This window comes from Phascolarctos cinereus, unplaced genomic scaffold (assembly GCF_003287225.1).
Source record: "Phascolarctos cinereus isolate Bilbo 61053 unplaced genomic scaffold, phaCin_HiC Scaffold_2;HRSCAF=192, whole genome shotgun sequence".
In the NCBI taxonomy this organism is placed as follows: domain Eukaryota; kingdom Metazoa; phylum Chordata; class Mammalia; order Diprotodontia; family Phascolarctidae; genus Phascolarctos; species Phascolarctos cinereus.
Genome location: NW_027555625.1, coordinates 272,632,838 through 272,775,307, shown reverse-complemented (window position 1 = coordinate 272,775,307; position 142,470 = coordinate 272,632,838). Strand labels below are relative to the sequence as shown.

Genomic DNA, 142,470 nt, shown 5'->3' with positions numbered 1-142,470 from the left:
AGTAGAGATAAAGTTCAAGAGGATTTAGGTAGTCCACAAAGAAACACGGGGAAGAAAAGGAGCAAAGTCTAGCACTGTACCTTTCTGGTTGGTTCTGTGTAAAAAGCATTGAATTTGGGAGTAACAGTTACTGTCTGTATGATGCTGGGTAAATCACAAACTCTTTGGGCCTCAGCTTCCTCATCTGTAAAACAAGGAAGTCAGACTAGATAAACTCTTCAGGTCCTCTTGGCCCTGTTCCAGACTTTATGGACTTCAAAATCATGCCTCTATTACCATCTCATTGAAGAAATCTCAGCACCTGGGGCTTCCTTAGCCTGGAATCCACACTACATTTGCTGCCTGCTCACCCTGGAATATCCTTCTGGGAGGCCTGCCCCCCTTCCATCGGTGAGTTCTTCTGGGAGCCTTCATTTTGTGAAGGAGCTCAGGCCAAGTAAGCTCCTTGAGGGCAGGAACTGTCTTTTCTTTTGCTTGAACTTGTATACTCGGGGCTTAGCACAGTGCCTGGCATGATAAGCGCTTAATAAACATCTGCTTCCTGGATTTCTTCCTCCATTGAGTTCTAGATCTATGATCCTATGATTCTGGTCAAGGATCCATGAAGAAGAAAACATTCTTTCCTCTATAATCTCTCAAAACACTTAACCCTCTAAACTTTCTGTGCCTTCTGGAAAGAAGGTAGCCGTTAGCCTTTTTTCTTCCAAGTAATAAACACCTATACTGGAATGGTAGACTGACATTTAAAATACATTTGAAAAATTCACTTCAGCTGAAAGTGTCTCATCAATGCTTGTCATCATCAGGAAATAAGTAATGACTATGACTTTTTTTAGCTATTCTTTGGAATACAGTTCAGGGGTTAATAATAATCTAAAATCTCCTTATATGATAACTATCTATTGTCTTAGTCAACCAGGTTGCTGGCCATATCAAATTCTTTATATCTCCTACCATCATCTAGGATTCTACATACTAAGCACATGATGCAAGCTGTATGAATACTAAATACTAACAGACTGACAAGAGTTCATAATCTTGGTCAAATGGACAGGCAAGTGAATTACTACTCTATTAGAAATAGGAAAGTGATGACTTGCTTGGGAATGAGGAAAGAAAAGTCAAGTTGGTCAGAGCAAGGTACTATTAGGATAGGTAATGGATTTGACCTACATAAGGGCCAGATATTATTAAAAACAATGGCAATTCATTTGTAGCATATTTTACAAGTTAAAAAAATTTCTCACAACAACCCTCTGAAGAAAACCGTACAAGTGAGGGGAAAAAAGCTCAAAGAGGCTAAGAAGTTTCCCATTAGATAACTAATAAGTAGCAGGGCTTGAACCCAGGGCTTCTGACACCAGGTCTATATAGCTCTTTTCATTGAACAAACACTGTCTCTCTTCACAAATATACTACTAACCTTAGCTAGTTTCCTTACTTACAGATGTCATTGGCCACAAGGGTCATGGACGTCTTTGGCAGTCTAGTGAGGCCTATGGACCCCTTCTCAGAACATTTTAAATGTGTTAACACTTAAGATTATAAAAAAAAAATCAATTACATCCAAATATAGTTATCAAAATGTTAAAAACAAAAAAGCCAAGTTCACAGACCCCAAGTTAAGAACCTCTGGGCTGGGAGTGTTAAAGGCAAAATAAATGCATGGATTAATCAGCACAAAATGACCACTACTGGAAATACACCTCAAATGCATCTACTCTCCTGATAGTGGGTTAGAAACAACAATGGTTGAAAAGCCATCCAAGTTCCTACACCAGTACCATCTGCCAGCTCTGTGAATCAGTTTGACGGAATGGGTAGCGCACTAGACTTGGAATCAGGAATACCTATATTCAAATTCTGCCACTTACTAGCTATGTGATCCTGGCCAAGTCACTTCACTTCTCTCGGGGTTGGACATAATGGCCTTTAAGGTACCTTCTTGCTCTAAATTTATGACCCTATGATCCCTAGTCACTAAACTTCATCTACAAAATGGGGATAACAGTACTTACACTACTATCCCACAGGATTGTGAGGATTTTGCAAAGCACTAAACAAACAGGAGGTATTAATATAGTAGGAACTCCCCCCAAAAAACCTACGTACCCACATTTTAAAAACTCCCCACTCACTAAAGCATATGTGACAAAAGGATATTCTTGGCCATTAATCTAATTTTTTTAATTCCTAAAAGAGCACATTCAAGAACTGTAATTTTAAGCCACATGTTCCTGACCAAGAATAAATAGAATTTACTAACAAAGGAATTTGGCTGCTAATAAGACTCAGAATCATTGTTTCATACATAAAAGCCAATCAGTCAAGAGCTTAGAAACACTGGATTGCTATGTGAGATGAAAAGAGCGTAAAGGGTAAAGCAGTAAATTGCCAGAAATAAATACTGATTTCTTCAGGAATACTAGAAATGCTTCTTTGCTTTCAGGGACAATGGGAAAAGCTGTTCAGTAAAACAGAAAACAGACTTTTTTTCTCCTAGTTAAAAACTGCCCTTTGACTGATAACATACAGAGTATTTTTACCAACTAATCCTAATACAACTTTCATAAAAGAAACTAGGAGATCTAGGAAGTTTGCTCAATTCTGTTTTATATACTGTATCTTAATTTTTAGGCAGAGACAAAATGTCAGGTCTTTCTCAGCATGGCATCACAGAAGCAGAAAATTCTAAGAGTACCATTGCTCATCCTTTCTCAGTTCAGTTTGCTTGCCTCTACTTCAAACAGGCACATAAAATCTTTGTTCTTAATATCCAGCTTTGCTAGCGGGAGGCCTCCCTGGGGAGGAGAATAGAGCTGGCTTTGAAGCTTCCTTTTCCACTGCTAGGATCAGAGAGCATTAGATCTGCACTTTATGATATCTCAGTGTTCCAATGGGAACAGGTCACTAATTTAGAAGATATTAAAAATGCTTTGTGTTCCTATCTCCCAAATTAATGTCTAATAGCAAGAAGATAGCAATAAAATGCTTGTTAAATATCAGCCCTAGAAAAGAAGGGCACAGGCTCAGCTTTCTTGGTAACAGAGGAGACACTGCAGGAAATGTTTAAAAGTTCAAATATGAAATCATGATAACTTCAATCAAAATGTTTTCAGTTTGATGAATCAGTCCAAAAAACACAAAAAAAACCCACTCCGGCAATAATGGGGGAAAAAAGTAACCAAATAAGCTTTCTTAGGAGCTTTGACTCCAACTAGCTTAGTAATTATAAGAGGTGAAATAGAAATTCAAAGTCACAGTTATGTTACTGACCTTGAATGTTAAGATACCTCTCCTCCAACTCAGACTATCTAAATCACTTCTGAAGACTGTTGGTGTCATCTCAAGACATGTGCTCCCTGGTATATGTTTACTTTCTTGTGAACAACAAAACTTAAACCATTAGGCCCCTCTTGTCAGTGACAATATCAAGAAACAAAGGTAAAAGTTGAAGGTTTTCAATTTCAACCTAAGGCCTAATTCTGTAAAACAGATGGTAAAAAATTCTGAAGATAACGGCAGTTACACTTCAGAAGCAAGATTTTTTAAAATGGTACAAGACAGAAATAAGTAATTAGAGAAAATGGATCAACAGGTAAAGAGAAAACTCAGAAAAATGAAGATCAAAATCTCTACTTCCAGAAGTAATTAAGCAAATTCAGGACTAGCTTGATGATGTGAGTAAAAAGTTTTGGTAATAATATCCATACGGCATAGTTTCCATCTAGTCTTCTCATGTGACAGTGAGGATACAATTTGAGCCCTCTAACTTCAAACATCAGTTACTGACTGTGATGATGCCTGATCTTGACGAGAGACAAATAATTCAAGAATACTGTTCTCTCAGATTGCTATTTTTTTCTGGTCTGACAATGGGAAGATTTGTTATTGCCTCCATCCATAAAAATACCATACAACTCTTCAAACTAAATAACCAAAAAGCATAGAACAATTGTTTCACTGAGATCTGGAGGGCAGAGGGGAAGAGGTTCTAGTTTTCCTAGAGGAAATTACCCTTAGGCATAAACAAACTCATCCCAGGGAAAGTCAAGTTATGTGAGCAGATGTGTCCATAATTCAAACACTACATTAATTCACCTTTTGTAGGTGGTGAAGGAGTATGCTGCTGGGCCTCAACAGATGCTCAGCAGATTGTCTTTATCCCTAGCCTGTGGTGAATATGTTTTGGTTTTGTTTTTTTTTTTGGTTGGGCAATGGGGGTTAAGTGACTTGCCCAGGGTCACACAGCTAATAAGTGTTGTGTCTGAGGCCGGATTAGCCTGTGGTGACTATGGAACTCAGCTCTGACCAACCTCCATGTATAACTTACTCAGATTTAATATTAGGTGTGTAAAGTTGGATTCTATTAGTCACAGGCACACCATGATGTAACTGTCTAGGAAAGAGAAATTCCTTTGCTCTATAAATAAAGCTCTTTACAATATGACTCCAACCTACCTTTCCTGATAACACATCACTTGTCTCCTAAACTAGATATCCCGGCCAAACTGGCCTACTTACTGTTCCCCCATACAGAATAATTCCACCTCCCAGCCTTTGTACAGGCTCGGAATGCTCTCCCCCCAGACTCAGAGAGTCCCTGGCTTCCTTCAAGGCTCAGCTCAGGTGCTACCACCCTCGGGAGGCCCCCCTGACTGATCCGTCCAATGGTTAGGGCTCTCACCCCAGCCAAGATGCTGTGTGGCCTCCCCCCCCAACCCAATCTAAGCTCCCCGGGCACGGGGCCTGATTCATACACTCATGGAGCTGGGACGGACCTCGGAGGATGCAAGAATCCAGCCGCCTCCTTTTACAGGTAAGGGCACTGGGGTCCGCAGGAGTCCAATGACTTCTCTAAGGTCATGCAAGATCAGGAACCAGGGAAGGAACGAGAGAAGAAGGGGGAGGGGAGGCCAAGGGAAGAAGAGGGGAAAGGGGAAGGAAAGAGGGGAGAAGGGGACGAGATGAGGGGAGGAGAAGAGGGAAGAAGGGGGAGGAGGAAAAGAGAGATGGGAAAGAGGGGCGGGGGAGCAGGCGGGGAGGACAAGAGGGGAGGAGCAAGGGGAGGGAGAGAAAGGGGGGGAAACGAAAAAGGGGAGGGAGAGGGGGGAAGGGGGAAGAGAAGGGAGAAGGGGGGGAGTGAAGGGAAGATGAAGACACTGGTATGGGGAGAGGGAACGATAGGAGATACCAGAGTTCTTCCAAGAAGGAACTGGGGTTCCAAAGTGCGGTAACGCAATTGGACAAGAGGAAGCGGAGCAGGCGGACAGAGGCACAGCCAACGCTCACCCACTGCGCCCACACACTCGGCAGCCACCACCAGCACCCGCTCTTCAGCAGCCGGCTCAGCGCCTCCGGACTCTCGCGAGAATGACTGACTTCGCTGGGACTCAGAGGAGACTCAAAGATTGGGGGAGAGACGGGGCGGGGCGGGGAGGGAAGGGAGCAGAGGGGAGGGGAGGGGAGGGAAAAGGGAAACGGAGCCCGCGTGCGCACACGCGCTTCGACGTCGGAGGAGAGGCGAGATCTCTGCGCCCTTGGGCGTCCTCCATTCTCCGCCCCACCTCCCCCCCAGCCCCTCACGCGCGCGCGCACACACGCACGCATCGGGTGGTGTCACGTGGAGACTCCTCGCGGGGCCGTGCCCACTTTCAAGATGGCGGCGGCGGTGGCTGGGTTCCTCCGTCGGACAGGATGGAGGTTCCTGCGGCTGCAGTGCCGGCCCGGTGAGGGGGCGGCCGGGCGGGGCGACCCCGGGGCCTGGGAGGGACGCGGGGGCGGGGACAGGAGGGGCCCCGTGTGTCTGTGGCAGAGGGGAACCAGCTCTGGGCTGCTGGCAAGGTGAAGTGAAGGGCATTGTAGGGTCCGGGCCAGACTGGACCCCCGGGGGGCCTTGCCATGCTTCTTGGCTGTCTTCCAGCGGGTCTGAGCCTGACTTCCTCGGGCTTGACTAACGGGCCAACGTTGGGTCTTGACCCTCAACCCTGACTTTGGCTCTGACTGTTGTATGCTGTGTCCCAAACATGGACTTCACCTCTGACTTGAACGTTTCTTCGGACTGAGACCTCTGACATCTGTTCCGTCTGGGATCAAGACCCAATCACCCTGACTTCCAGTTCCAGATCCGACCTAAATCCTGACCCTGACCTGACTAGAATCCTAACACTGGCCCTTGATTCAACCAACCCCACTTTGACTAGTGTCCAGAGTGTGCATAGGCGCTGTTTAGGTTCCTCTGCTTGTATTTCAGACAAAGATGCATCAGTGTAGGTAATCCTACCACGGGTGCAAATCACAAACCTTCCACACTCTTGTCCCCGTTCTCCTCCACAGGAGAACCCACTGAAGTCCTCTCTCTAGCTCCCTTGACCTTGCAAAGATACTATGTCTTGGAACATATGGGCTGTCCCTTTGTTATCCAACATTCCCACTACTTGATCACCCCACCTTCCACTTCCAATCCTACTTTTCCTCAATGATAGCGTTTATGAGCTTCTGGTACATAGTTTTTTTATGGTAATATGCTCCAGGCTCTTTACACCCACCATTTATCCCTATTGCCATTTCTCTGGAATTTTAGTTTTTCTGAGACTTAAAATACAATATATCATATATTCATATATCATCATCAGAAGAATATCTTATTAAAATACAGCCTTTTTTTTTCCAAGTAGAAACTTAGGATTTTAAAACTACTTCCTACTCTTCACTTTTGGTCCTATCCGTTGTCTTTCCTGGGCAGCTATAGAGTACTGGTCCTAGAGTCAGGAAGACTCATCTTCCTGCATTCAAATCTGGCCTCAGACACTTACTAGCTGTGTGACCCTGAGCAGATCACTTAACCCTGTTTGCCTCAGTTTCTCATCTGTAAAATGAGCTCGAGAAGGAAATGGCAAATCACTCCATTATCTTTGCCAAGAAGACCCCAAATGGAGGTCACTATGAGTTGGAAATGAGTGAACAACAAAATTTCCTTTCCAGAATCTTTATGTTGATGAAAGAAGTCTATGTGCTGACCATTCAACTTACAAATTAGACAAAGACATTCTTCATCCACTTGTTTTTTCCTGTGTAGTTTGAACACTTTTACATGACCCTGGATCTTATTTTAAATACTCTATAGTATTCCAAAACTTGATGTAATCAGTATAAAGTCATCCACAAATAGGAGGCTGTGGAGAACCCCTCTAAAGGAGTCTTCCTTTTAGACTCTCCTGGATATACTTCGGGATGGCAAATGACTTTGGTGAGCATATTCCTCCCAGTTTTATGCCTCACATGATAATAATCAGAGTTGTCAAATAGTTATATCTTTCAAGGAATGTTATATGATTTTGAGGTATTTGTGAAAGAACAGCTTTCTTATTAATGCCTTTTGTTTTTATGTCATATTCATTTCCAAATATATACCTTCCCCCCATCAAGCCTTCCTTTGTAACAAAGGTTTTAAAAGGAAAAAAAAAGTTCAGCAAAACACCCCAACATATTGATATAATATTTACAGCATTCTGCATCCATCAGGCCTCTCCTCCACAATAAAGAGAGAAAGTTTCCTTTTCTGAACTCTTCATGGGGAATGGGAGAGGTAAACAGACACGGCCATTAACATTCAATTTCATTTCATTGTTCTTTCCATTTATGTTGTGGTCATTGTGCACATTTTTTGGTTTTACTTCAGTCTGTGTCAGTTCATAAAATAATATTTTGCCCTACCAAATCACATGTCTTTCTGTAGTCAATAAACAATAAGCAAATGGTTCTTAAGTTCTCTGCACCTTTTAGTTTTGTGATTAAAGCTGTAGGCTTCTGTAAAATATCCTTTGTGAAAGCCTTTTGCATACTTTGGTGTGTATGTAGGTTTTTTCATGAAGATTTCGTATAGTTAAGAATCTAGGAGTATGGGTTGGTAGCTATATTTTTTCAGTCACCCTTTTTTAGATCATGATAAATCACTGCTGTTTTTTTCCAAATGTTTCACATCCTCTCTTTTTCATATATCTTCATAATCTCTGAAATTGTGTTGCTCCTTGCCATATTCTTTAGTGTATAATTGGCCTGGTTTAGTTGCTCTTCCCATCCTTGTTTCCCTAAATACCATTTCTTCTTCATAAAGCACATCTGGCACTGTATGTCCAAATGTGGTTGCTCTGTTGTTATTGGTAGAGAAAATAATGTATTATAAAAGCCTTGAGAGATATTTTCTTATTAATGCCTTTTGTTTGTCCATTTTTCATCTGCTCATTGTCCTTCCACTTTTATCCTTTAAAACTCCTGGGATGATCTGACTTAACTGGGTCTCTCCCAACAAGCTTTCTGTAAACTTAATTTTTTCTTCCATTGTTTCTTCATGCTTTATAAGGCAATAACAGTCATAATCTTCCACTATCCTTCTCTGGAAAGTTTTGCAAATAACTTTTTATTATAAAATGATGTTATCTTTGGCTTATATCTATCTGTGCTTGGCAAGGAGACAGAGACAGTCTCTAGGTTCTTCTAGCCCCCTTCTAGTAGTGATGGATTTAGAAGAGTTAAATTTCCTTAGAAAATGGCAATATCTATTCATCTCTGTTCTTTTATTAATGTCCCATGGGGGGACATTGTTTTTTATTTTTTTAATTTCATTGTGATTTCATTAGTTTAGGAAATTCCCTGTGAAACAACTACCTTCACTATGTAGGCTGGCAACTCATCTATAACTTATCATTTGAGAGATTTGTCTAGGGCCCTCACAGATTAAGTAAATTACTCATAGTCATACAGCTAGTATGTGTCAGAGGTAGGAATTGAACCTAGGGGTCTCCTGGTTCCAAGGATGGCCCTTCATCTATGACGGCATCAATAGCTTGTTTGGCTGTCACAGTCACAACAAATGTAGAAGGGAACTGTGTAGGACTGAGAATAATTTTACATTTTTATTTCCTTGTCATGGCCATAGAATTCATCACCAAGTGGCCATCCTATTGGTGTAAATCTCTCTACTGTGGTTCCTCAAAAAAAAGAGAGTTACAGGAACTACACAAAGCCTTTCCAAGATGGTAGAGCATAATGGAGCCTTTAAGAACCCAGAGTCACCTTCATGATATGATAAAGGCATCCAAGTAGAACTTTTGCAGAGGAAAAGTCATAGTTGACACATATAATGCTCTAAGGTTTATAAAGTGCTTTCAAATGCAGTCTCATTTGAGTCTTACACCCAATCCTGTTAAGTAGGGAAGTATAAACATTATCATCCATAGACTTCATAGGAACTAAAGCTGGAAGGGACCTTAAAGATTGCCTAGTCTAACCTCATTGTTTTTCAGATTAGGAAAATGAAGCCCAGAAATATTAAGGTCAAATACCTTATCCAAAGTCACACAATATTAAAAGATCCAGAATTCAAACCCAGATCCCCTGGCCCAAAATCTGTGGCTCTTTTCACCAGACTATGTTGCTTACCATTTTATAGATATAATTCTGAAGCCCAAATTAAGAAAGTAATGTGTCCGTTACTGGTCATTTCAATTGTGCCCAACTCATCGTGACCCCCATTTAAGGTTTTCTTGGCAAAGATTCAGGAGTAGTTTGCTATTTCCTTCTCCAGCTCATTTTACAGATGAGAAAATTGAGTCAAACAGGGTTAAGTGACTTGCACAGGATCATACAGCTAGGTGGCACTTGGACTCAGGAAAGGAAGTCTATTCTCTACTCACTTGAAGTATGATATAATGGAAAAAGCCTTGAACTTGGAATCCAAAGAACTAGATTCAAATCTGGGCTGTGCCACTTATTGTTTGTGTGACTTTGGTCAAATAATTTTACATCTGTGGACCTCAGTTTCTTCATCTCACAAAAATTAAGGTTTCATACTAAATAAATTCTAGAGTCCCTTCTGGACTGTAGTCCTAGGAAGTAAATATCTTAAATAAAAATAAAAATAGCTTGCCACTGTTTTGATGTTTTTTAATAAGATGTATTTATCAAAATAAACATTTTAATGGATAGATGATAGTTACAAGTGTTGGTCAGATAGGATTGCTTGTTCAGCCAATCTTTAGTTAACTTTTGCAAGAGATTCTGAGTACAAGAAATACTATTTAAGATTATGGGATATTGCTACGAGTGAGTAGATCCATGATCTCATTTGATTCTCAACCCTGTGAGGTAGAGAAGTCATTAACATCCCCATTCTACAGATTATGAAATAGACATGGAGGAATCAATGATTTGCCCATCATCTCAAAATGGGCAGAAGTAGAATAGGACCTGGAATCTAGTTCACTCTTTCCATGATAATAACAATACTCTTCATTTGTATGAAAGTTGATTGTTTTCTTAAGTACCTTCATGTATATCATATCATTTGTTCTTTATAACACACAGGATGGGCCAGGGAGGATGATCCCCATTTGACAAGTAAAGAAACTTGGCTCAGAAATGTTAAGTGACACCCACAGTCACACAGCCATGAAGTGGCATAGCCAAAACTAGAACTCAGTTCTTCTCAGTTCAGTGTTCTGCTGTGCCATATTGTCAGGGTTATTCACTGCCTGAGGTCTTCATTCCAAACCTCTAAAATATGTCAGTGTATCTTGTTATCTTGTTTTATACTGTGAGGTCTCTTATACCACTTGTGAAGGTGTCTGCGACTGACCATTCTACCTCCTATTTCAGTGACCAGATGTCAGTCCTCCCCAGTGCCACGTGCCTTCCATGCTTCAGCTTTGGCAATGAAATCTTCAGATGAACAAAAGTATCAGCCCTCCCCTTCTTCCTCGCAGCAGCACTCTGAGTCACAGGGAACAGAAGAGCCCAATCCAGAGTCCTCGAAGTCACACCCCCGGTAAGCACCAAGAGCCCAGTCGTCTGATTTCTTGTCTCCCTGAGCACTACTATTTTTTATCGATGCCACTACTGAAAAAGTTACGGTTTTTCTGTGCAGTGGCCAAGGGACACATCTGGGTCAAGCAGACTCTTTCGTTTATTGAGTAACAACTTTGGTATATACTAGATGCCCTTGCTTGTTAGTAACAATAGTGGGAGAAGAGAATGCAGATCTTTTTAATCCTTTTGGCATTAAACAGCTATGACATTGGCACACAGGAAAATAATATTAATGTGCTTCTCAACCCTCCTGGCACTCAGCTTGTTTTTCTGAATTGGGCTTCAGGTACACAGATCAGGGTGGTGAGGAGGATGAGGACCATGAAAGCGAGGAGCAGCTGCAGGGTCGGATCCTGACTGCAGCTTTGGAGTTTGTGCCTGCTCATGGGTGGACCCCAGAAGCCATTGCAGAAGGAGCTCAGGTATATATGTATGTAGGGAATCTGTGGATAACTGAAAAGTTAGGAGAGAGTCGAAACTGCTGGGCATTTTGAGGGTTCCTAGATCTCTTCTCCAAAAAGGAAAAAGTCAGAATATAGTATTCCCTTTCTTCCTGTCTCCTTCCCTTCTTCCACATATATCCAGAGGTCCTTGTCTTTCTTTCTTTATTGTGGTTTGGTGTAATGAGCTCTGAACCTAGAGTCTAGAGTCCCAAGTTCAAATTTTGGTTCTAACACTTATCAGCTGTATGATCACAGGAAAGATTCTAAATGTCTGTGAGACTCATCTGTACACAATATGAATAACACTTCCACTACCTGTTGTGAACATAGTGTTTGGTAAAGTTCAAAACATTAGCAAAATGTGAGTTACCATCTTAGAGACTCCATCAGTCGCTCTCTTTCCTCTTTCACAGTCCTTGGGTCTCTCTAGTGCAGCAGCTGGCATGTTTGGAAATGATGGCAGTGAACTGATCCTACATTTTGTGACACAGTGCAATGCTAAACTCAATCATGTGATGGAAGAGGAACAAAAGCTCATGCAATTGGGCCAAGCAGAGTGAGTATTCTGTAGTATCATCACTGAAGAGTATAGGGACACATTGGCCAGGGCCCACATCTCCTAGCCTGTCCCCAAATACAAGGTTTTCAGTAGAACAAGGAGAAAAAATAAGATCCTGTAGTCCAGCTCTTTTAGGCAAAAAATCCCCACTGACCAGCTGCTCTGATAGCCCAAGTACAGATAGCTTTGGCCAGGTCAGAGTCACGGGCCAGAAAGAGCCACTTCCTACCCTAGGACTGAGGATATCTCCAAGCCATCTACTCAACAGACATGCCGTTTTCTTTTCCCTCTTCCAGGAAGAGGAAGACAGACCAGTTCCTGAGGGATGCAGTGGAAACAAGACTGAGAATGCTGATCCCATATATTGAACATTGGCCCCGGGTACAAAATTCATATGTAGTCCTCATATCATAATTAATGACAGTAATAATAATAATATTCAGCACCAACTCAGCCCTGAATACTGTACCAAAGTTAGCTCGTTAATCTTCACAACAAATGAAAAGCCTAGGAATACACAGTAAGTGTGACAGGACCAGAACTCAAACCCACATCCATTAAATAATTTAGAGTGACTGTTAATCCAGGCCATTCATCCCCTTTTTTGGAGCATGGGGAAGGGAGATGGGGATAGTCTGGCAACTTGAATGGCCTTGGGCCCTGGCTTATAGTATAGGTTGAGTCCTACCAGCCTAAGCAAGCCTTACTGCTATAAGGTGATAGGAGTCCACGAAAGGAGTGGTAGAAAGTGAGTGGTTTTATTGCTGCATCCCTAACAGAGCACTTTCTTTTTCTTTTCTTTTTTTTTTTTAGGCATTTGGGGTTAAGTGACTTGCCCAGGGTCACACAGCTATTGTCAAGTGTTTGGTCTGAGGCCAACTTTGAACTCAGGTCCTCCTGACTTCAGTGCTGATGCGCTCTATCCAGTGAGCCACCTAGCTGCCCCAACAGAGCACTTTCTAATAGCCACCTCATGTTCTCTGGGCCTAAGAGGAGGCTCTGGGTCGAGGAAAAGCATAAGCAGGGGCATGGAAGTGAAAAAGTTTGGTATAGTTTGGTAATCCAGTTTTGCTTAAGTATAGGGCATACTAATAAAGGAGTTGTGGGGGCTAATAATAAAAAGATAGATTGAGGCTATATTATGGATGATGTTGAATGTCATCATATACGGAATTTAAGTTTAGGCTTTGGCCTTATAGATGATACCAAGCCAGTGAAGATTTTTTAGCAGGGATATTATATAGTTAGAGCTATAATTTGAAGAAGATTAATCTGGCGTTATTGTGCAGAAGATTTCTGAAGGTGGGAAGGCCAATTAGGAGGCTGTTGCAGTCAGTTTGGTGAAAGGTTATGGAGACCTGAATTAGAGTGTCCACATTGAGAATGGAAAGAAGGGATGCCATCGATCACCTGAATAAAGTTACACCGCTGCCAGGGCTGAGCCTGGGTACTACTACACTCTGAATCAAGCACTGGTTTTCCTTGCTTATTGCCAAGGGAAGTATCTCTAGGTTATTACAGAAATTGATGAACAACTTGGGCAAGTAGGATTCAGATTTGTGGACTGTCAAAACCTCATGATACTTGGCTAGAATTGGACTATCAGCCAATGAAGAAAAGTCTCAGTTCTTTCATTGCTTTTTTTGTTTTTGTATAAGCTGAAACTACAAAGCAAACTGTTTCCTATTAACTACACATGTTAATCAGTCCCATTATGGGATTATGCCGTATTTGTTTCTGTGTTGTTTCCTTTTTAGGCTCTGGGCACGCTTATGCTCCCTCATAATATTCCAGCCAGCCTAAACCTCCTCACCAGTATGGTAGATGACATGTGGCACTATGCTGGAGACCAGTCCACTGATGTAAGTGCCTCCTACAAGTCCTGCCTAGTTGTACTTGCGCCTAGAACAATTGTGGGGTGGTCTGCTGTAGTCACCAAGAGACTTAGGGGTCTTAGAACACAGGAATTTGATGTTCTGATTTCAATCCCAATTAACTCCAAAACTTAAAATGAAGATTCTTTATAGAATTTTATAAAAGTTCTCTAATTATAAGCCTCCTTCATGGGGCCTACAGTAGCATCATCTCAGAAAAAAAGAAATTGAAACAATAAAGAAAAGCAGTGGCATGTTCTTCAGTGACAGTTCTCACAGAGCTAACTGTAGGCTTTTACTTTTTGTTTAAAGTTCAGTGTCCTGACCACAAAACCAAAAGTTGTTAAAGCATTTTTTCTTACCTATAGTAATGATGCAAAGCACAAGAGATTGTTTTTATTTAGAACTGCTTTTTTTATAACCACTTCCCAGCACCCTCTCAAGATTTAAATCCTGCAGCAGAATCTCTTGGTGTTTTGCTTTTTTTTTTTTTTAAACTTGGGCTGATTTCATTAATACCACTCTCAAAAAAGAATACCACTGAGACACCCATCTCTTTAAAAAGAAACTCCCTTCCCCCAGCCCACTTCTTCCTCCACTGAGAGATCAATAAACTCATTTAAAGCAGCCACCAACCAAGAATCTGCCTTGTTAAAAAGCATCATCTTTTTGGCAGGAAATAAAAGAAGTAACGTATACCTTCATAAAAACAATTAATAAGTGATGGTATTTTGTGGAATCTGGGTAGGGAAAACAGAGAAAGACTCCCACCACAGCTGTAATAAACTGCTTTAATAAAATTCCTCCAAGTGGGAATACACCACCGACTGAGATGGTAGGAAAATGAAATTGGAAAGCAAAGAAATTAAAGGAATAAAACACTAAGCAGCTGAGGTGGTGCTTTAAAGAGGGGCTTACCAGGACAGACTGTTCCCTTGCACAGTTACAAGGTGCTGAGGGCTTCTCCTAACCCTGGAGAACCACTGCTTAGGCCAAGGGGAAGGGAAGACCTTCCCTTGTGTCACATCTGGCTTTGGCCCACGCTTGTTCTCTGCCAGGGTCCAGGCCAAGTCTGATTCGTTTTTCTTGGCTTGCTTCTGATGCAGATTAACTGGTACACACGTCGGGCAATATTGGCTGGCATCTACAACACTACGGAGCTAGTGATGATGCAAGACTCATCTACTGACTTTGAAGACACTTGGCGCTTCCTTGAAAACAGGATCAATGATGCCATGAACATGGGACACACAGTTAAACAGGTTATCTGAAGTTAACTTTGTTGGAACAGTGTGGGAGCTGTTCTACCATAATCTTCCCACCAGTGATGTTCCAAAATTTGGTGAATAAAATGTCACCTGCAACTCTCCATGAAGACACTCCCTTCCCTCGTGCTCAAAATGGGTGACACAGTACATAGAGACTTAAAGAATCTAACCTCTTCTGCCCTACCACTGTACGCTAGTAGCTGTTTGCTAGCGTTGCTCCAGTGAATCATTTAACCTCTACATAGGCAGTTAAACCATCTTTTAGTGTAGAGGTATCAAAAACTAGGCCTACAACACTCCCTAGTTTGACCCAAGCCAAGTTAACGTGTAATTGGGAAATATTTAACAAAATAAATATACAATAAAACATAGATACTGTTAATTTGTGGTTTTCTAAGTCATTATGCAGCCCACAGAGAGCCATTTCTTTTTGTGTTTGAGAACACTGTTCTAGTGCAGAGACTCCTTCATCTGGGCTACACGTACTTGTTTTTTTAATATGTGCTTTATCTTTAATTACCTGTTAGAGCACCTGAGAGCTTTCATTCTGTTTTTCCTAGGTCAAATCTACTAGGGAAGCACTTGTGCAGGGAATGATGGGAGCAGCCGTGACTGTGAGTATCACTGGAGATGACTTGAGTTTGCATTAGCCTTAAACTTTACGTGCTGTGTAATCCATATAATTTTAATTTTTGAAGTGAAAAGTTAAAAAGTGAAAAAACAAACAAAAAAACACTAGTTTAACTTCATGTGCCCCCTAGTTGCAGTTATCCCACCTCTTTCAGTCTTCTTGTGGTACTGGAGAAAATAGCAGTACCTGGAGTCAGTGGTGTATTGTATAATAACTAGCATTTATATGAAGCTTTAAAGTTTATACAATGCTTTTTATACATTATCTCATTCAGTATTACATCACATCACTGCTACCCCTCCAGCCTCTGTTATTCCCACTGGCCGCTACCAGGTTCTAATCTTTCCTTCCATGTGCTTTGATTTGTCTTTGTTAGCTCAAGAACTTGACAGGCCTAAATCAGCGTCGATGAGGAGAAAGGAGAATGAGCCTGAGTGCCCAGAAGAAAATGAAAGTGTATTGACAGCTCTTTGAAAAACATAAAGTGCTGTACAAATGTAAGGTGTTATTCAGAACAAATAAGAATTTCTCCCAAACATTACCCTGTGCAATGACCCATCTATGTGTGGGTTGCTTTGCTGGTCATTTCTGACCAGAAACTGGGTCAGTTCTTCAGTTCCTAATGCCACGTCAGACCTCTTGTCTTCAGCAGCCTCACACCTCTGTACAGCAGTTGTGTTGTTGGAAAATCAAAATCTCACCCAGCTAGCCAAACACGGTTGCCCACCGAGTACCTTACTCTCACCGTCCCAACACACTGTGGGCCCCAGGAATATACTGATCATGTCTCAACCCTCTCCCAAGAACTTTTAAGGCTGTAATTTGATAACTGAACTCCACCATAGTTTTGCGGTTAGTACTATTACATTGCCATCCGTCCCAGTTGAGCTATGTGAAAGGGCAGCATAGTTCATGGGTATCACAAATAATCTTCTTTGAGATGGTCCCACACTGAAATCTCAGTTTCTCTGGCTAAAGTCCTTCTAGGATGCCTATGGAGAGGGGGAGGGTGGGCATCATCTTTGATTCAGGTGTCTGCCAGATAGTTGTGCCCATCTATGCTTTGCATATGGTCGTAGGCCCTGTTCCTTAGGGAACCTTATACTATGTTAAGAAATTGTTAGTGAATTTAGATCCTGTAAAGAAGATAATAAAAGGGTTTGTTTGGAAAAACTCCATTTGTTAGTGTGTCTTTAGAAGTGCAGAAGAGTAGGACTAAGAGGTGACTTCCCTCTTCTACCTTGCTCTTGCTGATTGTTCCTACACTGACTCCTTTCCTTCTGCCTACAAACACGTGTACATTTCCCTAAATTTAAAAATAAAAAATCTAAACCTTTACTCACGCTCTTCACTCCAGCTACTGTTTTGTTTCTCCCCTTTCACCACCAAATTTCCTTGCCTCTCATTAACATTTTGTTAGTCTGATTTCCTTCACTATTGAAACAGTGTTCTTTAAGGTCAGAAAGTATTCAGAGAAGAGTCAACAGGAAAGAGGACTGGACTGGTGAGAAGATGCAAATTTTAACCCCATCTCTGAAATAGAGATGATAATTTCCTTTCCTTCTGCACGGGATCATTGAGGATCAAATGAGATAATTCATATAAAACACGTAACCACAAAATGTCAGTTCTTATTAATGATAATCACCATATTTAGTGGCCTTTTTCAGTGCTCATCCATTTTGATTTTTGGAGTATATGACTCTGGTGATATGCAATTTCACTTTCACCGTGAAATTCCTACTATAACATTCACTATCCTGGTTCCCCTTTCCTTACTAACTTATCTTTCTCCTTTTCCATTATCTCTTCTTCCTCCTGTCCTCTACATGTGGACATTCACCAAGGTTCTTTTTTGTCTCAGTACTCTCTGTCAGCAAACTCATGCATTCCCACAGTTCCAACTACTGGTTGTGAGAATAACTCCCAAACTGTTAACTCCAGATTCATGTTTTCAACTACCAGCTGGACAACTCTACCTGTGTGCCTTATGATACCTCCAACTCAAACTGTGACATTGGACAAGTTACTTCTCTACTGTGGGCCTGTTTTGTCTATAAAATGAGAGGGTTGGAATGCATAATCTCTCAGGTCCCTTTCAACACCAAAAGCTCAATGATCCTATATGTAAAACTAAATTCTTCCTCTTTCCTCAGCCATTCAACATGGTATTGTGTATAGTGTTGGAATTTAGAATCAGAAAGACCTAGGTCCCTATCTCACTTCTTATGTTTACTACCTCTGTGTCTATGGGCAAATCACTTAACCTCATTTGGCCTCAGTTTTAACATCTGTAAAATGAAGGAATTGGTCCAGATAAATGATCTCTAAAGTCCCTTTGAGCTCTAAATCTTTGATGCTCTTCTGGACTCTGTTATTGACAGCAGCGTCTTTCCCATCACTAGAGTTTAAAAGCAGATTAAGACTATGTTGTATGTATTTTTATATATCCCCACAATATGGGTCTAGGCCCAGCCCAGAGCTTTGCACATAGCATAAACAATAAGTGTTTGTTGGTTGAAAAAATAAAATGGTTGTGAGAAAGGAACTTATTGTGGGAAAAGGGTTAGTTCTGTCTAGTTGAGGGTCATTTTAGAGTTCCCTTTGGCCTCGAGAGATTGACCAGGGGATCAAGTAAATGGTTAGTACTGCAGCTGCTGGTGGGTCCCCAGCTGCTTCATAGTTCCTAATTCAAATATTAATCACCTATGTGCAGTTTGGTTAAAGGTATGGTCCCTACCCACATGGAGGTCGCAGCCTAGCAGGGCAATAAGATTCATACACGTAAACATAAAATGATGAAGATTGAGTTCATTAAAAGTGCAAACTAGTGCCCAAAAAAAGATTGTCAAGACTGGAGGAATCAGGGAAGGCTTCAAAGAAGAGGTGACATTAGAATTGGGCTGTAGCACTAGCTGGTCAAGGATCTCTGCAAGTGAATCCTAAAGAGAACTAGGAGGAAACTGAATGGACGTTAAAAAGGCAGGTATTAGCTGAGGATAAGGACAAATGAGAATTAGAGCTGTTTAGAAGTTGAAAGGGCTGCCATGGAAAATTGAGTCCTTCATCACCAATGATTTTATAGAAGAGGCTGGATGACAGCTTGAGGGGGATATAAAGGGAATTCTACCAGGTAAGTATCAATCAATAAGCATTTATTAAGCACCTAACTGTCCTCAGCTACACTCAGAGATGGTCTGTTTCATATCCATTTTTATGAACTCTAAATAAAATGCCTTTATCTGATAATAATTTGTTGTCATTCTTTCTGTGCCTTGCAACTCCAAACCCGATTTTCTTTGTCTTCACAGTGACCTCCAATCCCTCTATCCTTTAGTTCTTTCCCAGGTCATGACCCCTGCACCTGCTGGTCTCTCTTGCCCTTGCCATCTTGACCCCTTGACAAACCAGTTCAACTCTATGCTGTCCTCGCAAGTCCCTTGGACCCTTATCCTCTCATCCATTTACCCTACCAAGCCTCATCCTTGAATTACTCCCACCATCCACTGTCTTTGCTCCTATTCACATGATGTTGAACAAGGTTGGAGAAAATCATTAAACCATTCTGACCGAGTCCACTACAAGTTTATGTTACGTAATCTCAACTGGGCCCTGACAGCAGCATGGCAATCCTTTTATACCACCCACTATTCACTGTCTCAATACAGTGGCTTTTCCAAGCACTTTTATCCTTCCACAAACCTCACCCTCTCATTTGAGAACTTTGCTTCATAGACCACTGAAAAAATTGAAACCATTCTCCAAGAGCTCCCTCTTCACTTCCTTATTTCACATTCAAATGCCTTCTGCCACTATCTCCTTCATCCCTGGCACGTGAAGTGGTCCTTCTTACCAAGGCAAACCCCACACAGGCACCAGGGATCACATTCTATCCCATCTTTCCCAGCAAATTTCCCCCTCTATCATCCCTACTCTCACTTAACATTCAGTTGCTCCCTTTCTACTGATTGCTTCCCTTTTGCCTAAAACATGCCCATATCTCCTTCACTCTCAAAACCCTCACTTGATGAATCCATGCCCACTAGCTATCATCCTATATCTCTCCTCTTTGTCTAAACTTGAGAGGCCATCTAAAATATGTGCTTCCGCTTCCTTTCTCACTCACCTCTCTACAACCTGGCTTGCTATCTCCTCATTCAACTGAAAACTGCTCTCTTCAAAGTTACCAGTGACCCCTTAAATGCCAAATCCTTTTCTCAGTCCTTATCCTTCTTGATTTCTCTGCAGACTTTGACACTGTCAGTCACCCTCTTCTCCTTGATAGTCTTTTCTCTGTAGGTTTTCAGGACACCATCCTCTGCTGGCTCTCCTACCCATCTGACCACTCCTCAGTCTTCTTTGCTGGATCTTCTTCAATGTCACAACCACTAACTGGGTGTTCCACAGGGCTCTCTTCTAGGCTCTCTTCTCCTTTACTTTTTCACTTGGTGACCTCATTAGCTATCATAGTTACAATAATCTCTATGCAGATGACACCCAGATCTAGTTGTCTAGCCCTAACTCTCTCCTAATCTCCAATCTCATATCTCCAACTGCCTATTAGATAACTTGAACTAAATGTCTCATAGATATAAACTTGAAATGTCTGGTATCCAACTCATTATCTTCATTCTCCCATCCCCAAACTCTTTCTTCCTTATAGTTGAGGACACAACCATTCAGTCACCCAGATTCAAAACCTAGGTCTCATCTTAAACTCCTCATTCTCACCCTTCTGTATGCAATCAGCCATCAAATCCTGTTGTTTCTATCTTTGTAACATCTTTTGTATACCTTCTCTCTAACGCTGCAGCCACCTCATGCAGGTCCTCATCACCTCACACCTGCACTATTACAATACTCTATAAAGTGACCTCCCTGCCTCAAGTTTCTCTCCACTTCAATCCATTCTCCACTCAGCCATTATATTGACCTTCTTAAAACACAGGTCAGTTAAAACTACTATTTAATAAACTCCAGTGGTTCCTTATTGCCTCCAGGATTAAGCAAAATCTCTTGCTTGGACCTCCCTATCTTTCCTACCTTCTTACATTTTATTCCCCTCCACGTACACTGCAATCTAGTGACATTGGTCTCCTTGTTGTTCCTTAAACAAGACACTGTCTCCTGATTCTGAGCATTTTCACTGGCTGTCCCCCATGGCTGGTACACTCTCCCTCCTCACCTCCACCTCCTAGTTTCTTTGGCTTCCTTGAGGTCTCACCCAAATCTCACTTTTGCTCTTGCAAACTGAGTCTCAGAGACGCAAAGTGTCCAAAGTCACAAAGCTAGTAAGTAGCACTTAGAATTTAAACCCAAATGGTCTTGCCAATATACCATATTGCTTTTTATATAACTTTGGTGACCTCATCACTTCTCAAAGATTCTAGTTATACCTATGAGCAGATCACTCTGAGGTGTAAATATCCAGCCTTAGTCTCTCTCTTGCCCTTCCCTCTAAGAATAGCCCCAATATATTCTGCATCATTATCCCACTCAACACAGTGGCTTTTCCAAGCATTTTTATCTTTCCTCCAACCTCCTCCCCTCACCCTCTCATTTGAGAATTTTGCTTCATAGATCACTGAAAAAATTGAAACCATTCTCCAAGAGCTCCCTCTTCTCTTCCTTATTTCACATTCAAATGCCTTCTGCCACTATCTTCTCCTTCACTTCTGTTTCACATGAAGTGGTCCTTCTTGCCAAGGCAAACCCCACTACATGTACAAGTGATTGCATTCTATCCCATGCTATCCTTCCCCCTTCTCCTCCCCCACACGGTTAGACTGTGAACTCTGAGAACAAGGGCTGTTTTCTGCCTTTCTTTGCTTTTCTAGCACTTAATATAGTTCCTGGTACTAGTAAGTACTTAAATGCTAGTTGACTGATGTGCCAGGCACTGTCCTGAGCAATAGAGATATAAAGGTGAACATGAAAGTTTTTGTTCTGAAGGAGCTTATAATCTATTAGGGGAGACGTGTACACATAAGGGAGGCAGCATGATGCAGTGGAAAGAGTGTTGGATGTGTAGTTTAAAAGGCCTGGGTTCAAATCCTGACCGTCACTTACTACCTCTGTGATCTTCAGGGTTAGGGCGCTCATGAAGGAGTTAGCATTTGACCTTTGAAGGAAGCTAGAGATTCTGATAGGTAGAGGTGGTAAGTTCCAGGCATTCCAGGCCTGGAACTCCTGTAAAAAGGCAAAGAGAAAGAAATGGGAATGTTAAATATGAAGGATTCCAAGGCCAGCCTAACTGGATCATCGAATACAAGCATGAAGAAGAGTAATATATGATAAGCTTCTAAAGGTTGGTTGAAACTTGGTTGTAAAAGGCTTTAAAGAATAACAGCTGGAGCCTGAGGAAGTAGGATTCCAGCTCTTCCCCACCCCTGAGATCTCAAAGTACAGAAGTCCTAGTGCTCTCAGTTTTTATTTTGATCCTAGATGAAATAGGGGGCCACTGGAGTTTATTAAGCAGGAAAGGGATTGGGTCGTATTTATACTTTAGGACTGTCGTTATTCACCCTTCGTTCTTAAAGAGGACCAATAACATCAGGAGATGATGTCTTGACTTGCTAGTGAATTGGATTTAAGTGATGCAGAGCTGTGCAAAGTCATCAGCCTCATTCTACTCCAGAGTCATTCAGAATCCAATGGCAAGACATAGATCAGAACTACTGGGAATGGCCCCAGATGCAGTGGAGACCTTGGCCTTTTTAAGCTAAGGTCTTTCCCCGTCTCAGTTTGTCTGAAGCAACACCCATTCAGTGATTAAAGGGCAAGTAGTAGTAGTAGTAGTAGTAGTAGTAGTAGTAGTAGTAGTCGTCGTCGTAATAGTAGTAGTAGTAGTAGAGGAAGGAAGAAAGGAAGGAAGAAAGGAAGGAAGGAAGGAAGGAATTAGCAGTATTGGCCAACTGGAACTATACTTTAGGAATATCACTTTTGCAGCTGTACGGAGAGAAGATTGAGGGGAGAGACCAGACAGAGAAAGGTTAATTAGTAGATTATTTTAATAGTCCAGGCAAGAGGTGCTGAAGGTAGTGGCCATGTGAGTGGAGAGAAGATAGTAAATATGAGAGATGTTGTTGAGCTATAATTGACAAGACCTGGCGATTGATTGGCTATTTAGGGAAGCAGAAAATCAAAATGAACAAAGGTTTTGAATCTGGGTGATTAGACCCATGACCCCAACAAACAATAGGGAAGTTTGGAGGAGGGAAAAAAAATTAAAAGTTCTGTTTTGGACCTGTTGAGTTTGAGAAGCCTATAGGACATCAGTTTTTTGAATGTTTAACTTAATGTTTATTGATTAATTGAATTCAGTGATTTCAAAAGTCTTTTCCAGTTTTAATATTTTATGGGCCAGTTGATGTTGTGGGACTGGAGTTCAAGAATGAGACTAAGGCTGGATATTTAGAGTAGTCTGTTTATAGGGATAACTGGGATCTCTGAGAAGTGATTAGGTCACCAGTTATATGAAGGCAAAGTGGTATACTGTCAAGATCATTCGGGTTTAAATTCTGACAGCTACTCACTATTTGTGTGACTTTGGACATTTCCCTACTTTGAGACTCAGTTTCCTTATCTGTGAAACGAGGGAATTGGACTGGATGCATAAAATCCCTTCCACGATTCTGAGATTCTGTGGCTGGCTTGGGTTCTCACCTTTCTCATCCAGTCTGCGCCTCCTGCAGTTGCTCCTCCTAGGGCGAGGGGGCACTGTGGGCTCTAGGGGGCGCGAGGGCAGGGAGGGGGCGGAGCCTCTTTTCCTGGCATCCGGCGACGTCAGTGGCGGCGCGCAGTTGGTTGGGTGAACCGCAGAGCCCAGGGCCAAGCGTGGGGGCCGGGGGCCGTTTTGGATCGCGATGCCGTATGCCAACCAGCCCACGGTGCGGATCACCGAGCTCACGGACGAGAACGTCAAGTTCATCATCGAGAATACGGACCTGGCGTAAGGAGCTAGCGCCTTGGGGCTTCCAGGGAGTTTCGGGAGGGCGCGGGGGCTTCTTCCGCTCTCTGAGATCTGTGGGGAAGGGGCTTCCCCTGGGGTGTCCCTGGGGGGAGGGGACGGGGAGGACCAGCCTTGGGGACCCTCTCTCATTAGCCTCTGCTTCCCTCCTCCCCGCAGAGTGGCCAATTCCATCCGCAGAGTCTTCATCGCAGAGGTGCCCATTATAGGTAAGCCTGCGGCCTCGCTGCCATGGTAACGCGCGCCCCTCCCTTGCCCCTCGGTATTTTAATAATAAATAGTTCTTCCCGTTTCCCTAGGTTTTAGAGGTTGCAAAGCGCGTTCCCCATGATAACCCTAGGTAGGTAGTGTCTTTATTCTTGACCCCTGTTTTGTAGGTGGGTAAACGGAGGCACAGGAGGTGAAATGAGTTGCTCAGGGTCACACGGATATGGAGGTGGTGTGGAAGCTGGGGCGTTGGGGACTTCATTTATCTGATTAACCAGTTGAACTATTCCTTGTCCTCATCCTTCTCAGCCTGCCCCTTCTTCCTGCTTTGTTCATGCCCAAAAGGCACTCTTCTTCCTCCTCCCCCACCCCTTTTCTCTTTGTTGATGCCCCCTGTTTTTTCAGTGTCCATCTTGGATACTACTTACTCCATGACATCTTCTGATTCTTTCTGCCCTTCTTCAGCTGAATGTGATCTCACCTTCCTCAAAATCCTTATAGCCCTTTCCTCATGCTCTTACTTAGACTACAGCACCAGCAACCACCTCTGTGTTTTCTCCACCCCCCTTTTGGTTTTAAGCTCCTTAAAAGCAAGGTCTCTTATAGGATTTATCTCATAGCATGGTGCCTCATGGGTATGGTAGATTAAATAAGATAACATATGTAAAGTGCTCTGTAAACCTAGAATTGCCGAAAAGAAAGAAAAAGGCTGTCTTTGGAACATTTTTAAAAAAATATATAGAAAAGAACAAAAGGAAACCCAGGCAAGAAGGATAACTACGAAATTTACATGTTGAATTTATTATATTTTTGAAAGGAAAAAGCAAGCTGTACATATTAAAGATTCACAAAGCCTCTTTTTCTCCCTGCTTTGAATTTAGAACATAGTATTAAGTGGAGAACAACAACAACAACAAAAGAAATGGAATTGAACTAGATGATTTTTAAGGCTTCTTCTCAGCTTTAACGATCTATGACTTTGCAGTGGGATAATCTACAGTCTTCACCTCTCTTCCCTGCCAACCAAATCTTGTTCTTTCAGGGTCTAGATCAGCCTTAACCTCTCCGTCAAGTATTCCCTAGTCACTGTGGTCCACAGTGATAGCCTCTTCCTTTCATCTTTTAATATTTAACATACATATTTATTTAACAGTTAAGCTTATAATGTTTAGCACAGTGTCTGGCATATAATAGGCACTTAATAAATGCTTGTTGACAGACTGACTTAAAAAGTACCAAACCGTGTGATACAAGCATTAAGTGAAATATGGTTTGGATAAAGGAAGTCATTATAGGTCAGAGTTTTCAGGAGGTAGTATTTGAGCTGGGTCTTTTAATATGAACAAAATAAAACAAAGACACATTGAGCATGGATTATGAAGGTCACAATGAGAAGACCACTGTAGCTAGAGTAAAGGGAGTACATATGAGAGGTCTGAATAAGGCTGGATGGTGCTCTGTGCATAGCATGGGGACAGATTTTAGAGAACTTTGAAAGAAAGGCAGCCTCCAGTTCATTTCAGTGCCCCTAACTTGCAAGTGACAGTATGGTACATATTGGTATAATGAACAAGCTTTGATCTTCCTTCCTGAAGGGTCAGCACAAAGGTCTCACTACTATCTGCTTGATTATTCCCTGTGTCTTCAGTGTAAGCTCTGTGACTCAACTGCATTTCTGCCTTTTTTTTTCTTTAGCCATAGATTGGGTCCAAATTGATGCCAACTCATCAGTGCTGCATGATGAGTTCATTGCGCACAGACTTGGTAAGTGTTAAGTTCAGGAGGTGTAGGGGAGAAGGGATGCCAGCTTGTGTCTTAGAAAGATATGAGAGCAAGCCGCCTGACTTCTGAAGGATTTTGATCTACTTGAAACACTGCTTTGTTTTTTTCCAGGATTAATCCCTCTTACAAGTGATGACATTGTAGACAAGCTGCAATACTCCAGGGTAAGATTATAACCTATTCTGTTTGATTACCGGAGAGTATTTCCTTGATAACATGCTTTCAAGCTCTTAGATTGCATTCAGTTGTCCAGTTTTATATCATAGTAATTCTGAAGCTTTTTCATTCCACTATCCCCATTTCCCCATAACCACCTCATATTAATTCCAAATTGTTGTGAAAAAGGGAACAGTAGTAACGTCTTGCCTTGTTTATCCTTTTAGGAAGAGATGTTTGTCTTTGTGAAGTTGGTTAGATGTATGAGAGAAGAGTCTGTATGTAATGGTAAAGGAATGGGCGGGGGATAAAGTGAAGGATTGAGGTATAGGGGAAAACAGTATTGACAGGTTCTGCTAATATAAATAAAATATTCTTCTATACTAGTTCTGGTTTGAGAAACTTTTCTTCTCTAAAGGATCTTATTAAACCTTGATTGTCAGGCTATATGCAATCTGAATGTTAAGTTACCAGTAAAGGAGTGGTATGTGCATATGGAGGATTAGGCCCTTCAGTGAAATTTTCCAGTTTAGAATTTTCTGCATTCAGCAACTGCCTATTATATAGGCTGGCTGTAGTTTATATATAGGTTATTGTATTAAATCATTTGGTTGGAGCATAGAATTAACTTTTCCATAGAAACATGTTGTAAATAAATGATGGTTGGATATACAGGCTAGCCTAGAAAAGCCTTTTGAACACATAATAGAGATGAAGTAGTACCATGAGACCTAGTTCCCATTTACAACATTGTTTTTATGGGAAAATAAATATTTGGAGTTCTGTCTTAGGATATAACCAGAGATTCTTGTGTATCCATAATGGTGCCTACACTAGTCGGGGGGAAGATAGGGATGTGGTGATGGTGAGGGGAAAGAATTGCCATTCTTATATACCTATCATTTTTTGAGTCATAGACTGTCTATCAGCCCAAAAGAATAACATCAGATCAATACTGTACACAAAAAATGTCTTTGAGATTCTATGATTGTACTATTTTATGAATTTAGAAACTTAAGAGAATTGGTGTTGGATATAAGATGCAAAATCCAGACCAAGCTCTTTTGCTTCAAACTTATTTCTGTTCTTTATCCTCTTCTAGGACTGTGCATGTGAAGAGTTTTGTCCTGAGTGCTCAGTAGAGTTTACACTTGATGTGCGTTGCAATGAGGATCAGACTCGCCATGTCACATCTCGGGATCTCATTTCTAATACTCCCCGAGTTATTCCGGTCAGTATCTAGTCACCTCCTCCCCTTACAAAGACTTCTTCTACCATGTAAGCTCCCATTCAGAAGTTGTAATAAATTCTTCGTTGCTTGTAACATTGGAATTTTTTCACCTAGCTGATAACCAATTTACTGATCTTAGGCCCTTGTTAATGCCAGGCAGGAATCGTATAGGTACTAATTCTTGGTCCAAGTGCACTAGGCCCCTCCTATGGGGAGAGCCCTTTAAAGTGCCAGCAAATTTAGACTAGAATTGTTCTCCCTGTCACTAACATGGGTACATCCTTCTAACTATTCCTACCATGCCATTCTTAGGTTAATTTTCTGTAGTCATCACTTAGTCAATTAAAACTTTAAGTCATTTAACGAGCCAAAAATAAGAGAAGAGCAGCTGATCTCCACCTTGGGTTCCTTTCAGGTGACATCCCGGAGTAGAGACAATGACCCCAATGACTATGTGGAACAGGATGGTAAGTGGTTTGTGTAAGAGTTAAATACCTGTTCTTGCATGTCTTGGTATGGTAAATGGAAATGGAACAAACAGAGCCTCTTATTGCTGGTTTTCAGGGTAACCTTGCTTTCAGGTTTTTATATTCCTTAGGCTACAAGTCTGATCCAACATCTGGAATCTGGCATCTCCAGTTACCTTTCTTGACCTAGGTTTTTATTCTCCGCAGACATCCTCATTGTCAAACTCCGGAAAGGCCAGGAACTGAGACTACGAGCCTATGCTAAAAAGGGCTTTGGCAAGGAGCATGCCAAGTGGAACCCTACAGCTGGAGTGGCCTTTGAGTATGACCCAGATAATGCCTTGAGGCATACAGTTTACCCAAAGCCTGAAGAATGGTATGTTCTGCTTCCAGGTAGAGGTGAAGTACTTACAAGGAAAAGGGGATGTGTACTCTGAGATCTGCTGTGTTCCTTCTTGGTTCACTTCTTATTTAGATGTCAATGTAACAACTACAAAGGCTTATAGACCCGACTTACTTAGGGTCTTCTAACCTCCACCCTCATATCTGCAAGCCGTTCTGTGTATACTTTGGATATAATTTTTTCGTCTACTTCAGCAGTCCCACAGAACATGATCCAGAGACCCAGGGTGTCCCCAAGACCCTTCCAGGGGGTCTGCAAAGTCAAACAGTAAAACACAGTAAATAATTGTAGTACAGTACAGTAGTAGTACAGTAAATTTACTAATACAGTAAATATTGATAGATGTAACTCAAACAAAAGCTCTTTGGGGTCCTTAATAATGTTGTAAAGGGGTCCTGAGAACAAAAAATTTTGAGAACCACTGGTCTCCTTGATTCCACATTAGTTTCTAAGTAAAACATATTTGCTGTACTACAACAGTATAAACTTATTCAGCAAGTTAACATAACTAGGCTCAAAGAGAAGAATCTGTGTTAAAACACTTGGATTTAATCTGCCATGCGAAGAATGCCCATATGCCCCTGTATTTTGCAACTTCTTAGTTTTCCTATAAAGCATTTAAATGAATTTTGTGCTGTCATTTTCTTTGATCATCCCAGGCCAAAGAGTGAATATTCTGAGATTGACGAGGATGAAGCTCAGGCTCCCTATGACCCCAATGGCAAACCAGAGAGGTAAGATCTGTCAGGTATTTAGGGTTATTTCTAACAATACTGGCCAGTCTGACCTTGCATTTTGGTGGCTTCTGTATTGTGGCAGTAGGGATGTAGTTTTGCATGGGATAAGTACCAAAGGAGAAAATTCTTCCATTGTGTCAGTACTTAGTTACCCAGACTTAAATCTGTAGGAAGTTGCAGCTGACATCAATTATCACAACTCTTGCAGATTTGGGGGCACTATGGCCCCTTAGTCTTCCCAGGTCGCTTAATTTATGTCCCCAGTGAGTTGCCTTTTTAAGCAGGTTTAAGGTAACGATTTTATGATATTCTTTCTCCTTCAAAAATTTTAAATGGCATATTTGTTTTAAGGTTTTTTCAATCCACACTGAAGTGTAACAGACGATGCCCTGTGATGTAGAAAGTTTTAGGAATAGCTATCTAGAGATCTGTCTTCCTGAAGTTATTAGGTGTGGAAGATTGAACCCTGAGTGTTAAGGGTTAGTTAAAGATAGAGAGTAGAATAGGGGTAAGCCCCAAACTCAGGAATTTAAGTCATAGCACTAAGGGGCATTTACAGTCTCTGCCTTTCCTTTGGACCTCGTTCCAGATTCTACTACAATGTGGAGTCCTGTGGCTCTCTTCGCCCAGAAACCATTGTCCTTTCTGCTCTGTCTGGTTTGAAGAAGAAGTTGAGTGACCTTCAGACCCAGCTAACCCATGAGATCCAGAGTGATGTTCTGACTATAAACTAGCAGCAGTCATTTCTACCAGAAATGGGACTCAAGGAAAATGGATGCACTTCTAGCCTGAGCTTCTGCTTGCCACTGTAGAGTGGACTAAAATTTAGTTGGTTCAAAGTCCTGGCTAGCACATTGCAGCTTTTAAACCCGTTGCCAGGTTAGGATGTAATTAGCTTAGGAAGATAACATGGGAAGTAGAGATGGGAGGCTTCACTCCCCACAGGGTCTCATCCTGGTCTCCTTGGGTTGGTCTCTTCCTTTAGTATGAACCGAAAATAAAAAGCCTTATCCCCCTGGGCATCAACAAACATTTTGGAGGATGAGGTGAGTAGGTCCATCCTTTATTAAATCCTTGTCGTAAACAACCTTAAGGCTATACTGAGCCTTAAGTACATCTCTACTGTTGCACCTTTGTTAGCAGCAGCAGGGAAAATTCTCTGCCCCAGATTGTAGGCCCAATCTTTCAGTGAGTTACTTATTCTCTGGTAGTGCTTCACCTGGCTGGGTTTGAGCCTTTATTGAGTACAGTGTTTTCTCCTAGGTTTGTTTTGAAGTGTTCTGTTAATTTCTTACCAGTCCCCAGCTTAGGCCCACTGCCTTCTCAACCCTAAACTCCTCTACCTGTAGCTTGATCACTTAGTTGAGAAGAGAAAGCAAGCATCCTTCAGTGTTTTCTTGATGAGAGTGGGTTAGCCCTGACTCCATACCACTGGCTCCAAAGGAAAGTACATCAGGGGATAGTTGGGTGACAAATCAGAAAAGCAAATCAGATAGTAAGGGTCCTTTATTGATGAGCAGGTTTTTAAAAAAAATCATTTTTGGCAATAAACAGCACATAATTTTATGTCCTACTTCCTCCATGCATCATTCTTCCCTGGCCCAACCCAGGTAGCTCTGCTACCTCAGACCATTCCAAGGCCTTTAGACTGAGCATTTGCCCCCATCCCCATCCCACCCCCCATCTTCACAAGCAAAATCTGATTTGTTCCTCAAAGAGAAGAGAAATTGAATGAAACCAAGGAGGAAAGTTGGGCCAGCGGCTACCTCCCTTGCTCCTAGATTTGGGTGGGAGGGTCTTCTTCTTTAGTCTGCCTTTTGCCTCAACTGAAATAAATATTTACAAGAAGCTCAACTCCCCAAATCAGGACCACAAACATTTTAAAAAAAAAAGGTTCCATGTGAATAGAAAGATAGCCCTTCTGCACGGTAGTCAAATAAATACCAGCACTAGAAAATCAATTGCTTTAATTGCATTTCAGCAGCGTCGGCCCCATGTCAAGTGGGAAGCCTCCTGTCCTGTGAAAGAAAAGGACAAGTGGTAAGAGGTACTCCCCAGGGAGGTGATGGGGCAGGGGAAGGGAAGGGGGGGCCTTAGGAATGCTACCCTTCCTCCTTACTATGTCATAATAATCTGACTTGGAGGATGTGAGGCCTCCTTCCTAAACCTGATTTTAGGGCAGTATACTGAGTCAGAACTAATCAGGGTCCTAGCCCTCCCCCTTTCCCAGAGCCTCCTCCTCAAAGAGTAAGATAATGGTCAGTGACCCCTCCAGCCCCAACAGGCAGGAAGGGGTTTGTGCAGAAATGGCAGTTTAGAGAGAAAGATGTCACCGGATGTGTCACAGTACAAAACTTGCTGCTGGCACAACCAAGATGCCATCTTCCTGTGCCATCCTACTAGGACCCTGGATGGGAGTTCTAGGGCTAGCTGCTTCTCCCTGGCCTCTGCCTGGGCCTGCTCAGGTATAGCCAGGCTGTTGGATGCCTGCTTTTGCTTGGGTTCAAATCCTCATTCCAGAGTCCTTCCAGGTTCTGGGATCTGAGGGGCATTTCCACAGACAACAGGAGATCAGCTGCTCCAAAGACACCAGCCACTGGTCACCAGATCTTAAAATTGCATTTGTGGGTGGGGAGGGCAAAGATAAAGGGGGAAATCCCATTAATGTAGAATTATGTAACAATATATATTAAAATCATAACCATATACAGTCCCTTGGTTGCTCTAGCCCCTCATGCATGCTCTGGTGAAGTGAATGGGCCCTCTCCTTGGGCCAGGCCTGTCACTCAGCTGAGGAAAAGGCATCTATCCCACTCGCTTTCTCCAGGCTTTCCTTCTGTAGGGTAGGGTCCTGGGTCATCTGTCCCCTTGGGGAGAAATGTGAGAGGAGAGGGGCCAGGAAGGAAGAAGCCGTCAGTGTGCTGCCAGTCCCTCCCTTGGGATGACATGAGCTATTTCAGTAACAACAGCATCACTGGGAAGCCGTTTTGGCCTCCTTGCTCTCTCCTGTACCAGCCTTTGGCTTCAGCAGGATAAATCTGTTGAGAAGGTCAGTGTCCGAGCTTGCCTGAGCAGCTCCATATGTTTCACCTGTGGACAGAAAGGTAGACCAAGGGTGGCATTCTGTGACACCTAAAAGTTGAGGTCACAGGATGTAGTGCCTCAAGAAGCTTCTACTGGGAGGGCAAAAATAATTGCCAGTTGCCCATAATGATTTAGATAATCAAAAATAATCTGTTAATGAATGCTTCAGAGAGGATAGGCAAGGCAGGAGAAGTCACTTACCAGCATAGCTGGAAGTCTCAGCAATGTTCTGGGAACCAGTGATGTGATGCCAGTAGGCACTCCGGGGCAGCATGGTGGTTGGTGTGCACGGATAGGAATAGTGCTCAGTACCTTTGTTCAGCAGCTGAGACAGAGAGAAGAGGAAGGCCATTAACAGGAGGACGAGACATGGCAGAGATGGCCTGGGGAATCGGGCCTGGCATCTGCACAGGACCAAGCAACAGAGGGAAGGACTCAAAGACACAGACTGTCAGAAATGACCTTATGGGATTATTTAGTTCAAGCACTTCACTTTACAGGTAGGAAACTGAGGCCTAGAAAGGTTACGACTTGTTTAAGATCGGATTAATAAGTGATAAAAGGCCTTGAACTCAAATCTGACTCCAAACCTAATGCTTTTCCCATTACACTAATGTAGGAGGCTGTGCCTCAATGGGACAGAAAGATGTCTCAAAGCGTGCTGGCCTCTCATGCCTGTCAATTCAGTCCCCTCCTGCTTCCCCAGCTTCCCACTCTGGGCCTCACCCTCACGTTCTTCTCCATCTCCAGTAGAACCCGTTTGTGCTGCTCAGCAATCGCCAGGGTGGCACTATGTACTCGTTGGTAGATCTGCTCCCCCTCTTGTGTCTGGAATGTGTAGAGCCCTTCACCTGCATCACACATCCTGTTGGACAGCACTAGAGCTATGGGAAGGGTGGTGGGGACCAGAAGTGTACACATATATAATGTACATACACATGCCTTGCTAACATGCATCGCCTATGGCACAGGCTTGCTTTCTGCTTATTCACAACCAAATTAATGCTGCTGCCCTCCTAACCCCCCATATCACAAATCCTTAATCCACAGCCCTCTGAAAAATGCAGCAGAGCCCAGCCCCTTGAAGTTATCGCCTCAGCTCTGGAACCAAAATACTTTTGGCAGGATGCTGGTCAGAAATGTAAGTAGATGGAGGATAAAAAGATGTTCTTTGGTTTCCATAGGTGGAGTTAGAAGATCTGAGGCCCTACCTGCCAGCCTCAAACGTGAAACGCGTAGCATCCCGGCCGTAGCGGCGCAAAGAGCAGAGTGGCCATGAGATGAGCTTTACACGGGGGTTGTGCATATCCCAGAGGTAGATATTCTCATGGGTGATCTGTAGTTTGCATTCACCATAGACGTCCAGGTTGGGGCAGGGCAACAGGAAGACATTGAATCGATCTAGTGAGGGGAGATGGAAGGAGGAAAAAAAAATGGAACTGTAGTTGTATGAAAAGTCTCCTCTCTCTCAGCCACTTTCCTTGAACTTCAAACCCATGGGTCCTAGGCTCCATACTTTACCTGTTTGTTCACACTGTACTCCCGGAGCCAGGAGGTCTGGCTCCCCCAGACTGATGTCATTGAGCCGGGCACCTAAGCATTCCACAGACAGCGTCTTATACCACTCTTCGGCTTCCAGCTCTGAAACGCAAGTTTGAGCACTTGTCAAGTATATCCATCTGTGCACTGGAGCCTGCCACCCAAGAATTCAGTCATGGAGAAGGCACTTCACATCTCTCAACTACCTTACCACCATCCTACCAAATGGTTTTTTCGACTTCGTCCAGTTTCCCCTTAGAGGAAGAGAGAGGACTCCTTATTTCAATTACTACAATAATAGAATAACAGTACCACTCCATACTCACCCACCAAGAGATTAAGCCCCAAGTTTTATAAAATGGTCACCTGGCTCTTCTCATCAGTCCTTATAGTTAAGAGCAGAAGGCTACATCCTCTTCAGGATTCCATTATTCTGAGGACTTCTCCAAGATCCTCAACTCTGGGCCCAACTAAAGCTAACCTTGTTTAGCTCTAAACCTCTGCCTCATGTCCCCAGCTGAGGTCTGCCACCTCAGTCACTCACCAGAGTCACAGGTGAAGGTTCGAGCTGAGTCATCAGTAAAGATAATGGCCACAGCCTGCCGCTTTGTTTCCTTAGGGAGCCTTGTGACACACTTCACATTGCTGATCTCAGTCACCTGTATGGAAACCATAAGAGACTCAGCCTCAGCATCTGTGTTTCCCTCCAGGGCAAAAAGGTAGCCAGAATGCCCCAAGTTCCAGTCAGATTAGGAGGAACACTTCCCACTGTCCAGCCTGCCCCAAGGTGGGAGCTCCAGGTAGAACCACAAAACCAGACTTTGGGAGGAGGTACATTAAAGATTAAGGGTCAGCCATCTTAGCCATGAGGTAAGGGAGGTTAGTGACTGACTCACCTTGGGGCAACCTCGAAGACACACTGATTTCTCATCAGGATACTTTTCCAGCCTCTGAGGTCCCTTGCTAGAAGACTTTCGGAAAACTAGCCAGCACCTTCGATAGATCTGTCAGGTGGAAGATTTTGAGTTCAGACTCAGGACAGTCCCCTAAATCTACCCTACCCCATCACTGCAGCCAGTGGACTGACCTAGCTATTTTCAGACCCAACTACAGAGGGCAGCACTTGATAGAACTCAATGGATGGAAAGAAAACCTGAGTGAGTAATGAAAAAACATGGACTGGCTCTTCAACTAAGCACCAAAACCTGGCACAAAACACAAATGGGTTTCCTTGTCCCTGATGTAAAGAACGAGTAAGAAGCATACCCCCTTCTGATCTCAAATGCCAAGACAAAAGTGGGAGCCAAAGATATGAGCAATATCCTACAGGGCCCCAATAAAAAGGGAGTCATAAAGTATCCTCAAAATATGGACGTGGTCTCCTGTTTTTATATAGCCTTCATTTCCCAGTATATCCTTCCTCCCCAACCCATCCCACCCCACGCGCCAACTTCTAAGAAAAAACTCCCAGAAAGTGGTCGCTTATAACAAAGAATAAAAAAGGAAAAGAAAAAAGCCCCAGTAAAACCAATACACCAACCAAGTCCAATATATGTTAAGTGTTTCACAGCCATGGTTTTCTGCCCCCGACCCAATCTTCTTAGCAAAGTTCAACAATACTATAATCCTAGCGCCTTAACTCGGGATTAGCAACACAAGGAAACCCTAAACATCCATAAGATTATAAAAAAATTGATATGACTATGATTATTTTGGCTTTGTCTATCAAGCTCATCTGAACCAGACTGACAGGAGGAATTTAGACACCTCTTTTTCATCCTTGGCCTTATACGGTTGCTGCAAACGCTAATACTTGATGACAATAATACCACCTGCATCTATGCAGTGCTTTACACTTTAAATGGTCTTCACATGTATCTCATTTAGGCCTCTCAGTAGCCCTTTGGAATGGACTGAGCAAGGATTTTTGGCCTCATTGTGGAAATGGGGAAACTGAGGCTCAGAGAGACCAAGTGTTTTTATAGATCTCTTGGACTCTAGTCTAGTATCTTTTCAGTCTATCAAGCCAACCTCTGTATAGCACCTTTTACTCTAAGTCCTAACCGCCTTTAAAACTGAGACTACCCTTCCTAACAGTTCAGGGAGCCAGGCAGAAGAAACAAGATTTCTCTTCATGTGATAAGATAGAATTTAAGGGACAGAGAGAAAAAATGACCTGCCAAAAGACACATGGCTATGGCTGGATCAGTGGGCGCCCTGAAAATAAAATTCTATATCTTAACTCTCCAAAAATGTAATTAGTCCCTGTCCTTCCTTCACTAGTCCTATTCTCCTTACAGATGAAGATACTAAGGTCCCTTTTCACCTGGAGCTTTAGTGACCTAGAAAATCCTAAGGCACCAATTCTCCCTTTGGAGGTGGTACAAAGTTATGTGCTATGCTTCCTATCTAGGGAAACTGAAAAAGCCTCCACATAATCTCATGACTGGCACCAAACTCTATCCCAGCTCTACCTGCTGTGGCCACGTGTGCTGGGAGTTTCTCTGTCATACACACAGTGCCACTCCTCAGCCAGGCCTCGGTCCTGGGTGGGGCATTTTTCAGGGCTCCTGGCAGGCAAACTGGAGATAACAGCCATAGCTACGCTCAGCTAAGTGAACACTGGAAGAGATAAGCTCCCCGGGCCCATGAAGGACCATTTTCCCAGGGGATAGGCTAGAAGCCCACACCTGTCACATTTTGATCTCCTGTCTTAGGGACCACCAGAACAGAAGTCTATTCCTTGAGCTACCTGTCTTAGTCCATCCTCCAAGAAGAAAGCCAACTATGCCAAAGGCCAAAGCTGGCACTTGTGTCCCAGATGGGCAGTCTGTCATAGTCAAAAAGAACACTGGCTTGGGAGTCAGAAAACCTCAGTTACATTAAACCTGGCTCTGCAGCTTATGTGTGTGACATATAAACATCACTTTTCTGGCTCTCAATTCTTCTATCTATAAAATAAAGGGACTCTTGTCTATTCTATCATTCATTTATATCCCCCACTTGCCTAGCTTCTAGGTTCTGTCCTCATTACTTGGCCTCCTACCCACCTAATGCTTGGGGGGGGCACCAACACTCTATGTTCTAAGCAGTCTCAGTTATTATATAATTCAACAAGGCACCTAGATCAGGGACTCAAGATTCTTCCTTCTTCACTACCATTCCCGTCTTTAGGGGTCCAGTATCTAAAACTCAGAGATCTAGTCTGCTGTTGGGAGGAAGTCAAGAATGGGAGTGCCCCCACTTTAGTTCTGCCTCTTGAGGCCACAGCATGTGCAAGCCATAGGATCAACTACCCTAAGCTGCCAATATACAGAAACTGATGCTCATGAAGAAAAATGGGTTGGTCCTCATTGAGTATCTAGCATTTGAGGGTGGGGTGGGGAGTACATGTGCAAACTAGCTTGACCAAGACCACAAAGAATCATGGAATTTTAGAGTTGGACTCTTCTTGGCCTTCTACACTGCATCCCTAACCTTTGGCTACATCTGCCTCTTACCAATGACTCTCCCCATTCCAGGCTCCTCATTATCTACTATCCAGACTTCTTAGGCTGTTATTCCCACTGCCTGCTTCTCACACCCCCAAGCCTTGTGGGCCAGGTAATATATTTGGAAAGGCTCACCTGTGAGCCTGGGAACCCAGAGGTACTAGATCCTTAAAATTCGGTTTACTGATAGTGCTGGCTCAGAAAGGGAATATTAAGACCTGAGGTCCCAACTCTGCCTCTAGGATGATCTTGGTCTGCTTCACTGCTCTTGACTTCAATCCCTTTGAGAGAAGAGGTAGTCATATTGGAGGTCAATGGGTTAAATGCTTCCCCCCTTGGGATGTGAGTGAAGGAGTAGAGCTTGGCAGTCCTACTTGAGGGCCCAAGCTGTTTTACACATATTCATAAACCAGAGATCTAAAATGTGACCCATTACACATCAAATCAAATCCTAACTGGATTCCAGCTCCCTGTACTCACAAAATACAGCTGTCTGTTGGCTAGTAACCAGGGCCATAAAACATCATCTCCCTGCCTTTATCTCTCTGACAAGCATCCTTTGCACTCTAGCATACTGCCCCAAGGAGCCATCAGGATGCCACAAGACTACAAAAAAGTCAACCCTTCACCTGATGAAGACTGCTCTGGAACATCTACCTAGAGCAGGGAGAAGGGTTCCTTGTTCTACCAGACTGGATATACTATACTATACTATACTATACTATACTATACTATACTATACTATACTATACTATACTATACTATACTATACTATACTATATTATATCCACCTACCACCTGACTGAGCTAGAGTCCTCTCATGAATAAAATGAGGCTTAATCTCCCTGGTTTCTCCAACTGCCCATGTAATATAGGAAGATGGGGGAGGACATCAGGGCCTGAACCCCACTTGAGCTTTTGGAAACACTACTGCTTTTATCCTGGGACACAAGCTCCCCTTGAAATGTGTAGGGTATTCAGGGGAGACACAAGCTAAGGGGTTAGATAATTAAGTCAGTCCATGAACTTTCACCCACCCTGGCTTAGGAATCCCAGTTAGTGAGACGGGATGCTATTCTGTCCAAACTTATCCAAGACTTGTGGAGCACAGGGTGGGGAGGGACAAAAAGGACTATTTAAACAAGAGATAGGAGACCTGCTCTCCAAGGGCACCATTCATTTCATGGAATTCTCATTTATATTTAAATCAAATCAATAAGCAAAAGTATCTGCTTTTCCACACCTCCCCCACCCCCCTTCACTAGCTCTAAAAATACACACATACACACAAGCAATCTGATTTGTGGGAGATAATGTACTTAAAAGAAAGAAAGAGTCCCCAGGGCCAGACCAATTTCTGCCAGATCCCTCTAGATGGCTGTTTTATAGCTCAGTTGCAGCCCTGGATTTCCAGGGCAAGTGCCTTAGGGACAACTTTAACAATAGTGGGGGAAGAGCTGGCCCCCTGGCTCCAGTCTTCCTACCCACCAACTAAGTAATAACTCCAGATTTGAGCCCCAGGCTGGGGCTGACAGCAGAGCTTCCAGGAGAAAGATCCAGGAACAAAGTCGGAAACCAGCCCTAACCAGGAGGTGGGGACCCTTTCAGCAACAAATGCAGCCTAGTTTCCATATTCCTAGATTTCTTTAGTATCTCTAAATGACAGGCTCCTCCCCGCGGTCATGTCAGTGCTCCAGCCCCTGGCTCACTCACCCCGAGTTTCCTGCTCTTCATCTTCACGTAGCCTTGCTTGACAATGTCATTAAAATTGGTCGCCATGGTGCCGGGACTCCCTCAGCCCCTCCCTACGCCTGGATTTGCAGTGCTTCCCCTCAAGGCTTGGATGGGCTTCGTCAAGTCCGTGGGATACCAGGGGCAGACTCTTCTTCCCGCTGCCTGCCTAGCTTCTCAGGATCAGCTCCTCCAATCACCTGTTCTCAGCCGCTCCCTCAGGCTTCCCACCGGCTCCTCCTCACCTCGCCAGCCTTAGCATTGTTCTAGCAAGTCTCTTTCTGTGAGCTTTCTTTGCGCTGGCTGGAAAATGAAAAATTCGGATAGATTAGAGACAGTGACATCTTTCCCCTTTCCTCTCTCTTTTTCCCTTCTTCTCACACTCCTCCTCACAAGCCCTTCCCCTCTCCCCTTCTTTTCTCCCCACCCCTGTTCCCATGATGATGACTGAACCATTCAGGAAAACCGAGGTAGACACTAGAGAAGAAAATGGAACAGCCCAGTTTCCTCAGCTGATGTTTAACCCCTTCCTTTGAGGGGTGGTTCCTGAAGCTCGGAGTGGGGGACCTGTAGAAAACAAACAGGGAGCTGGAAAGAAAGAAGCACTGCAAAGGAGGTGCCTTGGGTGAGTCAGAATCGGTTAACCATTAGCCCTGCAAAAATGTTAGGCAGCAGAGCAGTCAGGGTGTCTTTGTGGTGAAACTCCTTGCTTGCTATGCCTCAACCTCCAGAAGCTACCTCTCAGAAGGATGTTTTGGCCTGGGCCCTTCCAGCTCAGTATCCCTGGAACCGATCTAGGTCAGCCCAATCCTAGAACATGAGCTTCTTGCCCAAAGTTTCCCTGCACAGTCACTGAACCTATTTCTCAGGCCTTGGCCTAGACATTGAATCTACAAAGCCTTCCTTGGGTAAAGAGTTAAAATGCAAGTGTGACTTTGACGTTCCCCATTCTATACTCCCTAAGGAACAGGCAGAGAATTGGGGTGGGAGGGTAGGGACACCTAGAACATGCTCCTGGTGCTTTGAGGTAAAATGTCATTTGTACCTTCTGACCCGAAAACATACCTTCCTCAGCCATTTGGAGGGAATCAATCCCCTCCCCCAACAGACACATCCCTCCAGCATTCAAAAATGGGGATAGCATAATATCAGCCTATGCTCCACCCCAAGCCACACCTTACTACTATTCAACTGAAGCCTTGGACAACTGCCAGGAACTCCTGGATACCAGCTGAAGAGAAGAAGGAAAGGAGGTACCTGGATAAGGGCAAAGTCCAACCAAAAGGGGACATTCATATCATACGGATCAGTCTAGGCACTAGGAGGGAGTGACTAATAATAACAATAATAATAGCATTTATATAGCACTAAATGCAATCTCATTTGATCCTCAGAACAACCCTGGGAAGTAAATGCTGTTATTCTCATTTTACAGATGAGAAAACAAAGGCAGACTGAGGTTGTGACTTGCCCAGGATCACACAGCTAGTAAGTGTTTAAGGTAGAATTTGAATTCAAATCTTCCTGACTCTAGGTCCAACATCCTATGCACTGTGCTACCTACCTACCTAAAAAGTGATCTGGCCTTCGAGAAAGCCAGGCAATATTGTCATTCATATGAGAACAAGATCCCAGACCTAGGAACAAATTATTAGGGGCTCTTATAGTATTCCCACCCATATCTGGAGTTCCAAAGTCCTAATTAAGGGCCTCAGCACTGGCCACAGTGAGGATAAAATACTAAATACCTGGATCTTCTCACAGAGGCTAGGTTTATACAATTCTCACTCTATACTAATATCACAATACCCTGGGACTCTGAATGAGGATCCACGTCCCACTCTGTAGGCAGAAAGGAGGCAAACAACCCATTCCCTGCTCCCAGTCCTTCTGAAGAGGTCAGGGCTAGAATTTGGGGACCTGAAAGGGGCATTATCAGAATCAGGGAACAGGGCCAGTCCACAGACTAAGTCTTAGAACCAGACAGTTGACCAGCAAGAATCTCAGAATCCCCTCATTTTATACATGAGAAAACTAAAGTGATCTGCCCAAGGTCACACAGTGAGTCAGCAGAAGAATCAGGGGTAAAACCCTGATAGCTCAGGGGTAGAATGTCCCAGGTTAAGTTCTTGGTTCTGAAATCTCTGATAACAGAATTGCCCCCTCCTTAGAGATTGCGTGGTATAGGTTCTAGCTCCCGTCAACCACTGGAGAACAGAAAGGTGCCAAAAGCAAGGTCCCATATACCTCAGGGATCACTCAGTGGTAACTGAATGGCACTTAGGGGGTCAGCTAAGAGTTGTTGCTACCAGGAATGGGGTCCCTAGGGCCTGGCCCCACAGCCAGACCTGCCAGCAGCTTGGCATTAATTAATCTCTCAGAGCCCTGTCTGTCAAGTCTCTAACAAGGAACAGATGGTGAGGCCCCACTGGGCACACTGAAACAATGGGAGCAGAGCCAGTGAAAGCGACTGTCTCTCCCCCTTCACCTTCCATCCAGGCTTCCCTCTCTAGAGCCCCCATGGCCTTCACCTTCTTTTTCCCAATTCCTTCCTTCTCCACCCACCTTCTTAGCCTCTCACTGCTTCTATCATTTCCCATCTATGCTTTTGGGAATCACCCATACCTAAGTCACTTTCTCCTGGTATTTTATAGGTACAGATCATGTATCCTCCTTTGCTCTGACCCTGTCAGGGCTGTTCTAGGGAAAGTTTCATTAGACCTGGTACTTTCTCATATGTAGGGAAGGTTAGTTCAACTCAATTTCCACCTCAGCATTTCTATATTCTGTTACAGGAACAGTAAGCATATGCCTTGGAAATACTCTTATCAAGGTGGCTCAAGGCATTAGGACACTATCTACCTGACAAAAAGGACCAAAGTCCTGAGACTTATCCATCATCAACCTTCTTACTGGGGAAATAGCAAGATTAGATATTTCTTGAGCTTCTCAAACATACAACATTATGTTCAGAACCTAAATACAGAGACTGATTCCTCTTTTAAAAAAATGGCTGGGCAGTAAGTCTGAGAGTGTATTTTTTGTTTATTTGTTTGTTTTAAGAGCTTCTGACCAGACTACAATTTGCCCTCTTAGGTGTTTGTAAGACCACTATAATTCCTTCCTGCCAGCCTAATGCAGACATTCTCCTTCCCTATCCTCCCTCACCTCCAACAAAAGTATCAATGATCTTTCCACAGAAAACCAAATAAATGTCAGTACAGAAACTCTCAGGAGCAATCCTATACCATCCCTATACACAACCCAGCCCTTATAAGCAGTTCTACAATAATAAACCAGTGTGAACAGCCCTGACTCCAGGAGAAACCCTACAATAACAAGCAACCATACAATACTAGTTTTATTCTGGGGTACGACATAATTCTTGGCCCAGTCCCATCCAGGTCCAATGAGAATTAGTATAAGAATCTGGAACCCTGGGGACTGAAAGGAAAGGAAAGAGAGAACAGATAAAGATGGAAACACAGAACAGAAGGGGGAGGAAATGAAGACAGAGGAACCAGCAATTATCACTAAACAAAAGAATGAAAGACAAAAAAAATCCAATAACAACAGGAGAAAAGAGAGAGGGGTGGTGAAAAGGAAATCCTTAGGAAAAAACCTCAAAATGAAGGGAAGAAAAAGAGAAGTCCTGAAATGTACATTTAAAAAAGGAGAAAAAAATGGGTCAAGAGACTAATGAAGTAGAGAGTGATGCAGAAAAGCAGAAGGTTCAGATCCTCAAGCACCAGAAATCTGAAGCCCAGGAGGAAAACCAGCACTGATGTGCTGTGTTAACTTGGGTGGTCGATTTTCCCATCTATTAAATGACAACTTACAAATTAAATACTTATTGAATCCCTCCTGCCCTCTCATAGGTGTACAGAGATCACAGGATCATAGATTTTGAGCAAGAAGAGCTGAAAGGGGTCATCTAGTTCCACCCTCTCGTTTTAAAGATGAGGAAATGGAGGCCAAAGCCTTTACCCAGGTAGAAAGGGCAAAGCTAAGATCTGAACTGTTTTAGATCCAGTGTTCTTTCCAATGGCCCATAGTGCCCTCCAAATGGCATGCAGCACAGTTAGAAAGTGCTTTAAACACTTTAGAGAAAAGATATTAGATATTATCAAATTTTTTTATAAAGCACCATTCTTCATACTTCCCACATCTCCTTTTTATTTTCTGGTAACATCTTGAAGTCTTAAAACACCTTTAATCACCCCAAAACTAAGCAGTTGTCATTTCTAGTTTGAACACAAGATGGTTCTGTATATAACTGTACAGAGCCATCATGTCACACAGGAAGTAAGTAATGGTCAATAATTTATCCAAAGCCGCACACGGACCCAGCTCCAGAGTGAAGAGCCCAGGACCTCTGATGATTCCAGCTAGAAAATCAAAGTAGGAAGCTCCAACAGCAGCAAAAAATGCAGATGCCTGCTGCATTGAGTCACAGCTGCCCCCTTCCCTTCCCCTCTGCTGAGGTACCGAAGGACTGTGGGGCTGAAAATCTCACTCTCCAAAAAGTTCCCTCTTCCCAGGGAAGAGCAGGTGCCGTAGTTACGGGAGTAGGAAAAACTCATCTGCTAACCAGCGTCTTTAGCTGAGCAACCCTGAAGAGGGTAGGAGGAGACCTCTCAGCCCCACCTGCCAGACATAAGCTCCTGTAGGGTACCACCCCCCACACCTGGATTCTGCCTGGAAACTCTGAAGCTTTGTCTCCTGAACCAAAGCCACTGGCTCAGGAAGGAGCCCTGTTAGTCAAGCTGAGACTTGGGCCTCTCTCCCCACCCCCACCTGCTGGACAGATCCGATCTTATCTGGACTTTATGGAAAGCACCACCTAGCTCTCCCCAGCAGGTCCCCACCCCAGACCACAGATCTTATCAGCATCTTTTCTCCAGCATCAGGAAAGTTAAGTTACCTATCCAGTTATCTGCTAGTCTAGTCCTCTCTGGGAGTGTGATTTTTATCAGGGTCTGCAACTAAGTCTGAGCAACCCACAGTCTCCACTGGAGAGATGCAACCTTAAAATAATGAGAGACTTAACAAAGGTGGCAAAGATCAAATGCCCATGATAATGCCAATCAATAGGAGAGTAGAACCCGGAAAGGAGGTGGAGAATGAGGAAATTAGAGCAATCAGCCCAAATCACCCACCATGCCAGCCGGCACAAGCCAAAAATGCTTTGGACTCAGTCAAGCCTTCCTCCTCCTAAGAGTGCCTGGACTCTAATTCTATCCTTTCCTAACTTTGTTTCTTGGCCTTTCAGAGATCCTGGCCAGGCCAGTGGGTGTCTTAGTAGATAATGTACTATATCTAGAATCAGGTAAGACCTGAGTTCAGATGCTGCCTCAGACACTAGCTATATGACCCTGGGCAAGTCACTTAATCTCTGTCAGCTCCATTTTCCTCTTCTGCAAAATGGGGATAATAATAGCACCTACCTCACAAAGTTATTGTGAGGATCAAATGACAATATATATCTCAAAGATAATGCATATCTCAGAGCAAAGCACTTTGCAAAACTTAAAGTGCTATATAAATGTTAGCCACTACTATTGTTAAGTAGAGACTGGAGCCTCAAATCTTTTTAGCGTGTATCTGGTTTTGTTACCTGGATTTGTACCTAATTCAGTGCCTTATGTAGAGCTCCTAGATTTCTTGGCAGGTGATAAATTCCATCCTGCACTAAAACTGGCAAACTTGTGACTCAAATACCACTCAGTCCAAGTAATCATGGGTTCAAAGCTGCCTCTGGTGCCCTCCACCCGGCAAGATCTCTGCCTAAGCAGAGTCCGGGCCTTGTCCTGCTCCCAGCCGCACCTCAGCCTGGGGTCTGTTTTGGTGAAGTCATACCTAATCCAGTTTGGTGGGGCTATAACAAAAGGAAAAATTCTGGGGCCAGATCTTCTGCCAATGGAGGGTGGGGGTAAAGGAGGAAGGTGGGCTTTTACAAGGAGTCTCCCAGCAGGGGGATAGGGTAGGCTATGCATACTGCCTTTGAATCAGTAAGGAAATTTTGAACCCCAGAAGATCTCATTGATGTTGCATTCTCAGGCAAGAAAAAAGAAACAAATTATATGGAGAGGCTAAGAAAAGAAGGGAGGATGCTGTTGGCCATAGCTGAGGTCTGTTCTGAAAAGGCAACTCAATTTACCCTTTGGTCTTTACTCCCAGACCTGATGATTCCTGTTGCCCTCTCTGGAGGGAGCCTATCTCTTCTTAATCACTGCAAGAAGCCTCAGTTTGAGCTCAAAGTGCTCTGATTCTCCCAACCCACTCCATTCAGGAACTGGAGAACTCAACTAGTCCATTGAATTTTTCTACAAGGCTGTCAGATCTCAACACCCCAGATCTCACTGTGAGATTAACATTCTATCAAGCACAAGTCTGTAAACGAACCCATTACCTTCTAACACATGGAAAAGTCATCATTCCTGAGGGCCCTCAAATCCGAACAGAAATTTGATATTTCTGTCATGACCCGGATTTCTGCCAAAAAGCCTATGCAACTGTAATCTCCAAGCACCTCAGTTAAGGTGGAGGGAGGATACTAAAAATCAAGAAAAGGATTGGGTCTCTGATCTCTCAAGTGCCTGGGACTCTAGACTTGGACCACCAGACATCTTCTGAGGTTCCTTCCCAACAGGAATCACTAAAAATTAGGGGTCAGAAGGTAAATAGGAAGAGAAAAATTGAAGAGGAAAAGGGAAGGGAATCATACTACAGGGGAACTGACAAGTTAACTGATGCTCCTTTGAAGAGGGAGAACAAATTTGGAAGGGAGAGTCTGACTCACTTTTAGAGCTATTTTTTGGGAAGAGGGGGCCCAGGAGGAAAAGTTGGTCATTGGGAGCAATGTTAATTAGAGGATGGGGGCAAAGAAAAGGAGCACAAAGATATAAACTTACTTTATGGGGAGGGGAGAAGGAGCTGCTAGGAATGACCAGCAAGCAAAGAGCTGGGAGTAGGAGAACCTAGAGCTAGCAGGTTAGCTCTTGCTCCTTTAGGGTGGGACACTCATTGGGGTGTCAGGGTCAAAGAAAATAGCAAGTAAAAGGTGGGGGTTGGAGGATGGAAGATGGCAACATCCTCAAAGCCTCAGTCCAGAAGAGAAGACACAGTTATAATGGATGGAGGGGAGGGGAGAGGCTGACAAGTTAGCTCAAGTGCTCCTAGGAGGTCTGACTAGAGGGGGGAGGGGCAAAAAAATCACGTTTGGGTGATTCATAGATTTAGACCTGGAAGGAGCCTCAGATACCATCTACTAGTCTAACCTTATTTTACAGAAGAGGAAACTGAGTCCCAGGAAAGTTGCATGAATTGTCTAAAGTTAAATTGGTAGCAGTATTTGAACTCAGATCCTCTTGAATCCTCCCACAGTACCCCAATGAATCCACAGGGCATAGATATAGTGGGGTCCGCTGTACTCCTGCCAAGCAGGTAAAAGTCAGTGGATGGCTGCCAAGGATAGTGGGGGTCCCCAAGGCCAAAGCCAAGCAGGACTGAAGTGGTCATAGCACCGGGGTGAGAGTATCTGTCAGATTAAACGCCTGCCCCTTTGGGACATGAGAGGCAATAGGGTAAAGATCAGAAAAAACATCAAAGTGTGTGGGAAGTGGGGGTTGGAAGAGGGCACAATGGCAGGGTCCCTAGCATTCCAACCCTGCAGAGGGGGGACAATCTGATGGGGGCCACCTGAGCCAAGGTCAGGGCCGGGGGAGGGCATAGCGACAGCTCCTTTGAGGAAAGGAGGGGGCACTAGGGAAGAAGGGGACTGGGGAAAGGGATGGAGAGAGGGGGTTCAGGAGAGGGGCGCTCTAGGAAAGGAGAACAGGGAAGAGGGCTTGGGGGAGGGGCGTAGAGAAAGTGGGCTTACGGGAGGGAGTGCAAGAGAGGGTTCAAAGACAGGAGCTCAAGGAGAGAATCGTCAATGGATTGAGGTTCTCGGGGAGAAGGATGGGGGAAGGGAGCCTGAGGGAGAGGGCGCTCTGGGAGGATATTCAGGGGAGAGGTTTTGGGGAGGGGGTTCGTGAGGATGTTCAGGGAACAGTGAGCATAGGGAGGGGATTCAGGAGAAGGAGTGCACAGAGAGGAGGCTCTAGAGAGGGAGTGCTTGAGAAGGAGGTTCAATGGAGAACTCCAGAGAGTAGGCTCAGGAGGGGGAGAGCACAGAGATAGGGCTCAGGGGAGGGGACTCGCGGGAAAAGGGCTCGGGGAGTGGCAGAGGGAGGGGGCTCAGGAGAGGGAGCGCACAGAAAGAGGACTCAAGAGAAGGGGGTTCTCGAGGTTCAGGGAAGGGGGCGCACAGGGAGGAGATTCAGGAAAGTGGTCTCAAGGGAGGAGGTTCGGGAGAGGGAGCTCACAGAGAGGGGACTCAAGGGAAGGGGTTCTCAAGGAGAAAGATCAGGGGTGGGGCGCACAGGGAGGAGATTCAGGAAAGTGGTCTCAAGGAAGGAGGTTCGGGAGAGGGAGCTCACAGAGAGGGGACTCAAGGGAAGGGGTTCTCAAGGAGAAAGATCAGGGGTGGGGGCACACAGGGAGGAGATTCAGGAGAGTGGTCTCAAGGGAGACGGCTCAAAAGGGAGAGAGAGAAGGGACTCAGTGGAGAAGGTTCAGGGGAGGGCCGCATGGGAAGGGGATTCAGGGAAGAGCGCGCACAGAGATGGGGCTGGGGGGGGTTCTGAAGGTTCAGGGGAGGGGGCGTACAGGGAGGAGATTCAGGAGAGTGCTCTCAAGAGAGCGGGCTCAAAAGGGGGAGACAGAGAAGGGACTTAGAGGAGGAGATTCAGGGGAGGGGGCGTACAGGGAGGAGGTTCAGTGGAGGAATCTCAAGGGAGGGGGCTCAGAAGAGGGAGGATACGGAGAGGGGGCTCGAGGAGAAGGATCAGGGGAGGGGATACACAGGAAGGAGGTTCAGTGGAGGAATCTCAAGGGACGAGGATCAAGAGAGGCAGCTCACAGAGAGGGGGCTCAGAGCAGGGGTTCTCCAGGAGGTTCAGGGAGGGGACTCCGAGGAGGGGGTCGCGCCTGGCAGCTGGCAAGGTGCCCCCTTCTCTCCACCCCGTCCCAGGGGTTCTCCCTCTCTCCCTCTCTCCCTCTCCCCTCCCTTCCCCACTCACCTCCGCGCTGCTCCCGCCCCGGCTCCCGCCCCGGCTCGCTGGGGCCGCAGTCCAGGCACATGCCCGCTTCATGGCGCTGCCCGCGGGCCCATCTGGGCAGCGGCGGGGGTGGCGGCGCCGGGCTGGGACTGGGAGGCGGCCGCTTGTCCGTCAGCCTGTCTGCCTCCCAGCCTCCCTGCCTGCGCCGGCTCCCTCCTTCCCCAGACGCAGCCGCCGCCGCGGCTCCCTAGGAACCGGCCCGCCCCGGCCTGGCCGCCGTATTTCTCCGAGCTGACGGGCCGTCACTTTCCCCGCTGGCGCTGCCTCCTTCCTTCCTCCTCCCCAATTCCCCTACGTATCGCCTCCTCAGCGCCCCCAGGTCCCCGCCTTGCCACCGCCCCAGCTTCCCACTCTGAGTCCCTGCTCCTTACCCAACCATCTCCTCAGTCCGCCCCCGGCTCTCTCAGCTTCCCTTGCAAATTTTCAGCCGCGCACGCCCTCCCCAGCAAAACGCCCGCCTCCTGGCCCCTCTGGTGCTCCATCACCTTCACCCCCCACCTAGGTCTTCCATCACCTCTTCAGGCAACCCCCACCTCCTCCAACGTCCTCCGAGGCGCTCCCAGTTATCCACACCCCAATACACATCTATCCTCAATTAAGCACCTAGTTCTTCACGCCGACTTCTCAGATCTAGCTCTCAGCCCCTCTCCATTGTTTCACTGCTCCTCAAACTTCCCTCATATCATTCACTGCCATATAAACAAACGTACTCCGACCTCATTCTTTCGCCGTCAACACTCCCCAGTCTTCAGAGTAGCCAGCCTAGTTCAGCCTCTCACGTTGTAACCTCTGCCCCTAATGCTCAGATTCACAACAAAAAAAGCCACTTTCTTGGTCCAACTTCTCACCCATCCAGTTCCCAGAGGTGAGAAGATTCCTCGTTTATTTGAATTTCAAATATGTTTGATTTGCATGACCCACCATAGACACAACCCATAAATACATCCCCTAAACCCAAATTCAATGCGAATTTTCAAATATTGTTAGGACTTCATTGAAGGACTTCAAAGATCCAACTTCCTTCCTTTAGTTTTAGGACACTTTCACCTACCTTGTCCCATCTGCTAGACTGAGTGAGGTGCTCTTAGATTTCTGCAGCCCCGGGTCTTAACCTTCCCCGGGATGTAGGGTATTTTGTGATGGTCATTCCCACTAGGGCAGGATAAGCACCAGGGTGATCCAACCAGGAACTTTGGTCGTTCAGCTCTGGGCTTTCGTAACAGAATTAACCAGTCAGAAACCAGGCAGCTAAGTTTGATAAGGGCTGGATTGTGATAGGTTACTTTGTCTTGTCACCCACCTTATTAGTTTGAAAGCCCCATACACAGGCCTCAGTCTCAGCCTTTTGACTTTCCCCATCTAAACTTTTCCCGTCTAAACTTGAACCCACCTGCTCTTCTTCAGACCTCAATGTCCAATCAGTAGAACTCCCACAGATTTGGTCTATTTTGGGAAAGTGTTTAAGCAAACCAGAAAGCACATTTTGACCAACAATAAAAAAAAATAAGCTATCAGAAAATTTTTTTTAAAAAGCACCTTCTCTAGAAAATTCTACCTAACCAATCCAATAATTAAGCACTCTGCCCTGTCCAGGACTGTGCTAGGCACTGAAAGTGTGACAATGAAGAAAGACATTCCCTACCCTCAAGGAGCTTACAATCTGTTAGGAACATAAGACTTGCACAAAAACACAATATAAAGTAAAGAATAATAAAGGCAAAAAAGGAGATCTGAAGTGACTCCAGGAAAATTAAGGTGGAAGGAAATCTCCTTTTCCTTTTCTGGTTTAGTTTTGCCATTCTGGACTACAGTTCTCAGAGTGTGGTCTTAGCATCCCAGCCAGACCCTTTCAAGGCACCCTGAAAGTCAAAATTATTTTCATAATAATACGAAGTAGTAGTACTATCTAATATAGTAAATCTCAATAGACATAAGAGAGCACATAAACAAAAGTTCTTTGGGATTCTTAATCATTTTTGAGTGTAAATGAGTCCTGAGACCAAAAACTTTGAGAATCATCACCATAGTGCCTCACTCAGGGCTAGACACATATTAGATGGGCTTTGAGACATTGGATAAAAGGGACAGACAACTTGGGATCGTTTTTATTTCTCAAGCACTGGATTAATAGTCCACAGAATTGTACCGTAGTCTCAATTCTATTTTTAACTAGAGGTATGACTTTGTAAATCATTTCACCACTTGAGCCCCAGTTTCCCCATCATGTGTTAGGTGGAGATTATATTAGGTGATCTCTAAGGTGTCTTTCAGCTCTAAAATTTATGAATGAATAAGTAGTCTTTTAGCCCCACTCCTGATCTTCCTTTCCTTCTTATTTCCTCTCCCTTCCCTCCTCCCCCAGCTTACTCCACAATGGGCAGTATGAGAAGGTTAAATCCAGGCAATCCTTAATTGGCTTCCAATTCATGGTCCAAAACAGGCCTGGCCCAGCTTTTCAAGCTATTATTACCAATGCTGAAGATCTCAGCCACCATTCAGCTCTGATCCGCCTGTACCCAGAGGGAATCTGGGGGAGGAAGAACCAGGCTATCAACACCACACCACCCTGACAGCAGCCCAGCTCTGGCATCCTGGCTCCCCATCTGTATGTACTTTATTAAATCCTTTAAGGATCCAAGCTTGTTTCAGTTAAGAAAGCTGCTGTCCCACTGGGGGGAGGGGCACTTCACTGGAAAAAACAGAGTACTACTCAGCCAGGGAAACTGCCCCTGGGCTAGAATCATCCCAACTGGAGCCTTTCTGCTCCGCAGGTCATTTTGGTTGAATTTTATTAAATTTGGTTTGTTGGTTTATTGAGCTTTCTGGGTCAGGGGACGCTATTTTGTTTTTCTCTCCTGAATAGTTTGGGGGCTTTTGGCTGCGCTTCATTAACTGGCAAACAGCTTAATTTCATTGGAAGGGAAATGAAATCCTGCAGCAATAGTGAGTAATGGGTGATGGTGGATCTCAGTGGTGGTAGATAGAATCTCAGTACTTTTCATAACCAATACACAAGAAGGGAACTAAATCTGATGGTACCTCATATTTTCATGCAACCTTTTATCCAGAAATTCCAAAACACTGCAGACATTATCTGCCTGGGATATTTTGTCACTCCATTTTACAGAACGGAACACAATATCTAGTGACAGATACTCCCAGTCCTGACAATTCCTGAGGGAACTGAGAGATCCACCAGAGAAATGCTATGGTCTGATGAAAAAACTTTTGAGTTAAGTTCTCTTCACTCTACCACTCTAGGTCTCAGTTTCCTCATCTGGAAACACATAAGCCATACAACTTTTGAAGGGAAAGAGATAATAGATAAGAAAGTGCTTTGAGAAGTTGAAATTGCTGTGCAGATAATAATATGCAATTATTAAAGGGGTGGCTGGTAGTGATTTCTTAGGAATCGATTGGATGGAGAAAACTGCTCAATAAATGGGTCCCATGGCTCCTTCACACATTTGTGTCTATTGATGTAAACAACTCCTTCCACAAGTGATCTGGGTGGGACACTGTGGCACTGAACTAGCCAGGGGTGCTAAGCAGTTTTAGATGCATTGATTGGGGGTAAGGTTGGGGGAGGAAAAAGTGTAAGGGAAGAAGGAGTATGTCTGCCACATAGAATGTAAGTTTCTCAAGGACAGGAACTGTTTCACTTTGTCTTTTTATCTGCAGCTCAGTGTATCTATCTGCACAGTGCCTCCCCACATAGTAGGCACTTAATAATAAATGCATGTTGATTGACTGGTTGAAGTAAGAAACTAACATAAGTAATTAACAAATACTAATAGCAAAAACTAATAATAGCTTTAGAAGTTTAGCCAAAGTTTTTGTTCTAGGGAGCTAAAAAGTATTTTAGACACAGTCATTCCATTCAATAAACACTTAAAAAGAGCCCTTTGGCATAGCAGATATCCTGCAGTTCTTGAAGTCAGGAAAGCCAGTGTTCAGATCCCACTTCTGACACTTACTGTGTGACCCTGGACAAGTGTCCACACTCATGTGTCTTGGGTGATTCCATAGGACTTATCTACATCACAGGTGGGTGATAATCTCTGTGTACGTACTCTTGTCTTAGATCATGTGTAGAGCATTGCGTTCAGTTCTGGATGCCATAGTTTAAGAAGGATATTGATAAGCAAGAGAGCAACCAAAGGAAGGACAACCAGGACTGTGAAAGGCCTTGAGTCTGTCATATAAAGAACCTTTTGGCAAAGAATTAGAAATTGAGGGCATGCCATCAATTGGGGAATAGCTGAGCAAGTTGTGGTATATGATTATGATGGAATATTACTGTGCTATAAGAAATGATGAGCAGGCAGATTTCAGAAAGACCTGGAACGACTTACATGAACTGATGTAAAGTGAAGCGAGCAGAATCAAGAGAACACTGTACACTGGAAGAGCAATATGGTGCAATGATCAACTGTGAATGGCTTAAGTTATTCTCAGCAATACAGTGATCCAAAACAATTCCAAAGGACTCATGATGCAAAATGCTATCCACCTCCAGAGAAAGAACTGCTGGAGTCTGAATGCAGATTGAAACATACTATTTTTTACTTTCTGTATTTTTTTATGGTTTTTTTTTCCCTTTGGGTCTGTGTCTTCTTTCACATGACTAATATGGTAATATGTTCTGCATGATTGAACATGTATAACCTATAACATATTACTGTCTTAGGGAGGGGGAAGGTGAAGGAAGGAGAGAGAAAATTGAGAACTCAAAATTTTTTAAAAAATGAATGTTAAAAATTGTTTTTTACATATAACTTGGGGGAAATATTATTTAAAAAAATAAAGAACCTTTGAAGGAACGAGGTGTGTTTAGCTTAGAGGAGACTCTGAGTAGCCATGATAACTGTCTTCAAATATTTGAAGGGCTCATATATGGAAGAGAAATGAGACTTCTTCTATTTGGCCCCAAAGGGCAAAACTAGAAGTAATGAGCGAAAGTTTTAAAGAGGCACCTTTAGGCTTGATTTCAGCATAAACTTCCTTACAGTAAGAGCTGGCCACATGTAGAATGGATTGCCTCTGGAGGCAATGGGATTTCTCTCATTGGAGGTCTTCAAGCGGAGGCTATCAGATATATTACAAGAGGGATATTTTTAGGGCATGGGCTAGATTGGATGGCCACTGACATCCCTTCCAACTCTAAATTCTGTGATTCTGAGATTGGGACCTGCTTTGCAGAGTTCCCATACCACTGACTTAATCATGGATTCTCTAACTGTGCTCACTGGAGTACAAGGCATTCCGCTAGGTGAAAAATGACCAAGACCCTGCTCTCCAGGACCTTACAATATCCAAACACAGTGGGGTAGCACATATATAGTCTGAACTTTCACTCTAGTCTCCCCTTCTCTCCCTGGTCCCCTCACTGTCGGATCACGTCTCCAGAACCAGGCTGCTTCTCCATTTTGGGATTCCAACTCTAGGTGTTGTAAGGGTTCTCTCTCACGACCAATGTGTTCCTTCCAACATCAATTGCCAGTTACCCAATATCATTCAGCTTGTGATTACTACCCCCAGCAGCAATCAACCAGTTATCTCTTTAATACCACTGAAAACCAGTTAATATTAACCTTTATAGAGGAATATTTACTAAGAAGATACAGCAAGATCTGAAGTACAAAAAAACTCCTGAAGCTGGGCCCCCATTCTCCTCTACCATCTTGGGCTTTGGGAAGAGTGGACTCAAACTTAAAGTGGTAACTCCCAAATATTCACCCTACTAGGTTCACTTCTTGGTACAGCATAGCTGATAGATGAGTCATTCCTCTGTTTACAGCACACTGTATCTTGGCTGCCAGGTGGGCTAGGTTAAGCAGGTCTGCCTTTATGGCTGGCTCCTCCCAGGGCTTGGCTGCCCTGGATATTGTCAAACTCTGCTATGGATTCCTAGACCTCTGGTGACTCTTCAGACATTTTAAAGCGCAGGAGATCATGGGGACTGGCCGATACGGGCCCAGTCCTTGGGACACGCTTAGCATGCCCTGCTTGCTGCTAACCCACATGGGGGCTTGTTGAACCTGCTCCAGGAAATACCTGATGGAGGGGTCCTACTCCTCACTTCAGAGCACATACAGGTATTCTATGACTGTTTCCTTCTGGCCTACTGTGTGGTGACAAAAAGCCTTGTAATTGACTACTTAGTGGGAAGTTAATGTGAACACAAAAGGCTAAAAAAGATGAAACCTCTCTCTCTCTCTCTCTCTCTCTCTCTCTCTCTCTCTCTCTGTTGCTCTGTTTCTGTCTCTTTTCTCTGTCTCTCTCTTTCTCTTATCTCTGGCTCTGTCACTGTCTCTGTTCCTTCTCTGTCTCCTTCTCTCTGTCTCTCTGTCTCTGTCTCTCCCTCACTCTTACTTTGTCTCTGTCTCTCTTCTTTTAAGAAGTGAACTCCTGTAGACCCTCTCCCTTCCATGGTTGCTTTGTAACCATGAACACTTGTCACTGTTGTTTTTCTATCTCTGTTAGGTTTTATTCTTTCAAACTCTTAGGTAAATTAGTATTGGAGATGGAAAGGACCAAATGATGACATTGTGAGCTTCAAAAATGATTGAGGAAGAGGGAGACAAAAGGCTACATGTCCTACAGTGGGATACTTGGAGTGGGTCCCATACTTTACTGAGCGAAGTGAAACTTGTTGAAATGAAGTAGCAGTTCCTGATTGGTCACCAATGACAGGTGTTGTGTCAGAGATGTTTGGCCACAGGGTCAAGAGGAGCCATCTACTCAACAGGCTATAAGAGAAGTTGAAGAAATACAGTTCTATCCTTCTCTTTAGGCACTTTCTAGCATGTTGTCTCCCTTGGACTTCTAGCAAGAAAGAAGAATTTCTCTTTCTTCCCTCCATTCCCACCACAGTCAATGGAGGCTGCAAGTACATAGCAATGAGCCTGAGTCCTTGGCCATCTTTTTCTGCTTTCTGCTTTCTTCCCTGAGCATATGCCAGCAACCAGTAGTACTCAGAAATGGACATTACCAGTCCTGCTGGCAACCTCATGAGTTTGACACAACCCTTTTTTTTTTTTAAAGGTGAGGCAATCAGGATTAAGTGACTTGCCCAGGGTCACATAGCTAGTAAGTGTCAAGTGTCTGAGGCTGGATTTGAACTCAGGTCTTCCTGACTCCAAGGCCAGAGCTCTATCCAATGCACCACCTAAGGGCTGCCCCTAACCTCATGAGTTTAAGAGATGGAAGCTGGGTGCAGGCTTCACAGTGGGAGAAATTCCTTAAACAGCACTGGACCTTAGAAGAAGAGAAGCATGACCAGAAGAATGTTGCTACTCTTGAAAGAACTAGGGGGAAAAATAAGGTAGAAAGGACTCCCAAAACCCATGCCATATCCTGGCTGTCCAGAAGTTCTGAACCCTGTGAATTACTTAGACAATGGAGTTCTGAGGTGAAAGAAAAATATCCTAAACAACTGTTCAGCAGTATCACAAAGTTGTCTTTACCTTTTAGCAGAGTATAATGTGCATGATGGGTGATTATTTTATGTTTTTGAATTTTTAATGAGTGCTTATGAGTCCTTTGTTTTTTAAGCATTTTCTGTGATGGAAGAAATAAAGTCCTCTCCTATGCTTGATATCCATACTGTGTAGCGAGTACCTTTTCTGGAAGTGATTCTATTAACCACTTATTGGGGAGACCCTAGACATGAGCTACACCTGAACTTTGTTTTTGAGATTTCCTTGGAGATAGAATCTGAAGATGGGGACAATGAGCTAGAGACACACAAGTCTCATCTCAGTTCTTTGAGAGCAAAACTCTTCCCCTACCCTCCTCCCATGAATTTGGTCCATATGAACCTACAGCCAAACCCTTTGTGGAAGGGGGTCCCCTGGACCTTGGACCATATCTTAAGGACCAGGACCTCAGGGGTTGATGGCCAACAACACCAAGTTCTTAATCCTTTTCTTGAAGTGCCACTCATCTTTGGGGTTCATCTGAGTTCTATTTCTTTTTGAGGTAATCTACTTGTCACTAGGTATCAGGGATCCTTTCTCCCCACTGGGCTCCTGCTCGGGAGTCATGCTTGGACTTTCTTAGTTCTTTTAGCTGCCACATCCTTCTGATAGTGGTGCTACTTCTCTCCCAGGAAATGCTACTATTGCAGATATCTCTTCTGTCTGGGCAGTTGGCTCAGAAGGCCAACTCAACTCAAAAAGCCTTGACCTCATGAGCTCACAGGGTAACCACCGGGGCTAAAGAATGATCATTTCTCAGGAACTCAGCATTGCCAGCCAATGCTCAAGAAAGAAAACAGAAAGAAGAGGGCCAAGGACTCCATTTACGCATTCTTACTGCTGTGTTTGATGCCTTCATTTCACAGGCCCACTTCTAAGTGGGGAAGGGAGGGAAAAGAAATCCACCACTATTACCCTTGCTGGAAGTCAAAGGAAGACCAGTCTCAAAAGAGGTAGAAATGGCTTTCCTCCACTTCTGTTACATCTCACCAAAGAGCTCGTCCTGATGCTACTGTGGCCAAACACCTCTGACACAGCCCCCATCCTTGGCAACAAATCATGAGATTCTATGTCGTTTCACCAAGGCACATGTCACTCAGCAAAGAGCCGGAGCAAACGTTGCACTACAAGGTCCTTCCTGTTACATATTTTACACAAAGTGGAAAGCATAAAAGGGGGAGAGATCCAAAATGTTCTCAGAAAACTTGAGGACGGAGTGATAAACTTGTCCATCCTTTCCATCCTCCTCTCCTAACTAGGTCAAATGTGTCATTTTATCAATTTTAGCTGCCACATCCGTCTGATAGTGGTGCCCCTTCTCTTCCAGGAAATGCTACTGTTGCAGATATCTCTTCTACCCGGGCAGTTGGCCCCCAACCCCAAAACCCTTGACCTCATGAGCTCATCAGGGCTAGAAATGACCATTTCTCAGGAATTCAGCATTGCCGGCCAATGCTCAAGAAAGAAAGCTTAAAATGCACTAAGACTTTTGGGATACCCGATATAGATGGGTAAACTGAGGCCAGGAATGAAGCAACAGTTAGCATTCACACTACAGCTCCCTGGGAGAGCCAGACCCTCAGAACATTCTCCCCACTCAACAGACTAACACTGCCATAAGCTGGACTCTTCAAAAGGGCAAAGAGCTGACAGAGACTTTTCAAACATAATAACTGTTCCGACTTTCCCATTCATTCACGTTCACAGTCATGGAGGGATGGGAGGACATTTTATCACAAGTGAAAAGACCTGATGGCAAGGCGAGATAAAATCTGGTGCCACATGGATTTCCCCAGAGTTGTTGCCTGATAGAACTGAAGCCCCCAGATTAGTAAGAGTCACTGGGGCATTGTGTCTGTTTTAAAACTGTGCTTATACTCTTTCTACAATTCCCATCAGATCCTAGCCCTGTACCTGGCACATAATAGGCTCTTAATAAATACTTGTTGATTGAAAAATAAAATAAAAGTGTGCATATAAGACTTGCCTCTGCTGATACCAGCCAGAGTAAAGTCATGGGACCTTTCTCTGGTCACCATGTAAGGGTGGGGGAAGGTGCACAGGTCTGTATTATGTGTATTGTTATTCCCATTTTTCAGATGAAGAAGGAAACTGAGGTGCAGAGAAGACAAATGACTTTGCTAAGGCCACATAGCTAATAAGTGTCAGAGCCAGTATTAAACTTCTAAGCCCTGTGCTCTTTCCATTACACGACCCAAAATATTCTACCTTCCTTCCCTCCTTCAGTTTAGACTATGACAGAAACTCTTTGATTTTGGAAGAACGTGAAAGGAGGAAAGGAAAGTTAAGGGAGGCCTCTGGCTCCCTCTCTTTTCCCTTTGGATGAGGGCCCTAGGATTACATTCTCACTGGCTTATAGCCCATGCCTGTGTGTCATTGTCTTCTCTTAACTTCTACCTAGCCTGGTCTGTCTCACTGGGTGTTGTATATAACACAATAATATTTCTGACAAGCAGGTGACCAGGACAGGCAGACCAGCACTTAGAAGTCAAAAAGGGCCACCCCACCCCCCATATGCAAGGAGTTCACATGTCTGCCTGTTCCTCCTCTTTTCCTTTGACCTTTCACCTCATAAGCTTTTCTTTAAGTAGGACAAACTAACTAGGCTGTGGAGGCTGAGAGGTCAGATCCCAAGATCTGATGGCTATGGGATATCCCCAAAGGGTCTCCCTTGCTTTTCCCATCCTCCACCTGATCCTATTGTCCTTGGCCTTAGACTTGTCTGTCTGGGGGGAGATGCCTCAGAGAGGAGTTGGCTGGGAATCCTCAAACTTTTCCACTCCCATTGGCATCCTAAGTCACCCTTCTCACTCTCAGCTCCTTCAGGCAAAACTAAACAATTACATTTTATTTTCCCCAGGGTTCAAAATCAGAATAATGGAGCATATGCCCAGAGAGCCATGGGTTAACCTGCACTTCCAACATTGTTGGTGATTGTAAGTATATTTACATACTTTTTATATTTTTGATGATTTTGTTGGGCTGTGGGTTAGAGCAATAGAAACAGCATTTTGTAGGGGAAGGCTCAATGGATTTGTAGTTGGAGAATCTGGGTTTGAATCTGACACACTCCTTTGGCAAGTCCTTTAACCTCTGTGGACCTCAGTTTTCTCATCTGGAAAAAGGCAACTGGACTAGTTGATTTTTAAGATCTCCTTTAGCTCTAAATCTATGCTCCTATGGCCTGTGACTTCCTACAAAAGCTGCCTAGTGGCCTGACATTGAGAAATAACTCTCTTTGGGTGAGGTGTCAGGGGTGTGTAGAGCCAGCTCTTGAGTTGTTCAATTTTCAATGACAGCATTTATACTTTAAAAAATGAGCAAATGCTATAAATCAGGACTTGATTTATTGTTCTGTTGATTGTTTAGTCTTAAGAAAGTTATGGAGAAAATGTCAATAAGGCAAATTAAACTTAAATGTATATTGTATTTTTCAGACAGCTGGTTGTTAAATATTTACCCGGTTATATTATAGAAGATTAATCTTATTTGTCATAGAATTTAGAGCTCAAAGGATCTTCAAAAAAATCTAAATCTTTGTTTTTCAGGGGAGAAAACTATGCTTTTCTCTCCAATCTGTAGTCCACTCAGCTGCCAAAATAATCTTCCTAAAAGCCTAGGCCTGTCCCCACCCTACTCAAATATTTCCAGTTCCCTTGTTGCTGAAAGGCTTTTAACTACAAACTCCTCAGCCTGGCATTAAAGGCCCTTTGTCATCTGGCTCCTGCTCGCCTTCCCGGTCTTATTTCATACTTCTTCCCTTCTTAAACCCACCCAGCTAGCCAAATGAGACTACCAGCTATGTCCTGACCTCCGTACTGCATCTCCTGCCTCCGTGGGCTTATACAAACCACTGCCCACACCTGGAAAGAATGCCCCTCGAATTTCTGCCTCTCAAAAATATCAGTCATCTCCACCGTTTTGGTTTTTTTCCTTCAAAGCTCCGCTGAGGTGCCACCACTTCCCTCAAAGGTTTACCCACCCCAGTTGGTCGTGTTTGGAAGAAGGCTTCCCCAGTCCTTAATTTCAGTGCCTTCTTTCGGAGAGTGCCCCCAATCCATCCCGTATGCCTCTTGTCTGTACAATTATTTGCATGTTGTTTGTCCCGCTAAACTGTGGGTCCTTTGAGAGCATGGACTGTTTTTTGCCTTTCTTTATATTCCCAGAGATGAGCACAGTGCCTGGCGCACAGCAGGTGCTTAATAACTTATTATTGGTGGAGGCTTTACTCCTTCCTCAAATTAATAACTGTGGTGTTATTTATTATTATTATTATTATTGTTATTTGGCTAGGCAATGGGGTTAAGTGACTTGCCCGGAGTCACACAGCTAATGTCAAGTATCTGAGGCCACATTTGAACCTCAGGTCCTCCAGTGCTGTATTCACTGTGCCACCGAGCTGCCCCAGGCATAGTTATTTGTATACACATTGTGGCCCTCTCTTTTCTGTATAATGGAAGCTCCTTGAGGACAGAGGCCTTGTTTTTGTATCCCTAGTGTCTAGAACAGTGCCCTGGACATACCTAGGTACATGATTGGTATTTGTTGAATTGAAGTTATTTGCCCAAGGTCACTCCAAGTTAGGTAGTTAGTGGCCAGAAGGAAGACTTAAATGCAATTCCCCTGATTCCAAATCCAGGGCTCTTTCCATTACGATTTATTGCTTCCTGGCCAGTCTAATGCTAGCCATCCTTCAAGGCCTATTTCCCCTGTGAAGTCTTCCCTAGTACCCTTAGTCCATAGTAATCTCTTCTGCCTCTGAATTCCAATGGCACTCCCACTTATCCTACTCATTTGGCACTTATCTTGAGATTCCTGGTATCAAAAGACGCCTTATTAACTTTTTTGTGTGTGCACTTTTCTTATTTCTTCGGCTAGCCTGTAAGTAAGCTCTCTGAGGACAGGTACCCATCTTACACTTTCTTATAGCCTCTTGAGGGATCTTTTACAGCGCTAGGTGCAAAGTAATCACCAAGTAAATATTTGTTACTTGTCTAGGGAGCAGGAAGTAGTATAGACTGTATGTTCATATATTAAATGAATGTTCTTTCCATCCTTTTTTGACTCATTCTTTCAACAGATATTTATTGCCTTACTGTGTATGCCCAGAACCATGCTAGGCACTGCAAATTGTATGTATGCAAATCAGTATTTTAGTATGCACCAATAATTTGCTAGGACTGAAACGCTGTCTCTGACATTAGATAAAGGCCTCTGGTCCATTGTTTTCCCATGGCACCTCCCTGCTGATGCCAATGTTAATGCCAGAATTCTCTTAATTACAGTAGTCTCCTTGATCCTGTTCGGTAATCTCCTTCTTCTGACAGTTGCGCCCTCTTTCATCCCAGGCAATGCCACTATCCTGGAGGCCAACTTCCCTCCTACTTCCCTTTCCCCTCCTCCTCCTCCCTCATGAGCTCCAGGAATCTTGTGCTTGGCCTGTGCCATCTTCCTCTGACATTCTCATCTCAGCTATACCAGCTCTGCCAGGATCTTCTAGCTACCCTCTCCAGACTAATCACTTGGGTCATAGCTGCTGGCACTAATCTGTCAAATTTCTGGGCTCCTCATGACTCCTATTGGGGGAGGAGGCATACCTGCAATCCCAATTCTAATCCTATGCATGCCTCTGTATATGCCCTGCCACCTCTCCAGTGACTGCATTCCAGGTCTCAGCTTCTAACAGGGAGTGTGATAGATCTGACTGGCATCTGGCCAAATCACTCCCCATATGCTCCCTGATTCCTCTGCTCTCGATGAGGCAGGTCATTGCCAGGACAGCCAAAACAAGGGGTGGGGGGAGCTACTGTTTACCCTAGAGTAAGCCAACATTATCAGGAGGGCTGGGGAGTTGGGGAGGTGAGAGAGGGACTGGAAGTCTGGAGCAGAGGCTGAAAAGTGAGTTAAGGTACTTATCCTTATGAATTTGCTCCGTCTCTCCAAGGAAAGCTGTCCCACTGTACAAAGGGGCTTAATTCCTTTTCAAGAATGTGCCAAGTAGTGGCAGCAGAAAGAAGGAAAGCAAGAGGGAAAGGGAGATCAGGAAGGAAAGATGGATGGATGGTGAGTGAGGGGTTAGGGAGGGGGCACGGGGTCAGCTTAACCTCTCCCACTGGACCCATTGCACTGCTGCTGGCTCGGACACTCCTGGGGCCTCTGTTTAGGCAGCCTGTCATGCTAATAGAGATGGATGAGGCGGCAGAGGGAAAAGAAACAGATACTGGCTGCTCCTCCTCCAATAGATCCTCTGACAGGCATTCATTCCCAGGATGGTGTCTGCCCTCATGCCTGCTTTCCTCCCTCCCACCCCCCACTTCCTGGTAAAGCAGGACTTCCTTGGGAGGTGTCCCCTCAGGAAGTGGGGCCATGCCCCAGACTTCTGCCTAACGCCTTTTTAGCTATCCCTAGTAGTGTCGGAATTGTTCAGTTGCAGCCTGGGAACCCAGAAGCTTCCATTAGTAGGTTATATTGGGTGAGGATTTCTAACCCTCTGGACCCTATTTTGTATCATTTGCAATTTGGAATGTGTAGGAAGCTGACTTATTTATTCCAGATCGGTCAGAGATTGTACAAATGGTCATCGACTGTGAGAACCGGAAAGGACTTCAGAGATCATCTAGTCCAAGGTCTAGATTTTTTTTACAGAGGAGGTTAACAGGCTCAGAAAGGAGCAGTGACTTGCTCAAGGTCAAGCTATGCCTACAATGAGTCTTACAACTTCCATTCAAATCCTTTCCCCAAGATAACATGCTGTTTTACTAGAACCAAAGAGTTATAACCATGCCTTAGCCTAGGGTTGAGGAGCCTGTTGGCCACATGTGGCCAAATTTAGAAGTTTAGATTCTGTCAAAGGGCCGCACTTGAGGACCTAAAGGGCCACGTGTGACCTCGAGGTCACAGGTTCCCCACCCCTATCCAATACCTTCCTATTGTCCTTCCCATTAAGCTTAGGGAAATGGTTTCCACAGACTGTATCTGTGCTGACCTGTCCAAGCTTCTGGCTGGGAGATGATCTTGGGTAGGTGCCAGGAAATCCTTCTCTTCACCAAATGGGAGAGCCCCACCCCATCCTTTTGTCCTGAAAGTTGGTGCAAGGTTTAAGTTCAGTGAAAACATCACCTATTCCCTATGCATATAACCACCTCCCCTCACTCTGATATCTGCAACTGGCTCCCTTGCTTCATGGTCATCAAATTCATTGTGTGGCCAGTTCCTCTCCTCCATCCGGATTTGATCATCCATAAAAAAATTAATGTTCACTGCAAATAAAAAAACACACACAACGGAGGAAGGCTTTTTAGGCAATCAATTAAAAGCCTGAGAGAGAGGGATTATCTCACTGAAATATCAATTTTTAATAACACTGCATCTTTCAGCTCCTCTAGAAAAACTTTCCCCATTTTATTTCCCTGGTTTATGGTGCTTCTTCTACCCATACACTATATAACGGTCAAAGACATTCCCCAGGATAGCTCTTGGCAGAGTCTGGGGCAAGAGTCAAATGGTTTTCTCGGCCAAGAGAGTTCAGCTCTCTTCTCTACTGCCTCGAGGTGTGGTGACCCAGGCCCAGGACTGGAACCTTCTTGTTGGGTTCAGTGTGTCCTTGGGCAAATCATTTCCACTTGTCTTTGCCTATTTCTGTACTTACCAGGGAAATGTGGGGAAGCTGGAAACAGTCCAGAGAAGGATGGAATTGATCAGAGGTTGGAAAAAAGGACCCTGGAGGAAAGGTGAAAGAAATTGGGATGATTTAACCTAAAGAATAAAAAACCCAATGTTACTTGAAAGCAAGCTTCAGAATCTCTTAATTAACAACTACTGAGCTCCTACTATGTGCAATCAAGTGTTATATATGTGTCATAGTGTTTACAAACGATAGCGTGTAGTGTGCCCTTTCCTCCCAGTGGAATGTAAGCAGGAACTTTCTTAGTTTTGTATTTTTATTCCAAGAACCTAACAGGCAGCTATGTGACACAGAAGAGGCACTTAATAAAAGCTTGTCAATTCATGGATTGGTCAACTGTGTCCAATCCTTATGGGAAATTCAGTGACCTCCCTGCTTTCTCTTTTCATTGAGGAGCAAAGAAAAAATGAGTCTAGAATGAAGCTTGAGACCCCATAAGTGATAAGAAAATGTTGAAAGACCCTGAGGATTCACCCTCCTTTCTGCAATAACTATCAGAAAGGCCTTCTTGACTGCCAGGGAGTTGTGACAGTGAAATTAGTGAGCAGCACAGGGGATGGTATAGAATTTCTTTTGCAGGGGTCATTTAAAGTAAGATAGCCTCTTCTTATTGAGAAGACAGTATGGCTTAGGAGATACAGGGATGTACTTTGACCCAGGCAGAGGACTCTGTGATTAAGGGCAAGAGTGCTACTGACCAAACTCACAAGCATGGTCTGCCTGCAAATTAAATTTAGCTCTTTCTTTGAGTGCCGTAGTGTCACACACAGGAAAAGAGGAAGTCATGAGGTTTGTTCTAAGCAATTGCCAGTGTTTTCCTGATAGATGAATCAAGAATAGCCCAACCCTTAGATGTGTTTCACAGATGGTAGCTCCACCTTCTCCATTGGGAGAAACATTCTGAACATATCAGCTGCTGTCTAGAGAAGGAACCTCCAATACTCTGGGGCCAGGAAGCTTAGGGATCTGTTTTTGTTACTGCCTCAGTTTTTATCTTCTAGGGACTTGAGGAAGAAGAGCCTGAAGCAACTGAGATGTTCCCATGAATTTTTGGGTAGAAGTTTCTTCAAGTTTCTGCCCCCTTATCACTACTACCCCTCCACTGCCTCCAACAAACTCAGAGCCATGGGGAAAACCCAAGAGCAGGGCCCTGGATGGGACCTTCACTCCCAGGATTTGACCTGACTGACTCTGAGTATAACCTTGGACCTTAGTTTGCCTACTTTGGGGGTGAGGTCAGAGTGGTGGTCATAAAAATCTGACTCATATTAAAATTCATAAGATTAAAAAAATTCATAAACTCTTGTCTGTTGAGGCCAAGATGATCTACAAACCTAGATATCTTTAACTATCTTTTCCCCACCCTCAGCCCCTTCCTCCTCAGGGCCATCTCAGTGGTAGCTGCTTTTCAGGCAGGAAGAATGATTCATGAAGGTGTTTTGCTGGGAGGCAGTCAGAAAGCTCCCAGCTCAACATCTTTCTCTCTTGGGAAGAGTCTGGTATCAGTGCAGAGGTGCTAGTGAGAATGCTTGCTATGTGCACATCTCTTTCTTTCTCCCACTCATATTTCACACATTTCCTTTCTGATTCCTTTACTTTTCCCTTTTCACTCCTTCTCTCTTGCCTATAAGCTAAGCTAGCTAGAGACTTGGTATACAGTATTGCTCTGTCTCAGATAAGCCTCTCAATCAGAGGGTGGAAAGGTTGGAGTGCCCTGCCCTGAGGTATTGATTTGGGGGCCCAAAGAGGGACGGCAGCCACTTCCCCTGTAGGACAGTTCAGGGCTGGGCAGAGTAGTGGGAAAGGCTGTTCTGGAAGGAGACCCATGATCAGCCCCAGGGGATAGCTGGGGGGTGGGAGGAAGGGGGAACCAGCAGAACAAGTAGGTTTGGTTCAACTCAGCAACTTTCCCTTCTTCTCTCCACCCCCCCCAACTGCACACACACCCCAGGGTGGTAGGAGGAGCTCATAGACATGTTGTCTTGGCATCTAATGTCCTTTTTCCTCGGGGGGTGCTAGCCTTGAAGGAGGAAAAACCTTTAAGGGATTTCCTCCTCTCCCCACCACCAGCCCTTCAGTGCACCAAGCCCCCAGACTTGAAGGGTGATGGGCAGAGCTGGGGGAGGGGAAGCAGCTGGCATCTCACAACCTTGCAATTAACAGCCAGCAAGGAGCCAGCCTGGCTTGGGAACAGCAGCTGGCTCTCTGGGCCCTGTTGGCCTCCCTCCCCCATGTGCTTACCACTTCTTCAAACACGTGATCTTTTCTCCTCCACATAGTTATAAGGCCTCTAAGCCAGATGGGTAGTTAATTCACCTATTCATCAAGGATAGACTAGGACAAGTTTCAGAACCCCTAAGGGAGACTGGAGTGGGGGATGAGACTAAGGCTAGACAGCACAGGTTATCACAAAAAAAGATACAGTCTCCTGGGTTAATGCTGGTCTTGGATCAGAGGCAGTATTTTGCTATAGGGAGAACACTTTAATTAGATCCCTTGTAACAAGGACCTCTGGGCAAGTCAGCTCCTAAGCTCCCTAACTCAGGCACTTTTGCCTGGGGCCCTGTATTTCTTACTTTACCTATGAGATCTTGGGCTCAACAGGCCAAGAGCTTCAAGTTTGGAGGGAAAGGAGGAAGCACAGAGTAACTGGGGTATACCTGGAAGGGCCTTTCATTCTCAAGTCCAGCCACCTGATTTTGCAGATCAGCAGTTAAGTGCCTTGAATGAAATCTAGCCTCAGCCCATCAAATTTCCAGAAGACTGGATTGGGAGGCAAGCAGAGAAACAGACATAATGGGAAGGAGGGCAGGACTACAGGGGAAGTGGTCCAATGAGAGGAAAGTCTCTCCTTAAAATTGATAATAATAATAATGATCATAATAATGGCTAGCCTCTATAGAGTACCTACTATGTGTCAGGCACAGCTAGGTGCTTTACAAATATTGTCATTTGACCCTCACAACAACCCTGGGAGGTGGGTGCTATCATTATCCCCACTTTATAGTTTATAAAACTGAGGCAGACAGAAGTTAAGTGACTTACTTGCCCAGGGTCACACACCTAGGATCTGATGGAGGATTTGAACTTGGGTCCTCCTGACTCCAAGCCCTAAACTATATCTTCTTTGCCACCTGGCTGCCCTAATTTGTTCAAAACAAATGGGGTCATTGATCCCTTCATTCCTCTCATCTCTAGCCCTGACAATGCTCTGCCTTCAAATCTCAAGATTGAAGGAATTGTGGGCTCTCTGGCTCCTTAACAACAGGTATTGTTGACTTTCTTTGTGCTCAACACAGTGCCTGGCACATAGTAGCCAGTTAACTGACTGACTTTAAGTGGCAAAGTCTTCTAGAAGGATAACTCAGTGAAGTATTCCTTGAAGCCTCTCAGAAAGCTGTGAGTCTAGTCTGGGGGTAGAGGCAGCAGAGGGAGGGTAGACAGAGCCCTTCTTTTCTCTCCCTACCCAGAAGCCAGTGGGGGTTGGACAAGATGTGCCTTCCAGTTTTAACTTCTGTCACTCCCCCTCTCTGGGTCTCAGTTTATCCATCCACAAAATGTAGGGGGATGGAGGTGATCTCTATGGTCTTTTCTAGTTCCAGATCCCTGTGTATCTATGCTCTATCAGGTCCTTAGGAGCGTTCACTGTATATCCCCATCTTTTTTTTGTGTATCCCCATCTTAATGGGAGTGGGAGAAAAGAGATCAGTCCAGGGACTCCATTGAAGGAGACCAGTCAGGGTGCTAGAAGAGAAACAAACAGGGGAAATGGAAAGATGGTGGACAAACTCTGAAGATGCCCTCATTTGGCTGAGGGCTGCCCCGGTATAGAGAAAGCCAAAAGGCATCAGGTGAGGACCTGGCACGGGCTTCTCTCTCTGTCCCAACTGGAAAAAGTTGGTCCATTCTCTGATTTTAACACTCCTCCTTTCCTCTTTCCCTCTCCCTCCCTTCTCTGGCAAAAGAAGAGCTCTGTTATCAAGAGGTGATTGCTACCCTTCCTTGCTGCTGCTGCTACCTTGAAGAGCTCTCTGAATCATGATCATTTCAGTCTCCCTCCCCTGTAGTAATGGGGCCATTCCCAACTCTTCTACACATGGAGACAGGAATGGCACGTGTATGTAGGGCAGGCAGTTGGGGTGGAGGGAGGAAAATGGAGGGGGTGGTGTCGGTGGGCAGTAAGAGGTTTTCTCGATAGGAGATAGGAAATCCTAGGGCTGGGCCAAGGGCAAAATTGTGAAATTAGTCAAAAGTGATGCTATTGCAGTGGCTGGCTTATTTGTCATGAGGTCTGGAGAGCTGGCTGTTACACAGAGCTGGACCACTGGCTCTGAAACTTTCTTTAGGTAAGTCATTTCCCTTAGGCAGTTTCCCTGTCTGTACAAGGCTTGGACTAGATCCCTTCCATCTTGTCATCCTTTTCATCTATTCCCCTCCCTGCCATCCTTGAATCCAACCCACCTCTTTCAACCCCCAAGGAATCTTCCCTGGGTTCCAGTGGGGGAAGTCTTGTCCTCACCTAGCTGTCCCATTGAGGTAGCAAGTGCACTGGCATTTAGGGTTAGGATTACTTCTTGCAGGAACATTTTCATTTTTATAGGAAATACTTGAAGCCAAAGAAACCCAAAAGAAAGAATCTACTACAGAGGAATGTCAGTTGATGGTGATTGTTGGGAGTGGTGGGATATGGAGGGGGGGCTGGGAAACCCTGCCTGGGTGCTGTAGAGACCTGCTTCCTTTCTATGGTCAGGCCAGGTAAGCAAAAACAAAAGGGAGAAGCTGGGGCCCAGTCAGGAAACCCCCTCACCCAGTGTCAAGGCACATGTGGAAGATGGAAGGGTCCTTAGGGATCATTTAGTCTAATTCCTTCATTTTACAAAGCCAGGACTGGAACACAGGTCACCTGACTTCTAGATCTTTGGTTATTCCACTTTACCTCCTGGAGTTGGTAAAGCTGAATAAAACCAAGGACTACAGCAGGACATACCAACTCCAAGCTTTTTCTGAACAGCACCAAAAGTCCCATCTCCAGGATCTCACCCTTCTCAGAACCCCTCCCCCGCATTTCTCCCTTCTCTCTCCCAATTTCCTAGTGGAGATGGAAGGTTCCTAGAAATCTTGCCACATGGAAGGAGTGGACAGGGGCAGCCAGGCAAAGGAAGATACAGCCTCTGTAATTACTGCTCTGCACAGACACTATCTTGCTCGAGGTGCCAGGGAGTCTAGCGGGGAAATACCAGCCCAGCCTGACTAGGTCTGTTGTGTGTCTGAGAATGTCCCAGCAGCTGAATAGGATGGGGGATGGTAGAGGGGGACCCCGAGCGTGGTAGGGAAAGGAAGATTGGTTGGAAATTTGGCTTTGAAAGTTGTTGTCACCCTATGCACAGGACATAGGGCCAAAGGGCAAGGCTTTTTAGTTTCTCCTTATGGTCAAGTTCCTTTATTTTTTTAATCTGCCCACAGCAGGAAACAGTCCCTCTCCTAGAGAGGGCCCCTGACCCATCCTTCTAGCTGAGCTTTGGGAAGTGGAGGGGACATGGGGGCAGGATCAATGTCTCCGTGTCTCCCCATCACCCAACACTCTCTCTAGCACCTCCTCTAAAGGAAAACAAGCATCTACATAGAGAGCTGTTGCCTCTGGTTGCCGTGGCAACAAGCCCCACATTGCCCATAAAACCGGCTTGCACCATCGTTTTTAAATTTTTTATCATCATTTTAGGCCCGTCTCCAAGAATGGTATTAGAGTGTGGCTTGGTGACATGGAAATTGTCAGGGCCCATGTTTTATTAACAGCCTGTCGGGGAAGAGGTGGAGGGAGAATGGGGTGGGGCTGTTAGAATAATAACCTGCCTACAGGAGATGGTTCGGTCAGTTTGCCCTCCTCCTCACCACCGTGGTCAGAGACCTACAGAATCATACACTGTCATCCTTAGAAGGGACCTTAGAAAACTGCCTGGACCAATCCCTTCATTGCCCAGAGGGGAAGCGGCTGGCCCAAGGTTACAGCAACTGAACCAGAATTAGGCTTCGGCCGCCTAACTCCCAGTCCAGGGCTCCTTCCCTCATGCCTCCGTTACTCTCCCAGAGCATAAGGGGTCCCACACCCTCCGGGTACCGGCCCCCTATGACCTGGAGTGGAGAAGGAAGAGGCAGTGGTGCCTGATACGGTCCCTCCGGATCTCAGAGAGCTATTCTCAAGGTCAAGGACCTTCTTTTTGCATCCACCAGTCTCTGCTTTTCCACACAGTCAGACTCAATCTTAACTCAGTTTATTAAAAAACATTTGGATTTGTAAAAATGTGCTAGTTGACCCACTCCTCTGTCCCATCAGGTCCCTGGAGCTGGGCTGGGGGTGGTCTTCCTGGCTTTCTTCTTTTAATGCAAAAGTCCAAAAGGGTACCCAAACTGGGGAAAGGGAGTCTGAGTTAAATCCCCAAATCCTTTTAACAGCAGCCAGCCTCTCCCTTAGTTCATGTTTATAAAAATAAAACAGGTACAAGTACACACACACACACATATATGCATGTATATGTGTGTATATATATATATATATATATATATATATAAAATATATATGTATAATAGAACACTTCTCCCACCTTTTTAGGGAATTGGATAGGCAGGACCTGGTTGATCTCAGCTCCCATAATGGCCCGATAAAGTCATTTTCTTATGCTTACTATGTCCTTGTGAATTTGTAGAAGGTTGAGGGTATGGTGGAGGCTAGGGGAGAAAGGAGAGACAGGAAGGGGAGCAGGAGGAATCGGCTGGGAGACAAGGGGGACGAAACCTGGCCATGTGGGTCTACTGGATCACCTTTGCCTGTCCTCAGTAGGGTGCGCCCTACCCTCAGCCTGGTAAGGGCAAAGTTCCAAGCAGCTTCCTGCTTTGTCCCAGCACTCACAGCCCAGGCCCAGGGCTATCGACACTAAAAAGGAACAGCTGCAGTTCCCAGAGTTGGCCCAAGTAACATTCCCTGAGGCAAGCTGGCCCTTCCCTCGTCCTTCCCTTGCACTAAGGGACTTGGATCTGTAGGTCCTCATCCTCATCCACGTCACTTGTACCATCCCCAGGTTCTTCAGTCCCAAACCGAGAACTCCGGATCTTTCCAAAGAGTGGGGTGTTCTGCTGCCGGCGGAGCCTACAGGGACCGGGTGAGAGTGGAAGGGAGGAATGAGATGGTCAGAGACTTAATACAGAATTCGGGGAGGAAATTTCAAATGCTGCGGTCCCACCCAAGGCAAGAAAAAAACTGGTGTATCAAGATAACTGCAACGGAAATCCCTATTAGGTATATGGTATGATGGAAAGAACAACAGCTTAGGAGTCAGAGGGACCTGGGTTCAAATCCTGCTTCTGACACTTGCTACCCAAGTGACTTTGGGCAAATCTTGTAAGCCTTCCTAAACCTCAATTTCCTTATCTGTAAAAATGAGGGGGAGGGGACAGTTGGGTTCTCAACCCAGCTCCAAGCTTGATCATCAACCTCTTCTCAATAGACTCTCTAGCAGTGTGGTATAATGGTTCAAGAAGCAGCAGACTGAAAAGAATGAGTACTACTCCTGGCTCTCAAATAATAATCATGTAACCTTATGCTAGTCTCTTTCCTTCACTGTGCCTCAGTTTCCTTATCTGTTAAATGGGAATAGTAATTTATTGCCCTATATTCCCTAAGCTAGTCAGAAGATCTAAGAAATAAAAGCATTTTTAGAAGTATAAAGTGCTCAATAAACATACTGAGGTAGCTAGGAATTACATAGTTAGAGCAACTAGATGGGCAAGGTAGAAAGAACACTGGGCCAGGAGTCAGGAAGACCTGAGTTCAAGTCCTACCTCATACACTTCCTAGCTGTGTAACCCCGGGAAAGTTACTTAACTTCTGTCTGCCTCAGTTACTTCAACTATAAAATGGGTACAATAATAGCACCTACCTCACCAGGTCGCTAGGAGGACCCAATGACACAGTATTTGTAAAGCTTAGCACAGTGTAAAAGCTTAGCACAGTGCCTGGCAAACTGTTATTGTTCAGTCGTGTCTGACTCTTTCGTTACCCCTTGGACCATACTGTCCCTGGGGTTTTCTTGGCAAAGATACCCCAGTGGTTTGCCATTTACTTCTCCAGTGGATTGAGGCAAACAGGGTTAAGTGACTTGCCCAGGGTCACACAGCTAGTAAGTGTCTGAGACCAGATTTGAACTCAGGTCTTCCTGACTCCAGGCCCAGCACTCTATCCACCGAGCCACCTAGTTGCCTCCCACTTGGCAAACAGTAGGTGCTTAATAAATGCTTATCCCCTTTCCTTCCCCTTCCCTAGTGGATAAAGTACTGGACTTTGAAGTCAGAAACACCTGAGATCAACTCTGGCCTCAGACAGTACCTGTGTTACCCCTGATTAATCATTTAATCTCTGCCAGCCTGTTTCTTCACCCATAAAATGGGTATAATAACAGGACTATTGTGAGGATTAAATGAGATACCACATGTAAAGTACTTTTCCAACCTTAAGAGTGTTATATAAATGCTAGAGGTTATTATTAAATATAAAGGATTAGAATTATTACCCAACTATCTGGGGTATTATGAAGCCCAGGGACAGGAATGAAGTTAATAATGCCTTATAAATGTAGCTTAAAATATGGGAGAGGGGTCATAGATCTTACATAATTAACAAATCAAAAGCATCAAATGTGTGCCCAGCATCCACAAAAGTGGATGCCTCATAAAGGAGCAGAAGTGATCCCAGTTTCTTCAAGTTATGCCAGAAGAGCACAGGCCCCAGCAGGCCCTCCTGAATTGGAAAGACCTGAAGTATAGGCTTTGTAATGGACTGTCTGTCCCATTTCTGAGCACCGCCTCGATCAGTCAGTCAGCAATTATTAGGTGCCCACTGTATGCCAGGCACTGGGCTGGTCGGCAAAAACAGTCCCTGTCCTCCGAGAGCTTACATTCTATTGGGGGAAGACAATATGTATGTTGTTGTCATTCAGTCATTTTTCAGTTGTGTCTGACTCTCAGTGACCCCATTTGGGGTTTTCTTGGCAAAGATCCTGGAGTGGTTTGCCATTTCCTTATCTAGCTCATTTTACAGATGAGGAAATTGAGGCAAATAGGGTTAAGTGACTTGCCTAGGGTCATATAGCTAGTGTCTGAGACTGAATTTGAACTTAGGTCTTCCTGATTTCAGATCTGGTGCTAGTCTATTCACTGAGCTACCTGGCTGCCCAGTATGTATAGATAGAGGTACATAAAAAAATAGGTACAAGGTAATTAATTTGGGGAGAAAGCACTAGCAGCTGGGAGAATCAGGAAAGGTCTCAAGATGGAGCTTGAACTGAACTGTGAAAAAGCAGAGATTATAAGAGACAGAGGTGAGGATGTACATTTTAGGAGAACAGCCAACAAAAAAAGCACACAGGAACCTGAGAATCATGTTTGCAGAACAGCAAGGCCAATTTGACTGGATTGCAATGTTACATGGAGGGAAGTGATGTGTAATAAGGCTGGACAGGTAGGTTGGGGCCAGGTTGTTAAGAAATGTATATATTGGGGCAGCTAGATGGCACAGTGGATAGAGCACCGGCCTTGAAGTCAGGAGGACCTGAGTTCAAATCTGGCCTCAGACCAAGCACTTGACACTTATTAGTTGTGTGACCCTGGGCAAGTCACTTAACCCCAATTGCCTAAAAAAAATGAAAAGAAAGAAAGAAATATATATATCGAGAGGAGTTTACATTTGATCCTATAATACGAGGGAGCCACTGAAGTCTATTGAGAAGGGGAGTAATACGGTCAGATTTGTGCTTTAGGAAAATTAGTTTAGCAGCTGTGTGTCAGATGGATTGGAGAGGGTAAAAGACTTGAGGAAGGGAAACCTATTAGGAGGGTGTTTCAATAGCCCAGAAGACAGATGATGAGGGAGTGGAGAAAAGGGGAGGTATGGAAGAGACATTGTGGAGGTAGAAAAAGTAACATTTGGTAACTGACTGGATAAATGGGAGGAGGAGTATGGATGACAGCAAGGTTGTGAACCTAAGTGACACGAAGGATGGAGTGCCATCCACAGAAAGAGAGCGATGTTCAGTAGAGAGATGAGTTTTAGAAGAGAGATAATGAATTTAGTTTTGGACATGTTGAGTTTGAGAGGTCTACAGAACATCTGATTCAAAATTCCAGCAGGCAGTTGGTGATGGAGTTTAGGAGAAACTAGGGCTGGAAGGCCAGTTCTGGGAGTCAGTGGCACAGAGATGATAAGTCAACCCATGTGAGCGTATGAGGTCATCAGGAGAGAGTGTGTCAGAAGACAAGAGGGCCTGAGACAGAGGCTGGGAGGGGACACCAACAATTGCAGGGATGAGGTTGATGATGACCCGGCAAAGGAGACAGAAGGAACAGAGAGACCAGGAAGGATGCTGTTATAAAAACCCAGAAAGGAGACAGTATGTAGTAGAAGTGCATGGTCAGTAGTGTCAAATGATGCCAAGAGGCCACCAAGAAGGACGAGGTTAGGGGAAAGGTTAGGGGAAAGGCCATCCACCCAATTTGGCAACGAAGAGCTCACTGATGATTTCAGAAAAGGCAGCTTCAGTTAAGTGAAAGACATCAGAAGTCAGGATCTGGAAGATGGTGAAAGGAGAGGAAGTAAAGGCAACAACAGTAGGAAGCTTTTTCAAAGAGTTGGCTGAGAATGGAAGGAGAGATACAGGAAAACAATTTGAGGGGATGGTAGGGCCTAGGAAAGAATTTTTAAGGATGTGACTGCAGGCACTAGGGAAAGAACACAGAGAAAGACTGAAAATTAAGGGGTGGGGAATGACAGTGGAGACAAACTGCTGGAGAAGGCTGACGGGCTCATTGCCAGGTGGCTGCAGAGTAATGAATTTTTTGGCCACTGAATTTTTCTTTTCTTTTTAAGACTGGCCCTCCTTGTGTTTGTTTGTTTGTTTTTTAGTTTTAGGCAATTGGGGTTAAGCGACCTGCCCAGGGTCACACAGCTAGTAAGTGTCAAGTGTTTGGTCTGAAGCTGGATTTGAACTCAGGTCCTCCTGACTTCAGGGCCGGTGCTCCATCCACTGTGCCACCTAGCTGCCCCAAGGACCTCCTTGTCTTGATAGAAGTGCAGGGTCTATCCCTGGGTCCAATCCCACTACTGATTGACACAAGATCTTTCACCTGCTCCATCTCAGACCTGGGATAGCTCACTTCTCCTTAGGCCATCTGGTAGCCCCCATGATCCCAGGTGGGAGGAGGGGTTCACCATGTTGGTGAATTAGTGCAAGTATCTAACTGAGCTAAGTCCACTGTAGTCAGGAGTTCCCAAGCTCAGGATCCTCCATCCTCAGCCTCCCTGGTAGCTGAATGACAGGTGCGTATCACCACACCAGCCACGGCAACTTTTAAAGAGTACCCACTAAGCTGTTTTTTTTCCCCCTTAATTTAATCATCCATTATTATTTCAACAAGTATACAGAGCATACTATGTGTATTGTGCTAGGTACTGAGTACCCACAAAATTGTAAAGGGGTTGCAAGTTGTGTCTGTAGAAGGAATACAAAATTCTGAGGAAATCCACCAGTCCTTGAAGGATGGGATCAGCACGTGTCCAGCACTGAGCCAGGCTCTACGAAGGCATATAAAGACGTTCATGGTCCCTGCCCTTGAGAGCTTCAAATTTCCTTGAGATAAAACTAATACATATAGAACAACTGTGAGTAATAAACATAACAGTGAGGTGTGTAGCAGACATAGAAATACACAGCGAGAGGCCACAAAATCCCTCATGGGGGAGTTGGGTCTACAAAGACCAGTAGGGTTTGAATCCGGAGAGTGAAGGAGAGGGCATTCCAGGTGAGAAGCCCCATGGGAGCCAAGTCTGAGTCAAGGCAAAGAGGTGGCAATAAATTAACGTGTTCCCCAGTCAGTGAGGAATCTTGCCTAGGTTAGGGAGCAGAGGGAATGAAGGTGGACAAGTGGTATTGGGCTCCGTTTACAGAGAGCTGGGGAAGGCTGGGCAAAGGTCTTCATTGTTACTGTTGTGCAGTTGTTTCAGTCCTGTCCGACTCTCCGTGACCCCATTTGGGATTTTCTTGACAAAGATACTGAGGTGGTTTGTCATTTCCCTCTCCAGCTCCTTTTACAGATAAGGAAACTGAGGCAAACAGGGTGACGTGACTTTGACCTCAGGAAGATGAATCTTCCCGACTCCAGGTCTAGCACGACATGAGTTCAGATCTAACCTCAGATGCTCACAAGCTATGTGACCATAGGCAAGTCACTTAACCTCTTCAACCACAAGATAGGGATAATAATGGCATCTACCTTTTAGGGTTGTCGTGAGGATTAAATGAAAACATCTGTAAAGCACTTAGCACTGTGCCTGGCAAAGTAATAAATGCTTGTTAACTTCCTTCCTATTTATTTCCCTAGGTTCAGAGGAACCTTCCAAACTTAAGCCATGATTATTATGTCCTTCTAAATATTTTCTCTGTCACATAATGGTTCCAAATCCATAAGGGGTCTTAAAAATCCAGCAAAATGAGTTTCAACTTTTATTATTTCAGTCCAGAGAAGCCATAGAGCTTGTTCTTATGTTGTCTTCAACAACAAACGTTTTAAAGTACCTACTGTGCGCAGAGCCCTGTCCTAGGCACCAGGGGAGAAGCCAAGATTATGTAAAATATAGGCAGTGTCGTCATGGAGCTCCCAGTCCAATAGGCAGAGATTTGGACTTGGGTGACTGGGGTAATAATGCTTCCTTTAACAGACAAAGAGGTCCCTGCCTGGGAGTGTTTAAGATCAGTGATAGTATAATGCACCAAGTGCTGGACTTGTGAGGTAGGGAGATCTGGGTTCAAATCCTGCCTCAGATCCTTACTGATTGTGATCCCTGGCAAGTTACTTGGTCTTGCTTAGCCTCAGTTTCCTAGCTGTAAACTGAAGGTGATGCTAGCATGTGATTCACAGGGCTGTTGTCAGGATCAGACGAGATAATATATGTAAAGTGCTTTGGAAACCTTAAAAGCACAATAGAAATGTGAGCTACTATTCTATTCCTGCTGGAGCAAAGGCAACACTGAGGAAGAGGCAGCTGCTCCCACCTGGCTCACCCCCACCCCTGTGGCCCCTTGTCCTCACCGGCTCTGAGCAGGCGTGTGGAATGGACTTGATAGAAAAGAATGAAATTGCTTTATAGCTTTTCTAATCCATAGCACTTAGCAGCAGCACATTACAGGCTGGAGATGTTATTTAGGGAGCGGCAGGAGGGAAGTGAGAGGAGGTAGACAAACAAAGAGTAAGGCTGTCTTCCGGAGGGCAAGGCTGTGGGCCTGGGAAGACGAGAAATTCCCCTTGAACAGTAGAGCTCATCCTTTCTTATGTCTAGGAGTGGGGAATGGCAAGGTGGGGGTGGCGCTGGCCTCTGTGCTGAGTTACAGAGAGCAAGTGGTTTGATGGGGGAAAGATGGAAATATACTATTCAGGGTTTTCATTCTGGAAGTCTTCCTCTCAATCTCTCTCCCTCTGTGTATGTACACAGACACACACACACACACACACACACACACACACACACACTGAAGAGGAGCAGCATCTCTTGGGCCTCTCTTTCTTTGTCTCTGTCTCTCTTTCTGTCTCTCTCCTGGATGTACATACACAAACACTCATACACTGTACAGGGACAGCTTCTTCTGGGCCTCTCTCTCTCTCTCTCTCTCTGGTAATGGCTGCAAGGCACTGGAGCCAGAGCTCAGATTCCTCAATATCATCTGGCCCAGCCCATCATTTGGCTTGCCCAAGGTAGCGTAGCCAAGTTGTGCAAGCCCGAGACTTGTGCCCTTGAATCCACAGTACTTTCCATTACACTCCCCCTGCCGACCCCATTCTTCCCTTCAACTCGCTGTGGAAATGGATCTGGCTCTCAGAGCCTGTCTTAGCTGTTAGGAGTTAACAACTAGCATTTATGTAGCACTTTAAGGTTTGCAAAGTGCTTTACAAAAATTATTTCATTTTATCCGCAACATGAAAACCCTGGGAGGTATTATTATCCCAATTTTACATCTGAGGAAATTAGAAGGAATACCCTAACATGAGCCCTTAGCTCAACCCAGCTTGATATAGGTTTGAGGGGGGACCCTTTGGCCCTGAGGCCACATATGGCCCTGTAATTCCTTAAGTGTGGTCCTTTGACTGAATCCAAACTTCACAGAACAAATCCCCTTAATAAAAGGATTTGGTCTGTAAAACTTGGACTCAGTCAAAAGGCCGTACCCAAGGACATAAAGGTCATGTGTGGCCTCAAGGCCCCATGCCTGGTTATGCTACCTCAGAGCTTGTATGGGCTGAAGAGGCAGTACTTTCTCCAGTAATCCAAGTGCCTGGGTTTGGACCAGAGTGTCTTTCCTTCCTCCAATCAGGATGAGTTAGGAAGGAGGAAATCGCTCAGCAAATAAGCCATTTCCCCAAGAGTGGGCCTCCAGGAACTCCCCATTGCCCTCAGAATCAGATCTAGACTCATCTATTTGGTGTCCAAGGCCCTGAACAGTCCACTGAACCTTATCTTCTATGATTCCCCAACATTTAATTTCTTAATGTATGAGTCATTTGATTCAAAAGAATCCTGGAGACCACTTAATCCAAACCACTTAGGTCCTGAAGGATTAAGTTCAAGGTCACCCAAGTCTGGAAGGGAAAAAAAAAGCCAAGACCTAAATCTAGATCTTCTAACTCCAGTACGACGGTGGGGAGAGTCTCTTTGTACAATAGCATATTACCTATCCAGTGGACCCCTCCATTCCATCCAGGCCAGTCTCATTATTTGCTGAATACACCCTGCATATGCCCAACTCTTCCACTCTGTTCAGAACATTCTCCCACCTGGGGCACTGTTGGCCCATCCTCTCTGCTTATCCACAGTCTGACTATCCTCGAGGGTCCTCCCCACCCCACCCCATTTCACTGACACCAACCCTTCTCCCTTCTCTAAACACTCCCACAATATTTGGGGGTCTATGCCAGTATCCTGGGCATGTCAACCAGATACTAGTTGGTATTGTTACTTATCTTCATCCCCAGTGTGTTTCCTAGACACATTCTAGACTAGATAAACTTCTGCCCTCAGTATAGCTATGATCTTCCATAAAGACTTGGAGCCCCAAAATGGGCAGATATGGGTTTTTTTGGGACTCCCCAGAGGTAGGTGACCTCTGGAGATTTCAAGGACACAGAGATGAGAAGGGGCAGTGAAGAAGGGTGTCAGGGGCTCTGTGTCAGCGCTTCACTTTCCTGTTGTCAATGGAAAAGCTCTCAGCCTCCTCCCAGGCCCTTGCTCTTCCTCACATTAAAATTCCATCGGCCCAAAATTTACGAGCCAAACTTCAACTCAAAGCCACGCGACTGCTGATGGAGAAGGCCCCCCCTTCCTCTCCCACCCCCTCTCCCCTCCTGCACCCATAACTCTCCCGGTAAAGTGGCCTCAATGGCTTCGTCTTTACTGGAAGGCATGAATTATTAAGGGAGGGGGGAAGGGAGGGGACCAAGCCTCCATTACTCCTGTATGATTTAGTGGCGCTGTCCTCAGAACATTAAAAAACAAAAAGTTGAAAAAAAAAAAAAGGAAAACCACTTGGTAGCCCCTCCCTAGATGAAAGCACTTCAGAGCTCAGCCCTCACTGGGCCACGGTCCATTTCAAGGGGATTTATTGCCGGAAAGGCACTTGAATACCAAATAATTTTTTTTTAAAATCTTAACTTTTTAAGAGCTAGAAAATGGGAGGATCTTAAAAAGCGTAGAACTCCTTTTCTGTTTGTGCAATCCTGAAGTGTCCTCCCTCAGAGGATTTTTGGCCCTAATAATCTCCTGGTACATGAGATCTCTTTTCTATTGGGATGCAGGAGCGAGGGCTCTTCCCAAGAATCCAGGGTCATGTGTGTAGCAGGCCCCGTGATAGAGTCTCCTTGGCAGGGCTATAACTTGTATGTAAAAAGGAGATACACAGATCTGAAGATGGTGGTGCCCAGAGACCAGGTCAGGGGCCCAACTGAGAATGACTCTGTGAATGCGTACATTCCTTTGGTTTAATGCCTCCTCTATTCCAATGCTACCACTCCGAAGATGGGGTGGTTTATTAGTTATTACCATCTTAGTTTAGAGGATCCTTTTCAAATGATTGCTGGGTGGGTACAGATCTAGGCAATGAGACACAGAAGTGCCATTTGGAAGAATGGCAAATAAAAGGGAGCTGGGAGAGGTAGATAGTAGCAATAGCGAACATTTACATGGTGCTCGCTACGTGCCAGGCACTGTGCTAAGTAAGCACTTTGCAATTATTATTTCTTTAGATCCTTACAACAACCCTGGGAGATTAGATGCTTTTAATTATCCCCATTTTACAGATGAGGGAACTGAGGCAAATAGAGGTCAACTGTCTTACCCAAGGTTCACACAGCTTATAAGTGTCTGAGGCTAGATTTGAACTCACATCTTCCTGATTCCAGGCCTGGAGCTCTATCCACTGTACCGCCTAGCTGCCTAGGTAAGGTTACAGATTTTTAAACTGGTCAATCCTGCTTATAGAAATCAAAGGTCCCTCTGGCCTCTGGGGGAGTCTTGGCTTCAGGTACGTCACTGCTGTTACCCACACAAGTATCTTGGCAGGACAGGGACTCAGGGCTCCATTTACTGGTGAAAAAGGACAATTTGGGCCCACAATGTTCTCTAACTTCTCCCTTATAAGGAACACAAAGCACTCTTTCCTGAGAGGCTCCATTTAGGAAATAAAAGTCAAGAAAGGCCAGTGGAGGGCTCAGCATCTAAATAAAGGAGGATTCAATTCTACTCCTTAAGAAAGGATGGGGGGCAGCTAGGTAGCACAGTGGACAGAGCACTGGCCCTGGAGTCAGGAGGACCTGAGTTCAAATCTGGCCTCAGATACATAACACTTACTAGCTGTGTGACCCTGGGCAAGTCACTTAACCCCAACTGCCTCACCAAGGGGGAAAAAAAAAAAAGAAAGGATGGGATGGGCCTAGCAGGGCTTATGGAGAGATCTAGGGACAAGAAGAGAAGTCTCTGGTTAGCCTCTCCTGGAGCTTCTACCCACAAAGCCTTGCCCTTTATATATAGATTCTTTTTTTTTTTAAATTTTTTGAGAGGCAGAGTTAAGTGACTTGGCCACAATCACACAGCTAATAAGTGTCTGAGGCTAGACTTAAACTCTGCTCCTCCTCACTCCGGGGCCAGTGCTCTATCCATTGTACCACCTAGCTGTCCCCTATATGTGGACGCTTATCTTGTCGAGGCACAGGAATGAGGATGGCAGTTGAGGAAAGAAAGAGAAAGTTAATAAAGTAGAAAACATGCATTAATTATAAGACGTTAGAATACAGAACACTCCATGTCAGAGCTAGAAGGGACCTCACCTAGTCCATGGCTCTTATTTGACAGACAAAGATTCTGAGACCTGCCCAAGGTCACAGATAGAGGAATAAGCTGGACATTAAGAAAGAGGAAGTAGAGAATGAAAATGTAAGCTTGGAGCGGTGGGGGAAGAGAGAAAAGAAGGGGGAGAGAATCCAGAGAAAGCCAAAAGGAATGGAAATCTAAGAAAGAGGGAAGGGGAGGGAGAAGCTGGAGTGTGTGAGAGTGAGTGAAAGCTGAAGAATTTGATAGATGGTGAGAGGGGGAATGGAAGTGCAGGCCCCAAAGAGCTCCCCAGGGACCAGCCATCACACACTGGCTGATAAGGTAATCTCTTTAAAGGCACTTACTGAACATTCCCTCCTCATCAACTCTGGGCTGACCCTTCCCTGATGCTGGGCCCAGGAAGGGAGATGAGGGTAAGTGGATCAGACCAGTATGAAGAGTCTTTATGCAGCTGATGGTCTTGGCTATTTGTCAATGACAGAGGGTCGTGGACCAATCGTTTTGGGGTCCCATCCCCTTTGGAGTGGCAGAGTGGTGAGGGGACAGTAGGAGTGTACTTATGAGGATTCCCAGACTCTCTCTAACCCAGGCTTACCATACTTTCCCACCGTATTTGGATATCTGGGCCCCCCTCAGGGGCTAGGGGCTGAGCCCAGACCAGATATGTAGGAATCTCTATTGTCGGTTGGGGCCCACTCTGTTGAGGGGCAGGGCCAAAGTTGGGAAGCTATAGAGATTCGTTTCCCAAGGAGCTTTTATCTGACGTGCCAATTACCTTCCAGACTCCACTCTTCCTCAACCCTTCCACCCCCATTTCCCGCCTTTGATATCTCTCCTTCCTGTTCTTCTCATTTCTCCTGGGTCCCCCCCCACCTTCCCTCGATTTCAATCCTCACTTGTCCAGCTGTGCAGGCTTCTTCCTGGTCCTCCCCACTCCCAAGTCTCTCCCCCATCCCCATCCTCTTCCTTTCTCAGGTCACTCCTCTCTGGCCCCTTTTCTTTCCTGTCTAGTCAACAACAGGATCCTGCCTGGATATGAAGGAGCTGAGTCTTCTCCCAAATGCCTCATTCCAGGTTATGCCCACTGTGGCAGGCCCATTCAGGTAAGGATTGCCTGGCCAAGCTGAGCATGGGAAACCCACTGTGGGGCCTACCCCCAAAGCTGACCCCTGTGGCTCGCCTGGGAGATTTTCCCAGGATCCCATGGCCTGAGTCCAATGAGTTCTCCCTGAACCACTGAGGCACCATAGGAAATTTGGGTGTGATCATTTTGTTAATGGGAGAAGTGGCTTTCTAAGTGACCCATCAGGCTCTCCCCGCCCCACCCACCAAGACCTCTGGGCCCCTTTTCCAACACATACATACCTCGACTGCAGATGCTCCAGCTGTACTTGCAGATTCTCACTGTGCTCTATCTGCTCATCTAGGGACCTCTGCAGCTTCCGAGCCTGATTATGGGCTTCATCCAGCTATGGGGTGGAGACAACAGCAATCACCCTGGGCTCAGCTTCCTTCCCGCCCCTCCATAAGATGATGATTCAGGGTTGCTATGAGCAGGCGAAATTCACAGCTCCCTCCACCCAAATCCTCTGCTCTGTCTGCCTTTCCCCTTCCTCTCTGCCTTTCCAAATCTTGCCCATCTTTCAAGGCCTAACCCAAACTCCTCTAAGCAGCCATCTTTGTCCCACCCTACCCCCTCAGCTCACAGCAATCCCTCCTTCCCATGATCTCCTATAGCCTGTAACCCCCTCCCTCACACCCATTTGGTATTCTACATATACTGCCTGGCATCATCATCATCATTTTTAACAAAAACAACCATTAGTAATTACATTAATAATGAGAATTCATATTTTTATAATACATACTATGACTATATTATAACATAACCTGATTTTCTTACAATAGTCCCATGAGGCAGATGGTGCAAAGATTATTTTTCTTTGGAAACTGAGGCTCAGAGAGGTTGTGACTTGCTCAAGGCCACTCACCAATTACAGGTCAAAACTGGAATTTGATGATGTCTACTGTTTAAATGCTCTAATGCTCCTTCCACTACATGAGGTGTCTCTATAGTATTACTGGTTCACTTTTGTAGATGGGAAATCCCTTGAGGGCAGGGGCTGTACCTTCCTTATCTCTGTATCTTGTAGTGTACAGCACAGAGCCCCAGCACTGGGGCTGCACTAATACGTAGTTAGGTGGAGTCAGGAAGCCCTGAGTTCAAATCCTGCCTTCAGACGCTTATTAGCTATGTGACCTAGATTAAGTCACTCAGCCTTTTTCAGTTCCGGTTTCTTCATCTGTAAAATGGAGATGACAATAGCACCTAGCATATAGAATTGCTGGGAGGAGCTAATGAAATAATATATGTAAAGTGTAGCGACCCCTGTCTGACCATTTGATGTTCTAGTGGAGACAGTGCTGGACTTGGAGTCAGGTAAGGCCTGAGTTCAAATCCTTTTTCAGATCCTATCTGGGTGTCCCTGGGCAAATCACTTAACCTATGTCAGCCTCAGCTTTCTCATCTGTAAAATGGGAATAATAATGGCACCCTCTTCCTAGGGTTGTTGGAAGGCTCAAATGAACTAATATATATGCAAAGCACTTTAGAAATTATAAAGCCCTACATAGATACCAGCTATTATCATTATCATTATCATTATCACCAGCACCACTGCCAGGCCACACTCCTGGCCTCTGTCACCTCATCTTCTGCTTGGGCCAGCTCCTTCTTCAGTTCCTCCACCCGCAGCCTCAGCTTCTTGACTTCCCCCTCGTGTTGCTCCACCCGCCGGTTCGCATGGGCCAGTTCCGCCATCTTCTCCTGGTACTGCTTCTTCAGCTTGGTGTGAACGTGCTTGAGGTCTGCCAGTTCCTGGGAAAAAAGGTAGGGGCTGAGGGTGAGATGAGAAGGAGCCCGGGGAGAGATGCTGCCACCTTAGCAGCCAAGACTAGGTGCAGTAGGAAAAGGGCCAGAAGAGGCAGATTATAGTAGCTCTCATTTATGGACCTATTTTTATTAACAAGACCGCCCAACAAAAGTAAAGTGAGGTGAATCCAGAACTTAAATAATGGTCCTGAATCCTCTTCACTTGGATGGCAAGATGCAAATAATGGTGGATAAAAAGCAGGTTTCAAGGGGGCAGCTAGGTGGCGCCGTGGATAGAGCACAGGCCCTGAAGTCAGGAGGACCCAAGTTCAAATCCGGCCTCAGACCAAACACCTGACACTAGCTGTGTGACCCTGGGCAAGTCACTTAACCCCAATTGCCCCCCCAAAAAAAAGGCAGGCTTAGGATGAACTGTGTCCAGTTCTGCCCCTGACACATTCTGGCTCTCTGGGCCTTCTCAGTGATTCAGAAAACTCTTCAAAGGTGCAAGGTGTATAGAAGGTGCTGACCTGCCTCTGCAGAGGAGGTTTTCACATTGGGGGTTCCCTGTATCATGAAAATACAGGTTTAAAAAAAAATCCGCCTGCAAGGCCATCTCTAGTAGAGTGCCCCCGGGATCTGTGCTTGGCTTTATGCTCTGACATGTTTATTTTAAATCAGAACAGGTATTTCATCAGTGTAAGGAGCTCATGATGGACGACTCATTCCACCAAAGCCCAAGAGCACCTTCTCTGCATCTTCTTTAGTCTTAGAGAGCTGCCTGGGGCACTGAGAGTTTAAGGGACTTACTCTGGGTCACACAGCCAGTATGTGCCAGAGGTAAAGACTTGAACCCAGGTCTTCCTGAATGAGGCCACCTCTTTATCCACTATGTCATGATGCCATTCTCATTTAACATTGTTGTCAGTGACTTGGATAGAGGCAAACATAATAATAGTAAAAATGATGATGATGATGATGATGATGATGATAGCTAGCATTTATATAGCACCCACTATGTGCCAGCGGGGTGGCTAGATAGATAGAGCATTGGACCTGGACTCCGGAAGACCTGTGTTCAAATCCTGCCTCAGGCGCATCCTAGCTGTGTGACCCTGGGCAAGTCACTTAACCCTCTTTGCCTCAGTTTCCTTATCTGTAAAATGAACTAGAGAAGGAAATGCCAAAACCTTCCAGTATCTTTGCCAAGAAAACCCCAAATGGGGTCATGAAGAGTCAGTCACAATTGAAAAACAACAATAACAATGTGCCAGGTACTGTGTTAAGCACTTTACAAACACTATCTTGCTTGATCCTTACAACAACCGTAGGAGGTAGGTGCTATTATTATCCCCATTTTACAGTTGAGGAAACTGAGGCAAATGGCAGTTGAGTGACTTCCCCAGGGTCACACAACCAGTACCTGTCTGAGGTTGGATTTGAACCCAGGTCCTCCTAACTCTAGACTCACCACTGTATGCACTAAGCCATCTAAGATGTCTTCATCTGGAATACTCTGTATAGTTCTGAGTGTCATCACTAAGAAGCTGGAGAGCATCCAGAAAAGGGCAATGGGGAGAGTGAAAGCCTTCACATCAGGCTACATTTATATTTATATCTATATCTATATAATGAAGTCTGGTGGAAGAAGCCAATGTTGAGATGTTCCATAGGCATCTCAAACTCAACATGTCTAAAACAGAACTCAATAGCTCTGTCGTCCAAAAAACCTCTCCCTTCTTCCAAACTTCAATGTGGAAGAGACCACCATCCCTCTAGTTACCCACATTTGCAACCTTGGTATCATCCTCAACTTTTATTTCTCATTCACCATTCATAGTTAAGCAGTTGACAAAACCTTGTCATTTCCTTCTCTAAAGCATCTCAAAGCATCTCTCTCTACCCCTATAGCCACTACCTTAATTCAGGTCCTCATCACCTTTCTCCTGGAATGCTGTGATGGTCTTCTAGCCAGTTTCCCTGTCTCAAGTCTCTCCTCATTCCAATACAGCCTCAGTTGCCAAAGTAATCTTCACGTGTACCCCCCATTCTTCAGCCTCAGCCAACACACACAAACTTAATAAACTCGAGTGGTTCCAGAATCAAATATAAAGTCCTATGTTTGACAGCAAAAACTCTTTATAACTTGGCTCCTTCCTATCTTTCTAATCTTTTTATATTCTACTCCCCCTCCACACACTCTTCAATCCAGTCACATTGACCAAGGCCATTTCCTCCCTCAAAACACTTCATCTTCCATCTCTAAGCTTTGTACTGGCTATTCCCGATGCCTGAAATGGTCTCCTGACTTAGCCTCTAACTCTGAGGATCCCTGGCTTCCCTTAAGATTCAGCTTCAGGGCTCCTTCCTCCAGGAGGGAGTCTGTCCTGGTCCCTGTAGGTGCTAGGGCCATCCCCTCAACAGTTAACTCCCTTCTATCCTGGATTTGTCTTCTCTGTTCTAATTTATTTATGTTGTCTCCCCCATTAGAATATGAACTCTGTGCAAGAAGGGATTGTTTTTCTTTTTCTTTGCACAGTAAGCCTTAATAAATGCTTGTTAATTGATTGATTGAACTAGGGATAGCTAGCCTGGGGGAAGAATGAGGGGATATGACACGTGATGACTGTCTAAGTCTAAGAAGTCTAAGAAGAGTCAGATTGTTTTGCTTGGCCTCAAAGGGCAGACTGAGGTACAGTGGGTAGAGATGTAGAGTAAATGAATTGAGGTTTGGTGTCAGAAAAAACCCAAGCAGCTTCTCAACAATTAGAGCTATCCAAAAGTGGAAGGCACTGGATTCCTTCTCACCAGAGATCCTTGTGCAAAGGGTCTGGCCACCATTTCTTGGGTTTGCTGTCGAGGAGATTTTTGTTTAGGTATGGGTTGGACTTGATGACATCTAAGGTCAGCCCTGAGATGCTATGATTTGGTGACATGACGCTTTTAAGACTCACAAAATACTTTACTTACATAATCTCATTTGACCCTCACAACTAACCCATGAGGTAGGTAGGGCAAATATTTTCTTGCCATTTTATAGATGAGAAAACTGAGGTGGAGAGAGGAATTGATTGGCATCATTTCACACAGCTTGTCAGTCAGTCAACTAGCATTTTTTAAGCATATACTGTGTGCTAAGTGCTGGGGATACAAAGAAAGGCAAAAGACAGTCCCTGCTCTCAAGATGGTCTGGGGAAGGACAGAAAACATGCGAGCAGTCATGTACAGGCAAGAACTATATAGAGTTAGTTGGAGATAATCTCAGAGGGCACACACCACGACTGAGGAGGCCTGGGGAAGGCTTCTTGCAGAAGGTGAGATCTGAGTTGAGACTTAGAGGTAGCCAGGGAAGACAGGAGGGAGATGAGGAGGAAGAGTATTCCAGATATGGAGGACAGCCAGGAAAAACACTCAGAGTTAGGAGATGGAACCTCTTGTTCAGGAACCGACAAGAAGACCAGTCTCATTGGACTGGAGTGGAGAGGAGGAAAGTGTAAGGTAGGAGAGTGTAATAGTAACAGTAAGTGTAACAGTAGGAGAGGGCCAAGTTTTGAAGGGCTTTAAAAACCAAAGAATTTTATATTTAATCTTAAAGGCAACAGGGAGCTATAGGGGGCAGCAGGGGCAGCTGGGTGGCGCCATAGTGCATAGAGTGCTGGACCTGAAGTCAAAGAAGACTCATCTTCATGAGTTCAAATCTGGACTCAGTGACTTACTAGCTGTGTGACTCTGGGCAAGTCACTTAACCCATTTGCCTCAGTTTCCTCATCTGTAAAATGAGTTGGAGGAGGAAACGGCAAACCACTCCAGTAACTTTACAAAGAAAACCCCAGACATGACCCTTGAAGGAAGATCTGGCTGAGGTTAGCTCATGCTGAAATGGTCTCCCCATTACTCCTTGTCTATCCAAGTCCTATTCATCCCTGAAGGCTCAATGAAAGTCCTATCTCTTTTCTAGATTCTAGTCCTCAATGGTCCCCTCCTTCTTTAAGGTTCTAAAGCACTTGGGGCCCTAGATTGATAGTATACTAGCCCCGAAAAGTACCTTAAGAATACAATCTCCTCAGTTTATAGAGGAAGATGAGGTCTAGTGAAGTGAAATGACTTTGTCCAAGATCACACAGCTAGTGAACTGGGTAACCCATTACCCATCACTGTTTCTGAATAGCATTCCATAGGTATCTCTTTTTCCCAACTAGATGGTGAATTCTTGGTGGGCAGAATCACCTTGATTGGATGATTGCCTTGCCACAGCAAACATTCAATAAAGTTTGCAGAACTGAATTGAATAGTAAGCACTTAAGACATCCTTGTTTATTAAGAATCTATGATGAAATACCAGGAGAATAATATCATGGAAACCAAGCGAAGAGATTTTTGAGAAAGAGAGGTGTGAGGCCAGAGGGAAAGCATAGTGGAAAGGCCAAGAAGGGAGAGAAATGGGGAAGAGACTGCAGACTTTGGCCAAGAATGGGTTACTGATATTCTTGAGAGAGGAATGAAAAGGCTTTCTTCCTTTGGTTGCTAGGATAGGGATGGGCAGAGAAAGTGCCCTCAGTAAAGATTTGCTGAATACTAAATGAATGAGGACTCTGGGCCTTAAGGAAGGGGGCAGAGAATGACAGAATCTGAGATTCAGAAGGGATCTCAGAGACCATCTAGGTCCACAGTTGAGCAAGAATCCATTTTGCCAAATACTCAACAAATGATCATCCAATCTTTGCTTGAAGATTTCTAGGGAGGGGGAACTCACTGCTCACCAAGGACGCTACTTCCACTTCTGAACACCTCTAAACAGGAGGAAGTTTTTCTTTTCACCAAGTCTAAATCTGTCTCTCATTTCCACCCATTGTTATTAGTTTTGTCCTCTGTGGTTAAGCAGCACATGTGAAGTCCCTCCAAATATTTAAAGGTAGCTATCACGTCTCCTCAAAGACTTCTTTCCTTTAGAATGAACATCCCTTGTTCCTTCCACTGATTTATTCATTCAAAAAGCATCTAAATGTCTACTATAGGCCCTATGCTGGGGGATGGAGAAAAAGAAGAAAAAGAAAAAGAAAGAGGGAGAAAGGAATGAAGGAGGGAAGAAAAAGAGAAAGAGAGAAAAAGGAAGGAAAGAAGAAAGAAAGAAAGGAAAAAAAGAAAGAAAAAAAAAGAAAGGGAAAAAAAGAACAGCCTCTGCCTTTGAGGAGCTTTCTTTTCCCTTGGAACCTCATATGCTGTGATCCTGAGGCCCTCTACTACCCTAGTCACCTCCTCTGGACACCCTCTGAATCCTTCCCAATATATGGTTGCCAGAACTGGTTACAATCCTCCAAGGGAAAAGTGGAAAGGCACCAAGGACAAACTTGACTCCCTCAGTTTTCTAAGAGTCTTCCTTGACTGTGGGGTCTGTGGGAAAAAAATGGAGACAATGTTTCTGCTTCTCACTTCACAGCCTAGCTCAGCCAAGGTCTGTCACCCTGTTGATTTTCTCCAATTTACTGAGTGTATCTTGTTTGTACACAGTTGTTTTCATACTCTCTCCCCAATTAGACTGTGAGCTCCTTGAGAGCAGGGACTCTCCTCTGCCTTCCTTTGCACCTCCAGTGCTTAGCATAGTGCTTGGCACGTAGTAGGTGCTTAATAAATGTTTACTGACTGACTGTCCTAGGACCCATGCTAGCAGAAGAGATTGGATGTTCCCTGGTTGTGTCTCATTCTTGTGTCTTGGTCATGGGTTTCCTTAGGTAATAGAGAGGACAGAACATTGGACTTGGACTCAAGAAGACCTGAAATAAAATCCCGCTCAGATGATACGATGAAATACCTGGAAAATCCTAGAAATTCAACTAAAAAGCCATTTGAAACAATAATTTTAGCAACTTGGGGTATCCCTTAAGATTTCTTCTTGCAGGATTTTGCTGGTGGTGTAAAGAAATGCTGATGATTTATGTGGGTGTATTTTATATCCTGCTACTTTGCTAAAATGTGACCCTGGGCAAGTCACTTAACCTTTCTCAACCACAATTTCTTCATCTGTAAAATGGGGATACTTTAAAGGGTTGTTATGAGGATAAAACGAGATCATACATGCAAAGTGCTTGGCAAACCTTAAAGAGCTACATAAATGTTAGCAATGCTAACTATTCCGTTTCCCCCTCACCCATGGCTGAAGTACCCAGCCAGGTCCAGGTCCCCCCACCTTGTTCTTCTCAAAGAGCTCGGCCTGGATGGCCTTGAGGTCCGAGTCCAGGGCGCTGGCCGTCTGGCGCCGCTTTCGGGCCAGCACCTCCTCTAGGTCCTCAATCTGGGCTCGAAGTTTCTTGTTCTCCCTCTCCAGGTTGAGCTTCTCTGTCTCGAGCCGCTCTCGCCGGCCCCACTCGGCGGCATTCTCTGCCTGCAGACGCTCCATCTGGGGGGGAAGCAAAGTTGGGGGAGAGTCCAAGGGGACCTACTCTGCAGGGGGAAGACGGAAGAACCCCAGCTGGGCTCCCCCAGCTTCCAATCCTGCTGAGCCATTTCTGGCTAAAGGAAGTAAGTCCAGCTGCATCAGCTATAATTAGCCTGTGTTTGTTTGTATGTTTGTGCTGTATGTGTCCTATGTCTTCCTCACATGTGCATGTCCTCCCCAAACAGGCTGGGGGCTTCCTGAGGGCTGAGGCTCCCTATTACACGGAGGGCTTCCTAACGAATAAAGCCTTATTATTAGAAGATCTCCAAAGAAAGGGAACTCTGTATTTGTATGGGTATGTGTCTCTGTGTGTGTGTGTGTGTATAAATACATATATATGTGTGTATTAATATATATTATATATAACACATACATGCATGTATTAATATACACTTACGCATATAAACATACATGTGCACGCACGCGTGCACACACACACACACACCACTATACGTGTGTACATGTACAGGCACACAATACATGTATGTGCCTATTCGACATACGCACACACACACACACACACACACACACACACACACACACACACACACACACACACACAACACACACACCATATATATATATACCTCTATATAACACTTATCTCCCTAACCAAACTGGAACCACTTTGAGTGCACAAAAAGGGTCTTGGCCACCTTTATGTTTCTTCCAGCACTGAACACAGGATCTTCTCATGGCAAACGCTCACAGAATGTTGGTGGATACTGGTATGCCCTCCATCAGAATGGAGGCTCCCTAAGAATGGGAATTATACCTCCTTTTGCCTTGCCTCTCTCCATGTTGTGCCTGCCTATAGTAGAAACCCTATTAATGATAATCACCTGTCTGGCCAAAGTGGAAGACCAGGGTCCTGGAAACTCCTCAGACCCATGGCTGAGCCTGGTGGCTGGGCCTCTGAATCCCTCCAGCCCTTCTTGTTCCCTCCATCTTACCTCACTTCGAAGTTCTGCTATCTTTTTGTCCATGCTGGACCGAGCCCCAAGTTCATCTTCCAGGTCCTCTGACATGCGGCCCAGTTCATCCTGGTGCATTTCTTTAAGGATGTTGAGCTGTGGAGACAACACCAATTTCCCCACCCCATGTGTCTGGGTCACCAGAGAATCCAGAAGGCAAGGACAGAGCTGCACAGTTTGGGGCAGAGGGGCAAAGCGTAGAACACAGACAGAATGGGAGCCACAGACTGACTGTTGGAAGGGACTCTAGAACATACAGTGTTAGAGTAGGGATGCCCTTAGAGCTGGTGTGGACCTTGGAGGTCATGTGGCCCACCCACAGAGGATCGATAAAGGAGCTGTGCCACTGTGTTGGAATAAACAGAGGGAACAGGGAAAGCTCCTAGGGGAGAAAGCCATCTAACCCTTCTGGGCCTCAGTTTTCTCCTCTGAAAAATAGGTTAGGGGCAGCTAGGTGGCACAGTGGATAGAGCACTGGCTCTGGATCCAGGAGGACCTGAGTTCAAATCTGGCCTCAGACATGTAACACTTACTAGCTGTGTGACCCTGGGCAAGTCACTTAACTCCACTGCTTAGCCAAAAAAAAAAAAAGAAAAATGGGTTAGAGGGGGTTAGACTTGAGAACTTCTAAAGTCCTTTCCAGCTTTAAATATGTGATTCTGTGATCGACAAATGACTTGCCCAAAGTTGCACAAACTTAGTATATAGTCTTAGACTAGGGGTTAGATATCTGGATTCCAGCCCTGGCTCTTCTACTAAGTTTGTGCGACTTTGGGCAAGTCATTTGTCGATCACAGAATCATGTATTTAAAGCTGGAAAGGACTTTAGAAGTTCTCAAGTCTAACCCCCTCTAATCCATTTTTCAGAGGAGAAAACTGAGGTCCTGAAGGGTTAGATGGCTTTCCTAAAGTCATACAGCTAGTAATTGTATAAGGCAGGACTTGAACCCAGGTCTTTCTGATTCCACGTCTACCATTCTGTTTACTACACCACATTCTCTATTGATTCAGCAAATGTTGCCTACTTGTATAGAGCACTGTGTTAGTGGAGATAAAAAATTTAATTAAGACTTAGTCCCTGCCCTGATAGATCTTAGAGCCAAAAAGGAGAATGAGACAGACACATGTAAGTATAATTCATAATATTCTATGATAACTGCATTAGGAAGGTGCAAAAACAAAATACTATGTGAAGTCTGAAGGTGAAGGGTGAGACTTCCCTGAAATCAGGAAAGCTTCAGGAAGCAGCTGGCATTTGAGCCTGGCATTAAAGGATGGATAAGAATTCAAAAGGTGAAGTGGAGGTCATTCTTAGTACAGGGAACTGTATGAGCAAAGGCACGGAGGCAGGAAGGAGCAGATTCTTTGGGAGCAGACAGCAGGCACTTTGGCCAAAGCATAGGGTGTATGGAGGGGAGTAATATAAGATAAGGCTAGAGAGGTGGGGTGGCATTTGATTACAGAGGGCCTTGAATCCCAGACAAATGAGTTAGCACTTTACTCAAGAAGCAAGAGAGAGCCAATGAAGATTTTTCAGCAGAGGAGGGATATGGCCAGATCTATGCATTAAAAAAAAATGGCAGTTAAGTAGGATGGAAGGGTGAAAGGTTGAGAGAAGGGGAAGAAGAAAGTTGAGGTAGAAAAAAACCTGTTTGGAGGATACTGTAATACTTCAGGTGGGTGGTAATGAAGGCTTGTACTAGACTGATAACAGTAGTGATAGAAGAAAGGAACTGGTGTAAGAGATGGGATCAGTAGGATTTTAACATCATAACTATTTGAATAGAAGTCAGCCAAAGAGAAGAGTCCACTATAACACCAAGATTTCAAACAAGAGATATAGGATGAATGGTGGTGTTACAGATAGAAATTGTGTAGTCAGAAGAAGGAGCAGATTTAGGTAAATGATAATAGCTTAGTTTTAGACGTGGTGAGTAAGAGGTGGGACACTCTGATAGGGATATTTTACTGGCAATTACAGATATGGGCTTGGACTTCAGAAGGTAAATTAGAACTAGAAAGGTTTGGGATTCATGGGCTCAGGAGTGGTAATGGGAGTAACTGGAGTAACTGAGATGGCCAAGGGAGAGAAAGGGCAGGGATACATAAAGCCCAGAAGAGTCTTCCTGGGGACCCACTTTAAAGGGTCAGGAAAAGGATGAGGAAACAGCAAAAGAATCAGAAGGAATAGTTAGAGGAAGGAGGAAACAAGCAAGCATGTTGTCTCTGAAGCAACACGAGGGGAGGTGTCCAGAAGGAAGAAGTTGTCAGTAGAGGTAAAAGTCCCAGACAGGTCAAGGAGAATGAAGAAAGATAAAAGGCCAATGAATTTGGTGATTAGGTCACAGGTGACCTTGGAGAAAACAGTTTCAGTACAATGGTGAAGAAGGCAGATTGCAAAGGGTTGTGGGGAGGGTAGTAATAACAAGATCAAAGTATAGGGCAGCTAGGTGGTGCAGTAGATAGACCACTGGCCCTAAAGTCAGGAGGACATGAGCTCAAATCCGGCCGCAGACCAAACACTTGACCAACACTAGCTGTGTGACTTTGGGCAAGTTACTTAACCCTGATTACCTCACTAAAAAAAAAAAAAAGATAGCAGCAGGTCAAGATAGCTTTTTTATTTTTTGGCTAGGCAATGGGGTTAAAGTGACTTGCCCAAGGTCACAAAGCTAGTAAGTGTCAAGTGAGGCTGGATTTAAACTCTGGTCCTCCTGACTCCAGGGCTGGTGCTCTATCTGCTGCACCACCTAGCTGCCCCCTCAAGATAGCTTTTTCCAAGAAGTCTTACAGTGAAAGAGAAGAGAAAAATGGGATGGTAGCTGGATGGAATTAAAGGATCAAGGGAAGGTTAAAAAGAAAAAAAAGAGCTACTGATAAGACCTGAGTCTGTTCTTAGGCATAGAGGCAGAAGTCATAGGGAATAATACCTGAAGTGGAAGAGAACAGGATCAAAGGGACAGGTAGCCCTGGTGACCCCTAGGGACAGCTCTTCTTTGATGACCAAGAGGAAGGCAAAGAAAGCTCATGAAGATGCTAAGAAGTTTGAAGAGATGGGATAAAGGAGAGCACTGAGGGAGCTCATCTTGGATGGTTTCAGTGCTCTCAAGGAGGTAAGGAGGAAGCAGCTAGTCTGTTTGAAGCCAGGTTGGGGAGTAGGGTGAAGGAAACAAGAAAGTTGCTTCCTTGTCCCAGGGTCTCTCCACCTACAAAATCAGGAGGCTGGACCACATGATTTCCAGTCTTCTCCAGCTTTTAATATTTCTTACTGGTTTTCTATATTCCTGTGCCAGACTTTTTTCTCCTGGGCTGACAGCCCCCTCTGGTGGACACAGATAAGCCTACATGAGAGACCAAGAGTTCTGTCTTCACTTCCCTAAACTAAGAGGATAAAGGAAGGCTGGTGCACAGAAGAAAGGAGCCAGGAAGACTAGCAGAGGGTAGGAGAGGGTCTCACCTGCTTCAGCACTTCCTGCTTGTTTTTGCTTAGCTCCTCATATTTGATCTTCCACTGGCTGAGCTCCCCTTCCAGTTTTTCAATGTTCTTGCTCAGTGACAGCTTATCCCTGGGGGTTTAGGGGTGGGTGGGTAGGTGGGGAAGGCCTGGTTAGCCTTTGGGGTGCCTGGCTCTCCCTGTTCTATCCCCTAGGGATTTCCATGCAGTGTTCCCACTGGAGGTTGGATTTCTCGGTTCCCTCCTGGAAATGTTGTTAGTTATTGAAGGGAGTGGTCAAAGGTCCTATTGGGGAAGCAGTGGCTTCATGTCCCTTCTCTCCTTTAAAATACAAAAGAAGACCCACCATCTCCGGGCAGCCTCCCCACTGCTATCCCCTACTCTGTGCCTCATCAACATTACTAGACTTGGTTTGTACATCCCTCTGGGCTCATCCGAATACTGGCATATATTGCTCCACCCCATTCTGCCTCCCTGCCTTCGTTCAGTGCTGGGAGTTTTCTCCTGGCAAGGCACATCCCATTCCACCATCCTGTTTTCCACATTATAATGAAAGGTCTGACATTGCCTTCTAGGCTGGGTCCCAGTTTCTCACTCTCTCTGTGGCTGCTGCAATCCTCTGGCCATTGTGCTGGTCAGCTGGCCAAAACGGAAATTCAAGTGCAGCCAGAGTAGGGCCCACCAGCTGCCCATACTCACTCTCGTTCCTTGAGCAGCACCTTCTGGGACTCATCCAGCCGAAGCTTCAGGGCAGTCACCTTGGTGACATCCTCCTCGATGGTGGACACCTCCTCCCACAGCAGTCGGCTTCGCTCCTGCCGGCTGAAGGTAGCACGGACACTCCCCATGCTTCGTGCCTCCCAGTTCTCAGGCCCCTCTTGCTTACTCTTCAGAAGGTTCTCCATCAGTTCCAGCTCCTGTGAAGAGCACCCCCAGGTCAGGGCATTACTCAGCGGGCCTCATCACTTTGGGTTTAGAGTGAACACTAATCCTAGCGTAGAGGGAAATCTTTGGATCAGAGTCAGGAAACTCAGGCTCTAGTCTTGATTCTGCCACTTACTAGGCCAGGGGACTTGGGAGATGTGGCTTCAAATCTCTGGGTCTCAGTTTCCCCATCTGTTGCCTATGCATTCATGGTCCCATAGGACACAGTGATGGAAATGGAATTTAGGGTATTACAGCTGGAAGGAAACTTGAGAGATCCGGCCTTTGTATTTTACAGAAGACTAAACTGGGCAGCTAGGTGGCAAAAGAGATAGAGTGCCAGGCCTGGAGTCAGGAAGGCTCATCTTAATGAGTTCAAATCCAGTCTCAGATACTTAGTATCTGTGTGAGCCTGGGAAAGTCACATAATCCTGTTTGCCTCAGTTTTTTCATCTGTAAAATGAACTGGAGAAGGAAATGGCAAATCACTCCACTATCTTTGCAAAGAAAACCCCCAAAAGGGCCATGAAGAATTGGACATGACTGAAAACGACGAGATCAAAAACTGAAAAGAAAGGATAACCAAGGTGAAATGACATGTGCAAAGTCACATTGCCGGCTGGTTCTAATCAGAAATTAGAAGCTAGGTCTAGGGCAGTGTTCCTTTCACTACTAGCACCTATTTCTCTGTTTCTAGTAGGGCTCAGCATTGTTAGGCACACAGCTAGTGCACAATTAGGTGATCTGGGGTCTTATTACTCAACTGATCACAGGTTTTCCTAGACAATGTCATAGATCTACAGAGTGCCCCTCCTGTCCCTCAAATTCCCCCAACACTCAAGTTGTGGTCTCTCAAGCACTTCGCAAAAGTGGAACAAATCACTGGCCCCAAGGAAGTAATTGTGAATCTCAAGCCACTCTTGGGGAGCTGTGGGCAAGTCACCAGAGGGCCCACTATCCATCCTGGTTCTCTCCAGTGACCAGGCCTTACTGCTGGTGGTGGGGATCTGGCTTCTGGCTTAGAGGAAGGAGGCAGAGGGAATCTCCTGGCCTTTGTACAAGCTACAGGAGCTGAATCCAGATTAGGGGAAAGGACTCCTGCCTACCTCACCACTTTCAGGGACACTGCCTGAAGTGGCTTTACTACAGTGCATTGAGGTATGAGCCTCGAGCCCCTAAGTCCTGGGATGATGTGCCCTGTGGCCTGACTACAGGGGTGAGCCCAGCTGGTTTGCAGAAAGGAAGGCAACCCTTCTGTGCATGGAATGGGGGAATGCTCTTCTTTCCCCACCCACCCAGCTTGCTTACCTTATTTTTGGCTGGCTTTTCAAAGCCTACATCCCGCACGGGCTCCTGCTCGAGGCCAACCCCCTGACTCTCCTTCTCTGAGGCCATCCTGTTGTCCAGCTCCTTCTCCTTGCCCCTGCCTTTCTCCTCCTCACGAGCCTCCTCTCCCTCCTGGTGGTTCTCCTCCTCTTCCTCCTCCTGTAGCCGGGCCCCCTTAAGTCGAGCCACCTCCTTGCCCAGCTGTTCACTCTGGTTCAGGGCCTCCTGCCGCTCCCGCCGGGCCCCCGTCAGCTCTTTAGTCAAGGCCTCCAGCTTCTGCCGAAGTTGGCGCACCTCTTCCCGTGCCTTGTTGCGTTCAGCTCTCACCTTGCTCCACTTCTCCCTCCAATTGGCTGTGCAGTCTGACCACCAGCGCATGGTCTTCTCCATCTGGGCCGCCCGGGCCCGGGCCTCCTCTAGTTCTCGAAGGCGTAGCTCTTCCCGGCTCTCCCAGTCACCATCCAGCCCTGGGGACCCACTAGGCAACAGGGGCAGTGGGGGGGGCCCGGGAGATGGAGTCCCGCTCTGTGGGGTGGGTGGCAGAGAGTCAGCTAGGCCCATCCGCTCAGGTGAAGGGCTGCCCAAGATGTTCAAGAGGCTGCTCTTGGAGAGCTGTGGAGAATCAGCCAGCCTGGAGCTGGTACTGTGACTCATGGCGCATGTGCCAAAGAGCAGGACTCACACTCTGGACTTGGCTGGTGGCACCAGGGCAGACTTGAATCAGAGCATCGACTCAGCTGGTTCTGGGAACAGCAGTGCTTGACTCAGGAAGCAGGGTGGGGTGGACCTCTGGCTGATCATCGTGACCCTTACAGGGGTCCTGCAGGCTGCATATCTGGTTGGAGTCCTGTCCCTGTATGGTGACTGATGGCAGCAGCTGGTCATGCCCTCACCGTCCAGTTGGGAAAGGCCACTTGACTCCTTCACAGAGGCGTTCTCAGATGCTGGGACAGAAAACAAAAACAAAAATAATATAGGCACCCTGCATTTATATCGTGGTGAAAAAAAAAAGGAAACAGACTTCATAAAGCATTCCAAATAATGCCATCTGTGAGATAGGTAGGGAAGGCATTATTATCCTCATTTAACAGATTAAAAAAAATACACTGAGGTTCAGAGAGCTTAAGACATTTGCACAAGGTCACACAACAAATCAGAACAGCGTTAGAACCTAGGTCTTCTGGTTCTCATGACATAATTTTCCACCAGCTCACACTGGCCTGAATAGTGGGACCATCATTCAGCTCAGTGGCTGCATGGTACCATGGAAAGGTCACAGATTCAGTAGACTTGGCTTCAAACTCCACCTCGGATGCCTTCTACCATGGGTAAGTGACAATGTCTGTGGGCCTCTACTTCCTTCTCTGTGGAAGGGGCTGGAGTAGATGGCTTCTGAGGTCCCTTTCAGCTCTAGAGCTGTGATTGCAAGAATTAGACACTTCAGAGAAGGGTCTCAGGCTGGGGATTTTTGCTTTTCTGGTGCTCGTCCCTCTCTCTTCCTCTCCTCCTTCCCCCTCTCATTTCTCTCCCTCTCCCCCTCGGGAAACTATTTTACTTCTCTCTGTGGCTCCTCCCTTCCCCAGTCCAGAAATCTCAGCCCTGCCCCAGGGTATCCTGGGGAACCCTCCCCCTCATCCCTATCCTTGGACTTATGCTCCTCCCACAACACCAGTTGGTATGCAGTCCCTCCAGCCCAAGGCTCTGCCTCTGTTGGGCACTGGGGCCTAAATCCTGTTCTGGAAGACCAGGATTACTCTCCTTGGTGCCACTTCCACAAGTCAGGTATCCACAGGGACCATGACACTTCAAGCTTTCCTAAATAACCTGCCATAGCTCTGCCCTCTTGGAGTTCACCCAAGCACTTCTAGAACTTTCTTGTGCCTCCAGCTTTGGCTCATTCTCAGGGGATTTTCTTCCCTAAATTTACTCCACACTGTGTGAAGCAGGATTTGGCCTGAAACATTTCCCTCCAAGCTTCAAGGGGCTGCCCTACTCCTAGCATCCAGGGCTTGGTGACTAGGTCTGGGCCCTTGCTTCTCATCTCTATCTGCCTTCTTGGCTTTTATATGCTTGAATCCTTCATTGTTCAGTTGGACAAGGGAAAGAATACTGGACTTGGAGTTAGAGGACCTGGATTTGAACAGTGGCAATGCTACTTATTCTTCCCTACTACTGCAGAAGACAATGCCATCCTTAGGGTCCTCAGGCTTGCAGCCTAGGGGTCATCCTTGACTCCTTGCTATCTCTCACCTCTCATATCTAATCTGTTGCTGAGGCCTGTCAATTTTACCTTTGCAACATCTCTCAAGTGAGCCTTCTCTTCTCCTCTGACACTGTCCCTACTCTAGTGCAGCCCTTACCACCTCACACCTGGACTACTGCAATAGCCTGCTGGTGTGTCTGCCTGCCTCAAGTCTCCCCCCACTCCAATCCATCTTCCAATCAGCCACCAGAGTGACTTTCTTAAAGCTCAGGTTCAACCACACTACCCTTCCTCACCCTACCCCCACTCAATACATTCCAGTGGTTCTCTATCACTTCTAGGATCAAACCCAAAATCCTCTCTTTAGCATTTAAAGTCCTTCATAACCTAGCTCCCCCCTGCTACCTTTGTACCTTTTTTTTTACACATTGTACCCCCACATACCCTTTGACCCAGCGACACTGGCTTCCTCGCTGTTTCAAGAACAAGACACTCCATTTCTTGGCTCTGGAATTTCTCTTTGACCATCCCCCATGCCTGGTATGCTCACCCTCCTCATCTCTGCCTATGAGCTTCCCTGGCCTCCTTCAAAACTAAGATCCTACTTCTACAGGAAGCTTTCCCAAACTCTCTTAATTCTAATGCCTTTCCTTCATTAATTATTTCCTACTTATTTTGTATATAGCTTGTTTGAATATCTATGTTTGCTTACTATCTCACCTATGAGAGTGTAAGTTTCTTGAGGGCGGGGACTCTTTGTACTCCCAGGGCTCAGCACAGCCCCTGGCACAGAGAAGACATTTAATAAATGCTTGACTGACTACTTACTATTTAACTTTAGGAAGCCACTTCAACTTTAGGGGCCTCAGTTTTCTCACTTGTAAAATAAGATGGTTGGAATAGATGGCTTTATATGTCCTTTGAAGCTCTAAATTCTAGGATTCTTAGCCTAAAAAGGCTCTATACTTTCAAGAAATATGTCAGTAATTATTATGCTATGTATTAAGCTACCTACTATGTGCAAGGCACTGGGAATAGAAAAATAAGAACACAGTCCTGGCTTGCCCTCAAGGAACTTACATTCTCCTGGAGGTGAGGGAGATAATATATGTACTCAGATGATACAGTGTGATGGGGGCAAAGGAGAGATCCAAAGTGCTCTAGAAAAAGTTGTCTTGTCCATGCAAGCTCTGACTTTGTACTCACTTGAAATGCCCCTCTGGGCTCCTGGATTCTACCTCTCTAGGTCCTGCCTCAGCTTCTTCCTACTCTCATAGTCACCCCAGATTTGTCCTTCCTACACAAGCCACATGCCTTAAGCCTGCATACCCAGCACACACTGATCCAAGATATAGAACATCTCTGCCATCTTGGCCCAAATGGATGCCTGCCAATTTTACCTTACTGTCTGGAGGGGACACTGAGACAGAAGACGGATAGACAGGCAAGGAGACAGAGACTCCCTGGGTCTCTAGGGTGCAGAGGGGAGGGGAAATCAAGTCAAATGCCAATGGAACCCAAGAGTCCTGGCTCCCACACTTCTGGTTTGAGGGTGTGTGTGTGTGTGTGTGTGTATGTGTGTGCGCACGCATGTGTGTGCACGCGTGTGTGTGTGTGTAGCAGAGGCTAAACTGAGGTCCAGAAGTACATATTGAAGACTAGCAGCCGGCACAATCCCATACCCAAATTTTTCCTGGAAAATTTCCCTGACCACTTTATTCACTTTGCTCACACTGCACAAGAAGCTGCAGTGTAGGGGAAAGAGCTCTAGGACAGAAATATCAAACATGCCACTAGACCAGATTAAAATATAATTGTAATGAAATTAAATTTACATTAAATCGTAATTTAATAAAATAAATAAAATACAATAGAACATAATGTTCATATGTGGTTTTCTAAGTCAATATGTGGCCTGAATATTGATCTACCCTTGGATACTACCTTCAGGTACTTTAAGTACATGTCTTTAGGTACTTTTTAGTGGCACCCCTTTCCATCCATTTGACACCACTGCTCTAGGCTCATGATCAGAGGGCCTGGGTTTGAATCTTGGCTCAGTGACTTATTCCCTGTGTGACCCTAGCTAAGTCATTTTCCCCCTTTGGATCTCAGTTTACTCCTGTATAAAATGAGAAAGTTGGACTAGAGCACCTCTAAGGTCCCTTCCAGCTCCAAATCTATGATCCACTGCCCTCCCACGTTCATGGAATCTACATCAAGCCTTGGGAAGTCAAGCAGCAGCTAAGCTTCCCCACCCCCACCAGCGGTTAGATCTCCCCCAGATGGGAATTGCAGTCATTCAGGGGTTGGGAAAAAGGAGGGTTCTATGCCAGACAGAGGGTGTCTGGATTTCTGGCCAACATCCTGCCATTGTCTTCCCCTACCTCCCTGTTACCACACACACACACACACACACACCCCAAGGCCTACATATCAAGGGTGCCACATATACATACATGTACATATACACAATACCTGACAAAAATCACATCCATAGACAAAACCCCACACATAGAGACATACAGAAGTGCAGTAGCTGTACTCACATAGTTGCAAACATACACACAACTGCATGGGCATAATTAGTTATACATGTACCATACACATGATCATACAGTGCTGTTGTATACACATTAATCCTTCTCCTTGCATTTCTGGAGCAGCTCCATACGGGAAGAATTCTTAGGAAAGAAAAAATACTTTGGAAAGCTCAGAAAGCAGGAAACCAGAGAGGCTCCCAGTGAGCCAAGCGGTCTGCACTGAGACAGCGTCTGCTCTCAGCCAGGCCTAGTGGCTCCTGGAGATGGGGTTCCTCTCCTCCCCTCCTCTACCCCAACCCCTTCCTCCTGCCAGGACCAGACCCTAAATTCAGAGAACAACAAAGCAGGGAAGACATTCCTGTGGTCAGGATGGGGGAGGCAGAGGCAGGGTTAGGGTCCGCCTGGAGAGCTGCCGAGAGAGAGATGTGAGCCTAAAGCCACATCCTCCTCCCTACTTTGCTCCACGGCTGGCCCAGGCAATGTGGCTGGGTCCCAGCATTTCCAGCCGAGCGATCCAGGGGCTCCGCTAGTGTTAGAGGTTGGGAGTTAGGAGGGGGGAAGGTGAGGATCTGCCTTTCTCTCTAGCTCCTTCTGTGATCTTTCCAGGAAACTCCCCAACATAACAGAGTGGGGGGCAGGGAGAACAAGGAGAATAAGCCACCCGCTGCTCACTAATGCACTACAGATTTGCCCACATGAAAGACCAAGGCTAGACATCTGACGGACAAAGGAGGTAGAGGGAGGGAGATGGGGAGTCACTAGAGGCTTCCACCAATTTTCCACTCAGCCATTCACACCCTCACAGCCAAACCTCACACAGCTCACTGTGAGGAAGGATGAGGCTATTCTCCAGCCTACGTCCCCAAACCCCTTTAGATCCCTATAGATCTAGAATTGGAAGAGATTCATTCATTTTATAGATGAGAAAATTGTGGCCCCAAAAGATTAAGCAATTTGCCCAGGATCTCATAAGTCATGACCAAAACAAGGTACAAACCCAGGTCCTCTGACTCCAAAGCCATGTCCATGGTACAAAGTTGCTTCTCAAAATTCAGTGAAAGCTGAAACACATCACAGCTCCACTATATGTAAAGCACCATGATAGTGGGAGATACTAGTTTAGATACGTCCTCAAGAAGTCTACAGTCTAGTAGGGAAGTGGCTAAGACAATAATATAGATAATTATAATATACTTTATCTGATAAGTATAATCGAGAACTGCAAAACACAAGATTTTGCGAGTCTTATGAGGAAAAGATCTTTCTGGGGGAGAGAAAGCAAGGGAGCAATCGGGGAAGGCTTTATGGATGAGGTGGCATGGAGCTGGCCTGTATGGAATAGGCAAGAATTTGACACATGAAAAAGGAGGGAGGACCTTCCAGTAGGTGGGACAATTCAGAATTTGTCTGGGAGCCCAGAACAGTCCAGGGTAGCAAGAGCAAAAGACATTAAAATAAGTCTACAAGAAAGCTTCAAGAGGAGGAAAGGCATGATCAGAATATGATGCATGAGGAAGATGAGTCTGGTAGAGACATGAAACATCCTTGGAGTGGGAAGATGGGTGAGTAGGCAATTGTAACAATCCAGGAAGGCAACCAGGGGACAATGAGGGCCTACATTTATATAGCACTTTACAATAATTATCTCATCTGATCTTCACAACAACCCTGGGAGGTAGGTGCTACTATTATCCCCATTTTACCAATGAGAAAACTGAGGCAAACAGGAGTCAAGTGACTTGCCCAGGGTCACATAGCTAATAAGTACCTGAAACCAGATTTGAAATCAGGTCTTCCAGACTCCAGGCCCAGCACTCTATCCACTGAGCCACCTAGTTGCCCTCAGGTAGCAGAGAGGATGGAGAGGAGGGAAGAGGCTCAAGAGATGGCTATTTAAAGCTCTCCATAATACGGCCCCAGGCTACCATTAGAGGCTTATTACACATGACTTTCCCCTCACACACTCTATGGTCCAGGCAAACTGGACTATTTGATAGACTATATACTATTTGTAAGGGCATATGTGTATTCTCCCACCTCCATGCCTTTGTTCACACAGTTCCCTCTATGGAAAGGTTCTCCCTCCTCCCTCCTATCAAGTTCTTACCCAGTCTTTATATCCCAACTCAAATACCACCTCCTCCAGAAAGGCTTCTCTAATTTCTCCCTTCCTCCCCTCAAACTGGTCTACTAGATGTTCCCCAAATTTGACATTGCATCTCCTGTTCTTTGCTTCTTCACGGCCTGTCAGTCTACCATAACTGTAATGTGATCTCTCCACACCTCTACCTCTTAAGAGTTCTTAGTTTCCCTCAGGCCTCAGCTAAAGTGCTACCTCCTACAAGAGACCTTTCTTATCACTAGATAGTCCAGTCTTGCTCCTCAAATTATCTTGCATTTACTTGTCAACTGTATCCCTCATGTAGGATGTCCCTCTCTTTGCATTCATAGTGCCCTTAAATATAACAGGCGAACAATATAGAATTCACTAAGTGTATATGTGTCCCTCTTACGTTGTTTGTTGAACTGAGCTGAAGAGCTAATGTGGAGGTAGAATCACAAGGACACGGTAACTGAGGGAGAGGGAAGGAGTAAAGATAACCCTGAGTCTTTGAAGTAAAAAGAGTTTAGTTTTTGTTCCTCCTTTTAGAAACTGACCAATGACATCATGGGTAATGTCTTGATGGCTGGTGAATTGGATTTAAGTGAGGCATAGTTGCCTAAAGTCGTCAGCCTCACTCTCTTTTCCAGAGTCATCCAAGTCCAGCGGCAAGACAATGACAAAATGACTGGTGATGGCAGGGGATGCAGTGGATGACCTTGGCGTCTTTGATGTCTGACCAGGCTCTAAGTGCTCCACAGAGCCTGCTTCAGACTACCCACTAGAATAAGAGCTTCCTGAGGGAAGGAACCCACATTCTTTTGCCTTTCTTTATATTCCCAGCACTTAGTACCGTTCCTGGCTCACAGAAGGCACCAAATAAATGTTTATTGACTGACTGTTTCTCTCCTGTTTGCTGTAGGAATCATTAGCAAGAACTGTTCTGAAATCTTTTTTGGAAATTTTAAAGGGAAGAAATGTGCCCTATTTTGCTAGAAGCAAAAGTAAGAGTTAACAATGATTAATTGTTCTGACCAAGTCTTCAGAAATTCTTCCAGTGAGGAGGGCAGGTGAATGAATGGTGGTGCCACTGAAAAAACTGTAACGTCTATAAGAGAATCAGGTTTTCGAATAAAGAAAATAAGCTCAGATAGATAAGAAAAGCTCTTCCCATCTATTAATGAATTTCTGGATTTCTCTGGCTCTCGGACTTGGCTTCATCCAGTCATGGGCTCTGTTGTGAGTCTCTAGAAAGGCATGCCACATGTTGTTTATTGTTGTTGTTCAGTTATGTCTGACTCTTCGTGACCCCATGGACCACGGCACGCCAGGCCCTTCCATCCTCCACTATCTCTCAAAGTCTGTCCAAGTTCATGTTCATTGTTTCCATGACACTATTTATCCATCTCATCCTCTGCTGTTCCCTTTTCCTTTTGCCTTCAATCTTTCTCAACATAAGGATCTTTTCTAATAAATCCTGTTTTCTCATTATGTAACTGAAGAATTTAAGCTTCAGCTTTAGCATCTGACCTTCTAGTGAATAGTCTGAATTAATTTCTTTAAGCATTGACTGATTTGATCCCCTTGCTGTCCAGAGGACTCTCAAAAGTCTTCTCTAGCACCACAATTTCCTTATTGTCCAGCTCTCACAGCCATACATGCTACTGGAAAGACCATAACTTTGACTTATACGGAACTTTGTTGACAAGATGATGTCTCTGCTGTCCTGATTTGTCATAGCTTTCCTTCCAAGGAGCCAGCATCTTTAAACATCAAGGCTGCATTCACTATTTGCAATGATCTTTGAGCCCAAGAATAAAAAAATCTGACACTGCTTCCATTTCTTCTCCCTCTATTTGCCAGGAAGTGATGGGAACAGTTTGGCAAGATGTTCACTTTTTTGATATTAAGCTGTAAGCCAGCTTTTGCACTTTGCTCTTTCACCCTCATCAAAAGGCTTCTTAATTCCTCTTCACTTTTTGTCATCAGAGTCGTATCGTCCACATATCTGAGATCGTTGATATTTCTCCTGGCAATCTTAATGCTGGCTTTTGATTCATCCAGCCTGACATTTCGCATGATGTACTCTGCATATAAATTAAATAAATAAGGTGACAATACACAGCCTTGTTGTACTCTTCCAATCTTAAACCAATCCGTTTTTCCATGTTTGGTTCTAACTGTTGTTTTTTGGCCCACATACAGGTTCCTCAGAAGACAACTAAGAGGATCGGGTACTCCCATCTCTTTGAGGACTTGCCACATTTTGTTGTGATCCACACAGTCAAAGGCTTTAGTGAAGTCAATGAATCAGAAGTAGGTGTTTTTCTGTAACTTTCTTGCTTTCTCCACAATCCAGAGAATGTTGGCAATTTGGTCTCTAGTTCCTTTGCCTCTTCAAATACCAGCCTGTTCTGGTAATTCTCAGCTCACATGTTGCTGAAGCCTAACTTACAGAATCTTAAGCAACCATGTTAGCATGTGAAATGAAGGCAATGGTTCAGTAGTTTGAACATTCCTCAGCATTGCCCTTCTTTAGAATTGGGATATAAACTGGTCTTTTCTAATTCAGTGGCCACTGTTGAGTTTTGCAAATTTGCTGGCAGACCGAGTGAAGCACTTTAATAGCATTATCTTTCAGTGTTTTAAATAGCTCAGCTGGAATTTTATCACCCCCACTAGCCTTATTGTTAGCAATGCTTCCCTAAGGCCTACTTGACTTCATTCTCCAGGATGTCTGGCTCTAGGTCAGTAACCATACCATCATGATTATTGGTGATGTTAACTTATTTCTTGTATAGTTCTTCCGTGTATTCTTGCCACCTCTTCTTAATCTCTTCTGCTCGTTGAATCCCTACCATTTTGTTTTTTTATCATTCCCAGTTTTTGCATAAAAGGTTCTCTTGATATCTCCAGTTTTCTTGAAGTAATCTCTTATCTTTCCCTTTCTATTGTTTTCTTCCATTTCTTTGCATTGCTCATTTAAGAAAATCTTCTTGCTACTTTCTAGAATTCTAGTATGTCTTTTCCCTTCCCTTTTCTCTTTTGCTTTTTTCTTTCTTCAGTTATTTGTAAAGCCTCATCAGAAAGCCATTTTGCCTTCTTGCTCTTCTTCCTTGGAATGGCTTTTGTTGCTGCCTCCTTCACAAGTAGGGCAGTCACCTAGCTGCCTTTTGCCATATGTCATTTTGTATTAAAGACAGGAAGGCTCCCAGCACATTAGGTGGACCCCTCTGGTGAACTTTTGGGAAAACATAGCTAAGAGTTGAACATGGGATGGGCAGACATGGATGGGTTTCAACCATCATCATTCAGAAATTTAGAGCTACAAGGGACCTCACAGGTCACTGAGCCAAACTCCCTCACTTTACTAATAAGAAAACAGACCAGAAGGGCAGCTAGGTGGCACAGTGGATAGAGCACCAGCCCTGAAGTCAGGAGGACCTGAGTTCAAATCCGGCCTCAGACTAAACACTTGACACCTACTAGCTGTGTGACCCTGGGAAAGTCACTTAACCCCAGTTGCCAAAAAAAAAAAACCCAAGAGAACAGACCAGAAGTTAAGTGACTTGCCCATGGTCACATGGCTATAAGTGTCAGAGACGGGATACAAACCTCAATCTTCTTGATTCTAAGTCTAGTACTTTATCCACTACATGATGTGATGCTGCCTCTTAATGAAGTGAGATTTCAGATCCATTTGAGGATTTGAGTTACTTGATTGCTAAAAGTCCTAATGTGATACCTCATCATGGTGCGGGAGTGATGCCGCATTGTCCAAGTCTATACCAAATGAAGGACAAACTCTCATAGGTCCCACCAAGCTGGAACGACTTTGAATAAGGGCTCAGTGATACACTGGATGTCTGGTAGCTATGTCTGGAGAAGCTCAGGATGGCTGCTGAGCGATACATGGTTTTGCTATAGCAGCTCTCAAAGACTATCTACTGATTTTTGTTGGTCTTGTTATTCAGTTGTTTCAGTCCAACTCTTTGTGACTCTGTTTGTGGTTTTCTTGGCAAAGATCCTAAGTGGTTTGCCATTTCCTCCACCAGCTCATTTTATAGATGAGGAAACCGAGGCAAAAAGAGTTTAGCAAAGTGCCCAGGGTCACACAGCTGGTGTCTTATTTGTTTCTACATCACAGTTATTTCTGGAAATACCCTTCTCTTTGAAATCGTGAGAAAAAAAATTAAAGCAAAAACATCTGATAAAGTGACCTTGACTAACAATGTATATAGCATCTTGCCCCTAGCGGTCCCGCACCTCTCTGTGAAGAAAGGAGGGGCATTTCATTATCTATTCCTTGAGGTCATTAGTACTCACAAATGTTCAAAAGTCCATTAAAAAAAAACTCCAAGATTCTCCCAGTGATGCTACTTAAGTATTAGAACTAGCAACATGGCACAGTGAATGGAGTGTTGGACCTGAAGTCACGAAGACCCGGGTTTAAACCCTGCCTCAGACAATTACTGATTGTGTGACCCTGGGTAAGACTGTTAACCTCTCTGTGCCTAGTTTGTTCATCAGTTAAATGGGGATGATAATAAGCACCTGGGGCAGTAGATGGTGCAGTGGAATCAGGAAGACTCCTCTCCTTGAGTTCAAATCTGGCCTCTGACACTTAACTAGCTGTGTGACCCTGAGCAGATCACTTCACCCTGTTTACCTCAGTTTCCTCATCTATAAAATGAGCTGGAGAAGGAATGGCAAACCACTCCAGTATCTTTGCCAAGAATGGAGTCATGAAGAGTCAGACACAACTGAAAATGACTGAACAATAACAATAGGACTCATGGAGTCATGGCGAGAATCAAAGGAGATAATGCTTATAAAATGCTTTGTAAACCTTAAAGGTCTATGTAAATATCAGTTGTGGTGATGAATCATGCAACAGCAGAATCCGTAAGAGTCAGAACTGCAGGTGACTCAAAGGGCAAGGCGAGTGGGAGAAGGCTTGCCAGCTTGTAAGCAATGGGTATAAAAGATATCACCAAAGATGTCTTTATGCTTATTGAGGACGTGTGAAATGGTGGAAAGAGCTCTGGCTTTGGAGTCAGGAGATCTGGATTTGAATCCAGGCTCTGATGCTTACCACAGTGCCTGGTAGGTGCTTAACAAATGCTAGTTGACTGACTGACTATGTGATGTAAAAGAAATCACTTGGATGGACTAGGTGGTCTCTGGGATCCCTTCCTGCTTTAAATCCACGTCACTACGATCCTATGTAGGACTAGAATCAATCAATCCAACAGCATTTATTAAGTACGTGCTAAGAGCCAGGTATAAGGTGAGGCTGGGCACCAAGGATACAATTAAAACCTTGGAAGGTCAACCAAGGGCTGCATCTTCAAAGAAGCAGAGGAAGGTTGCCACTGTGATGGGTAGATTCTCTTTGGAGGACTTCAGGAGCAACGAGGACAAGAACTGCACAGAAGATGAGGAAGCCATGGGTAGGTTACGATCAGCTCTGACACAGGAAGTATCATATCCCTGAGATCATGGTGATCTAGGTCACCGAATCTGAGAGCTGGAAGGGACTTCAGTGGCTATGACCAAAAAGGGAATCCCTCACCTCAACATGTCTGACAAGCAATCATCTAGTTTCTGCTCCACGACCTCCATGGAGAGGACACCCACCACCTTCAAGGCAGCCCACTCCATTGTTGGGCAACTTTAATCGTTAGGAGGTTCTTCCTGATATCAAATCTAATTTTTGCTCTTACACAATTTCTACTCACTTCTTCTGGTTCTACCATCTGGAGCCAAAAGGAGTAGGTCTAGTATTCCTTGCATATGACAGATGCTTGAAGACAGCCAGCATATCTTGACTAGTTGTTGATGTCTGAGTCACATCTCCTTGCTAGACTGTGAACCCCATGAGGGAAGGCATCTTGTCTTCTGTAAACTTTCTCCTCCTAAGTCTAACACATAATAGGAATGGAACAAATGTCTGCTGAACCAAAAAGCGCCTGTGGTCAGAGTTGGGGAAACAGCTTGTGGTCCTGGACCAAACAAGACCAACTGGCCCACAAAAAGACTGAACCTTCACTTGTGCTCCCCTTCAAATGAGGCTCTAACTAGCCGCTACATATTTACCCACAGTAATAATGATGCGGATTGGGAAAAGCCTACCAGTTAGGAGCAGCAATCTCCTCTAATGCCATATCACCCTCTTTCTTAATAGGAATCCCTTCCCCTGACAGGGAAGAATTCCCTGCTTTCCTGGGAAGGATGTGTTTCCCCAGAGGGGCAGCCATACTCTGCCTTACTCCCACCTCCCCCACTCCTTGCCAATACTTCTCCAGTACCAGACTTGGAGGGCACACTCCATCAGCCCCTGGGAGGGGGGGGAGGACTTTAGACAGACCTGTGGCCACAGGCCTGCCGGGCCTGCCAGGCTGGTGAGCCACTGCAGGAAACCTCAATGGGAGGGTGCCTTAATTGGATAAATACAGAGGGATAGAGAACGGTCAGCCCACAGTGTCAGGAAGCCTTTTCCATATAACCTGCAGGCTGGGCTTGGGTAACTGTGGAGAGACCCAAGAGTCTGGGAAGGGAAGAAATCCTGGCACATGCTTTAAAGGGTGACCAGGACAGAGGGGACAGAGAATCCCAGACCTAGAAAAGATGTCAGTGGTCATTTAGTCCCATCCAACTCTGAACAGGAACCCTTCTATAATAACTTCAACAAGTGGTCATTTAGCTTTTGCTTGAAGACTGACAATGATGGGGGGCCCACCCCCCCACAACGCAGCCACTCCACTTGTGAATAGCTCTGAATACTATGACGTTTTTCTTTCTATCAAGGTAAAACATCTGCCTCCATATAACTTCTAATTCACTAGTTTGACCCTTGGGGTACAAGCATCACAAGTTTGCTCCTTTTTCACACAAGCTTTCCAGATGCTGAGAGAAATCTCTTATGCTGTTTATAAATTTTATTCTTCCTCAGGCTGGCTATTCCCAGTTCTTTCAACCAATTTATACATGACTTCATTTCCTGTCCCCTTCCCATACTGGACAGAGGCAGGCAGCTCAGTTTAGGGCCTGGAAAGATGATACCCTGGTCCCACCCTAAGTCCTTACCAGATGCCTCCTACATGTCTCATAGATCAGCTCAAGGCAATGAATATACCACAAGGGGGGAAGGCATAGGAAAGAGTCCAGCTGATAGAACAGAGTACTTTCTTTGCCCATTTTCAGATTACCAGGGCAGGGTCTACAAGGCAGTTTTCCCCCTGGTGCCTTCTTCAGTGGATTTTCTAAACATCAGAAAAGGCTTCAATACCCTACACCCCTTGGCTAGACAGTTCAAAGGTATGTCTGGTCCCTGGTGTCATGAAGACGAAGCAACACGTGAAGATCCGGGGGCCTTGTGTGCAACAGGAAGATGCTGGAATAGATTTGCACTGATAACCTCCAAATTCTCTCACCTGGGGTCCCATGTGAAAGAGGGTTTGTTGAATGGCTGAATTTAGGAATAATTTTAGCTAGTATTTACATAGCACTTTAAGATTTGTAAAGTACCATACATATATTATCTTATTTGATCCTCAAAAAAAAAAACAACACTCTGAGTTGGATGCCATTATTATCCTTATTTTACAGATGAGGAAACTGAGGCTTCAAGTGGTTAAGTGACTTGCCCAGGGTCACACAACTAGCATGTATCTGAGGCAGGACTTGAACTCAGGTCTTCCTGACTCTATCCATTGCATCACCAGAGTACAGTCTGTGGTCATGGAAATAGTAAAATGAATCGGCTTACATGACTATTGAACCCACGATCCTGGTCTCATAAGTTCCCTGCTCTGGCCCACAGAGCTGTACCGCTTCCCCAGAATCCCCAGCTTACCAACTTAGGTGCAGCATCACAGCATGTAAGAGCTAAGGGAGAAAACTTAGAAATCTAGTCCAGCATTCTTAAAAGAAGGATAGCTTCTAAGAATAATGAGATTAATAATCAGTCCCTCAGCATTCTACCCTGGTCAGACCACATCTGGAGCTTTATGTTCAGTTATGGGCAGCATGTTTTAGAAATAACATTGAGATGGATGTGGTGAAACATGCCTGTAATTCCTACTACTGCAGAGGCTGAGGCTGGTACATTGCTTGAGTCTGGGAGTTCTGAAATACAACACAACTAAAGCCAGTCAGGTGTCGTACTAGGGTAGGACTGATGCCGGATGATGGCACCGACATGGCAAGCCCCTGAGAGCAGGGCTCCACTAGGCCAGGGCCTTCTAAACTTTTCCCACGCACGACCTCTTTTCATGTTTCAGCAGTGTTCATTGGTGTGGTATGGCATGGCGTGTGTTCAGAATCAAGGCTGCAGTGAAGTCACTCGATGCAATATGGGCAAGTGCTGCCAGAAATACCTCGGATTCATTACACGTTTGATTTTTAATTAATTTTTGGTTATTCGGTGTTCAAAAATCTCTTACTGTTGCCAAATTTTTTGTGACGCCATATGGGGTGGCAACCCACAGGTTAAGAAGTGCTACACTAGGCTACCTAAGGAGTGGTGAAAAAAGTGGCCCAGCTCGGAAACTGAGCAGGTCAGAGCTTTTGTGCTGATCAGCAGTGGGACTGGGTCAATGAGTGGTTCCTGCATTTCTAGCCTGGGGGAGCGAGGGAAGGAAGGAAGGAAGAAAGGAAGGAAGGAGGGAGGGAGGGAGGGAGGGAGGGAGAGAGGGAAGGAGAGAAGGAAGGAGGGAAGGAAGGAAGGAAGGAAGGAAGGAAGGAAGGAAGGAAGGAAGGAGGGAGGGAGGGAAGAAGGGAAGGAGGGAAGGAAGGAAGGACGAGAGAGAAGACATTGATAAGTTGGAAACTGTTTAGAGGAGGGAAACCAGAATGGGGTAGGATTGGTACAAGAGTCCATGGCTAAAGTTCCATAGGGGTACGGGCAGTAGGGGTAGGATATGAAGGGCTCTTATGTGTAAAAAGGATTAGACTTGTTCTGTTTGGTCCCAAAGGGCAGAACCAGGAGTAATAGGTAGAAATGACAAAGAAGCCAATTTAGGCTCCAAGTCAGGAAAAAAACTCCCTTACTCTTAAAGATATCCAAGAATGGAATGGCTGCTTCTAGAGGTAGTGAGTTCCCTGTCACTGGAAGTCTTTAAACAAAGATTGGATGACTACTTGTTAGGTGTATTGCTGTGGCGGCACTTATTTGGGTACAAGTTAGACTAAAAGGTCTCTGAGGTCTCTTCCAACTAAAGATCTAAGGATCAAGCTGATCTTCCTATCCGTGCCCTTGATCTCATTCTTCCCTGTTTCCTCTAGGACCTTGCTGCAGCAACATCATTTTCTCCCTTGTCATTTTTTCCCCCATTTACCCACAGATATACTCAGGTCACTCCAATTCACAGCAAAAGGAGACTGCTTTTGCCTTTTTAAATCTCATCTAGCTAGGCGATGCAGTGGAAAGAGTGTAGTACCTAGTCAGCAAGACTTTGCTTCTTGAGTTCAAATCTGGCCTCAGATGCTTACTAAATGTATGACCCTGGACAAGTCACTTAACCCTGTTTGCCTAGGTCCTCATTTGTAAAATGAGCTGGAGAAGGAAATGGCAAACCACTCTAGTATCTCTGCCAAGAAAATCCCAAATAGAGTCACAGAGTCAGAAACAATCGAACAACAACAAATTCTTCATTTTTCTTCTACTGAACTTCTTGAAAAGGGTGTCTAAACTTGACACCTTCATTTCCTCACTACCCACTCTCTCCTTACCTCTTTCTTTCTTTCTTTAAGAGGCAATGGGGGTTAAGTGACTTGCCCAGGGTCACACAGCTAGCTAAGTGTCTGGAGCCGGATTTGAACTCAGGTCCTCATGACTCCAGGGCCAGTGCTCTATCCATTATGCCACCTAGCTGCCCCTTTCCTTACTTCTTTCAATTAGACATCTACTACTACTACTACTCTATTGAAACTTTTCTAAAGTCACCATAAGGTCTGGATTGCCAAATCTCATGGCCTTTTTTTGGGGGGGGGTTTAGGCAATGGGGTTAAGTGACTTGCCCAGGGTCACACAGCTAGTAAGTGTTATGTGTCTAAGGCTGGATTTGAACTCAGGTCCCCCTGCCTCTAGGGCCAGTGCTCTATCCACTGTGCCACCTAGCTGCCCCTCTAATGGCCTTTTAAAGAAAACTCTTCATCCTCTCTGTGGCTTTCTGACACAGTTGATTGCTTTCTGGTCTTGGATACTTCAGAGAGACATCATCCTCTCCTGACTCTCCTCTTACCTTTCTAACCACCCCTGTTTCTTTTACTGGTTCCTCACCTTCCCAACCCCTTAATATAGGTTCCCAATGGCTGTATTCATTCTCTCTCTCTCTCTCTGTCTCTGTCTCTCTGTCGGCAATGGGGGCTAAGTGACTTGCTCAGGGTCACACAAGCTAGTAGGTATCTGAGGCTGGATTTGAACTCAGGTCCTCCTGACTCCGGGGCTGGTGCGGCACCTACCTGCCCCCATAGTCTCTTGCTGTATTCTCTCCCTCAGCAATCTCATTCACTTCCTTGCTTCCGCTAACATTTCTATGCAGATGACTCCCAAACCTCTATCCCTCCTCCTTCTGCTCTCTCTTTTGAGCTCCAGACCAACAACTCCAACTGGATATTTTTATTTGCATCTCCCACCAACACACCCAATTCAACATGTCCAAAACTGCTTTCGTTACCTTTCCCCTTAAACTCCTCTTTCTGACTTCGCCATTTCTGTCTGTGACAACAATATTCACTAGCTTCCAATGTTTGTAACTTCAGGTGTATCTTAAATTCTTTCTTCTCCCTCACCATCCATATCCAATCAATTAAATTTGCTTAGAACATGAAGTTTAATTACTAAATATAAATATATTTATATACAAATTATATTAAATACATATATATATATATATATAATTTAAATATACTAAATATAAATCCTACTATATGTCAGGCACTGTGGTAGTCGATGAAGACACAAAAGCCAAAACCAGAAACGACCTCTACCCTCAAGGACCCTAAACTCTACTGGGGGAAACAATAACAATAACAAAACAACAGAGAGCAGGTCAAGATGTGCAAAGGATTTATAAACATTATCTCATTTGGTCAAGTGCGCAAATAAGCACGAAATACATACAAAGTAATTCAGTGAAGAGTGGAAGAGTTCTACCAACTAAGGGGCATTATAGCATCACAGGCTGAGAGCTGACGGGATCCATAGAGATCACCTAGTCCAAACTCCTTATTATATAGATAAGGAAACTGAGACTCAAAAAGGATTAAGTGACTTGCTCACAGTCCCACAGGTAGTAAGTAGCAGAGGAGGATTACAAAAAGGTTCTTTGTAGAAGATGACACTTGATCCTTCCTTGAAGGAAGGTAGGGATTCCAATCAGTGGAAGTGAAGCAGAACATTTTAGGCATAGGGCACAGCCTGTCCAAAAAGGAGGAGGCAGGAAATGGAATATCACATATGGGGAATAATACGTAGACCAGTTTCCTTAGAACATGAAGTATGTAAGAGGGAATAACAGAAGTTGTTTAGAAGTTGTTCAGCAAGAGCTGAATTCTAAAGGGCTTTAAATGCCAGACAGAAACATTAAATAATCTTAAATGGTCTTTCTTGTGCGTGTTATCTGATCATGCCACTTACTGCTCAAAAATTTTCTGGGGCTCTCTTTTTTGCCTACAGAGTAAAGGTTAAACTCCTCTGCAAGGTACTGAGGCATGCAACAATCTGAGAGCTCCCTATTTTCCCAGTTCTAGCTCCAACTAATCCTTCCTCTGTATTCTATGCTTCAAATTGGACTATGCTCTTTCCCCTCTCCCACCAATCAAAACATCTTGACCCATCAACTGCTATACCTTTGCCTATGCTCTTCCCTATATCTAGAATATCCCTCCTTTCCTCTTTCACCTGCTGAATTCTTATTCTTCCTTTAAAAGCTAACACGAATGACCCCTCTAGGAAGCTTTCTCAAAATTGGGATGAGGATTTTCTCCTCAAACTTCACATGACACCTTCTTTTGCATTTCCACCCTAAATTGTGTATTATGGGTAGCTGTATACACATATGGACTGGGGGGGGGGGAGGTGGACTACATGCCTCTTCTCTAAGTGGCAGCCTGAATACATCAGAAGAGGTTCATCACCAGACGGACTGCAGGGTGATGAATTTTTTGGCCACAGCAACTTCCCTCTATTTCTTTGAGGGCCTGCAACCTGGATCAAGAAAGGAAATGCCCAAAAAACAGAAACACAAATCTTTATAGAGTATTAATCTTCATTGTGTATCAATTTCCCTCTCTACTAGATTGAGTGCTCCATAGGGTCTGAGCTAGTTTCTTTTTTTTTTAAGGCCTGTCACTCCCCGAGGTGCCTAGCACGACAGTTTGCATACAAGAGTGATTTAATAATTTTTTTTGTCATTTGTTACATCAAATCTGAGAATTTGTGAGAACTTAACAGTTGTACAAATACCACTTATTAGAAGTCGTTTGCACAGCTGTGATCTTAGCAGGACTAGGATCCACTCCCTACTCTCAAGCCAGAAAGGGCAACTCAGGTCTCTCCTCCCTGGCCCCTCCACCTGTCCACTATGGTCTCTGATAACCGCATCATATTTCCAGATGTGCATTCCTACCACCACCCAATTCTTCTCTCTCTTTCCTAAGAGATATACTCGATTCCTCTTCAAACACCCAGCGCTCAAGAATTAGCCTCGGAGTTCATAAAGACATCCCTACTTCCCCACCTCTCTTTCGCCCATCCCCTCCCGCTGCCCCAGCGCCCAATTACTCCCCACCTCCCCCAACACCGGGAGGTCCCGCCCACCCCTTTCTTCGAAGCCCTCATTGGCCCCTCCGGAGGGGGGGGTAGACCGAGATGAGAGGGTTCCCCACCAGGATTGGCCGCCAGTGCTAGTCTATCCCACGCTCGCCATAGTGACCACGTTAAGGTCGGTGGGGAGAGCTCCAAATCCCACCCCTGGCCTCCCCCACTTCCCCCCACCCCGGGACCGCTGCATTCCAAACCCTAGGCGCCCCCCCACCATCACCCAAGCTGGAGGAGGGATTCGGTCCCCCAGGAGATAGATACACAAACACTCCAGAATGGAGCTTCCCCCACCCCTACTCCAGCCCCTCCAAAAAAAGTTGGAGGAAGAAAGTTAGGTTAGAGGAGTTGGGACGGTCGAGGCTTCTGAACTGGCAGATGCCCACAGCACTCTCTCCTCCCCGAAACTCGGTAATTCCGTTGCTGCCCTGGGTCTTAAAGCCTCAGTGCTCGCCTCCACCCCCCCCCACTCGCCCTATGGAAGGGGCGTAGTTTTTCTCCGGGATCGCCCGGTATGAGGACGGCTCCCCATCCCCGCAGCGCCCCGACTCACCTGGGCCACCTCGCTCCCCGCCCAGCCTGGCCCGGCCTGGCCCGGCTCAGCTCAGCTCAGCTCGGCTCAGCTCAGCCCCGTGAAACGCAGAGCCGAGCGGGCTTTGGGCAGCCGAGATTCCTGCAGCAGCGGCGGGAGGAGGGACGAAGGAAGCGGAGTCTCCTCCTCCCGGGGGGGAGGGGAGAGGGAGAAGGGCGAACAGAACCGGCGGGGCAGGGACAGGGGCTGGCGCGGCCCGTCTGGGTGGGTGGCTTGTGCCAGACTCAGCCGGGCCAGGTTCGATCGGGCCCGTCCCGGTTCGATCGGGCCCGTCCCATCCAGCCTTCTTTGGTCAAGTTTCGGTTTGGTTCCGAGGACCTAGCTCTTTAGGGTCCGATTTGTCTTGGCCCCCTGTAGGAGAGGCTTCCAGGGGAGTTAGCTGGCTCTCGGTGATCCCAAAGAGGAGTTCGACGGGGGCAGTTCCCGAACTTTGGGGATTGATTTGATCAGCTTTGTTGTTTAGTCGTGTCCGACTCTTGGTGACCCCATGGACCATGGCACGCCAGGCCTTCTGTAAACCCCCACTATCTCCCAAAGTCTGTCCAAGCTCATGTTCATTTCTTCCAAGACACTATCCATCTCATCATCTGCCGTCCCCTTGTCCTTTTGCATTTAATCTTTCCAAACATCAAGATCTTTTCCAATGAGTCCTGTCTTCTCATTATGTGGCCAAAGTACTTGGGTGTATATGTTAGGTGCTGCTTACCTGGGAGAAACAAAGTGAGGGTGAGCCAGGAAGGACTGGGTCAAAGCACCAATTCAATGGTATAGATAGGTAGATATAGACATATAAGCTCAGGCAATGAAGCCCCCTACTCAGACACACACACACACACACACACACACACACACACACACACACACACACACACCCCTTCATACTGGGAAAAGGAGGGCCTTGGGGGACACTGGACAGCCAGTTTTAGCACCTATTCTGTGGCATAGTAGACTTAAAGCTGGCATAGTAGATTTAGAGCTAGCCTCAAACCTCTGACCCATTGGCTGTGTGACCCTCAACAAATCACTTATCCTCCCAGTGTCCCTCTAGACAACTAAGACTATAAAGTGCAGAGAAGGCACCAACCTGCATTAGTAGAGGGAGTTCCTCACCTGGGAGTTCTCTATAGCAGTGAAAGTTCAGGTCCAGTCACTATTACAATTTTGTAAACAAGTTTCTTGAGAGCAATGTACATGCCAGATGCCCTACCTATGGGCCAGGTATCTGCTCAGAAGAAAACTAGGAAAAAGCCTTGAGTCAGAAATCAAGAGAACTGGCAGATGAGCTTGCCCCTGCCACAACTAGCTTTTCATTCCCGAGACTCAGTTTCTTCCTCAGTATAATGAGGTAGTGGGATTAGGTGAGTTCTAGAGGTTCCTTATTCTAACATTCTATGTTCTAACACATCATTTATTCTCTCTGGGCCTTGACTGTTTCATTTATAAGAAAAGGAAACTGGTCTAGATGGTTTCTAAGATCCCTTGCCAGTCTAAGGTCTATGAATTCTTGACCTGAAAATGATTCACCAGCTACTGTTGGCCCTGATGCTGACCCCAATTAGTTTTCAGAAGTGGCCCCCTGAAAACTACAAAGCAGTACAGATATTCTCTCTGACTTCTAATCTTATCATTCAACTGCAATTGCTATCTGCAAATGGTTTCTTAATTCCTGGATCCAATAATCTTTTTTTCCCCTTTTTTCCCTTTTTTGGGGGGGGGTAAATAGTATTTTATTTTTTTGACTGCATGTAAAAATAGTTTTCAACATTCATTTTTTATAAGATTTTGAGTTTCAAATCTTTTCTCTCTCTCTCCCTCCCACCCCCTCCCCGAGACAGCAAGCAATCTGATATAGGTTATACATGTGCAATCATGTAAACATATTTCCACATTGTGGTTTCTCTTTCATTATCTAAGAGGATCATGACATCAGAAAGATGACATGACTTGCAAATGAATTGGATTTAAGTGAAAGAGAGCTGTGCAAAATCACCAGCCTCACTTTCTCCTGCAGAGCCATCTGGGTCCAGTGGCTAGATACAGATCAGCATGGCTGGAGATGGCCCTGGATGCAGTGGGAGATCTTGGCCTTTGTAAGCTAAGGTCTTTCGAGGTCTCACTTTGAGTAAGGCAACGCTCATTCAGCGAATAGGCCTGTTTAAGAAGTGAGCCAAGGGATGGCCCTTCTAATTAAAAAAAATAAATAAAACTGGGAGGGGAAGACTCCCCCCTCCTCACAGAAGAAGACACTCAATGGACTCAAGGCATTTTCAGTGGCTGTGCCCCATGCCTGGAATACTCTCTCTCCTTATCTCCACCTCCTAGCTTCCCCGACTTCTTTCAAGTCCGGCTAAAATTCCATCTTCTACAGGAAGTTCTTCCTAGTTCCCTTTAAGGTAAGTGCCTCCCCTCTGTTGATTATCTCCAATTTATCTTGTTGTCTCCCCTATTAGACCATGAGCTCCTTGAGAGCAGGGACTATCTTTTGCCTTTCTTTGTATCCCAGTGCCTAACAAAGTCCCTGGTACATAGTAGCTACTTAACACATGCTTGACTGACTGATTCAAAGTTGTTCACAGTCTGATTCCAATGTACCTTCTCAGGTTTATCACCTATTATTCTCTTTCACACAGGCTATGGTCAGCATAACTGGCCTACTTGCTGTTCCTCATACATGACATCGCTATCTGCTATATTTGTGCCTTTGTACAGGCTGTCCCCCCAGGTCTGGAGTGCATTCTCTCCTCACCTTTGCCTCTTAACATCCCTAGCTTCTTTCAAAGTACAGATTAAGTGACACTGTTTGCATGAGCACTTTCCTGACCCCCTTCCCCCAGCTTCTAGTGTCACTTTGCATTTACTTTGTATCTATCTTTATTTACTTTTGCCACTATGTGTTATCTTCTTCCAATTCAGCATAAGTTCCTCTAGGGCACCCACTATTTTGGTTTTTGTCTTTGTATCCCCACTACCTATCACAGTGCCAGCCACCTAATTGGTTCTTAATAAGTGCTTGTTGATTGATTGACTGAAATCTTAATTAAGAGAAAGCAGTGTTCTACCAAACAAGATTCAACTGCTGCTTCAACACTTATTGCTGATAATCTTGGTAAAAGGAAGTAATCTACCAGCTTGCCTTATGAGGACAATTTAAGATCATAATGAATTCTTTGGTTGCTAGATGGAAGTTTGTTTTCTTGCCATTTAGTATTTTCACCTTTAAGAAGAAGCAAAAAAAAAAATCCAGTATTTTCCAAGTCCCTCTCAGCTGGGCTCCTGTTACTCAAGGATTTGTAAGGTTAAAAATCTGTAAATGATCTTAGAATATGGAATATCAGAGCTCAGGGAACCCTTAAAGATCCTCTATTCCAACCTCTCTCCCCCTTTTTAAAAATAAGGAAATTGAGCCCAGAGAAAGTGACTTGCCCAAGATCGCACAACCAGTTTGTGGCAGAGCCAAGATTTGACACCCAGAACTTTTCATTTGACATACTGTCTCCATTATTGTAAATTTCCCCTCACTTGAAAAGGGGCAACATGAATGAAATGGAAACATTTACATTTCTGGTGACTCTGTATTTTCCTTTGCTTACTGACCACTTCTAAAAGCTGTTATCCAGAAGGAATACAATTAAATTGTCCAAAATGTGAAGGTCGGATTTCTAATACCATCTAAATTGCCTTCTCACTTCAGCGTGACTTAATGGTGTAAACCTTAAAGGGCTCCAGGCTTGGTTAGAGGCAGATGGTTTAGTTCTTTGAAACATTAAATTTGGAGCTGACTTTAAATCTCTGTTTTTCTACTTAAAACCTGCAGGACCTTTGGCAAATCATTTAGCTCTTTGGTTTTCAGTTTTGTCCTCTGTAAAATTAGCTACTTAGAGAAGATCATTTCTGAAAATCCCCTCGAGCTCTAAATCTCGTGGTCTCTAATGTTGTTGTTGTTTTTAACTCAAAGTCTCCTTTGAGGCTCCTTCCAAAATCCTCTGAGCTCTTGCCATTTGGAAGATGAGGATTGGCACTGGAGAGTCCTTTTTGTAAACTGCCACCTCCTATCTGGCAAGGTTGTAAGTACTGCCACAGGAACTCAGGCTTCTAGTTGCCTGTCAGGATTTATGCCCTTTGAACTTGGCACTGGAAAAAGATTCTGGGAAAGGGACAAGGAGAGTTCATCTTCTAGAACTACTTGGAGGAATAGAGGTTGATAGGGTAAGTATGATATACCTCATCCCTGCCCTTTCCTCCTGGACAACTATGGGCTACAGGTAGCTGTTTTCTAACAATTCCTCAGACGCTTACCATTATTGTTAATACTTATGTATACATATCAACATTTTCTGGCTCCTAATCAAGACTTATGTGGTTAATGGTGGCAAGCAGGGAAAGTTTGGGAGAAGGAATTCCTTTTGCTTTTAAAGAGATGGGAGACAATTCCTTTTATCCTGATCTGAAGATGGTGGAGAAGCTTCTGGATCCCCACAAGACAGAGACAATGTACAAACCTAAACAATCATCCTGTAGACTAGAAATAAAAACTATTGAAGCCATATATTAGAATTATTTTACCAGGAACCAGCACCAGTCTACATCAGTACCCTTTTCATAAATGCGAGCTTAATGTGTTCTAGATAGATAAAGCATTTATTAAGTGTTTATTAAGTGTTTATTATTATAAGGGGCATAGTGCTAAGCGCTGGGGACACAATTACAAATAAGCAAGTCAGTACCTGTGCTCAAGAAGCTTACATTCTAATGATGGTAGTCTATACATAAAGATCTGGAAAGGGTGGTGGCAATACACCCAGTAACATGGTGTGGAATCAATGGGGAAGTAATGTGAAGGCCATGAGCCCTACAAAGTAAGGCAGAAACTCACCTATCAGAGCCATGGGACCAGGAGCAGAGTCTAGGTTACTAGTGGGGAGAAAGCTGAGGTGATGGCCCAAATATAGAAGGCACAGTGTGGAGTAGACTCCTCTCAAGAGAACATAATATTGCTATACTTTTCTTTCTTTCTTTCTTTCTTTCTTTCTTTCTTTCTTTCTTTCTTTCTTTCTTTCTTTCTTTCTTTCTTTCTTTCTTTCTTTCTTTCTTTCCTTCTTTCTTTCTTTCTTTCTTTCTTTCTTTCTTTCTTTCTTTCTTTCTTTCTTTCTTTCTTTCTTTCTTTCCTTCTTTCTTTCTTTCTTTCTTTCTTTCTTTTTTTTTTTGGCTAGGCAATGAGGTTAAGTGACTTGCCCAGGGTTCACACAGCTAGTATCAAGTGTCTGAGAACAGATTTGAACTCAGGCTCTCCTGACTCCAGGGCCGATGCTCTATCCACTGCACCACCTAGCTGCCCCTATATTCTATACTTTCATTCCTGAAAATATGTGCTTCCAACTAGGAACGGCTCATCTGTCAATTCTCTGCCCCTGCAAATTTCCTGTCCCTTCTTTTTGTTGTTGTTTAGTCATTTCAGTCATGTGCAGCTCTTCATGACCCTTTTTTTGTGGGGTTTTCTTGGCAAATACTGGAGTGTTTTGTCATTTCCTTCTCCAGCTGAGGCAAACAGGGTTAAGTGACTTGCCCAGGGTCACCCAGTTAGTAAGTGTCTGAGGCCAGATTTGAACTCAGGAAGATGAACCTTCTTATACTCCAGGCCTGGTGCTCTATCCACCGTGCCACCTAGCTTCCCTGCTCATCTTTATTCAGTCTTTATTCTGCCCAGGTTTGACCCTTTTTGAGTGCTGGGGAATTGGACAAAGAAACATCTACCTTTGCAGTAGGCAAACTCCTTGATCACAAACTCTCTTACTCTTCCTTTTGTACTTCTTCCAGGAAGCCCTCTAAGACTCACTCCCTGCCTGACTAGTCACTTCAGCAGCTCCCTTTGCTTATCTTACTCCCTCCCAGAAATGTTAGCCTTTTTGTGGCCACATTTGTGATGCTATAATTAGCTGGGTGTCTAGGTGTCAGTCAGTGAATAAACATCCATTAATTGTCTACTAATTGCCAGGCACTGTGCTAAGCCCTGGGGATACAAAGAAAGGTAAAAGACCATTCCTGCTCTCAAGGAGCTCACAATCTAATGGGGAAGACAACATGCCAACAACTATGTTCAAACAAGCTATATGCAGGATAAATTGGAAATAATCAACAGAAGGAAGATACTAGAATCAAGAGGACTCCAGAAAGGCTTCCTGTAGAAGATGGGATTTTAGCTGGGACTTGAAGGAAACTGGGAAGAAAAAAAGGAGAACATTCCAAGCCAGGGGCCAGCCAATGAAAATGCTCAATTGGGAGCATTTTCAAGGAACAAAGTCGAGGGGTGGCGGGGGGAAAACAGAGAAGTAAGGTCTAAGAAGACTGGAAAGATGGGGAAGCAGGTTATGGGTTTTAGGAGTTATTTATGTGACTATGGTATTCTGGTCAGTGTCCTGTCCCTTTGTCCAAGACATACTGTAAGTTCCTCAAAGGTGTTGTTTTCTCCTTCCTTTGCCTTTTCACTAGTCATGCCCAGTACCAATAGGTTTCTATGTACAATGAAAACTCGGTTTTCTTTGTCAGAAAGATTGTCCCCCAAGGTCAATACTGTCAGCCCCAGATGATGGAGACAACCATCCCATCTTGGGATCCATGGGAAATGAGCCAGTGATGATTTCATCCACTGCTGTTTAAGTGTCCTTAGAAGCTAGGAGGGCCTAAAGGATATGAGATAGTCCCTACTGGACTCCCCCTCTCAACTCTAACCTCAACTGGCACACTTCCTTGTGGCAGACATGTCCAAGACGATTAGTCTTGGTGAGGGAACCCCTCACCAAGGCAGTGGGATAGGATGGGGTGACCTGAGGCTCAGAGAGGCCCAGAGTCACCCAGCAAGGCTTTGGCAGCCCAAGATTCCAAGATCCCTGCTCAGTCAGTACTAGTCCTTAAGGTTGTAGCCTCTGCTAAACCCCAGGATGGACAAGGAATGCTCAGTCATCATGTATAGAACGGCCCAACTGGTTGTAGAATTTTCAGGCCCTCGTAATACATGTGATCTTTCTGAGGAACTCCCCTAGAAGCCTAGTGTTACAGTAGCTGGAAGATTCTTGCAGGAACTCAGCCTTTAGGAGACCCATGTATACAGCACCCTCTCTAACAGGCTAAGACTGGTCTTAAAGTCATCATCCTCAGAGGCACAATTCACCTTCTTGCCTCCTAGATACTCTCAGCCTAGCCTGGAACCAGCTGAGATCTCGCGTCTGAAGACCTAGGTTTAAATCTTGGCTCTGCCATTCAATACTTAAGTGGCCATGGACAAATCGATTAATCTTTGGAGACCTCAGTTTCCTTCTCAGTAAAATGAGAGAAGTCCCCTCCAGTTCTGATACTCTATGATCCTATTACCCTTACCTCAGGGAGCCACTGACTTTAGGTAGTAAGAATTGGATACTGACAATCAGAGTACCACATAATAATTCCCTTCCAGGGAATAAACTTACTGTGCAGGAATATTAGGGCTTCAATACACAATCCCATCAACAGCTATGTCAGTGAAGCATCACTTAGACTTTGCTTTTGATGGAGTTAAAATGTTGCCATTTAACAGAGGAGCTGTTCTGCTGATAAACCCTGTGGAGTTCGTTTCTCATTAAGCAATTTCTGAATTTCCCCATCATTTTTGTCAAACTAAATTTGGCACAGATGAACAAATGTAGTGCTGTATAAGAAGCCCTCTGAAAGCTGCCTCCTCTTCTGCTTTACAGTTGCTGATTGTGTGTTGACTTAGCTTTCCCTTTAGGTCGGTCAATAAACTGTTCATGCAGGGAGAAACATTCTAGCCTATTAATATTGAGTCTCCTGACAGTCATCTTGCCTTGGGGCCACCACTTTTGCTGAATACAAGTGTTTAGCTTGAGAGATTGAGTCTGTGATAGGTCCAGCACGGAATGCTACACATTGCCTTCATCACTCTCACATCCTGCCTGTCTCTTCTCCTGACAATGACGTAGTCTATTAAGTGCCAGTGCTTTCTGTGAAGATGCATTTATAACTTTTTATTATGGTTAGGTAGGGGGGAGACAGTATAGGTGTCCACATAGATGATTGAGGTTGATTCACCTATTTCCAGAGCTAGCTCAGCATTTGGAAGGCTCTGAAAGAGTATGGGAGAGAAGGCTGCATGCCAAACTGAAGATCTACAGAACTGCTGTGCTGACTTCATTGTTGTATGCCTGTGAAACCTGCACAGTCTACCAGCACCATGCCAGGAAACTGAATTGCTTCCGTTTGAATTGTCTTAGGAGAATTCTGAAGATCACCTGGCAGGATAAGGTACCAGACAGTGAGATCCTCTTTGGAGTTGAACTGCCAAGCATTCAAACTCTACCGTAGAAAGCGCAACTCCGATGGGCTGGCCCCATTGTTTGAATGCCAAATGCATGCTGATCCACAAGACTTATTTTACAGAGAACTCATATGAGGTGAGCGCTTGCATCGTGGGGCAGAAGAAGCAGTGTGAGGACACTCTTCTCAAGGTATGTCTGAGGAACTTTAGTATTGACTGTGGGACATGGGAAATACTAGCACAGGACCCTCAGTATGGCCTGCCTTCATCAAAGAAGGCATTGTACTCCAGGAGCAAAGCAGAACTGTAGAAGCACAAAGGACATGTGAGCTGGTCAGATCCAGAGCCACTTCCACTCTGATCCACTGATCAGCCACAGCTGAACACACCATACCCTGACTCCAACTTGTGATGCCATTGATCTTCGAAAATGGAAGACAGGCGGCATAGTGGACAGCACATGGAACTTCCTGGAGGCAGGAAGACCCATGTTCAAATGTCACCTTTGATACTTATTAGCTATATGACTATTGGCAAGTCATCTAACCTCTCTGAGCCTCAGTTTGCTCATCTGTAAAATGGGGATACTATTACTTGAAGGTGAATCATAGATCTAGAGACAGAAGAGAGCCTCTAGTCCAAACCCCTCATTTTACAATTGAGGAAACTTTGGTCTAGGGAATTTAAGTGATTTGTGCAGTTACACGGGTTGTAAGAATGAATGATTTATTAAGCACTAACTATGAGCAAAGCCCAGGGCTAAGTGTTAGGGATACAAGGAGAAAAGCAAGACAGTCTCTGCTCTCAAAGTGCTCACAGTCTAATAGGGGTGACTTTATATAGGAGGTTTCAGCTGCAAGTCAAATGGAAAGCTATCCTGGTCCTTAGGACGAAGCAACAAAGCAGATGGTAATGATGCCCTTTTGATGTAATGCAGCTGGAACCATTTGCAGTCTTTGTGATCTATATTTGACCTCTGGACTCTGATGACTCTGGAGGAGAGAGTGAGGCTGATGACTTTGCACAGCCTGACCTTACTTAAAACCAGTTCACTTTTTTTGGGAGGGGGGTATTGGGCAATGGGGGTTAAGTGACTTGCCCAGGGTCACGCAGCTAGTAAGTGTTATGTGTCTGAGGCCAGATTTGAACTCAGGTCCTCCTGAATCCAGGGCCGGTGCTCTATCCACTGTGCCACCTAGCTGCCCCCCTAAATCCAGTTCACTTGCAAGTCAAGATATCACCCTCCTGATGTCATTGGTCCTCTTCCAGAACAAAGGACCAACACCAATAACTCACAAAATCCTATCAGTTTCTGATGTGATTTCTGATGTGACTGAACCATTTGATAGTGCCAGGTCGGGTCATGCTACCTTACCTATTGCATGTAAAGACCTTTGCAAACTTTAAAGCATTATTTAAATGTCAATTATATTACTGTGAGTAGCCCTGTTCTTGGCACTCTAAGTTTAGGAGGGAAAAAGATTTGGAGGAGTCAGTCTTCACAGACATGAGATAATTAGTGAATAGAATGTGGCATTACCTTTGGAAATACAAGAAGGGATCTGTAGTTAGGGAAGACTTCCTGGAGGAAGTAGAATGTGACCTGGGCCAAAAAAGGTGATAGGATTGAGGTAAGTGGATGGAAAGTTGTAGAGAGCAATATGGTTAAGGAACACAGCACAAAAGAAGGCACATAGACAGGAAAGAGAATGGAATAAGGAGGAGACATGTAGGGGTAGAAGGTAGCAGGAGGTATATAGCTCAGGATGTTTGGAAGGGTAGCCTGGGGCTAGATGAAAGAGGACATTGAATATCAAAGGATAAACTTTGTCTGAGTGTTTCCTATGTTTCTATCTGGGCCTAGCTTTCTTCCTCTGTTTAATGAAGAGATTAGATTAGATAATCTATCCCTAAAGTCCCTTCCTACTCTAATATCTATGAGTCTGTGACTTAATGGGAAATAGAGAGCCACTGTTATTTCCTTCTTTTTTTTTTTTGCCTTTTTTGGTGAGGCAATTAGGGTCAAGTGACTTGCACAGGGTCACACAGCTAGTAAGTGCCAAGTGTCTGAGACCAGATTTGAACTCAGGTCCTCCTGATTTCGGGGCCAGAGCTCTATCCACTGTGCCACCTAGCTGCGCAGCCACTGTTATTTCTTGAGGAAGGGAGTGACATGGCCATGAATCACTCAAACCATTGTCCGTGCCTGGGTACTGACTCAGGGAATGACTGACCTTGGCTTTTGGGTTACCAAAGAGAGCAAGGGGATTACAGGTGTTCAAGAGGACCAGCTAAATCCCAGGCTGAGCATCAACTCCTCTCAAACCCCTGAAAATGGTAGATTCTCTCAGCCCTACTTAAAGCAAGGCCACCAATCGTGTTAGCTAATTTGTGGGCAGGGGAAGCACCATGTTTTTCTTCATGGATTGTTCCAGACTTCCTAGAAAAGAAATCCTGGAGCGCTGTGGCTTTGTTTGGGGCTGCAATGACACAGAGGGAGAAATTCCCTGTGCGGCTCACTTTGATACAGGCAAGACCAGTGTTTCTTCTACTAATGGCATTAAGATGAAGTAGTGACTGCTCAGCTTGTTAGAGCTGAGTAAGTCACCATGGGGCGCTCTAGGCTTGAGCTGCCTCAGCTCACTCACTAGGCAGGTACCAAAGAAACAGACATCACACTGGGTTGCTATATCTAATTGTTCTAGGCCGGGGATGACTCAGACCACAGAGGATCAAAATTGGAATGAAATGAGTCACTTATAGGCTGTATAACATTTAACAAAAGGAAGTTTACTCCACAATAGTAAAGGAAGGGTATTCGGCAGAGGTACAACATTGATTGAGTTGGGCACAGCTTCCATGTTTTCTTCTCCATTTTTTGCTCCCAACATAGCAATAGGAAGTCTCTCACCTGAAGAAAGGAGGCCATTTGTGCACTTGAGATTCTGCCTTAAGCTGGTGCATCAACAATTGGAGCCTTAGCCCTGCAGAACACTTAAGTCTCAAAATTGGTTTCATTGCCTTTTTAAGGGAAAAGTAACCTGTCCTCTATTTTCATTAGGAGTAGATGTTGCTAATACCACACTCATTAAGCCACTGGGTGAACTTGAACGATTATACTACCTTACCCCTAGCTCCTATGTGCTATTGCTAATTTTTTCAGACTTCAACTTTTCCCATTGCCTTCCAGGGCTATCTAAGAGTATGATTTAATCTCGTAATAATCCACAGTTTATCTTGGCTCAGGATTCTCCCCCCCTCTCGCTGAGATTTTAACTTCTTCTTCAACTTCACGGAACCTGAAATGATTCACATGCCAATTAAATGAGAAATTGTGCCCAGTGATTTCAGTAGAAAATTTCTCTCTGGCACAGGGACTGTATTCACTTCCCAGGTGATAGGTAGGTGAAAGGCCTCTGCTCTCAGTGACAGAGCAGGATCATCCCTGGAAGTTCTCTCTGATGTCTCTGACACCAACTAAACTGTCTTGTTCCCCGGCTCAGTGAGCTAGACTCGTATCCCATCTGACAGAGCAACCTTTCTCTTTCCCCAAACCAATCTAACTGGTCTATGCTGTGCCTCAGGTTGGTTTGGTGTGGACTCTTTTTCTGTGCATAATCTGGCATAGTTCCCACAAAGCAGGTGACTCACTTTATTTTAAAATGCCCTACTATACTACAACATTAAATGATCTAAAAAACTCTCTTTACATTTAAGATCTCAAGCAATTCAACTCCTGGACTTCTGCATCTCTGTTTCCTTTTGGCAATTATATATGGAAAATCAAAGGGAAAACATCAAGCCCCTTGGCTAGCAAGGAGCTGCTGCAACCTGGTGTTAAAACAATATCATCCCCTTTGCCTCTAGAGTCATTGCAAAACATGTTCCTCTAAAAGATCAATGGTGTTGACAGGGCCAGGCTTATCTGTAACTGGAATAAGGGGAATGAAGCTTTCTCTGCTGATAGCCTCATGTCACCGCTAGAAAACCATTCTTGCAGATATCTGCTGTCCACTATTTACTTCTTGTTTGACCATTATCACCATGTAGCTCCTGGCTTCCGTCACTTAAGGTACTTACTCCTCATCTCTCTTAACTGCTGGGGTCATTGTTTACTAGGTTTCCATATCCAGGCTATCTCTTCACCTCACGTCTCATCTGGAGCATCCATGCTCTAGACAGAACTCTCTTGTCTAATATAACTAAGAAAAGCTGCAACTGTTGTGACTGTTTCTTAGAAGCCTCCTTTGCTTGGTCACAGACAGCCCCCCCCCGTCCCTTACCTAAGTGCACACCCTTGGAGATGGGAGTTGTGTTCTCCCACTGAGTGTTTAGAGGAGGAACTGGGCCCAGAGATATTGGGGAATGTCTTTTCCTGCCTCAGCTCTGTTATGTCATGAACCAGGCATCCTGGAAAATGTAATGCTTTCCTCCCTCCCTTGTATCTATTAGACGGCCAATGTTTATTAAGGGCCTGTGGTGTACAAAGTGCTTAGCACGGTATCTGGCACAGACTGAATACTTAGTACATGTTTTTGATTGTCTACAAAGAATTGCACTGTGGACTAATCCCCCCATTTGTAATTTAAGTGGCAGGTTGTGACACCAGAGGGCAGCTGCTCCCAGGTTCAATGATATATCTTGTAGGACCACCCTTCCAAAACTATATAGCTCACAGGCCCCCACTGGTGTGCTTCCCATTAACTTACATTCAGCTAATAGACACAATTAGCTCTTAGCAAAGGCTTTTACTATGATGTCATAGTATGAGTAGTAGCTATAAAACATTCCATCCCATAAACCGGAGTATACTTTCCCACAAATACACAAAGTGACCATTGGAAGAATGGGCTCAAATTTAGAGTGGAACAATAATGAAATAGTTGTGTATTATACAACTATGGCAAAGGCAATTCACAACTGCTGACTTTGTAGCGTCTGGAAGCCCTTGTTCTCTTTGCAGAGAACTCACATAGCACCCTTTGGGCGCAATGTCTCTGCTGGATAGATTTCTCAGTAGTTTCTGAGGGTCTGCTCCTTTCTCTTCTCAAGTGATACTTGCACTTGATAAACTATTGAACTGCTAGATGGGATACTATCTACTCTGCTACCATGCAGTTCATGACCCATGGGGAAGGGGAGAGAGAAATCTCTTCCACCCCTTCAGCATGAATGTTCTCCACAAAGCGTTCAGGAGTTAGGAGTTACTGAAAACTCCACCGGCTTAGCTATGTAAAGCCTCCAGCCGTGTGACTAATTGCTGTTCTTTTCTTCACCCAAAGTGACAAGAGTTTGCATTTGGTGAAAGGATTAGGACTTGACCTATCCTGTTTACTTATTAAAACTTCATTATGTGTAACTGTTCTGTTATTACATTCACTGAAGCTGGTGCAGGAAGACCCCTTCCCTTACACATATATCACTTCCTGGCACAGATTCCTGTTGGGCAAAAAGGTATGTGTTTTCCCTTTTCTAATCTCATCTTAAAGGCACCAGTGATATATGAACTGTGGAGCTCACTATCTTCAGAAGATTAATTAATGCTTATGGTTGTCCTAATGTTGCATTATGAGGGAGATGTTTGTCACCATGTTTTATGGGGAGAGCACAAAGAAGAAGATGCCAGAAAGAAACACTGGAGCACTGTGAAAGAAAATTCCCAGAAGGCGTATGGGCATTGTCCCCCCAGTGACCAGCCTAGAGGATTGCTCACTCTATCTAACTGATGAAAAGAACTCTGAAGTGCACATGGAAGCAAAATATTAGAGCCTCAAATTGATAGATAAATTAAATTAAATAATGCATATGGCTTAGCTAGAGTTTACTAAGCCTCTGCATTTATAAACTACCAGTGAATAATCAAAGCAAACAAAACTATGTGCAAATTCCAGCATACCCTATAAAATATTATAAAAAGAATCTTAACATTTTCGATACATTATAAAATACAATTTAGTTTATTCTGATAACATTGCTACTGTTTGAATCTTGTGATTTGCAAACTCATAAAGCTTTAGAATAGTGAGTGTTATTATTTCACTAAGAGTAAAATGTTAGTCCAATTTGTTTTGCCTAGCCATTTGATAAACACTCTGTTCCTAAGCTTTAACAATGTAAAATGCTACAGTATGAGGTAATTTCTAGAACTTTCCATTAAGTCATTTTGCACAATAGTATATAAGACCTAGATTCCTTGCATCAGACTGGGACACTTTGTTGACAAAGATCTCTGTCAGACAAGGGTTGGGATTCATTTTCTAATTCTGTCTTCTAAAAAAAAATTCTTTCTATAGATCTGATATCTAAACACAACACAGAATGACTCAGTTTATTTGCTTTGACATGCCCACGAAGGAGCACTGATGGCACTGCTTATAGGTCTAGCCAGATATAATGAGAGAAGTATGTGATGAGCTGAGGCAGAAACCAGCACCATGGCTTTTTGATACCAAAATTCTCGAAGGACAATCCCATCAGGAGGAACATAATAAGCCTAGGTGGGGAGAGTTGAGATTTCAGACCTCCACTAGAGTTTTATAATTGATATTGTTAATTTCATTTTCATAATCGTAAATAATTCATTTTGTCCCCATGTAATTGAGTAATCATTTCAGGTTATGTTGTTGAGAAAGTTGAGGAAGAAATAAAAATCTCAGTGGGATAGAGGAGAACATGAGTCAACCCTAGAAGGCAATGGGAAAAGTTGAAGTCTGAAAAAACTACCATTTCCACATAGGAGTTCGAGGGTAAGGTAGTATTGGTCAAGCTTTGAGCACCACCCAGTGGCATAATCAGTGTGATATTAACAACAGCTGCTAATGAAAAGACAGGAAGGTGCTACCTACAACACAGGTTATTTTTCCCTTAAAAAGGCCATAAAACTGACTTTGAGACTTAAGTGTTCCATGGAGATAAGGCTCAAACTGTTTATGTACCAGCTAAAGCATACAGTCCCAGTGCACAAACGGATGGTTTTCCTCAGGTTTGATGGACTTCCTATTGCTGTGTTGGGGACAACACTGTGAGGATGGGGATGTAAAAATGGGAGCTGTGCCCGACTGAATTAATGCTGTACCTTTGCTGAATTCCCCTTACTTTACTATTGTTGAGTAAACTTTCTTTTGTTAAATGTAATGTCTTTAAATGCAGAGGTAGCTGGTGATGCTGTGGATAGAGCACTGAGCCTGAAGTCAGGAAGATCTGAGTTCAAATCCAGCCTTAGACACTTGCTAATTGTGTGACCCTGGGCAAGTCACTTAAGCCCTGTTTCCCTCAATTTCACCTGTGAAATGAGGATAAAACTACCTGTAGGGTTGTTGTGAATCTCAAATGAGATATTTGTAAAAAGTGTTGAGCATGGTGCCTGGCACATAGGAGGTACTAAATAAATACTTATTGCCTTCCCCTTTCCCTCTGAATAATATGGTCTGTAAGTGACTTGTTTCATTCCAGTCCTGAGCCTATATGGCCTGAGTCAGACCTGGTCTGGAACAATCAGATAAAGCAACCAGATGGGGTATCTGTTTCTTTGGTACCTGCCTAGTGAGTGAGCTAGGGCAGCTCAAGCCTAGAGTGCCACACGGTGACTTATTCAGCTCTAACAAGCTACTCAGTAACTCTGAGCATCTCATCCGAATGCTATTATGCAGATAAAATATTAGTCCCACCTGTGTCAAAGTGAAGCAAAGTGAAGTTTCATATGGAAGCTCTTCCTTGGGATTATAATTTTTGAAAAAATTTTTTTTGAGTTTTGTGAATTTACTTGAGCTTAAGCATAATTTCTTTTATATATTTAATATGATTGTTCACGTATAGCCTATATCAGATTGCCTGCCATCTTGAGGAGGGGGGAGAAGAAGAAAGGAGAAAACAATTTGCAACTCAAAATCTTATAAAAGTGAATGTTAAAAACTATCTTTATGTGTAACTGGAAAAAAATTATAGTACTTTTAAGTGGGGGAAAAGAATCATTTCTTTTAGCTGGTTTAAAAAATTAATAGAAAAACAGTATTTTCAAAAACTCATTTTCTCTGTCTATTAACTTCATAGCCACTTTTCTTCCCCTCCTGGATTCTGAGGTATTTATGGGAAAGTTTTCTTTTCCCTTTACTGGAAGTATTTTCTTGCCAGTCTAAGATCTGATGTGCTTTCCCACAAATATTCTCACTTTTTTTTTTACTTGTGCTGTTCTGAACACTCTTCTTCTCACAACTCTGCTCATCCCATAGGATTTCAAATGCATTGTACAGTGTGACTGCAAATGTATCATTACCATCGAAAAGGCATTGTGTGTTACTGCTGACAGTAATCCTGACCACTGTTAATCCCTAATGCTTGGAATGACACTCATTATGTGTTCTTTATTATACTGCTGTTGCTTAATTGCATGTGACAATGATTTCATTGCTATTGTGTATCTGATTCTACATTATCTTTTATGTATGTCATATACTGATTTCTTGTATGTGTTCCAGTTTATTATTATTGCATGATACTGTAGGCACTATTGGTTTACTGAACGTAATTTTGACTAGAACCTGAAAAATGGAGGTAGGAATATTAGAAATTCGGTGTGCAGTAATGTGCATAGAAACACGCAAGAGGATTTTTCATTCTAGAAGTAGGCCCTAAGAAAAAAAATAAAGATATTGCAAAAGCATTGAAGGGTACTGTAAGTGATTTAGGGAAATGTGAAGTGATCATTTTTAACAGGTGTGAGAGGGCAAGTGATATGCAGCATGCTTTCTGTAAACTCCCAGAAACAATTGAAGATTCAGACATTCTTGGGGAGATCCTAGTCAGGGACAATACTTAGAAACTGATAACTAAGTTTCCCTCTGAAGACCTTGAATCTGCACTGTCAAAGCAACAACTCAAATCCTTATCTTCTACCCAGCTAGGTATGTATGGCAGGAAGTTCTCAGAAGAAAAAAATATAACCTATCAACAGTGACATTGTAAAAAATGCTCCAAAATCATTAATAACTAAAAATCCAAATTAACATCAATCTGATGTTCTACTTCAAACTCATCAGATTGGCAAGCAAGATGACAAGAATGGAAAATGACAATTGTTGGAAGGGCTGTGGAGGGACAGGTACACTAATGCACTGTTGATCCAGCTACAAAGTGGTCGATACAGTCTAAATAGCAATTTGTAGCTACAAACCCCCAATTTCAGTAAATTGTGCGTATCCTTTGATTCTGTGATACTACTAGGTATACCCCCCCAAAAGAGATCAAAGAAAAATGGCAAGTATCTACATGAACAGAATTTATGGAATTGTTTTGGTAACAACCAGAAACAAAATGAGTGCTTGTTAATTGGGGAATGGCTGAAGGAATTATGATATATTAATGTAATGGACTACTATTGTGCCATAAGAAAAGGGACAAATTCAGAGAAACCTGGGAGGACTTGGATGAAATGATGCAGCAGAGTGAGGTGAGAGGACAAGTTACACAAGGACAGCTGTTGTTCAGTCATTGCAGTCGTGTCTGATTTTTCATGATCCCATTTGAAGTTTTCTTGGCAAGGACACTGGAGTGCTTTGCCATTTCCTTCTCCAGTGCAATGACTACAATGTTGTAAAGAAAAACAACAGAGCAGGTGCTCTTAACCTTTTTGGTGTGTGTCATGGACACCTCTGGCAGTCTGGTGGAGTCAGATGTATCCCTTCTTAACATAATGTTTTCAAATCTCTAAAATCCATAGGAATACAAAGGGAAACCAATTACAGTCAAAACAAACAAGCAAACGAACCAACCAATAACAACAACAACCCAGTTACATAAATATTTTTTAAAGACAAGTTCATGGACCTCTGGTTAAGAACCCCTGACTTAGAAAGATTGACTAATTCTGATCAATGACCAATCCAGACTTCAGAAGACTAATGATGAAAGGAGAAAGGGAATAAGTATTTCCATAGCACCTATTATGTGCCAGGAACATATTGTTGGGTTCTGGTTTCTAATTTGTGCTGCCATCTAATTCTGTTTTATGGGTGAGCTCTTCTCATTCATTTTCACAGTTATGATTACTGTGTATTTCCCTCCATCCCATTTTCTTATGTTGATCTTTCTCTTTCTCTTTTTATCCTGTCCCTCCTCAAAAGTCTGTTTTGCTTCTGACCATTGCCTCCTTTAATCTACCCTCCCTTTTATCATCCCCCATATCTCTTATCCCCTTCTCTTCCTATTTCTTTCTTGAGTCAGATAGCTCTCTATACCCAAATGGATATAAATATATATTCTTCCTTCTTTGAACCAATTCCAAGGAGAGTAACGTTCAAGCATTGCTTGCCACTACTCCTTCCCCCAATTTCCCTTCCATTGTAAAAGCTCTTCCTTGCATACCTCTTTTGTATGAGAAAAATTTCCCCATTCCACCTCTCCCTTCCTTCCCCTCCAGTGCATCTCTGATTAGTAACTGCAAGTGCTAATGGTCCCCTTGGCCCTGGAACTGTGACCATGTCCCTCACTCTTTTGTAGCCACAAGGGCTAGTGCTCCTCTGTGGCCTTGGAAATGTGACCAGGCCCCTGCTCCCTTTTGACTGATCCTAAGTGCTCCTCTTTGCCCTGGAACCATGGCCCAGACCTGCTTATGTGAAACAGAGCTGCTGATCAGCACCAGCTGTACCCAGTGCCAGCGAAGGGTCCCCTGTAATCTCTTTCTGACCAGTTGTCCAAACTCCCTTGCTGTTTCCGAGCCGAGAGCACCCAAAGCTGCTGCTGCTCCTGTTGCTCCTCCAAGGCCTGCCTCTGGTGTCACAGACTTCTTAAGTTGTCTTAGGCTGGAAAAATGTGTCACCCTGACCTTTTGTTGGCTGTGCCACTCCAAAATTTGATTTGGAGTTTAAAGTTGTTTGGGGACGAATGCTGTTCAGATGACTTGCTCCCTGTGCTCCATCATCTTGGCTCTGCCCATAATTTCTTAAAATATGGCATGCAAGATTTTTTTTCCCTTTAGGATTTTCAGACAGGCTGATAATTCTTAATTTATCTCTTCTTGACCCATTTTCTAGGTCCATTGTTTTTTAGTGTATTTCTCTTTTTTTTTCTTTTTAGGCAATTGGGGTTAAGTGACTTGCCCAGGGTCACACAGCTAGTACGGGTCAAGTGTTTGTCTGAGGTTGGATTTGAACTCAGGTCCTCCTGACTTCAGGGTCGGTGCTTTATCTACTGTGCTACCTAGCTGCCCCTTGAGTATATTTCCTAAATTTTCTTCTGTTTTTCCGATTTTGTGATTTTGGTTTTAATACTTATTATTGTTGCATTGAGCCATTTTCTGTTTGTTTCTTTCTCATTTTCAAGGCCCTCATTTCTTGGATGAGGTTTTCCATCATTTGTTCTAATGTGTCAGTTCTCCTTGACATGATTTCTTCCCTAGATAACCTATTTTGTATTTCTTTTTTTTCTTCCAAATACTCTTGCAGTCCTTGCGACCAAGATGTTTTTCCTCCAAAACTTTCCTGGATATCTCTCAATTCCAGGTTTTTCCTCATAGTATTCAATAAGCCCAATCCACGGTTTGTTCATCTCAACAGCCTCAGTGTTTAGATAGGGGGACCTGTGCTTGGGTCAGGTTCCTCTTCTGAACGGAATGGAGTAGGCAGGCACTGCTCGGTCCTGAGTGTGGTGGTCAAGATTGGGTCCGTGTTTCAAAGGAGTTTTTAGGATGCTCTGTTGCTTGGCTCTGCTCTTGCTACAAGGCTCTCAGGCTGCCCCCCCATATTAGGGTTTGTTTCCCTACGGCACCTGTTTCTGGGCTCAGGACCTGCTACAGCCATTCCCATGTTGAACTCCCTTCGTGGGGTTCTCTCTTGAGATAAGGGTCCTGAATTGACCCTGAATTAAGTTCTGTCTCAGACCCTGCTGCTCGCTCCAGGACTACTGTGGCCACTCCCATACTAAGCTGACACTCTGAACTTCAGGTTGCTCTGGGTTTGTCCTTACCTAGTTTCCTTCTCTTGTCACTAGGCTCAGGGCCACCTTCTCCTATATCGATCACCATTGAGCTCCCAGAAGTCTTGGACTTATAACTGCCCTGGGGTTGCTGCCACACTTCTGACCTATCCCGGCTTGTCGACCTCATGGGCCTGCAGGATGCCAGTAGTCCTTCTGTGCATGCCTAGGCTAGATAAAAGAGTTTATAGATAACTCTCTTTATTTCACCAGTTAATGGTGCATTTTTTAGTTTTTCCAGTGTGTCTGTGGGGGATCTGGGGTCCTCTGGTTCTTAGTATGCTGCCATCTTCCCATGATCTTCCCAGGCAAAGGTTTAATTTAAGAATAAGGATTTCTGCATAGAGTTCCAGCTGTGGAGTCAGGATGACCAGAGTTCAGATCTGCCCTCAAGCACTTGACACTTAATTAGCTGTGTGACCCTGGGCAAATCACTTAACCCCGATTGTCTCACCAAAAATAAAAAAAAATTAAAATTAAAAAAAAGAATGAGGATTTCTGGGCATAGTCATTGGTGACAGAGGAGGAGCAGCAAATTAGGAAAGATGGAAAATTAGAGAGTGAGGGGAGGTGACAGAAGGGATAAGCCTCTGTAGGAGATAGGAAGAGAAAGGATTAAGAGTGGAGGGGTTGGCCTTGGCAATAAGTTCTACCTCAGTGAGAGAATGGAGCAAAGGAGGTGAAGATAGGGGATGATGTTGTAGAACTGGGAAAAAACAGATTACAACAGATTGCCTTGATTTTTGTCAGTAAAGTTTGAGGTGAGGTCCTCTGTTGGAAGTGAGGAGGTTATGGGTGGTGTAGGTGGCTTGAGGAGAAAAGAGGTTTGGGACAGCCACTAGGGGGAGTAAATCAGAAAGAAGCAGGAGAACTGCCATGCAGCAGCTGACAATGCATTTTTTTTAACCATACCTGTAATTTCATTGGTATGAGGGAAATCTCAATGAGGAAACTCCCTCTGCTGGTGCAGATTGGCACCTGCTCAGAGATTTACAGTTTTAGAGAGTTGCCTGGGGCACTGAGGTTAAGTGACCAATCTAGAGTCACATAAACTATATTCAACACTTGAACCTAGATCTTTCTAATTCTGAAGCCAGTTTTCTAGCCATTATCCCAGTTGAGATAAGATAGCACAAGTTTGTAGTAGACGGAATCATCACTGTGGAGTGACTTCATCCAGCAGTGTTTAACAATATGAAAGAAGCCGAGAACGCAGATGATGGGAGTTGGGGGTAGGGGTGGAGATGATAGGGGGAAAGCAATCTAGGGTTGGGATTTAGGAAGAGGTGAATAATATGAGACAAAAGGACAAAGGGCCCAAGGATAAATAACACTGCAAAATTGAACTAAGGTCAAAGTTTGGAAGGGAGAAAAGACCAGAGTAAGGGTGACGGACTTGAGGTTTCAATGTGTGTGGAGAATAGCTTTAGAAGGGGTGAGCCATAGGGAGAGATGGAGGTTGTGGTCACAGAGAGGAATTTCAGAATTCTAGAACACTTGTGAGTGATGAAATCAAGGGGGTCACCGTACCTGTGTATAGCTGAAGTGAAAATAAGGTACCATGTCATGGAAGTTGAGGAGGTTACTGAAAACAGAATGTTTGAGTGAACATTGTCTTCACATATAAGAACATGGTGCTAATGAAACTTCCAAACTGGGGACAATCCTAAAACTTATGCTAAATGTTTAGTTTGTAGCACCCTTAAATCTGTTTATGGGCCAGGACCCCTGGGATCTTTTGACTTAGCTACACCCACAAAATAACTACATAGTTTTGTACTAGAGACAGAAGCATTTAACGGAGATCATCAGAATGACGGATTGTAGAATGATTTGTAGTTCAAGAATGAACATGCAGATCTAAGGGGAACTCCCAAGCATGTGATCCATGGACTATCAGATGAATCTTTAGCCCAGTAAAATACAGGTAAGACGGGACTAACTGATAAGCCTAGCCCTTATGAGCCTGAGTGAATGCTCAGCTGATATAATACCCATGTGGATTTTGGAGCATGTATAGCATGGAGCATGTAATTAATTCTAGTCTACTAACCATGTGGTAAAGAGGTGCCTTTTTGATTGACTGAATAGTTTTTCAGTTTAAAAAAATTTAGTAGTATTTTATTTTTCCCAATTACTTATCAAGAAAATTTTTAGCATTCATTTTTATAAGATTTTGAGTTCCTTCCTCCCCTCCCCTCTTCTGAAAATGGTAGGCAATTTGATATAGTTTATTACATGTGCTATCATGTAAAAGATATTTCCATATTAATTACAGTTATGGAAGAAGGAACACATCAAAAGAAAAAAAACATAAAGAATAAAGTAAGTGAAAAAGGCATGCTTTTTTCTGCATTCAGAGTCCATCATTTCTTTAACTGGACATGGATAGCATTTTCCTTCATGAGTCCTTTGTACTTGTCTTTAATCATTGTGTTACTGAGAAGAGTGGAGTCATCAATAGTTGATCATTGCACAATGTTGCTAATACTGTGTACAATGTTTTTCTGATTCTGCTCCTTTCACTTTTTCTGAGATCAGGCTGAATAGTTTTTCAAAAAGCCTAGTTGTCTAGAACCTTGGCCTTTTCTTAGTTTAACTATTTCCTGCCTGATAGTGTTCTGCTTTAAAAAAAAAAAAAGGGAAAGGGCAAAAGCCTCCCATCCAAGAACAACATGTGGGCCTACACTTCTTTGCCTTAGTGTGTGTTCTTTTTGTTTGTTTGTTTGTTTTTTAAGGAGAGGAATATTGAAAATGGGGATTAGAGTTTGTGAACTGCAAGCAGTCAGGAAAGCAAGCTTCTTGAGGACCAGGAGTGGAATTCATGCTGGGTTTTGTATCCGTTCTAGCATCAACTTCCGAGGTGAGGAAAGACCCTCAGACTCAACCCTCAATGGGTGAGACAAAGACTCATCCAGCAGTGATGGCTCATGTGGACATGAACTTAGTGTAACTAATGTTGTGTAGAAGCTATGTATCAAGTCTGAACCCACCCTTTCCAGGGATAGAGAAGATACAGAGGAAAGTGGACTGCCATGGTGTTCCATGGAAGAAGATGTTGGCACTTCTTTTCTTGATATATCTGCAAAGTAAATATCCCTTCATAAAAGTAAATTGATGTTCATTGGCTAAATAAAACTGGCACGCTAATCCCTGGTGGCTGACACGCGTGTGTGCACATGTTAGAATGCGGGCTGAAGTAAGTACCCCAATCCCTTAGAGGTGAGCCGGAACCTTGAGGAGGAGCCATAGCTCTCTTTGCTCTGGAAAAGTGAATCAAATATATTCGTGCAAGTATAGTACATACAAATCTATCAAAGATTACATCTACATAATAAAAATACAATCCTTAATAAAAATTCTAAACATCTGAGGCATAATTATTCTTATTTTGCTAGGGGAGGGAGTTGATTGGTATACTTGTGATCAATTGATCTCTCAGCCCGTTTGATGAAATTACAGAAGGTTAAGGAGAATGTAACAGAAACAAAAAAGAGTTTAGATCTCAAATTAAGAGCAATGAAGTTCCTATGCTCTGTTACCCTTTTTTAAGGTTAGAAGATATTGTTCAGTTAATTTTTATGTAATTAAAGCATGGCTGGCTAAAGGATTGCCCATATATATTCCATTGGGCCCTTTGTAAAAGAACCTTTGTTTCTCTAGGGAGTAGCCAAGGCAGGATTTAGTTCTGAATGTGACTTCTGGCAGCATAAAAGAAAGCCAACTATAGAAAAAGAACCCACCCTTTAAAGGGGAATAATTCTTTGCCTTTCAGGGTAGGGAAAAGAGATTTCTCTACTCCCTGCCATTATCCATGATTTCTTGCAGATCTACTCACTGAGTAGGAGTAATTACTTAGCATGGAGTAGGTCCTGGTAGCCCAACAAAATGGCATGCCCAGTAGAGACATTTACCTAGGGAGAACAGAGCAGGTATACCACAAGAAGAGAAAGGACACTGGGGCCCTGCAGCTTCGGAGGCAGAGTTGTCTTGGCCACATGTGGTCCCCAAGTGTATGCCTCTCTACTAATATACTCTGTGTGTGCCCAGTCTGCTTTCTTATACCAGGGACCTTTGTGAGAGAGTGTGCCCCAGCTTTAACGTTTTGTAGCAACTGTCCTTGCAATACTATCTCAGTAAATGTCTTTGCTTTGAACTTATTGGGTCCTCTGGCTAATGATTAAAGATAAATTTATTGGTAGAGGTTTGTGAACTATAGTTTTAGAAGTTGAGAGCCACAGAGTAACTTTAACCCAATGGGGCAGCTAGGTTATGACAGCAAGTCATAGCAAGGATTAGCACCAAGGAAGGTTCTAATCTACACTATAACAAAGATGACACTGGGTTAGGCCTCCTACGTCCAGCAAGGCCTTCCTGGACTCAAGTTTCTTCTCAATTACTAGCATAGGGAAGGAGAAGTAGGAAAGCATATGGAAGGAGAGAAGCCAACTCTTAGCTTTTTGGTTTAGTTCCAGTCAGAACAGACTCAGGTCAACAAGTAAGGCCAAGAGAGAGTCCCACAGTTCTCTGAGGCCACCAAAAAAAAAGAAGAAAAACAGGAGCAGAGCCCATAGGCCAGAGAACAAAGGTAGAAACAGACGCTGGAGACTTGTGCTCCCTTCACAGCAGTAGAACAGGAGGGAAAGTCAAAGGCTTAATTTCCAGAAGCTCTCTCCAGAAGCTTCATCATGTGTCCCCTCTGAGCCCTATCACTTTAGAAATTGCTACAATATTGACATTTCTATATGGGTGTTGAGGGCAGATCTTAAGAGTCTGATAAGTATTTAAGATCCAAGGCAGAGTTTGACCTCTGCCCAGGCTTTTACCCGAAAGGGCTCAGTGATTAAGTGGTACGGCTCTCCAATCCCTTCCTGATTAGGAGGTCCCTGAGACATTCCTTCTCGCTCTTTGAACCTTAGATTTACACATTCACTCCTCTATGCAGGTGGCGCCAAGGCACCTGGGAAAACCTTGGAAAATACAACCCAATCTAGGAACCCTGATAACGAGGAAATGTATGTTGTCACGTCCTCAGCAGATGTTTTGGGGAGTATCTCACGGGAAGGAATCTTTGAAGTTAGGCTAGATTTTCTCTATATATCCTGTACCCTCAGATGAATAAACTGAGTCAGTAATTATGTTCCACCTGGCCCATGTCTCAAGTTATTTCACGCCTCTCTGTTCAGTGTACAATCTGGTTGCGGGCAACATATGGGAAACTTGTAGCTGATGCCACGTTTATACAAGTTGAAAGTTCTGTCAATAGAAGTCAGATTGAGTAATTAACATTAACTCTAGAGAGATACATCTCCCTTCTCAGATACCACAGCATTGAATCCATTAGATCTGCCCTGTGTCTGTGATAAGGAGTCATCTCTTCAATCCCTGACCCATTCATGAACATTCTTATACTAACAGAAGCTAGGTAGGGGAGGGCCCCAATCTTCTACTGCCCTCCTCCCTATATATAGAACCAGAAGGCCTCAGTTTCTAACTATGACATTACAAGAGAGAGTGGAGCTGGAAACACCGAGTGACACTCCTCTCTGTTGGTGAGTTGTGGCAATTAGCCACAAGGTTAGTAACTATGATAATACCAGGGAAAATGGGGATGCAAAGACAGTTTGTAACAAGAGCTTGTAACAAGAAGAATATGGGTACTGAATTCCTTGAAAAAGGAATTGGTTGATCATTCACCTAGCTTGCCTGCCAGGAGATAGAAATCAGTCACTAGACACTAGAGGGG

The 142,470-nt window shown here is 44.5% G+C and overlaps 5 protein-coding genes across 14 annotated transcripts in view; 2 read left to right on the top strand and 3 right to left on the bottom strand.

Moving 5' to 3' along the window:
- CIAPIN1 (cytokine induced apoptosis inhibitor 1) overlaps positions 1–5,479 on the bottom strand; it is a 12,775-nt gene extending 7,296 nt beyond the window's left edge. For 2 of the 7 annotated variants that reach the window (XM_020965525.2, XM_020965521.2), the window contains exons 1-2: positions 5,293–5,381; positions 81–184 (exon numbers count right to left, since the gene is read on the bottom strand). Coding sequence is in view for 3 of the 7 variants with exons in the window: in XM_020965521.2 (XP_020821180.1) it covers positions 81–109 (29 nt within the window). In the remaining 4 variants the exon portion in view is untranslated. Of the gene's footprint in view, positions 1–80; positions 185–4,781; positions 5,046–5,194 lie in introns of those variants that run through there. The other 5 variants (XM_020965524.2, XM_020965523.2, XM_020965520.2 and 2 more) reach the window with 5 other exon arrangements.
- A 131-nt stretch (positions 5,480–5,610) lies between these two features.
- Positions 5,611–16,979, top strand: COQ9 (coenzyme Q9). Its single transcript, XM_020965528.1, has 9 exons — positions 5,611–5,729; positions 10,657–10,825; positions 11,153–11,288; positions 11,723–11,865; positions 12,165–12,249; positions 13,626–13,730; positions 14,849–15,004; positions 15,571–15,624; positions 16,018–16,979. Exons 1-9 carry the CDS (start codon positions 5,660–5,662, stop codon positions 16,051–16,053), a joined length of 954 nt encoding a protein of 317 aa, XP_020821187.1. The 5' UTR covers positions 5,611–5,659; the 3' UTR covers positions 16,054–16,979.
- Positions 16,980–23,413: 6,434 nt separating this feature from the next.
- Positions 23,414–30,163, top strand: POLR2C (RNA polymerase II subunit C). The gene is made up of 9 exons (XM_020965573.2): positions 23,414–23,592; positions 23,770–23,819; positions 25,513–25,581; positions 25,711–25,763; positions 26,858–26,986; positions 27,402–27,453; positions 27,661–27,829; positions 28,516–28,590; positions 29,183–30,163. The coding sequence occupies exons 1-9, from the start codon at positions 23,507–23,509 to the stop codon at positions 29,325–29,327; spliced, it is 828 nt and encodes a 275-aa protein (XP_020821232.1). The 5' UTR covers positions 23,414–23,506; the 3' UTR covers positions 29,328–30,163.
- Positions 30,082–48,803, bottom strand: DOK4 (docking protein 4). Of its 2 annotated transcripts, none has more exons than XM_020965571.2 (9): positions 48,654–48,803; positions 38,421–38,741; positions 34,113–34,220; positions 33,761–33,875; positions 33,199–33,318; positions 32,889–33,078; positions 32,404–32,542; positions 31,879–32,002; positions 30,082–31,683 (listed from the first exon to the last, which is right to left on the bottom strand). In XM_020965571.2, exons 2-9 carry the CDS (start codon positions 38,484–38,486, stop codon positions 31,565–31,567), a joined length of 981 nt encoding a protein of 326 aa, XP_020821230.1. In that variant the 5' UTR covers positions 38,487–38,741; positions 48,654–48,803; the 3' UTR covers positions 30,082–31,564. The 2 variants fall into 2 exon arrangements, with proteins under 2 accessions (XP_020821230.1, XP_020821231.1); XM_020965572.2 differs by lacking the exon at positions 48,654–48,803 and adding an exon at positions 47,564–47,778.
- An 11,258-nt stretch (positions 48,804–60,061) lies between these two features.
- Positions 60,062–116,564, bottom strand: CCDC102A (coiled-coil domain containing 102A). Of its 3 annotated transcripts, XR_002320533.2 has the most exons (11): positions 116,414–116,564; positions 96,170–97,131; positions 94,637–94,854; positions 93,941–94,049; positions 90,463–90,579; positions 89,261–89,470; positions 82,912–83,082; positions 81,570–81,673; positions 69,388–69,929; positions 62,753–62,823; positions 60,062–62,363 (listed from the first exon to the last, which is right to left on the bottom strand). XR_002320533.2 is itself a non-coding variant. In XM_020965697.2 (9 exons), exons 2-9 carry the CDS (start codon positions 96,839–96,841, stop codon positions 69,803–69,805), a joined length of 1,728 nt encoding a protein of 575 aa, XP_020821356.1. In that variant the 5' UTR covers positions 96,842–97,131; positions 116,414–116,564; the 3' UTR covers positions 69,042–69,802. The 3 variants fall into 3 exon arrangements, 1 of the variants encoding a protein (XP_020821356.1); XR_013484742.1 differs by lacking the exon at positions 60,062–62,363 and having other exon boundaries at positions 62,436–62,823; XM_020965697.2 differs by lacking the exons at positions 60,062–62,363; positions 62,753–62,823 and having other exon boundaries at positions 69,042–69,929.
- Between the last annotated feature and the right edge of the window lie 25,906 nt (positions 116,565–142,470).

Bases quoted from the DNA above. Each gene is read 5' to 3' on its own strand.
- COQ9 (XM_020965528.1), top strand. From the start codon at position 5,660: ATGGCGGCGGCGGTGGCTGGGTTCCTCCGTCGGACAGGATGGAGGTTC. The intron at 11,289-11,722 runs GTATATATGTAT...CCTCTTTCACAG, and splicing joins CCATTGCAGAAGGAGCTCAG to TCCTTGGGTCTCTCTAGTGC. The intron at 13,731-14,848 runs GTAAGTGCCTCC...CTTCTGATGCAG, and splicing joins CTGGAGACCAGTCCACTGAT to ATTAACTGGTACACACGTCG.
- POLR2C (XM_020965573.2), top strand. From the start codon at position 23,507: ATGCCGTATGCCAACCAGCCCACGGTGCGGATCACCGAGCTCACGGAC. The intron at 25,582-25,710 runs GTAAGTGTTAAG...GTTTTTTTCCAG, and splicing joins GTTCATTGCGCACAGACTTG to GATTAATCCCTCTTACAAGT. The intron at 26,987-27,401 runs GTCAGTATCTAG...GGTTCCTTTCAG, and splicing joins ATACTCCCCGAGTTATTCCG to GTGACATCCCGGAGTAGAGA.
- DOK4 (XM_020965571.2), bottom strand. From the start codon at position 38,486: ATGGCGACCAATTTTAATGACATTGTCAAGCAAGGCTACGTGAAGATG. The intron at 33,079-33,198 runs GTAAAGTATGGA...TCCCCTCACTAG, and splicing joins AGTACAGTGTGAACAAACAG to ATCGATTCAATGTCTTCCTG. The intron at 31,684-31,878 runs GTAAGTGACTTC...TTCTGTCCACAG, and splicing joins TGAGACTTCCAGCTATGCTG to GTGAAACATATGGAGCTGCT.
- CCDC102A (XM_020965697.2), bottom strand. From the start codon at position 96,841: ATGAGTCACAGTACCAGCTCCAGGCTGGCTGATTCTCCACAGCTCTCC. The intron at 94,855-96,169 runs GTAAGCAAGCTG...TGCTCTTCACAG, and splicing joins AAAAGCCAGCCAAAAATAAG to GAGCTGGAACTGATGGAGAA. The intron at 89,471-90,462 runs GTAAGATGGAGG...CTTCCCCCCCAG, and splicing joins TAGCAGAACTTCGAAGTGAG to ATGGAGCGTCTGCAGGCAGA.